This window comes from Daphnia magna, linkage group LG1 (assembly GCF_020631705.1).
Source record: "Daphnia magna isolate NIES linkage group LG1, ASM2063170v1.1, whole genome shotgun sequence".
Classification (NCBI taxonomy): Eukaryota; Metazoa; Arthropoda; class Branchiopoda; order Diplostraca; family Daphniidae; genus Daphnia; species Daphnia magna.
The window spans coordinates 8,740,656-8,883,347 of record NC_059182.1 but is presented as its reverse complement, the minus strand read 5'-3'; the positions used below and the strand labels follow the sequence as shown (position 1 = coordinate 8,883,347).

Genomic DNA, 142,692 nt, shown 5'->3' with positions numbered 1-142,692 from the left:
TACTCTGCGGCATAAATCCAGGATGTCGTAAAAATACTCGATCGTGGATTCCTCGATTCCTTGTTTGCGTTCTCTCAGTTTCGCTTCATTGAATCGATTCTGATTGACTGGCTTGAATTGCTCCAACAGCTGTGTTTTTACTCCGGGTACAATTGGCGGTCCTGCAACATCCTCCCATTCGGCTGCTAGTTGTCCCGCGGCCTCTTTGTATGAGTACCCCTTCTGCGCTGCCCCGGACAGCGACAGCTCCACGTGGTCGCGAAGTTCTTCATCTCCCCATCGATTATATCTCCCGATTCTTTCGTATCGATGCATCCACTGCACGACGTCTTCCCCGTCCTTCCCCCCGAAGGTGGGTGGGGATTGGAATTTTATCTGTGCGGCCATCACGTGCCTTGCGCCCACTTGCTGTTGAGCTGCTCTGAATCCCCGGATGTAGCTACTGATATTCGATGATCTTCTTCTCAAATCCGTGAAATCCCACTCTGGCTGCTCTTCTCCGTGTTCTCCCGATCCTTCTTCCTCTTCGGCGTCCTCCCACCGCTCAGTTTCCTCCTCACTGAATGTGAGATGATACTCCTGCCGAACGGATGCCGGTCGCTGCTCCTGTTGGGGTTCGTTAGCCCCGTCCTCTATTTCTCCTCGCTCTTCCGTTCCGCTCTCCCTCAACGGTCGACTGCGCGTCCTCGCCCGCCCCTGGGATGCACTCCCGATCTCGGGTATCCCCCAACTACCCCGTGCCACAAACCGTCCCCGAGCGTCTCGGATTCTCTCCCCGCTCCTTACGTCCTCCTCTCCTATCATCTACTTCCCGCAATCCTCGCACCGCCTGTTTCTTGCCGAACTCTTCGGCTCCCGGTTCACTTCTCCGCTTCTTGCCAACAACTTTGGCTCACGGTTCACTTCTCCGATTATTGTCGAAAACTTCGGCTCACGGTTCACTTCCCCGATTCTTGCCGAACACTTCGGCTCACGGTCACTTCTCCGCTTCTTGCCGAACTCTTCGGCTCACGGTTCACTGCCCCGATTCTTGCCGAACACTTCGGCTCACGATCACTTCTCCGCTTCTTGCCGAACTCTTCGGCTCACGGTTCACTGCCCGATTCTTGCCGACCACTTCGGCTCACGGTTTCCGCTATCCACGTTCCCTCAATGTACCCGTCTGCCCCGCCTTAGCCCTTTTCACCGTTTTCCCCCCGGCGTCTCTCCTTCGTTATGCTTCCCCCGATTGCCCTACGGTCGGAGCCGTGACCCCGTACCCCAACAATTTAAGGTGCTAAAACCAGTTGGGTCGTCGACTCTCAGGGGTCCCTGACAGCCACCGCCTCCGCAGCACAGAATCGAAGAGAAACACAACCACAAAAGAGACTTACCGGAGGTTCTGCATCTCCACCATGTAACAGTATGTTGTATTGACGGTTCACAAGACTAAGACTGCCTCCTGATACACGACCATGGGGGACTATATATGGGGGGAAAACACTGACGTCACACGTCCGGTAGCATTGCATACCGGATCACATAACGTGGTCATTGACCACGTGACAATACTCATGGGTTCTTCCACAATAACGTAGTGTCCTTGTGTAACGGTTTTTCTTACTTTGACGCCTCCACGATTGGACAGAATATTTTTATTGGAAGTCTGATCTTTCCTAGCATCAAACATTAAACAAATAATTTCCTTTGTAGTTTCGTCGATTTGAGCAGTAACTCACTTCCGTATTTTTCAAACATGCGTAAACTTTACTACGATGCAACCGATTACCGTTATTCAAAACACATAGTTTTAATTTAATAGGATGAAGAAATATTAATCTACCAAGATCCTGTGGCATTGCGTTACTTAAAACACAAACCGTGTGATTAGAAATTCTAAAACTCTTAGCAGCTGCAATGAGATACAAGGGAGACACAAAACCAACCGGTAAATTTCACAGCGTTCCAATCAACTGGTTTGCAAATTTAGATTTACAGCAGGGACAGGAACATAGTTATCACGTTTAGTATTCAACAAAAAAGAAATTTTTTAGTTTTTACACTTAATACTGCACATTTTTCCATATTTGTTCTTTACTAGTAGATAGCGTTGAAGTCCAATTCCCAATATGTACTATCTTATCGACAAGTTCAAAATAGTTTTCGGATACTTATTTATCATAACGAACTGCCAAGTTCCATTTAAGAGAATACAATTTTAAAACGTCTAAGTTAGTTGATAGTTGTCTGTTGGGCAATTTTGCTGACTGCCCAACCATAACGTCATCGGTTCCACTCTCCTCCTGTTTTGTCAATGAGCATATATTTCAGAAAACCACACTAACACAACCCAAAGTAAAACAACATTAGGGTAGGCTTACGTGGGGGATGAGCTTTTTGTTTGTTTTCTGTTTTTACTTCAAGGACGAGGTAGGTCAAAGAAGAGTGAGAAAGTCAAATAATTTCTCACTCGGTCTGATTTTAGTTGCAAAAGATTTTCCAGGTGACATTTTTAAGAGGTTACCCATATCCCAAATGCCATTTCTAATACTAAACCAGGTTAAATACATGATAATTTGAAAAGATTTTTACCTTTTTAGTTTTTGGAAGATAATTTTTTCAAATTTCACGCCGGTTTGCAGCGACAAAAACGGTCTCAGTTAAGGAAATAATTCCACACGTCAAACTGAAACAATTTGAATTTAAACCATCCACAAAAATTTAGCTCTTCATTTGAAATTTTAAAATAAGTATAGCTTGGTTCTGTTATTTTGTTAAATCATGGACTGGAATCAGTTCTTGCTCATAAATCTCTAAATTTTGGTAATTATTGGACACAAAAACGAACGGTGTGGACGAACCAATGGTTGACGCCAACAGGCTTGCCGTGATTACAACTTTATTTATTGCAATCCCAATAAAAAAATCGCAATCCCCGCAATCATTTGTAATGATTTTGTTGCCGATCACATTTAAAAAATGATTTCCCGGAATGTCTGAGATCCGATTTTTGAAATATTGTTGCTGAGACTGAGGGAACCTTGCCAAATTTTAGTTTAAAAATCCAAAGCATAGCCAACCAGTTGCCAAAGTGTTTCGTTGACTTGTTTTTCATACCTAGGGCTATAGGATGGGTAGTCTCGTTGCTATGCAAACAGCACTTAGGCAACCCATCAGCACTTTGAATTATTTTAATCGATTAAATTCAGAAATAATACTGATAAGTATAAACCCGTAAATTATTTTTGAAAAAATACAGTACCCACCAAACGATTAGGTACACCCCGGTTTATTTAGTGCATTCTTATGGCGCTACGGGTCTTAGGAAAGTTTGAATATCTTTTTACTGATAAGCACAAATTTTTTTTCTTTTTTCCTCTATCAGAAGAGAAAGTGCTCTAAAAGTTATCTGAACATGAAAAAATTGTAGAAGTTACACCCCGGGCGCTAAAGTATCGTTCACATGATTAGGTACACCACTTTTTTCCCCATAAACGCCATGTTAATACCGGCGTTTCCAAAAATATAAATAAAATACTTCAAAACATCCTTAAATTAATTTTTTTGTGCCAAACGACGCGCTTTTCTTTACTTTATTAGAATATAGTGCATGTTTTTGAATTATTTGAACTAAAAAAATTCTTCTCTATACCCCAAAGTTGTTACACTGAAATGTTTTACAGAGAGAATAACAATTGATTTAACCTCCTGTGCTTTTTTTGGTTTTGTTTCATGCTTTTTCTTTTTTTCTCTATATGTTGAATGATTTTTGAAAAAGATCCACATGTTGGCATTTCGATGCCCCAAAAAAATGTCAGTTTCATTGACCCCAAAAAAATTGGATTTCACAACGTCCGGACCGGATTTGGGAAATCGGTAACGAAAGGTGGAGCTAACGACAACCTGCATACCCTGCCTTACGACAAGCCGGGGACTACCGACAGAAAATCCCTGCTGATCGGTGACAAAGAGAATTTCAAGACCAAATGGACTTCAACGACTCTCTGGTGCTATTCTTAAGCAACAGTTAAGCGAGCTAACCAGAAACGAACCCGATCATTCCGACCCGGAATTATACAATGCAACAAAAAATTCTTCACGAACCAAGCCCTTTTGTCCGGCAGCAACCATCATTCCTCTTTTACTCCAGTCGGCAAATCCATAGAGCGAGATCCCAGCCGTGACATCCATTGTAACCGTTGTATCAGCAACTTCCAGTGTTCCACCAGTGTCTACGGCCACGACGCCGATGATCGGGTCATTCGAAATCATTGACACCTATCCGACTCTTCCAGTCGTCGACTCAGGTTCCTGTTACGACATAACAAGTCACCATGCCTTCAGTTTCTGGTGGAGTTCTTAATTAAGTCTGCGGTCTTACAACCAGAGCATTCAATGTTCTCACTCCAGGAAGGCCACCAAACGTTCCTATCTCGATTTCGTTAACGCAATAAAATATTCCCGCAGCTCCCGTCCAGATTGCTGCTCCTAACGTAGCCTCCATTACGACCTCAGACAATTTGATAAATGTAACGGCCAACCAGTCGGTGATAGGCAATGCCACCCAAACTTCTAGCGCTGTACCGAATACAGTGACCAATCCTGTTCCAGTGGATATATATGGCACCGCCTTTATATTTATCGGGTTCACCAATTTCTACAGTTCCTCCGCAAGCAGCGAATTGTCCCTCACGCGTATACACACTAGATGCTTGGATCCATTCACTCGGAGATCAAAACACGACTATAGGTCTTTCCGGCATCAAACCACCAGGCATGAAGGCGCCAAGTTTCGATGGCGATCCACTCGGTTGGCCTATGTTCATCCAAATGCTTAAAGTTTTCGTCCACGACACCATCAGTTCCGACGCGGAGTGCATCGCACACCTGTATGACGCACTTACACCAGCCATCCGGAAGGAAATCGGTGGGGCTCTGCTGAATCCAGGCCTTTATGCACACGCTCTTAGTGATCTTCAGGACTGGAATAGAATACAGAGAAATATAGTTTCGAAATATTTTAAAAGCGTGGCCAGGCCAATCTTATTTAACACATCACCAATTGTTCTCTTGTAGACACACTGTGCACTAATGATGCCCATTGGCTTTTTCTAACATAATGATACTACAAAACAATGTGTTTTGTGCGATTGTGATTTTCAGGATTTTGCTGATATGAATAGTTCCTTGGTTGTCGCAAAACAATGTTGTCGCTGTTTTCTGGATCAGACCAATGTTTTTAAATAAATTTTGCAACCAGGCTACTTTGTCTTGTTATCTTAGAGGCCGCAACATACTTGACCTCATCTGTTGTTGATAGAGAAGCACATTCTGGCTGTCGACTTCCCCAAGTCACCGAACCTGCATTTAACATAACAACGTACAGTATCCTGCACAAAAAGGTGAACACCGATTTCTTTTGAAAAAGCCATCTGTGGGTCGAAAAAATTAATAGTTTACCTTTTTAAGGAGCGGTAGGGTGGTTTTGGCGCAAAATCATTATAAGGGGGGTTGGGTAATATCCGTCCAGACACCTTTTTTTTGCCCTAGGTATTAAATGTCTGGAAAAAGTGTAGACTGTATCATCGGTAGACTTCCCTACCCCCCGGCTGAGTAGAACAATTTTTGCGATACAAAATAGAGTCTTTCCATTACTCGTTATTGTCATTATCGGGTCGGGTAATCGGGTAGAATATGGAAACACCAAATTATCTTTCTCAGTATGCTGGCTAACTATTAGCAAATTGATACTGGCTTATTAGATACGTTTCCGTCAGCGACGTGGGAGATCCGCGTTCTCTTCAGGATTAGAACGCGGGTCTCCCGCTCCATAGTCGAATATTATTCCACTGTGCCAATCTACAGATATGACAAAAATCGTTTTCGAACAATACAATCGAATTGTTGAGTTTTTTTAAATAACAAATCACATACAGGATTTTTAAGAAATCAAGATGATGTCGAACTTAGGTTAAACCTGAAGTGTATAAATTGCAATTAAACAGTTTATGCTAAATATTTTTTGAATTTTAAACTTCAGCATGATTTATTAAGTTTAAAGTAGTTTTTTATTATTTGAAATTAAAATCCTATCATAAGTATACATGCTTCGAATATTATTAAATACCGAAAAATATTTATTTTCTGTAAGTTAATTTCCAATGGCTTGGTTCCCGTAAGCTAAACGGAAAGCCTGTACAAAGAAACTCACGACTTACATATATTTTATTCATTTTTTGTAATAAATTTAAAAATAAACCATCCGCCAAATAGAAAACTACTCCTTTATTTTTTTAATTTTTTGTATTAAATGCTGGACTTAAAATAAAAATACGTTCAAGGGAAAAATTTGAACACGGTTAAGTACTTCCCTTTTGGAAACAAAGAAATTTTGACAATTAATAATGAAACTTAGTGATCGGCCCCAATTAGTTCTAATCGAGTTAACCGCCCCGCACCGATAAAGTGCATTCAGGGTTGAATTGAGGTGCCACTTTTTCAACCGGGGCGGTGCGGGGAAAAATTTGAGATTAACCCGTTGCCCCGACGCAATTTTTAAAAAATGCTGTTCTTTCGGTTTCAGAGTAAAATTTGGTGCAAGCGGGTAGAACGAGCTATTATCGGGGTTGTTATCGGATCGATCGGGTGAAACAGTCAATCGATAATGATTTTTTAATTGATGAATCGATTGATTGCAATCCAATTGATTGCAAACCCCAATTGAATTCGGGGAGAAGAATTTTCCACCCTGAGCCACGCCTCGATGGCCCGAAATGAGAAACCCGATTTGCCAAAAAGCGCCCCGATTGGCTCGAGGCCGATCCTTAAATGAAACAATTAAAAATCTTCTTCGCTGTTGAAAGGAGGTCCGTAGAATATAATTTTCGCACATCCATTGCACTTCCAAGGTGACTAGCCGATGGACATCCCTGGAACTACCCATTGAGTACATGGATATCTAACGAATGTTCGGCCATGAATCGGACATCCGACGGCAGAAATGTGCTATATGGGTATCCCCTTCTCATCTGGCTACACAAAAATCACTGGGTTGTTCAAGACAATTTTCTTCGGTCAGCTAGACATAGAGAAATGTGTAAGATTTAAGGTATTCCTTTCAGTTTGCATGAAAACTACCCACTGATTAGAATTGCTCCTAGAAATTGCATCCTTGTAGCTAAAATAATTATCTCGATCAGGGCTTGCTGCTGGAGTATCAGGTTTTACAAGAAAAAACTGGATTACTTTGGGGTTTCTGATACGAGAAGAGCGACGGAGCAGAGATTCAAAACCACGAAAATTTGAAACACTATCGTCTGGATCGAAAGACGAAACCACAAACCAGGAACAGGATTAGTTGTCACCGGCGTTGTTGAGTGATTCACAAAGGGTTGCATCTTGACTCACTATAGTTCGACGTGCAGAATGGTCAAGGAATCGACGAGTTTATCGGGTGTCACTGTAATCTACAAAAGGGAGCTTTTGACATTTTAGCATTCTATTTTCGTCGAAGTAATTTTGAGACATAGACATACGCTGAGGACCCGAATATACAAAAATAAGTTACGTACCGAGCTTCAAAATAAATTCTCTTTGTTGATGTACCGGGAATACGATTAAGCATGTATATGGACGTATTCTCCGTCTCTGCCCAGAGAGTGCGAGATAGATTCAAATCAAATAAACAATTTATTTTTGATTTCATAAATGTTCAAATTGAGGGTTCACTGATACCGTTTTGCTCTGGTATGTGGGAGACCATTTTTCATGTCTAATGCCATTTGTAAATAGGCACTGTCGAAAATCACCATCTACATATTCACCCCTTATCGGAACGAACAGTTGAGATACAATGGCCTGTTTCAGTTAACACACGTCCCTACTAGCATTGTTCGTCCTGGAGACATCCTATGGGTGTCCGTTGCTCCCACCTGCAAATTACATTTGTAGGTCTCCCACCCTCTACTTTGTACTTACAAGCGCGCGCTGAACAAAGGTTCAGCGGGTGGTACTGGGAGTATGCCAGAGGGGGGACACCGCGCCGATTCGCTTAAAATTACACGTGTGTCGACAAAAAATTAATTCAGGGAATTCATATCATAAGTTAGTACCAGGGGATTTCTAGCATCTACAGAAGAATGAAATCCGTATCAATGCCAACAAACGGCATGCAAATGGTTCAAGCCGTTTGTGTACAATTAAAGAAATAAAAACACCCTTTCTCCATAAGCTAACATGTAAGAAACACCATGTTCAAAGATAGCTGGGTTTTACTTTGACGGAAAAACCAGCAATCAGAAAATTTTTTCAATCTCACCGCTAAATAGAAAATTGTCTTAGCTATTAAGCGATATATATGTATAAGAAATAGCTTATATGTTAGACTAGAATAAGCGGGTCGGAGTCATGCGCATTTAACACGGGCGCTTATGGTAAAACGCAAAAGCATTCAAAGTGAATGACGGTTACTGTATATTTTAAACGTTCTATATCAATATCTTCTGGGATGTTGCATGGATATCCACGGATCTAGTTAAAACCCATATCCAACAGAAGTTTAGTTTCTATAGCCAATGATTATCCACAGGATATATACGTAGAGAATACGAATTGGTTTTTTACCTTTTTAGCAAAGAAGCCTATATAATACCAATGCAACTATTAACCATGATAAAAACCTCCACTGTCAAGTCTATGTACAAAGTAACGCTGCAATTTATTGATTAACACCTGTATTGTACAGTATCCTGCACAAAAATCCAAAAAACGATTTTAATTTTGAAAGCCACCTTTGGGCAGGGTAACGGGTTTTTGTTTTGATACAGAGAACCAATGATTGCTCACATTTTGCAGAGACAAGGGAGGACTAACATGGAGGACGACAACAGCAGTCCAAGCAGCCCGGAAAATTATGAATGGTCAACCATGTAAAGCCTACTCTTTTTACTTATTTTATCTTTACTTTGATATAGTAATTTAAACATCAATCAACTCAACAGTGCAGTCAGGCGCATTAATTTTTTAAATAATGACGACGATATCTACCGCAAAACCCCAAGTCTGTTGCCCACCAATGAGTCGCTCGTCGCTCCTTCGACTTCTCTTGCTGCTGCTAGGCAATCAACTTCTACTGCTTCTGCTACTGTCAACAAAGAAAAGCGCCTTAAATCTCCCACGTCAACTTCGACTATGTGACAGACCATCAAGAACGCAAAATAGAGCGTGTGCGTTTCCTCTGATGCCGCTTCCGGAAGTGGGATTACTGTGGGGTGACGCTTTCCAAAATGAAGAAATTCCAAGTGATTTGTTTGAAATCTTTTACAATACTAAGGTCAACTTGTGAAAATAAGAATGTGTGTGTATGTAACTAAAGTTTTGCTCACACTACACAGTTTTTTTGCATTTTTGTATTCCAATCAATACAGTTTAATATGTCAATTTGTTCCAAAAGTCTCCCTGGCTACTCTGTCCCTTTTTTCCTTCCTTAAACGGCGTTTGGTTGCGGCTGAATGACCAGCAGCATTAATCGGCAGAGGATCATCATCATCTTCTTCATCATCATCATCTACCCAGTCGTTATCAAGAGGTTGATTGCGATAGATGGCGATGTTGTGAAGAACGCAACATGCTACGACGACCCAATTGAAATCAAAAATTCCGATGGTTCACTGTCGATAAGACAAACCAATAAAACAATGGATTTACGCTACCAAGATGCTTTGGTGGGATCCATCCTAACCTTATAGTGAAGCGCAGGAAAACGTTTTTTCGGTATTCCAAAAGATCTCTCCACGAAGCATCCAGTCGTTTTTTGCGATCTATCGAATCTTTCCTAAAATAAATGAATGAAGAAGAGACCATAATAAGGGGAGCATTCATTTGACCGTAAATTATCTCAATTGGGTTTCTTGGCTCGCTGAATGGGGTGCAAAGGTACGTGGCATTGGCATACCCACTGTCTCCAAGCAAAACTCCGTGACGAAATTCATTGGAATTTGGTGGTTCCACGCGATTGGATGATAATATTTCAATGACTATAAATTTAATTTAACACTCATGCTGTTTACTTATAGATTTTGAGGCTGCGAGTCCAATTGAGGCAGAAGTGGGTTTTCACAGAGCAGACTGCAGACATCATCAGATAACATGTGATTGGTTGATAATACCACACTGACTGTAAATTTAATTTAACACTCGTGCTGATAATTTCTAGATTTAAAGGCTGCGAGTCTAATTGAATCAGTAGTTGGCTTTCACAAAATATACGAAAATTTTTCGAAAGACAAGGACTGTTGTAGGTAATAATTAAAATACTGTAGCGTTTTTATTTGAAGTTTTCTTTAACCTTCAGTAGGCTATGTCTCCATTGTTTAAGAAAAGGAAAGAAAATGTTAAGCCACGTCAACTTCGAAATCGGTTTTTGCACCACTTGGTGAATGCCATTGAAGAAGAGACCAGAGAAAAATGTAACAACGAGTTCCAATTAAATAGCCCTGTGAGCTTGGGGGATGAATTTGTGAAAGAGAGCTGTTTCATCGGTGACAATGAAGAAGAGATAACCTCTGATGACTCTAACAATGAAGTAGAGTATTTCTCCGTTCACCAGCCAGAAAGGGATGACAGGCATCGACACAGCACTATTTGCGACGAACAATTTGATAATGGATTAGAATCTGAAATGGATTGATTGAAAGCTTTGATTCATTGACATGCTACTCATCGGATAGCGATTCAGACTATGCATCGGGGAGAACGAAGTCAACGAGCACGACTTCAATCACGCTGATCTTGAAGAAATCCTTTTAGACAAAACCGATTGTGATGGTCCTACTGAGCTAAGGAACTTCTTGGCCACCTTCGTAACGAACAAGAATCTCTCCGGGAGTGCTGGGAGCTATCTGTTGAAAGGTTAAAGGCTCAGAAGCATCAAAACAATGAATTTGACAGTCTACCAAGAGACATCCGCACACTCCGTAAGACTCTCTGCAGAATAGTTGCGGATCACATTTGCGGAGGAACTTATTTCCATTTCGGCTTAGAGAAGGGAATAATAGCATCACGGCTTTCAGAGCTCGTTTCCCGGAAAGTTGTCTTCAGCTTATCCCTACTTAAAATACTCATCAACGCTGATGGGCTTCCACTGTTCAAAAGTACAAGACAAGAGTTTTGGGTTATACTTGCCCTTATAAAAGGAGACAATCAACCGACGGCAGTTGGAGTTTTTCTGGTGCAGGAAAACTAAATCACTGTAATGATTTCTTACGCAAATTTGTCAAGAAGCAAACTACCTAGCCGAACATGGACTGCTTCATCAACGGCAGGTGTACGACCCAGCCCGCTCATTCATTACGGGGTCCAGAGGCCATACGGCCAAAAACTCTTGCCACAAATGCACAGCACATGGCGTCTTCTATAGAAAACCAGAAAAGAAGTGTGGACCGATAACCCATCCTGCCATAGACGCAGCGCTGCGGCTTCACGAGGATTTTCTCAGTGATAAATCAGAAGATTATTACTTATTCTGGAGCATCTTGGCAGACATAGATGGCATAGACATGGTAGAAGATTCTCCATCAGACTACATGCACCTTTGCTGCCTTGGAGTGATGAAGAAGCTCCTACACCACTGGATAAATCGAGAAACAGTATTTCATTTAATCAGTCATGATAACGTAGGTGAGATCACCAGAAGATTGCTATTCATCCGCCGCTTTATTCCAGATGACTTTGCTCGTAAGGCACGGCCGTTGACTGAGCTATGCCAATGGAAGGCCACCGAACTTCAACTCTTTCTACTTTATGTTGGCTCCGTCATTCTAAGAGACATTCTTCCTCGGGCTTTGTACGACCATTTCATGGGGTTTCATTTATCTGCAAAAATTTTGTCGTCGGCTAAGACTTGCTACAAGTACAACACGTTTGCAATACAGCTTATGCGTCATTTTGTGTCAGAATCTGTTAAACTCTATGGTGGAAATTTTATAACGTTTAACGTGCACTGTTTAATCCACCTACCTCTGGATGTTCTTCGATTTCACCCATTAGATCATTTCAGTTGCTTTTCCTTTGAGAATTTCTTGTATCGTGTGAAAAGATTAATAAGAAATTGCTCAAATCCCTTAGCTCAACTTGTGAAGCGATTAAGCGATTTATCTAATTGCCCCTCAATTCCGTCATCTATTAATTTTTCCCGTGTTTCAATAGTATCACGTCTTCACGAAAATGGCCCTTTGTTGGAAGGACTGGATGACTTTGAACAGTTTCAGACTTTAATCTACAAGAATTGGAGAATCACAATCCGTCCTCCTAATAATAATGTCCTACTGGAACTTGACGACAAATCCACTGCTGTCGTCAACATCGAGAACATTATTCGTGGTGGTGGCGGATCTATTTTCATCGTTGGGTCAATTTTTGAACAAGAAAATTCATTTTTTATGGCACCTTGTGATTCTAATTCTATTTTATCTATCAAATATGTCGATTTTCTATCTTCTACCTTACAAGTATGGCCAGTAGCATCCATTTTGTATAAAGTGTTTCTTGTACCAAATGTTTTTCATTGTGAAGAGGCTGAAGAGGAAGGAGTTGAGCGTTATGCTGCTTTTCCACTGCTTATGGAAAACTATATTAATGTGAATTTTAATAAATGATAAATTCATAGAAAACAATTGTTATTTGTGCGTGCGTCATTGGATCAATCAGCAGTTTTATTGGAAGTGAGAAATTTCAGAATAATTACAAAATTTTTATGTTTGTAATTTGTGCGTGATTTGTGAGCAGTAAGAAAAAGTATTAATTTTGGTAGTGAACTGTGAATGATTTGTTCACTCACAAAACGAGGATAAAAATGTGCGCGGAAATTTTTGACGTGTTCGTGTTTTGTTCGCTGTCTGGGAGAAGTGGTGCTAACCAGGCACCCGCTGAAAATGTTTTCCCGATTGTGCTGGTTTTGAAAAGGGAGCTATCGTGGCAGGACCGAGGCTTTGTAGCGTAAACGCTGTAAAATTTTTAATCTGGACCACAGATTTCCTATGTAAAAATAAATATCAATTTTACAAATCAAGGGCATTAGCTCATTTCAATGCCGGTTAATGTTGTTACCTGGACATTCACAAAATGTTTGTTTTTTCTGTTTAAAAAGGCTTTATCATACTAAATCGGCCATTGAATCTACACTATTACAACTACGTGTGTGCCATCAATAAGCCCCACAATTCCTCGCATTCGGGCAATTTGAGCAAAATCGCATTTCACCTGCATGATTAAAATAATTGAATGAACCTACTTAAAAGCATTTTTGATACTTATAATTGATGTCTTCAATTTTTACAAACGAATATTTAAAAAGTAAGTAATAAAACTTTTTTGGGATAAGAATATATCTTCAATAAAAATATTTTCAGTGCATTAAAGACCTTGCAAAGAAGGGGAAACCAGGGGCCGTCAAGGATAACATTATGGTCACAAAATATGTGGAAGAAATAACGAGTAATTATATAACAATTAAGACATTTTTACTACTTAAATAACATTTGATATAATTTTCTTCACCAGAATACCTAATTCCCGCATGGAAGAATTTAAAAGGCCCTACCCTGCAAGTACTCCGTCAAGCTTTCAATCCCCTATTATTCAAAACTTCCAGATTTCTTCAACAAATTTTTTAATACTTTTTACGAATTATAAAAAAACTTACCATACCAAACATCCCAGATCCCCTTTTTTGGTGAGTGTTCGAATCGAATTATCAAATTTGGCAACAGCTATTGTATACTATTTCAATATAAAACAATGGTTAAAAATTTAGATATGTAAAAAACAACATTCATCGCTCGAAAAAATTTAAAACCCATGTAAGCATTTTAGAACAAGAAAATGAAAATTTGAAATTAGAATTGGCAGAATCTAATGAAAAACAGAAGTGCGTACAAGATGAAACATATTAACTAGAAACTGTAAATATTATTTGTAATACAATAGACGTGAAACTTGATATTTATGTAAACCATTTGTTTACAGAAAATGAATTTAGCATTAGGGAAGACATTACCAGATTTATTTATACTTGATCTGAGAAAATCCTTAGAAAAACTATCAATACTCACGGATGTAAGCATTAATCTTCTTTGCATAGACCATTTTCACCTTGCAAAAAGCAGTATTTATGTAGTCCGGCAACCCTGCAAGCCGCCATTTGTAGTCTTACTTAGCCTTGTTTAGGTGGATTTAACATAGGCTAACGACTTTGAGGACTGATTTTTCCCATTAATTCTGCTACCAGGAGCAAAATTATTGTGGCACGTTGTACGTCAGGATATATCCAACATTTCAAGTGCCAAATTTTCAAGAATTCGCTACAACTAGTACTTCAAATCGTCGTTACAGTGAAGGGTGTAATGGTCCGAAACTGTGTTGTCCGTGGCTGTCACTCAAAACATGCCAGTGATGTTCGGCTATTTTCAATCCCACTTTCTTATGACAATAGAAACCCGGATGATTTTAATATTCTTAGTGAAAGAAGGTCGTTGTGGCTAAGTAGATTACACATTCATGAGGGAGACCTCAAAAAGAAGTCATTTGTGTGTCATTAACATTTTGTTTCGGGTAATTATTATTTATAACGTATCATTTACAATTAAGAAAGAAAACTATATACTATGTTTGTAGGTAAACCATCATATTACCATGATGTGGACAATGTTGATTGGGCACCAACACTTAATTTTGACAACAACTACTCTACTCGATATATAAGAAGGAAGAGATACAACATCAACAGAGGTATCACCATTTTCATTAATATATACAGTTGACAGTTACAGTATTAATTGAAATTGTATAGATAAATTGTGTAATGTAATGTGAAAAGTATTAAATCTAACTAACAACTCTAATACCTGCGATTGAATACCTTTGTAAATTTAACTTAGGCAGGTTCTACCACTGGTTTATTTGAAACTGACTTTTGACACAAGAAATGGCGTCTGCCTTTACACAGGGAAAAATTCTAACAACGGCTATTGCCGATATCGGCCACCAAGAAGGCTCTGCTTGGCAGCGCCCCTGGCGGCCTACACAAAGTACAATTACAACATACTTTATAAGTCAAAAATAATAGGCCGTCTGACGGGCGTCCAAATTTAGATATTCTCTCTTCCTGTGGACTTTGACAATCCGCAACATCCTCCCCGCCGGAATCGCCAGCGTCCTCGCGCGATTCCAAATTCTTCTTACGGAGCGGATTCTTCTTTCTCGTAGACGTAGTCTTCTCCACTGTGCCGATTCCGGTATCATCGACGGGCGTGTCAATATCGGCTTGAACTTCTAATGGGTAGACAGTCTGGATGCTCCTGGTGGTTTCCTTACCCGAACGTAGTCGTAAAACAACCGCTCGCACCTTGGCGTCAGTTCCAGGTATCACTCCTGTGACAATAGCCGTCGGCCACGAAACACGTTTGATGTTAGGTTCTTTCAGCAGGACGATTTCGCCAACACGCGGAATTCTGGTGCCCTTTCCCTTGCGACAGTGAAATCGCTTAAGATCAGACAGGTATGATTCTTGCCACAGCCTGCACCATGTCAAGGCGTGTTCGCTCCTCTGCTTGTCCAGCTCGATGAGGTCATAACGGCTCATCTTCGTTGAGTCGGGTGACTCTGATGTAGCTCCAGGTTGTCTTCCGGTCAGCAACTTTTGTGGAGACAAAACTTCGTAGGAATGTGTGTCGCCAGAAACATAAGTTAGGGGCCGTGAATTCACGATAGCTTCAATTTCCACCAGAATGGTGTGAAGTTGGTCGAAACTAACCTTCATTTTCCCCAGCACCTTTCTTAGCGGTTCTTTAACGGAGCGGACCATCCTCTCCCAAAACCCACCCCACCATGGAGCTAGGCTAGGAGAAAACTTCCATTCTATACCCTTACTTGAGAGCCAGTTGGCTAGGGTAGGATCTTCCGTCACTAATTTTGCGGCACAAGTAAATGTTGACGCGTTGTCACTGTAGATAATTTTGCAATCTTCTCGGCGTGACATCATTCTTCTTAACGCGTACATAAAGGTTTGTGTTGTCAGATCAGTCACAAGCTCCAAGTGTACAGCCCTTGTGACTGCACAAGTAAACAAACACGCATGCACTTTCTTTTCACCAACACGAGTTTTCTCGATATCGTTCCCATCACTGTCCTTTTCAATAAGAATCACTTCTTCTAGCACATACATTGGGCCGAAGTAGTCGATCCCGATCACTTCAAATGGCTGCGCTTTCTTGGTTCGATCCAATGGCATTGCAGCGGTTTCTTCATTAAAGGGACGCGATTGAACTCGTTGGCACTTTACACACTTTTTTATGACACTTTTAATCCGTTGGCGTGCACGAATGATCCAAATACGATTTCGTAAGAACGTCAGAGTGTTTTAGACACAAGCATGCTTCCGTTTAACATGATGATAGTAAATCATCATGTCGACAATCCTCTCGTTTGATGGAAGAAGGATGGGTGGATCGATGAGCAGTTCTTTTAGGGCCGGGCCTATTCTTCCAGTCACTCGGATGAGTTGCTCCTTTGCATCCCAAATGGGCTTGAGTGTATCAATACCGTGAAGCAGTTTACCATGTGGTTTTCCCTTTTGTAAGGACTCGTAGATTTCTGCAAATGTCCTTTTTCGAATGAGTTTTAAGATGAAGTTCTCGGTGACGGCGATTTCGGGAACAGAGAGACAGGAAACTTCCACTCCCCTGATCATTTCAGTTGCTTTGCCGGGCGACTCCTTCCTAAAAATCCTAAAAATCCAGGCGATTGTACGTAAAACTCTCAGATAACTGCTCGCTCTTGATACGAGTACGTCAAACCAATCCGAAGTACTATTAGCTGCAAGGATTTGCAGCTTCTGCTTCAATTTTGCTTCGATCTCCATCCGTTGCATTACTTCTGATGTCGGCATATCTTGTTGCGGCCATTCCGTCTTTTCCAGTTTCAGCCAGGAGGGACCTCCCCACCACGCATTCAAAATTCACGCGCAGTCGATGCGGCTAAATTGCGTTTTCTTTTGGATCGTTTTGTGGTCATTTCCCGTGTAAGAAATTAAAACTAAAACACGTGAAAAGGTAGTCTAGACAATGACGAATCTGAATATGCGAAGGTTGACTCATTTTTTGAAAAATTTCTAGTTTCAAACTAAATTTTCCCATGAGACTGGCAGCGCCACCATGTAATTTGCCATAAGAGGGAAAGAAAGTTCTAAATTTTAAATTATTTTTTGTGTACAGACCACAATTTTCAGTATTTTTCCGATATTCGAAAACGCCATCATAGACAAATATGATGTCTATAATCCCTCCAATTTTCATAACTTTCAATAGAAAACTGAAAAAGTTACACAGCGATAAACGGATACTAGTAAGAAAAAAGATGGTTTTTGAGCTATAAAAATCACTCCCGGCGGAAAATGCTTGGACGGATTTTATTGAAAATTCAGGAATACATTATTAATACCCTAATCTATCTTTTGACCCGAAAGACTTAATCAGAATAAAAAATTAAAAAAAAACGGTCCAGCCTACTACTGTAGAAGCATTTGACAAGTAGTCATCTACATATAGGTGGCGTAGAATTTGTTTGCTGATTTCTGCTAAGTCACCTTCATAGGACTCCAAATGTTTCTTCAGGATGGTCCTGAGCACTGCCGAGCTGCATTTGAGTCCAAATGGAAGCCTGTTCCATTTATAAAGTTGCAGTGATCCTGGGACGTTTTCATCCTCTAGAAAAAACCTTAACGCTTCCGCGTCTTCTTTAAGCAGTTTCACCATTAGAAACGCTTGTCTAATGTCAGCTGTCCAGGCAAAGAGGTTGAGCCTAAACTGTAACATGATGTCAAGAATGTCTGGGTTCAGATTGGGTCCTTCTTCTAGGCAATCATTGGCGCTGAAACCCGTTTTCGGTTTTGCTGAACCATTGAAAACTGGCCTTACTCTGCTGGTGGTTTTGTCTTTTCTGACAACCGGATGATGGGGCAGAACCGTGTAGATACCGTCGAATGACGTATCTGCCTTGGAAATGAACCTAAGTTCCTTTAATTTGCTGAACTCGGTTTCGTATGAAGTCTTCATCTCCTGGTCTCTGTCCAATCTTCTTATCAGTGCCTTTGCCTGACCTTCTGCCATGGCTTCATTCTTGCTGAGATATTTTTTGTTCCCATTTTATGGGAGCGGTGCTACATAATGTCCATCATCATCTTGAGTGATGGACTCTGCATAGGTCTTCCACTGTACTGAAAGTGGTACCTTTTCCAGTGGATCTGGACTCTCTAGTTTTCACCATCTGGCAAAATCGATTTCTTCTTTTTTCGGGTCAGTTTCTTCATGTAAATCTTTGGGTGTTCCTAGTTTTGCTTTTAAGAGAAAGCTGATAGCCGTTGTAGACGATAACGCCACCTTCTCATCTTGTCCTAGTAGTAGCCATCCCAATTTACTTTCTATCGCTCGAATACCTGTATTCGACACGATCTGTTTTGAGCCGAGAACCTTCCAGACTTGATTCGCTCCGATCAAGACGTCTATTTGGCAGGGTCCTGCTTTTCCGCTCAGTATTCTGTCGTCGGCTAGTTGGTATCCTTGTCTCCAAAGTTCGCTGACGAATTCTGTCTTACTTGACCCAGCAATTTTCCCGATTTCGGGTTGCTCTATTGCTTCAAGTTCAATATCTTCCGCCTGTGGGATTGTTCCGCGAAGTCGTAGCTTTCTTACGCTTCTTTCCTTTTCTGGATGGATGTGTCCCACTGCTTGCAGCTTCAGATTGATTTTTCCGACTTCTTGTAGCCCTAAAGTCTGTGCCAATTCACTCCTAACAAGGGTTGCATTCGATCCTTGATCGATATAGGCGATAGCTTTATGCCACCCGTTTGGGCCCTCCACTACCACTGTTGCCGTTTGGACGTATACGCCACCAAATAGGCGTGCTTCGATTGAGAGAGGAGCATCATTTGCTACTTTTAACATTGGAGACGCTGCCACAGTTGCTGTCACCGATTTCGGTTTAACTGCCTTGTTGCAGATAGACGTGTGGTGACCCATTCCGCACTTGTAGCACTTTCTTGTACTCCAACACTCTCTCACCTGATGATTTTGTCCCAGGCACTTCCAACACCTCTTTTCTTTCTTGATTAGCTCCAGTTTCTTCTCTAGGGTGATCTCACATTTATCCGTTCAATGTTTATCATTGCAGAATAAACATCTTCTTTTGACCGTAGTGTATTGTTTCCTGTCTTTATATTCTGTAGCAGTGCCTGTGACTGCTAGTTCAGCTGCCGTTGGTGTGGTGGCAAATGTTACTTTTTGCGTTTTTTCGCTTGCTTCTGGTTTTTTTTTCTTCTTCTCTTGCTTCTCGGTTGAGTAAGCATACTCCCAATCTGCAGCTATTGAGTCAATGAAGGTAAAGAAATCTGCTAATGTCTTGTGGAACTGCCTGGTTTTGCCATGCCATCGGGATTTTAGTTCAATTGGCAGTTTTCTTGTCAAGATTTCCATAATTGCTTCATTCTGAGCTGTTTGTTGGTCTAAACTGCCGAGGTTTAAAGCATGGCCCATTGCCTTGTCATGTAGTTTCCTTAGTTCTTTAAAGGCTTCTTGATGTTCTACTCTTGGAAGTTCTGTAATGGCAATATAATGGTCTGCTTTTACCGATCTCGGCTTGTTGTATTTCCCAGTCAAAATATCTATTGCTTTGATATAATTGTTATCTGTCAGATCCAAGTACGATATCGCACCAGCTGCGTCCTCCGTTAAATGCAACTTCAGTCTGCTGAATTTCTCGATGGGTCTAATTGACGGATTCTCGTGGATCAGTGTGCGAAAAATTGCCCACCAATCCTCCCACTTGCTAAGATCTCCATCAAACTTGGTGATTTCTATCCGTGGTAACAGATGTGCAATGTTCCACGGGGTTGAAGGTACTTGCAGTTGCATCGCATTCATCGGTGGAGTAACGGTAGTACTTAAAGGTGTATTGCTTCCACTTGGAGCTGCTACTTGAAGTATGGGGCTTGCCATACTTGTTGTTTCTACTGGTTTCTTTTTCTTCCAGTCGATGGTTATTTTGTGGAAACGGTCGACGAACTCTTCATGCTGCACCAGGTACTTCTGTTGAACTTCGGGGGCTTGTTCCAACATAGGGATGATTGTTTCGTAATTTCTGATTAGTCGTTTCATCCTGTCATCGGCTAGCTCAAACGAAGTTTCAGCTTCCTGCAATCTGTTTTCAGAAGCTGCGGTTTCATAATTCTTCAAATCTTTATGAAGTTCTTTCTCCAAAACTTCTATGGTCACCGCCAACGTTGCTTGATTCAATCCGATGCGAATGATTCAATCCGCAACATAATGAACCACAACATTACTGACACTTCTGAAGTTGTTGCTGAATCTGATCACAGTCAACTCATGGAATCAAATGAAAATGTTGGCCCTCTAGATTTGTCAGTTGGCTTGAAACATATAGCAGACATCGAGCAAGATTCATTTGCACTTCCACTTATCCTTCCAGAATTAACACCAAATTCAGAAAATCCAACAACAGAAACTGAGTCAGTAGAAGTCAGTGCACTTAAAGAAGAAATCATCAATCTTCAATCACAGTTGGCTACATTGAATAAGGATTACACCGCCTTAAAGCAAGAGTTCCACATGTACAACAACGTCCGATAACATCCAATTTCTTCGCCAAGTGCCAAAATAGCGACAAGTGGATGCAAGTGTACACTAGTCTCACTACCACAAAATCCTTTGAAATAATCTACAACGCAGTGTCTTCAGCCATTCCATAAAACAACAATTATTCATTGTGTAAGAGACAACAACTATTCCTAACACTAGTTAGATTAAGTCATAACTTAAGTGAGATGGATTTAGCATTCCGCTTTAATGTAAGCTCTGCTACAGTTTGTCGTTATTTTCACTCTTGGATAGATACTATATACCTTAAATTGCGTAATTATGTTATCATTTTGCCAACTCTTGATGAGTTGAATGTAGCGATGCCAATGTGCTTTCGCAGGAGTTACCCAAGAACGGTGTCTATTATGGATTGTTTTGAGACCCAGATTCAAATACCTCATAACAGGAACGACCAAGCAGCAACATATTCTACTTACAAGAGCAGAAATACGGTTAAGTACTTGATTTCAACTACCCCCCATGGAACAGTCAATTTTATTTCAAAGGGATATGCTGGAAGAAAATCCGATCAATTTGTGGTTAGACATAGTGGTTACAAAGAGAATCTTAAAGAGGGTGATGGAGTATTAGCAGATAAGGGATTTGATGTTGCAGAAGAGATAGGATTGATGGGAGCAACGTTAACAACTCCAGCGTTCAAATCGTCTGACCAATTAACACAAAAGGAAACGGAAGTTTCAAGGGGGGTTTCTAATGTAAGGATTCATATTGAACGGGAAATAGGATCTATCAGGATGAGGTTTGACATAATGTGTGGTCCAGTTGTCATGTCCAACCTGTATAATTTTGAAGAAATTGTATGTTTGTATGACAAAATAGTTGCAGTGTGCTGTATCATAAATAATTTAAATCCAAGTATTGTGCCATTTGGCTAACATTGTATTACTGAGTTTCTTGAATTTCCACGTTTCTTTCAATACAATCAATTGATTTTCCTCAACGGTTTCTTGACAACAGATTTCTTTGCAGCTTTTTTACACGTATCACATTTCCAGTTCTCACAAAACCTTTTCTTCCCTAATTTAAGTAGACAACATTTGTGATATTCACGCACACGACATGATATGTTATTGCAAATAATCATATTGTCACGAGGAGGGAAAGGGCATTCACGTGCTAACGACTTCCTCGTGGAACGTCCCCACCGAGCTTTACCCTTCCGCTTTCACTCTGTTAAGGTCAAGTAGAACTATCTACTTGACCATCTGTAGACCCACGCATAAGCGTGCCTAGTTTCTCCTGGTAACCCTTTACCCCCGAAGGTCACATGGAAATTATCTACGTGACCATCTCGGTACCATACTTCCCGCGTCCCCTAGACGTCCGTTCCCTTAAAAAGGGACGTACTCGATTGGAAAGGCGCGTTTTCCTGGTAGTTGTCTTTAGTTCGTTCGCTTGAACAGTTCAAATACACAGTTCCGATCTCTCTGCAATTCATCGTTGGTTTCCTTCGTCACAAGTGGTGGAGACGCAGGTCGCAATTGTTTTTGTAATTTTCTCCTTTTTCTTTTTCTTTTACCTTTTATTGGGAACTTCACATTCTCATCAGCTTTCTTGTCCGGTCTTCTTATTTTGATTCTAGTTTCGTTTTGCCCTTTCCCCCCTTTTTTCTCGCAGCATACTGTTCTTGTTTGTTTTTTTTACCTCGTTTTAATCGTATTTCGTTGAAACCCGTTCGTATTTCTTACCCAACCCGTATTCCGTTTATCCCGTTTTAAATCATCTTTCGTTGAGCCACGTTCGTCTTTTTTACCCCGTTTAAATCGTTTTTCGTGAGCCCCGTTCGTATTTTTAACCAACCCGTATTCCATTTTACCCCGTTGAAAATCGTCTTTCGTTGAGCCCCGTTCGTCTTTTTTACCCCGTTTTAAGTCGTTTTGCTCTGAGCCCCGTTCATATTTTTTTTTAACCGTTATCCGTTCTTCCTCATCTATATTTCGCTCGTTTGGTGTACTTTGTTCTTTTCCATAATTTCTAGTTTCTTAACGAAACGGAACGTTGTTTCCCCTACCAATATTCTTTGGTGTACTTTGCATTCCCCATCAGTAAAAACTACGTAGTTCCCCGTGCATTTTCCTCGTGCGTACTTTTCGTGAACTGGGTGAAGTGGTATCTCCGACATTTATGATTTGGTGAGGTGTGTTACACATGAATGAAATAAAAAAAAACGCTCTTCGCGATATCCAACGTGTGGACGGACTCCCAGTCGAAGACTACACCCTGAACTTTTTCTATCACCCCATCCTTCGCAACTTGTAGAAGCGGGTACGAGTAGGGAGCACACCGTTGAACTGTCCACACCTCGGCCACCGTCTTCTTCTGGTGCTGTTTGCTCAAAAGAAGTGTCGTTGACAATACAACAAGATACCGACGAGGATTCTTCAGATAGTTTATCAGCAGACTCCGACAACGATTCATCAATTATCAGAACTCCACTACGGCCCCCTCTACATATACTTCCATTGACAACCATGGCGGCGAGCGTTCAGAAGTTCATTGCACCCCCCGTTTTTTCGGCATCGCCTGAAGAAGATGTGGTGGATTGGATAGAACGATTTGAGCTTGCAGCAGCGTATAATCGGTGGACAGATGCTGATCAAGCAAGAAATTTTGTGATGTATCTAGAAGGACCAGCCCGTAAATGGTTTCTTGTGAATACTCATCCGAACCATTGGGAGGATTTACCAGCACGACCAGACCCAACTGACCCCACACTGCCGCATTTACCAGCAGAATCAGGGATCAAAACACAATTTTCAGCAGCCTTTCAACAAGCGAACTTTTCCCTGTTACAAGAAGCTAAGCTACGACAGCGAACGCAAGGAAATGAAGAAGACGTGGTGTCATACTTTTATGACATCGTAAATATGTGCCGACTAGTAAATCCAAACATGTCGCAAGAACAACAGCTAGAATACCTATACCGGGGATTGAAACCTTCGTTGCTACAAAAAATCTACCCCCAAAAACCAGCTTCTACAGCAGATTTCTTGGATCTCGCAAAATTACACATGGAAGCCACTATGTTGGCCAACCAGAAAGTCTGGTCACAGTCCATACTAGCAGTCTCCAAAGAGCCAACACTCAGTAACGCGGGTAATAACACACAACCAGCGTCGATGACACCAGAAATCGTGAGCATACTCCAACAACTGAATCATACCATCAAGCAGCTACAGTTATCTTCAGGTCCGACTAACCACTCAGCGCCGTCGAGACCGCGCCAGGGACACTGGAACGGCTCAGGAAAGAATGGAAGAACAACCGAAGGAAGATACATTTGCGGATTCTGTTCCAAAGTAGGACACTTGGACTACAGATGCTTCCAGAATCCGGCATCCTCGCTGTTTAAGGGCGCTACTCAACCTCAAAATCAACAACGGAGCCCCCCACAGCAATATCCAGGCGGACGTCCGGAGTTTGGCAGGCAAAGAACGCAAGAACAACATTGGCCTGTAAATCATATGTCAACGGAAGCAGGCATAGGCGAGATGCAAGACCGACAATGGCCAGTAAATCATATTTCAACAGAAGCAGCCATGGGCGAGACAACCACGACAGATTCGCCGTGGGTGCAAGTAAATAATGTAAACCTTCCAGATCGCACGGAGAATCAAATCGCAAAAACAAAGTCAGGACTACGAAACGACGGGGAAACAGTATCGACCAGTAACGGGACTGACAAGGTTTTCCCTATCTTGTTGTCAGAGGTGTCTCGACTAATAAGGGAACCAGTTTTGTGTGGGAATATTCCAACAATGGCGGTCGTTGACACAGGAGCAGCAGTAAGTGTCTTATCGCCAGACTTATTAAAACAAACCCCATTCTGCCTGGAGCAATGGTCAGGACCAACTATAATATTAGCTAACGGAACCAGGGCTTCTCCGTTGGGGGCAGCACTCATAACCATCACTCATAAAGGGAGATGGGCAGCAGGAACGGCAGTTATCATGGCAATGGAAGGCATCGACTTACTGTTGGGAAATGACTTTTTAAAACAATTCGGGAAGCTACAGATCGATTACACCGGAGATGCCACCTTGGTAACTCTGGGTGAATTACCCTTCAAGGAAATACATCCCCAGGACAATTCCCGTCTTCACAAGTGTAGCGTAGTCGCGGCTACCAGCCACATGATTCCGACCTTATCAGTCATTCCAGTGGCAACCAGACCATGCACATCATTCCCAGTGGCTGCCCTTTTTACCCCGTCCGCCGGATTATTGGCAAAGAAAACATTGTCAGTAGGACACGCCATCCTCCCGGAGAAATGGCAAACCATACCGGCAGCCAGAAGCATCGTGAGAACACGGCTGAGTCAAGTTCAGGAGAAACAAAAACGAGATTACGACGCAAACCATCGAGACGTCACATTCCAGAAAGGAGACAAAGGGTTAGTCTACAAACCCATAAGGAAGAAAGGAAAGTCAGACAAACTCCTCCGTAGATGGGTTGGCCCATTTATCGTGGTACGCCAGACATCTCCGGTAAACTATGAAGTGAAATTGGTGAACGAGAAAACCAAGTCCGACATCGTTCATGTAGTCAGCATGAAACCTTTCAAAGAAATCGAAAACTGGCGAAACGATACTAACAGCCAAACAGAAGCAGAGAAAAACAATAGGCCACATCAAGAAATCACAGGCCATCAGTCGGCCGAGACGCAGGTCCAGCCCCAAGTACAAAAGGAAGGGGTTGAAGTAAAAGAATGTTCTAATTCACAAAAAAGTCAACCAAGTAACACGACGCAACAGAAAAACCAACAAGATGTCGTGAAATTATACGATAATAATCAGAAGAGGACCACCGAACTACCACCGCGGATACGCCGAAGACCTAGCCTTTTTATGGCCGGAATGATTTACTTTCTATCCCTCATGATACTAGGTATTATGGACAGCTCTACTGCAATCATGATAAGAGACACCGTGCTCTTCAAGGATCAACCTGGGATTTCAATCAGTGAATCTTCATGGACTATCGTGGCAGATGTGTTATTACAAGACGCAGAAGAAGCAATCGTAATAGTAGAAAAACACCTTGAGGAAATGTCCTCATTAGCTGCCAAACACAGAAAAGATGGAGCGAATTTCGAAAAAATGGACGCACATACGGCTTGGAGAGACACAACCAGCTTCATGGCGGCGGATAAAATAGATAAAAAAGTGCTATTATTGAGCAGGGCCGTGAACAATTCCAAGTCAAGGCTCACGACATGTGCACTAACCCTTTCAGGAGCAGGGAGACCGAAGAGAGGAGTACTAGACGCAGGCGGTAGTATGCTTAAATGGCTATTCGGGGTCACAACGCAGGCAGATTTATTAGATCTCCACAACAAAATTGAAACAATGGGGAAGCAAAACAGAGAAATCGTACATGTTTTGGATAAACACGCGTCGATTGTAAATGAAACTTTACAGTTAACACGAGAGAACCTAGTTCTGCTACAAGAGCTACAACAACAGTCCGCCATCTTAAACAAGAGGGTAGATTACATTCTAGATTACATTCAATCTTACGAATTGGTCCACATACAACAGGAACAATACTTCGCAGAATTAGACGCCACATTTGACACGATAGAACATGTCATACGTTGGCTTCAACAGCAAATCGAAGATTGGGAAATCGGCTTATCAACTTTAGCAAGTGGCCACATATCCCCACAGATGTTTCCGCCCACGGAACTACAACGGGTAATAAAAGAGATCAACAATAATTTACCCCTCGGATGGACGATACCTTCAGAAGAACTTTGGGTAATATACCGGGAAGCACGGGTATCAGTAGCAGCAATCCACAATAAATTCCGCCTATTTATTGAGATCCCCATTTACGACCATGCTCAACAGTTTAATTTATTCCAAATCATCAAACTTTCTAAACCAACAGCTAACGGCACGCACGGAGTGCGTTTTACCAATTTACCAGAATATTTAGCAGTATCACCAGATCTAGATACATTCATCGAACTATCAGATCTCGAAATGCTTAACTGTCGCCAGTTAGATAAACAACTTTGCAAATTTCATACTGGATTTGCCAAAAGAGGGAAAAAGAAGTCATGTGCCATTGCCTTATTCACAAACGACGAAACACAAGCAAACGCCTGCTGCCAAACGCAATTCACACAGTGGAATGGCCCGGAGATAGCGTACTTAGGACAAAATCGTTGGGCATTTTCGACGTCAGGCCCGCATGACGTCGTTTTTTCGTGCCCACCGGATAGTAAACACTTACCACCACAACGCCTCCAGCTACCAGCCATAGGCTACTTTGAGGTGCCACCGGGTTGTACAGCACGCACGGAGGATTGGATATTCCCCGCAAGTCTGGAGGGTAGCTCCACGGCAGCCGCCGTATCAATCAAAATGCCCGACTTTGCGGAATTCCGACAAAACATTACAAGCCAAAAAACGGCAACAGTCGTTCAATTCCCTTCATTAAATACTTCTCATTTCAATCAGGTGAGCAAACACTTGCTCCAACAGGAAAAATTGCAATCAACAGTCGCTATGACACACAATCAAATAATGAAACTTCTAGACTCCCCCCTTTCAACAAATTGCAACAACGCTACTTATCCGTTTGAATGGATAGTAGCTTTCATTTTTACGAGCCTAGCGATAGGTGGCCTAGCAGGATTCACACTACGCCTCGCTCAACGGTTGAATATTCATCTAAAGAACAACATGGGAATATACGAAACGACCGACTACCACCCACGACGCCGAAATTCCGATCCGGCCGGAGAAAACTTCATCCATTCCCAAGATGTGGAACTTTAAAATCAACACCAGTGCAGTACTTAATTACCTCCCTTGTTGTGCGATTATACGAAAACTAGAACGTACCAATCGAGGGCGATTGCCTTCAAACGGGGGGATCTGTCACGAGGAGGGAAAGGGCATTCACGTGCTAACGACTTCCTCGTGGAACGTCCCCACCGAGCTTTACCCTTCCGCTTTCACTCTGTTAAGGTCAAGTAGAACTATCTACTTGACCATCTGTAGACCCACGCATAAGCGTGCCTAGTTTCTCCTGGTAACCCTTTACCCCCGAAGGTCACATGGAAATTATCTACGTGACCATCTCGGTACCATACTTCCCGCGTCCCCTAGACGTCCGTTCCCTTAAATAGGGACGTACTCGATTGGAAAGGCGCGTTTTCCTGGTAGTTGTCTTTAGTTCGTTCGCTTGAACAGTTCAAATACACAGTTCCGATCTCTCTGCAATTCATCGTTGGTTTCCTTCGTCACAATATCTTCGTTCAACCTAACAACATTACAGAAACAAGGACTATACATGGATGAGTTATTGGCCTCGCTATCGTGGATTGGAATATGATTAACTTGGTTGAGATCATTTAGAATGACTGCATTTGAATTCACAATTGACTTAGACAGTTTGTTATTTTGTGGTTCCGAGAGCACATTTGGTTTGGAAACATTTTGACCACGGGTTTTGTCCTTCAAGGGATGCACAACAGTTAAGGTTTTTTTTAGATTGAACCGGTATCTGTGTAACCACAGGCTGTTGTTTGTAGCGAGTCTCCGTAAAGTATTTCCCTATCAATTCCGGCATTAACACATTGAGAGCAAATAATTTACACTTCGGTAGAATGCTATCACAAAATTTTTCATCATAACGAATTCGTACCGCGACTAGATCCACCTTAGTGTAGACAATAAAAAAACAAATATTAACTCTGCACACAAGCATTTGAAACTGCACCTGGTGATAATATGCATGATTCCTTTTCATATAGAGTTGGCCATTTTGGTTTAATGAAAGACAAAACTCAAGATCTTGCAATGCGGCGTCTCTTATGACAGAATTTGCGTGTTTAAAGGAGCACTTTACTTCAACAACCGCTTTTCCATGGCAAGGACAATTGAAATGAGCGTCTGGTGATGCAGCCAGAAATGGGAAATCTGTCGATATTGTGAGGCCAGCGTCCGATATGGTAAATCCAGTGTGCCACGATCGTTGTTCCATTAGTTTTTTCCAACTCTTCAGTGCTTTCTTTTCATTTTGCACTCCCCATCTTACACAATTACAATTAATGAAATATAACTAATTATATGACATAAAATGACATTGAAATATACTTGGTAGCTTCAGTTGTGAATGTGTTTATCATCGGGTAGCAGCTCTTCATCACAGTGGTTTTGGCTGGATTATCAATTTTTGTGGACACAACAGATTTCACCATACTTGCTGTTACTCGGCCACGACGATATTTGTTCCAATTTTCACTTTTACTCTGTTTTCTAGTTAATTGTTCGATGGATGAAACTTGTTCTTCTGAAACAGAATATTTGTGAAAATTTCGTTCAGACTCCAATAGCAGCACATTCAAAGGTTTTCCTTTAAGCTCCAAAGAAAATAATGAAGACATAGGTTCTGGAAGAGTTACTCTCAGCTCAAGAGGAATGAAGTTCATGCTGTAATGTGGTAGAACTGTCAAAATGCCAGCTGGTGTGCCATTATCCATGAATTCATCCATCATTTTTGTAAACTCCTCGACTGTAAGATCACTGTGAGACACCTTCTTCTTTTTTTTGGCTTTCTTTTGTGTGTTTTTCAATTCAGAAGTAGTATCCACCATACCCTGTATTGAGAGAAACAATAAAATTAGACAAGAGCACCAAAAATTATAGCACCTACGTGCCTGCAGCATTCACCAAGACTGTAAATAGAAATTCATTTGCATTACATACCATTTCAGTTAAAGTAATACAGAAGATAAAAAAGTAATTACCCAGCAATACAATCACAATGTGCTGTAATTACACCTCCTGCAGGATTAAAAGCCACCCAGGGTCTCAACGGTGGAAGACTAAATGCCATGGAATGATGAACCTTTGCCTTAGCAAGGATATTATTATTTGTAAGTTTTAATGCCTTGAACTAAAAAAACAGCCCATCACCAAAAATTATCTCATAAGACTTGCAGCTCTTATAATTATTCATATCGTTAGCTGTATAAAACTGTTTTCTGTAGACTAGATAGTTCCAAACATGTCCAAATTCAACTGATGGTAATATTGTTTCTAGCTCTTGTGTACTGGAAGTCCAATATTCATTTTCTATGACGTAAGGACAGTCACACTGTACTTCATTAAGCTTAGCAACATATCTTTCTTTAACATCGTTTGGCAAAGTTGAAGAATAATCAGATAAGTCAAATAATTCAATAACTGAATCATGTAAAAGATCTTCTGCATCCTCAGAAGACATTTACATTCCTACATATACCAAGAAATTTAAGTTTTATAAGAAAATTACACATTTTTTAAAGTTACCATTTGCTGTTGACTGTTTGTTATTGTTTCAAATGTTGATAGCCCTTCACTGTAACGACGATTTGAAGTACTAGTTGTAGCGAATTCTTGAAAATTTGGCACTTGAAATGTTGGCAATATCCTGACGTACAACGTGCCACAATAATTTTGCTCCTGGTAGCAAAATTAATGGGAGAAATCAGTCCTCAAAGTCGTTAGCCCATGTTAAATCCACCTAAACAAGGCTAAGTAAGACTACAAATGGCGGCTTGCAGGGTTGCCGGACTACATGAATACTGCTTTTCGCAAGGTGAAAATGGTCTATTGTCACACGAGTTTGTATTTGATCAAGCATCAACGAATACAACAAGTAATGACTTAAATCTAAACAATATTTTTACTTAAACAAAAAGGGGAAAACCATGAAGGAAAGGAGAAGAGTCTAAAGACCTCTAGAGAAACCAAGGAACTCCTCTAAAGGAGCCCAGCTCCGGGAGCTCACCCGATGGAGACTCATCTAACGCAGATTCTAGGTAGCGTTTTATACCGTCGCACGAATTACTCCCCTTCCAAATTGCTTATCTCCGAATCTTCCTAAGAGCGGACTTCTCTTGACAATTTCTTCACCACGATCGCAGCGTTGTGCAAGCAACGGATGACTCATCTTTGTGAAGAGATAACCAATCTCCCTTTTCACCCGCGACAATATCTTACAATTTATTAAACAAATGTAATTAAATAAAACACCATTTAGGAATTGATAGAAAAAAAAACATAATTAACTCAACAGAAATATCTGAGTCTGATATCTTTAACGAACCAACAAGACAACAACTTTATTCGATAAAAGTCTAGTTAAGCAGAGCAATTTTTACGATATTTTTATATGTATATTACAATATTTTTATACATTAAAAACAAAACCAATTACAATACTTTTGGTTTGACAGAAAAACTTATCGAAACAGTTCGATTAAAAAGTGGGGTTTGAGTCTGATATACCCAACGAACCAACAAGACAACAACTTTATTCCACACCAACAAATAAGCTAATTAATATGTTTACTATGCAACAATATTATACAATAATAAATTTTTTTAGGAAACCAACTATACATTCTCCATCTAATCCCCAGGTCTATTCAATTCTACATGCATAGTCGACGAAACTCGAATAGGACTTTTCGACATCTTTTTGTTATCCTTTTGTAGATCGTTTTACGAAGCAATCGATGAAATATTTCGTCTGCTACAACCGTTTTTTTTATTATTAAAACTTGTTTTGTTATGGCGACGCCATACAGGAGGCAACTAAAACAAAACAATCTATCACCATCACTTGTGTTTAGTTTTTTGGTTCGTTTAGCGGACTAGTCGATGGTTCAAGCTGAACAATGTAGAATTATAGTAAAATTATTAAAAGTTATTTCAATTCTCTGCAACCATACAGCTTTTACCTTCCTTTGGTAAACTGAATAATTTTACATTTTAAATCTCCGATCATTCGAGATTGATCAGAGATCAGATCGGCGACAAAAAAAAATTGATCCGATCCGATGATTTTTAGCGATCAAACTTTTCGCCATCTAGCGTTAGATTTCGTTGTCACATGTACCCTACTAGAATTCTGCCGTAACAAGCTCCCAGCTAAGTCCTTTCAGATTGAGAAAGATATCCCATGCGACGTCTTCAGTAGGTAGGGCATTCTAAGGTTCGGTTTTTTAACGTCCTTTAGGACGTTCATTCATTGAACGTCCATTGGATATCCAAAGAAAATACACAAAATGAAACAAGTATTCGCTTGGAATCGAACCTTGGTTTGATCTTCCACTTTATTGCGAATCAGATGCTATAATCACTTAGCTGTTATTATTGTTGTTTGAATGTATCAAATTGATTTTATTAGCGCTAAATGAAAAAAAATCACTTTACTTTAAAAGATTGACGAATTGGATATCTCTTGATAATCTCTATCCATTTTTGTAAAATAATTGCTTAAAAAGTAATTACTCGAATGGTAAACCGATCAGTCATTTTGAGGGTAGATCGATGCGGTTTAACAGGTAGCAGGTAATCCCCTCCTCCCAGTCATATATGAAATTAAAATAATTATTATCAGGGTAACTATGCTTGCTTGCGTCTCATAGTCTGGACCAGCACCTAGTCAGTCTTAAAGAATCTCCTGTTCATAAACAAATTTTGACACAATCTGAACTAAATACAAGAATCATGGTAACAATTCGTGCAAAAAAAAAACTAAGTAGAATTCCTTAAAGAGCCTATCCACTTTCAACTTTTCAATATACTGTGTGTGAAAAGCAACTATCTGGCAGATGGTATCTCCCAGAATTTTGGAACGCAGTCAATGATTCTACAGATTCACCTTGGATGTAGACAATCGACAAACCTCACAGTTTTCTGGAATGGGTCATTCCAGAAAAATTTTCCTTTGGCAAAACTAATCCAAATAACAAGAAGAATCCATAGTAAAAAAATTGTGGAAATCTGTTTTTTTGCGACTGGAATATTCGACTTGTCATGGAATCACCCGAATCAGTGTTCCGTATCTTTTTGAAAAGATAAGATAAGATACGAAAAGATAAGATAATTTTGTATCTTTTGTGTCTATCTTATCTGCGATTCAAAAATACAGATATTTATCTTATCTTTATCTTATCTTTTGCAATTTTTTCTAAAGATGAAGAAGATTTCTAAGATAAGATAACAGATAACTAGTTATTGGGTGCACTGACAAAGCCTTTGTCAGTAGTCACCAAAAGTCGTCTGCAGAGCTTCATTTTTTGCGAAGTCTTAAAGTGAAGTGATCAATATTTTTCGCTGTCATCATTCCAAGAGGAAAAAAGGTATCGAATAGGGGAAAGAAGCCGTTGCTTCGAAAGAGATCACGACTTGATTTGGATTATGAAGAGAGTCATGAGGGTGAATCTGATGTAACCCAAGTAACACACTTTATTGGGCCGATGTCGGCCCGATCGATATTTTGGTTGGCAATATCGGCCAACTTAGCCGACTCTCCTCCGACTCTCAGCCGACCATTAAAAAATTGCCAAGTTTTTATGTTGGCGTCCGATATTGGGCCGACATCCATATGAGAAACAATCCTGATTAATTTTTTTTTACGTCTTTATCCCCTAACATTTTTGTAATAAAATAAAATGTCAGCATTTTGATAAAGATCCTAATTGTATTTTAATTCAGACGAAAAATACATATCATAATCATAATAGAATCAAAATTTTTCGATTAATATTTAGAAAGAGTGATGGGTTGGATCAATATCGCCAAGTTGATCTAAATAAATGGAAATTTTAAATGTGATTTTATGAAATAAAGTGAATACGTAATGACTTTCCTTTTTTATTTTTGTTTCATCTGCTTGGAACAAGACTTCTAGAAAATTAAAAATATTCGTAAATTTCAGCATTATTTAGGATTGTAACGTACGTAACTAACGTATGGGTTTTCTCCCAAAACGATGTCGATGAAAATTGATGCGACGAATTTATCAAAACTGGTGAATTAAGGGCATTATCACATATTTGGTAGAAAGTTTAACTACCATACATTTTTTAGCAGATGTTTCAAACACAGCTTTTGGCAAAGACGTTATGTTGCTATTTAATGTCGATGATTGGTACCAAACTCCAACTTTGCTAGATTCAATCGGTTCAGTATAATAATTCGAAAGTTCGAGAAATGTTTGCCCAAATATGTGAGTGTCGGTAATAGATGTAACTTTTACAATTAAACCATTCCTCAGCATACAAAAAGCATTTGCCTTTGAACTAGCGAAAATAGTACGCCAACTGAAACCTTCTTTTCGATTGTTATTTATCGGTTCCGTTTCGAAAGCGTCATATTCTGAAAGTCTGCGAGCAATTTGTGCTAGTTCGCTATATCCTGATCTAATAAGTCCTTTAATAGAACCCAAAAAAGACTCAAGCGGATATGCACTGAAAGATTCTAATGATCCATGAACTCTACAGTCATTGGCGAGATGAGAAAGTGAATGAATATTGTAAACAAGATGGTGATCGCCATACAAAACCCCAAACTGATCGACAAAATATTTAAGGAGTTCATCAGCATACCGAATCTTTTCTTCAGTAAATTATCTGATGTGAGCAAACGAATTGCGACGTGTAAATTCAAAAAATGTTCATACCTTTCCTTCCCTAATACCTGCTTCAAAACAATCGGGCCTAAATATAAAAGAAAGGAACGAAACTCTACTGCCTTCCACTTACTCAGTTCTTCCATGCTTCTTCTTTTCCTGTGAAATTCAAAGGGATGCGCAATTCTAAGTTTTTGAAGAAGCATATTTACCCTTTTTCCCTGATTTTTGTTCCAACGATAACGACTTTTATTTGTTCTATCACCTTTGTATAAAATAGTCAAGTAACGTTTGACAACACCAAGATATGCAAGATGCATAGGATCTAGTGGGAAATCAAAAACCATGTCAACATTAATCAAGTCGAGGAAAGGCGAAACATATTTGTGGTGAGATTCATCGTCCATAGCACGAAAAGAATCATTGGTGCGCAGATACTCGGAAGGGATAAAAATCTCTGGGAAAACTCTCCCTTTTTTAAAAATGAACGCCCCATTGACAACAACGTTCACAACCACTGTAGCCACCGTGGCCAACGATTCCTTTAACGAAACTACGAGCCGGAGCGTCACAAATAAAAGATTCTGTTATAATTCCCATTACGTTTCCATCTACTAAAATTCCCTCATCTGTAAGTTTCCTTAACTCTTTTATAAAATTATCAAGGAATTTTTTCGCACTTTTTGGCTTGGAACTACCACAAAAAATGGCAACCGCAAATGGCGAATCATTAACTGAATTAACGACTCGACAAGAAATCACCCAAAAGGATTTGTTAGTACTGCGATGCAAAGGAATTCCGTCGATATTAAACTGTAGCTTGATAACCTGATATCCATCCCCCGATGGTTTTAATCCACCCTTAATTTTGATCAAAATACCCTTTTCTAATCCAAAGTATGCCATATTTGAAGTCTGAAGCGATGCTTTACGAACTGTTTTCAAAAGAGTCCTAGCTGTTAATGGCAACTTAGGATGACCATTTTTTCTTAAAACTCCAAGAATTTTTTCAATGTGTTTATGAGGAGTCTTACACGTCAGAAATGTTTTTGCCAAATCTTCCCTGAACTCTAAATCAGCGTCTTCTTTAAACTCAAATGCACTCAATGACTCATCAACCTCACCATTGATTTGTAGGCTCTCGTTCCCTGATGATAGAAAAATGTGATCGTTTAAATTTTCCATACCATCTGTTAAAGAAATACCTGACTGTTCTAATTCAAAATCAGCTGTCTGACACTGCTGAACCATCATTTTCGTGTCTGATTCTTCAAAATCAAAACCACCTTGATCTCTAATTTCTTGATTGACATTTACATCAATATTAAAAAATATATCTCTATGATCACCTCTATGCCTGGGCTCAACAGAAACAAGTGGAGTAGAGAACATTTTCCTATAAACACTAACTTGCCGGCGCAAGGCGTGACGAGATTTAGAGAAAACGGGTGGCATTGTAAACAAAATTAAATCCATACAACCGTTTTAGATGTCTTGAATCACTGCAATCGATATTTGAAGTTCTGAGAAGAACTGAGAAAAAACAAATGAAGTGTTAACAGTAAATCAAGAGTAATGAAATGACACAGCGAGTATGAAAGCAACCACTTTGGAGGAAAATAAGAAAGATACTGTTTGTCTGCAATATACAGCGTTGCATGGTTGCAATGCCACAGAAGTTTTAATGCTGTAGTGTAGGTGGCGTTGTTCTTTACCTTCTTTTCTGGCACACAACATTAAAAATGGAAAAACTTAAAAAACACTTCTGATTTAGTTGATAAAGAAAAACATTAAATTTCAAATAGCAGTTGTTAACAACAAGTTTTTGCTTTTTAATTTCTTATGTTGAATATTCTAAAAAGATGTGGTTAGCGTTGAAAACAATTGACAATCAACGGTCAAGAGGAGTGGTGGCGTCTTCTCCTTGGCGTCTCGATTTAATCAAAATGCTTTATTTCATAATGGACAGACAATCAATCGTAAGTCAATTTCACGATTTTGTTAATTGAATTATGTGTTTCAACTATTTTTATTAAGATCGTTCCCAGACGTGGTAAAAGAATTATGGCTGGGAAGCCAGCAAAAAACCAAACTTTTAGCGAGTCCTATCTAGGACAGAGATCAGTGAAGTCGAAGGTAAAAAAAGGCAGAGGTATTATATTGAAATTCCCAGTCTTGAAGTTTATAAATTAATTGTTCCATCATAGAAATAGGAATGTGTCCTCCAAAGAAGTTGGCCAGAGTAGCTGTTGGTAAACCAAAAAAAACCAGCCGTTGAATGCTTTAATAGTTCAATTAACAGCCCACCTGTCATTTCATCCAACAGTTTACGGGAATAGTTAAGTGCTAACAACAGAAACCTCAACAATTGTGAGTGTAAATTTTACTCGTATAATCATTCACTTCATAACTATATGTTCTTGCATATTGTCACACGAGTTGTATTTGGACAAGAATACACGAATACAACAAGTGATGACTTAAATTCTAAACAATGGTTTAACTGAAACAAAAGGGATAACCATTACCAAAAGTTGGAGAAGCGTCTGAAGACCTCTTGGGAAACCAGGGAACTCCTCCTACGGAGCCCAGCTCCGGGAGCTCACCCGATGGAGACTCATCGAACGCAGATTCGGGGCAGCATTTTATACCGTCGCGCGAATTACTCCCCTTCCGGACTGCGTATCTGCGTATCTTTCTTAGAGCGAACTTCTACCGATAATTTCTTCACCACGATCGCAGCGTTGTACAAGGAGCGGATGACTCATCTCTGCGAAGAGATAGCCAATCTCCCTTTTCACCCGCGACAGGTCCCCCTTCTTCAAGACAGGCGACCCGACTGTACTAATCTTCTGCGATCCACGAAGGTTGATGAGACTAAAAATACGCTTGCGTCCTCTAGGCAAATAAGGGACTTTTACTCCTTCGTTTTTCTTCTTTCCGGTTGCGCTTACTTGTTTAAATGTTTCTTGTATTTCCCGGATAGTCTTAAGGATTTTCCTTTTTTTTTTTTTTTTTTTTTTGTTTTTAACCGCCTGCCTTCGGCCACGGAAGAGGCGCTGCAATCGCATATCTTCCGGTCGTTTAAGATTTACCATTTACTCGTTCGGGAGCCTTGCACAATTGAACCAGTTTCTTGCAGTATCGTCCAAGTACATATAGAAATTATTACGTTTTTCGGCGTCACCCCATCCGTTATGGGAGTAAATTGTCTCGTAATGCTCCATCCATTGGCGCGCATCTTCATCCGGACTAACTCGAAAGATAGGCGGGCTAATAAATTTTCTGACAGCTGGCATAGCTTGTCTTTGTGGCTGCACAATATGCCCTGATGGCACTATAAATTGCTGTCCACTGAATGGAACAACTGGACTTGCAGTTCTCAAAACGACCTTGGTTTCTGAATCCGAGTCTGAATCTCTTCCAGTCTCGACTGATTCACCCTGACTGTCAGCTTCTTCGGTCAAATGGTCCTTTGGGATAGGACCTTCAAAATTTAGGGCTTCACCAACAAAGGAAGTTCCACTCTCCAACGATGAGGCTGGGGTAGGTGAAGTTTCTACCGGAACGCTTGACAGTTCTCGAAGCGGATGTAATCGTCTGCTGGGGTCTCTTGGGTAACTAGGTAGCCGTGGGTTTGTCCTCTTCGGCATCGGCTAACAATGACTGCAGCACGACTTCGTTTACTCTCAGGGAACGAGCTGCGTCTTCAATAATTGCCACACCGCAGCAAAAAATTCGTTACTTACTAGTAACGAGCTGCGTCTCAAAAATTAAAACTCTGCAGCACTAATTCGTCACTTACGGGTAACGAGCTGCGTCTCCACCAATTGTCACACGATTTGTATTAGAACAAGAACAAACGAATACAACAAGTGATGACTTAAATTCTAAACAATGGTTTAACTCAAAAAAAAGGGATAACCATTACCAAAAGTTGGAGAAGCGTCTGAAGACCTCTTGGGAAACCAGGGAACTCCTCCTACGGAGCCCAGCTCTTGGAGCTCACCCGATGGAGACTCATCTAACGCAGATTCGGGGCAGCGTTTTATACCGTCGCGCGAATTACTCCCCTTCCGGACTGCGTATCTGCGTATCTTTCTTAGAGCGGACTTCTCCTGATAATTTCTTCACCACGATCGCAGCGTTGTCCAAGGAGCGGATGACTCATCTCTGCGAAGAGATAGCCAATCTCCCTTTTCACCCGCGACAATATATTAGTTCATGTCTCACCAGATAGCTCACCTAAGAGTTTACGTCAACATTCTCATCAACAGCAAACTAGTTTCAACAATTGTGAGTATAAATTTTATTTGCTTGAATCATGCCCTTGCTAAGTGTATATTTTCTTTGATTTAGATAATGTCTCACCAGACAGCTCACCTAAGAGTTTACGTCAACATTCTCAACAGCAAAATCGTTCCAACAATAGAGACATCAACAATTGTGAGTATTAATTTTATTTGCTTGAATCATGCCCTTGCTAACTTTATATTTTCTTAAATATAGATAATGTCTCACCAGACAACTAACCTAAGAGTTTACGTCAACATTCTCAACAGCAAAATCGTTCCAATAATAGAGACATCAACAATTGTGATGAGTATTGATTCTATTTGCTTGAATCATATCATGCCCTTGCTAACTTTATATTCTCTTTAATATAGATAATGTTTCACCAGACAACTCACCTAAGAGTTTACGTCAACATTCTCAACAGCAAAATCGTTCCAACAATGGAGACATCAACAATTGTGAGTATTAATTTTTATTTGCTTGAATCATGCCCTTGCTAACTGTTTATTTTCTTTAATTTAGATCATGTCTCACCAGACAGCTCACCTAAGAATTTACGTCAACATTCTCAACAGCAAAATCGTTTCAACATTAGAGACCTTAACAATTGTAAGTATTAATTTTACTTGTTTGAATCATGCCCTTGCTAACTTTTTATTTTCTTTAATATAGATCATATCTCACTAGGGAGCTCACCAATCAGTTCAAGTCAAAATTCTCAACAACAAACTAGTTTTGCACCCATTTCTAGCACACCGGTCCATAAACGAAACTTAATTAAGGAGACACAATCGGATAGTAATTCCTTGAGTGTTTCCCGCATATCCCATCATAAAGGAAACGGTAATTATTTTAAGATGTAATTATGAAATGTATCCTTAAAATGATTTTTGTTTTCAGATGCTGAACCATCCGCTTCGAATATTAAGCTACCAAATGAGATCGTGGACTACCTAACAAAATCAAAGGTCCGACAGGACGAGCTTTTTCGAGTAGTTCAGTCCCTGGTTGCTAGTAGACCAATCACTACGTCTGAGAAAGAACACGACGATTTCGTAGATAAACTTCCCGATTTCCCTATTTCTTCTATGGAAGACTTTCTTTCATTGGATAGGGAGCTGCTTCAAAAACGTTTCAAGATATATTTTGTTAGCTTATTTCCATTTTTTTAATGTTCTCATTTAAAGCGAGTTATTTTTTTTCTATTAAGGTTCCTTACCTTATATCTTTGGGAGGTGGTACTCTTGCTGATTCTTCCAAGCTTTTATTAAGGCATTGCTTAGACAAGGTTGTTGCAATCGAATATAGCCACCAAGGAAAAGGAAAACTGAAAAAAAACCTTTGAACGCAACTGAATTTTACAAAGCATATGAAGGTAAAGTCAACTAAAATCTTTTTAAAAGGTGTTTATTCTTTATTATTTTTTTTTAGTTGCACTTCGCAAGCGCCACAAGAAAATTAACGATGATTCAACGGTTAATAACTGCATTGTAAATTTCCTGCGTGGTGCAAAGGATCGCAAAGGCGGAAGAAACCAAATGCGTAAGATTGCTGAAGAAGATGAAGAAAACAAAGAAAACGATAACATCACAGACGAAGAAAATGAAGACGAAGAAAATGAAGACGATGAAAATGATATCCAAGGGACTTCGGATGAGGACTGAAAATTTATATTAGTTGATCAGTTTTTTCAGTTTCCGTTTGTTCATTTTTTGTTAAAATAAGTAAATGTTACAAATACAACAATGACCGATGACTTCTTCTGTAATATATTCTTTTGTAAAATAATTAAGAATAAAAATAAAATAAAAAAGTAAATACAGAAATTGGTAGGATGCAGTGCATGAGTTCCGTATCGGTGCGACCTCGGTTGGGATATCGGGCCTTCTCAGATCGGTGCGCCAAACTGAGCTCCAGCCGATATCGGTTTATGTTGGCACGTGATATCGGCTAGGTACAAATGCCAACACGGTCCGATATCGGACCGACAACATGTGTTACTTGGGAAGTCACGTGACGTCTGAGTGTGACGAAGAGATAGTTGATATTGAAGATACTTCACTTGGCAATAACAATCCTTTAGTAGAGCCACCTAATACCACAAACATTGCAGTTTTTGAATTGAATAAGTACCCTTCTTGGAGGACCCATTTTTATAAAGATTGGCGTTGCAATGTTCAGGGAAAAGTGTTTGCAAGAAGTATGAAAGAATGCAAAGCCTCTCAAGGAAACAGCTATTTCTCAGGTGACAAGGGATCTTTTACAAATTTCAAAAGCCACCTTTTACACCGTCATAAAGAAGAATTTGAATCTTTCTCTGCGAAAAAGAACCACAACCAGCCTTTAATTCGATCCTATTCTGTCCATTCAAAAATGAGTCAAGGAAGGCAACAACAACTTGACAATGGTTTAGCTAAAATGTTTGGCGAAGACAATCTGCCACTTAACTTGCTGAGAAGAACAGGATTTCGTAATTGGATAAAGATATTATGCTCCGTAAATTTGTATTTGATATTATTTATTGAATTAAATTTTTTTTTAGTTGAGCATACCTGGTTATTCGATTCCCACTCCTGAAAGAATGCGAAACACACTCCCGACAAAACTTCACAAAGAAATCGAAACAAAAGTTGCAAACAAGCTTTCTCAATGTAGATCACTGAACAATATCATGGATATCTGGTCGTCTAAATCTATGGATGGGTACATCGGATTTACATGTTCAGCTGTGTCTGACGACTTTGAAAAGTTTGTAGTATTCTTGGGAGTTCGTAAAATTCATTGAAGGCACACTAGCCAAGCGATTCTTGCTGAATATGAACAGCTTTTACAAGATTGGAAAATTCCTTCGAATAAGGTATTATCTTTTATGAAAATATGATATGATATTTATGAACATATTTTCTATTTACTTCAAGGTGTCTCGAATTATGACCGATGGTGGTTCAAACATGGTAGCAGCTGGTTTTCTTCAAATTCCAGGGTGGGAATCAGGCGAAGTTGCAAATGAATCAATGCCAGATGAATTCACTCACATTGCTCCTTCTCAAGCCGAAGATCGTATCAAAGATCTTTTATCAACTGCATCCACTGAGAAACCTGAAAGTGATGAGGTTTTCATAGAACTTGAGATTGACGACGGAGGTTCTTCTTTGATGGACATCATAGATGACTTATCAACCGAATTAAAGGAATTAACAGTTTCTGATTTAGACACTCAAGAAGAACTTGAAGAAGTGGAACACGGTATAGATTTACAACTTCTATCTTCTCCATCAGTACCTTTTCGAGTCTGTAAGTCGTCGAGTACTGTCTTACTGCTACCTACAGAGCAACCTGCATAGCACACACACTTCAGTTGGTTGTTGGTGATGCAATGAAAGCTATCTTAGGTTTGGGTTCGCATTCAGCCCTTGCAGCAGTCGAACACACAAGTAAGATTGTACATTTTGTTCGTAAGAGTGTCTTGGACACTGAAACCGTGTACAAAGCAGTTGGTTTTCATTTGGTAGCTAAAAACGCAACTAGATGGAATTCTCAGTTAAGAATGATTGCAGCTTTACTTAAAGCAATCGATAAGGACCGCAAACTTCAATCAAAACTTAATGCAACTAAAAATTGGGGAGAACTATCCATCACGAACTTTGCGTGTTGAAAGAACTTACAATTCTTTTACAGCCGTTTGAAGATGCAACCAATGATTTGCAAGGAGACTATGAGACTACAGGAAATGTTATTCCTTGTTATCTAGACTTGTTGAACAAAGTAAGCGTAACCATCAAAGACTCAAACGGGAAGCCTTACAACAATCCGGCGTGTCCATTTTCAAGTCAGATCAAATACTGCAAACCAATTGCCAGCGTCTTAAAAGAATCACTCACAAGGCGTTTAAGCTATGTTCTACGAGATACTTTCTATGTTCTTGGTAATTTTTTAAATATAAAAAGCCACTTTGTCTTCTTTTTAATAATTCTTTGTTGATTAATAGGAACAATGCTGAATCCAATGTTCAAGAAGAAATGGATTTTCTAATCCGGTGAGTCTGACTGGGCCGTAGTAGCAGCCGTTAAAGCTGAATTGGAAATGAGAGCTCAACAGCTCCAGGTATCACAGCCCAATTTAACTGAGAAGAAAAATTGTGCACCAATATGCGCTGAAGCCAGCAACGAAGCGAGTCAACTATACAGCACGTTACTGGCTGAGCCGAGTGAAAATCAGTCTGGTAGTACTTCTGCTGCTGTCATTGAGGAATTTGATACATTTCTAAATGAGCCCCTTTCCTCGATGAGAGAGTTGGTTGACCCGCTGAAAGCAAACGGACAAACAAAACCTCGAAGGCCATTACAATTTTGGAAAAACAACGTCCATCGTTTTCCAATTTTGGCGTTCCAATGCAGATTTGCATTCTCTTTCATTAGATAATAAAATTTAAAAACTACTTCGTCACAGAGTAATGTGAGGTTATTTCATTTTCAACATCTTATATCTTTTGGTCAACTTATTAACTATTTGAATGTTTTTTTTTAGAAGTTTATCATTCAAGAAAATATTCCATTAAATTTAGTATAAAATGAAGGTTTTGTTGGTTTGCTGGAAGGCCTTGTAGGCAAACTAGTTATAAAAAACGAACCTTTTTCACCGAAAAGCTGCATATGGAATATTCAAACAACAATACAAACTTTATTATGACGTTGGTATAGACTTCGCATGTATGAACAACAGTGTTTGGAACGTCACCGAATGACTTACGTCAAATTTTGACTTAAGTCATGACTTAAGTCAAAAAATGACGTTTACGTTAACGTTGACTGAAAATAAATTTTAAATGTGACTTTGACGTTGACGTTTGACGTACCAAAAAATTTTCGACTACAAAAAAGGTAAAAAAAAACCCGTCACCTGGCAATGTTGCCGAACAATAATTGATCGTGTCGTCTTAATTTTTCGTAAAGTGGCAAAGCGACTGAGTGTTAGTGAGTGAGAGTGACTGAGTGATAACAATGGCGTTTTCTACTGAAAAAGATTTGTGGACTGATTCTGGTGTCTTTCGATTTTTTAATTTTACTCAAGCAGTAATCAAGCATTTTACTATTGACACATCTCTTACTCGCCTTGAAGAAAAGGAAAAGAAAGCTTTATTGGGAACCGAATTAGTAGCCGGCACGTGCGAAACGTGTGGCTGGGAGTCAAAGGTGCATTATGGAAATCCCTCTAACTGGGTTCGCCATCTTAAGGTTACTCTTTACTCAATTTATATTTCTATTCAATAACTTAACCACCGCAATTATTTTCATATTTACAGAAGAAACATGATGTAGCTTTGGATGCTTATAAAGAGACTATGGCAACTAAAATGAATGACAGAAAGAGGCGTCGATCAGCTGACTCGTCTTACTTGCCGACTAATAAGAAAGCCAAAGAGGCCGGAAGGCCACAAGAAACAATTGATGTTGCACTTGATCTAAGCACAATCTCTAGGAAAGAAGAAAAGATCGAAAAGGCTAAAAAATTGGAACCAGAACATCAAGTTCGTGTAGACATGCGTATTTTTCAATATGTTGTCGGTAGTTGTCTACCTTTGAGTACTGTTGAGAACAGTCTTTTTCGAAACGTCTGCACTGAAATTAATCCCAAAGTGAATGTGGTGTGCACTAAAACGCTGAAGAAAACTATTTTGCAACAATATTTAGAATATAAAGCTAGTTTGAGGAAGAGGTTCAGCAATGCAGTGGATGTGTGTTTAACGGCTGATGCGTGGGGATCGAAAAGACGAAGTTTCTTGGGCGTAACAGCACATTGGCTTAAAAGTAAAGGAGAGATGAGTGAGTTGAAGAGGTGTTCTGCTGCTCTTGCTTGTAAAAGATTTCAAGGTAAAACGGAAACCTTTTATTTTTTCTATGTTTTTACATCTTAAATTTCTTTAATAAAAGGATCTCATACATACGATAAAATTGCGGCTTTGCTCAACAACATTATGGACGATTTTAATCTACATGGGAAGGTTAACTATATAGTGACCGACAATGGATCCAATTTTGTTAAGGCCTTCACTGAATTTTCCGTAAAGGACTTTTCCCTAACAGATTTTTTCTAGTCATTGAATTATTTTATTACTAGGTCGAGAACAAGGTTGAGAATGAATTGACTCTCGATGAGGATGAAGGAAATTTAATATCGAATATTTATAAGGAAAAAAATCTTTGAACATGAAAAACTTTTTCGGTTTTTCGATCTAGACTATAACTGGACCTAACCGAAAAAACGGAAAATAAAATTCTTGTTCGAAATTTTTTCCATTCATATTTTTCGCATTAAATTTTACAGAAATCGAAAGAGCTCAACGAGATCTTTCGATTCCCGTAAAAATTATAACTTTCCGACTTAAAAAGTAGGAGTTATTAATAATAAATTTTTTTACATTATTAGAGGGGGGAGACAAGCTTACACACCGAGACTTTGGGCTCTTCGTTTGCCCATTTAACACTAATAAACATAGTAAATATTTATATTTTCGTGATCCTTGTTTCACGAAGAATGCTTTGATGCGAAAAAAGATTTTATAACGTGTTTTTTATGTTTAATTTGTAAATGTCTATTGACCAATCCTCGACGAGCATGCCGGCGGCCATTTTTTACGCGGTTTCACAAAGGTATATGAAACTTAGGGCTAGGTTATCTTTTAATTAATCTTTTTAATTAATTTATCAATCAACCATTTATACAAGGAAATAAAATTTACGTTATATTCATTGATTTAGTTCTCATAAACAGAATTTGGAGTTATTAAAATTAATAATAAATCGATTCGAAGCCGAAAGCATCGACTAGTCGATAAGAGTCGATTACCACATGGTCCATTGGTAAGCGAGCAATTTTTCGCGTAATCTAGATTTAATTAGATTGAAATATATATTTACAAATACTGTTTACGTTTCTAATTAAATAAAACTTCAGTTATGTATATTCCTGTACTACTTTTGTAAATTTATCCTACGCATCACTAGTCCAGCATCAAGTGAGAGTATCACCTTTTTTTAATTTAACTTTAAAATCAAGCGTTCATCAACAATACACACAAGAATTTAAAATAAATGTATTCTGCAAACGTTTTTATATTGAAACCCTAGATTCAAACGATTTAATAGGCCTACAATAATCATTACAAACTAGCTATAAAAAAGGAACACTCTAATGGACAAGTCGACTCTTATAGACTAGTCGATAAGAATCGACTTTCCTCCGTAGAAAAAGTGACGGTGCGATTCGTCGCTAAGGATCGACGAGATAGTCTGCGACCAGCCTGGTATCTTTCAGTAGCATCAACTTGATCCTTTATGAAATTCAGCAGGGCTGTGATGTCGGTTATGTCGTTTGCATCGGAACTCGACAATTCTTTATGCAATTCTGCAGGAAGTAATTTCATTAGTTTGGTGCCAAGGTGTCCTCCAAATGTGTCTTTCTGCACTCCGAGTGTCTTCAAGGCGTTGATATGGGATTGGACGGTGAGTTGAAGTCTTCGCAGAGCGGCTACATGTGTCATTGACTTCACGGGTACCAGGCTGTCGAATTTACACAAGTGAGTTTGGATGAGGACCTTGGTTTTTGCGTAGACCCTTTTTAGTTCAGCAATGGCGATGCTGTAGTTGGCTGCAGTCCCCAGGTAGCACACAGAGCTGTTACAGACTCCTGTAACCGATCTGTTTCACATACTTGTGAAACAGATCCGTATCAGGCTTGTTACATCTCTGTTTTACAGGAAATTTGTCTGGAATTGCTCTGTTTTACAGGATTTGGTAAAAGTTTGTTTCACTGATCTGGAACAGATCTGTAATCTTTCTGTAATACATAATTATGGTTTTTCACTGTACTACAGACCTGTTACAGATCTGTTTTTTACTTGAGAAAATTGTTTCTGATTTTGCTCTGTTTCCCATGTTTGTCACTTGTCTGTTTTTACTCTGTAAAAATACATTCTGTTTTTCTTCTGTCTAACACGTATGTTACATGCATGTTTTTACTCTGTATTACCGAGTGAAATATATTTCTGTTATGTGTCTGTACTACATGTCTGGTACGGGTCTGTATTTCCCTTGTAAAACATATGACAGAAATCATCTGTTCTCAGTAGGTACCCCCGATATGGTACAGGTCTGTTTTTTCCTTGTAAAACATATGACATAAATCATCTGTTTTGTGTCTGTATCTCAGGTATGTTACAGGCCTGTGTTTTCTATGTAAAACATACTTCAGTGATTATCTGTTATGGGTTTGTGGCCCAGGTATGTTACGGGTTTGTATTTCCCTTGTAACACCTATGTCAGTAATAATCTGATCTGTGTCTGTATCCCCGGTATGGTACATTTCTGGATTCCCAATAGCAAACAGACTTAAATGTTTTCTCATATATTACAGTGTAATACCATGCAGCCAGATGACATCTTATATAAGTCAGTGTTAGGCTAATGGTTAAGAGTTAAGCTCAGCACTCGAAAGGTTGAAGGTTCAAATCTTGGTCAAGGCCAAATGGAAACATTGTTAAAGGTCGAAAGAATATTTATAATTTGTTGAAAAGCTTCCGGTTTCCGGATATGGAAGTAGAAGATCGGTGGTAACTGTTAAAGATCGTGATAAGACCGTGATGACTGTTGAGAGGACAAGGTAAGAAAATAGAGATGACCCAGAGCTTCAAAATGAGTATATGCACACATTTTTAAAATGTTCCTCAACTTCTTTGTTGATGACTAACTGTTAAAAAATGACAACGTGATCAAAGTTAAACTTTCCGAGTTGGATGAGGAATTTTTTAAAAAACATATTTCCAATTGGCTGAATGGAAGTAAGGATACGAGGAAAAAAAATTTAAGTGCTAAACGGGATTGAAAATTTAAAATTTCGTGTTATTAATTTAACTTAATACTTTTTCAAATACAATATTTCTGCATCTCCAATAAAGAATTTTTTTGTTTATTTCTTGTTGCTCAAGCTGTTTTATAAACGCTTTTCATGCCGTTTATAAAACGAAATAAAATTTTATACACACATAGAAATCGTGTTTATGTGGCAACGTCTTTGAAGATGAGTTTAGTCTATACCAGCGCCACCGCACCCACGCTGAGGCAGCTACGCTACCATTAGTCGCGTTTTGGCGAAGTTGCGAGAAGGAACTGCTGCCGGTCGTTTTTTTATTAGCTTTTGGTGACATTTTGTGTGAGTCGAAAAAGAAATTTGTGTGTGTGTGTGTGTTTATGGAAGGCGTTCCAGCTGAAATATTTTGGGAATTATGGTGAATATTTTGCGTGTGTGTTGATGGAAAGCGATTCCGGCGGATTGGGTGGCGAAACTGTGTGTGTGTTTGTTTATGGAAAGGGAAAATTCTATTAGCCCCCGCTAGGGGGACTCTCTCTTGCGCCTACCAGCAGCCGCCAGCCGGCCGTGTTGTTGACAAGTGATAGTTCGTCGTCTCGTATGTCTTTTCATTGGAATTTTCATGTCTTCTCAGCACACTTGTAAGTTTTGGCATGTTAAAGTATTTTGTGTAATTGTTACATCATGATGAAAACATGTGCTACATGTGTGTTGATGGAAAGCGATCTGTAGGTTATATAATAGTTTTCATTATTCTTGGTTTATTTCTTATTTTGATTTTGCTTTAGATTTGCATTTAGACTGACTGAGAGCTATCAGTTTTTCCTTTCGAGAAAAATAAAAGGCCAACACCATGGTTAAAAAAGGGTTTTTGTTAACCATGCTCAAAGTTGCCACTACTCGTGTATCATCCAAGCTATCATGTGTGTTGATGGAAAGCGATCTGTAGGTTATTGCAATAGTTTTCATTATTCTTGGTTTATTTCTAATTTTGATTTTGCTTTAGATTTGCATTTAGACTGACTGAGAGCTATCAGTTTGTCCTTTCGAGAAAAGGTGTGATCACACAGCCTCCTGCCCCACCGGCTGAAGCTGCACAGTCGGGCAAGCCAGAGGATGCTGCCAACGGCTCAACAATAGTGCTCCCAGAATTGATCCGCGGACCGCAGTCCCGACTCCATCATGCGAAATTAATTGGCCGTGCATCACCAACTTATATCGGATGGGCGCTCCGTATTGAAAACTATTGCTAAATTTCATAAAGCTTTACATAATTTTGCTTGGACAATCATGTGTAAGTGGTGTATAAAATGAAATGCGTGTTGAATACAAATTTTAAATCGCGTGAGTTGTATACTTGTATTATTGAAACGACGGATCTGTAAACAGTTGGTAGTACAAAGACTGTGGTACGCGTTATGTAACAAACCTGTTATACAGATTTTGTAAGTCAGGTATGTAACAAACCTGTTATACAGATTTTGTAAGTCAGGTCTGTCACAGACCTGTGTGACAGTCTGTAAAAGTGGGACACTACAAACAATTTACAGACTCTCAAAAACAGATCTGTAACAGACCTGAAACAGAGTCTGTGTGCTACCTGGGTCAGCTCCAGGTTTTCTAAGCACCCCCTTTGATATACTCTTTGAGGTAGTCGAATTTTTGTACATCTGACATTGTGGACTAGTGGATGGAGGCATTGAAACTCTCCCAAAATGACGTCCACTCTAGAATATCTCCTTTAAAATGTTTTATTTGTCTTTGGGGATGTCGTGTTCCCTGTGGCGCAGGTATGGCTGGTTGGCTGCTACCGGAGCGAGAGCGGCTGCTCCTCGAGCTGCTGCGGCTACCACTTGAGCCGTAGCTTGGTTTTGGGCTATCAGCTGCTGCATTTGTTGCGTGTAGGCCTGTTTTTGCTGAAGAATTTGGGCTGCAAACGCTTGCTGTTGTTGGGTGAGCAAGTCTTGTAGCAGCTTGTTCCTATCTACATCCCATTTTAGCCCATCTTTTCTTTGCTGATCTTGAAACTCAGCGTCGTCGAAATTTCTTCTGTTGATATTGGGTTTTCCGACCTTTTCGGTTGCTTGATGCTTTGTAGTACACAGCGAAGTCCTACTTCTGGATTTCCCTTAAAAAAGTGAATAAAAATAAGGTGAAAGTTTTTTACTTTCCGTTTTTCCACCAGTTGCGATTAATAGAAGGGGGCAGCGTTAGCGCTGTTCTCCAGACAGAAGGCGTATTGTTTAAACTTCACTGGCTTAGGATCTTTCTCCTTCCTTAAGCAGGCGACTTTGTGATGTGGCGAATAAATTTGGCTCTTAGTTAGCTTTCGGTAACTTTGAGCAAGTCGGTACAGACTTTGTTTTCAGTTATAAATGATGTCACAGAGTTTGGACGGTGATTTAACCCGATCTAATATAGTTGGACATTAAATGGAGTGTCAAAGAACGGCTTTTCCAATGACTTAAGAATTCAAAGCAAGGTTTCAAGTATTACGGAGAAGAAATTATAAAGGACTAAACAAGGATTCACCATAGCGTAATTTCTGAAAGCTAGGTGGCATAGATAATTAATATTTATAAGAAACAAATACAAATTATTAAATTTGAAAAAAATGACAAATTTTTGTTTTTTGACCGCTAGGCGGTGTGAGCCTTCACTTTTGGGGGGAAAAAAATTTTTTTAACAAGTGCACCAAATTCATGGACCCCGTTTTTTTTCTTATTCCGCTATGGGATGTAAAATTCTAAAAAAAATACAGGCCTATCCATTTTTTTACTCCGGATTTGCCTGTTTTTTCAGAATTCTAAAATTCCCTGCCGTTCGGGAGATATTTCATGTTAAAGTTAGGGTTTTTTCAAATTTTTGAAATTTGGGGGGGTCTTTGGTATCGCTTTTTGGGAAAAAGAGAAGCGTTTAAAAAAATTAATTGTACCAAAAGTTTGCTTGGCCATCCCTCAATGCAAATCCGAAAGGAAATCTTTTTCCGGATTTGATTGGCCGAGTTATTCGCAATCTAGTAAAGGGCTCATTTGACCAGTTTCCCACCCAGCGTAGCAGCCATTTTTTAACACCTCCCTCGCGCTCCTGGCGGATTACTACCGAAGCTACGATTTCATGGCCTTCACTTTAGTCCGAGGGACATACTGTAGGCCCTCTCATATAGTCTAACGGCCCATATTTATCATTGCGATTAAACAATCGATATGTTCTGTCCTAATAACTCGATCATAATGTTTGTTATTTATTTGTGAAAGATGGACGCAAAGTCGTCACAGCGATCCAAGTCATATTTCTTGTGATTTTCAGTTTGAATTATACTTCACCTTTGGCGCCCTTCATTTGAGTGATAGAAATACGGTTGATGCTGGTTTCGTGATATTGTGTAAGGCTACATTTCTTATGGTTATTGTGTGTCATACTGTCATTGGCATTCATTTCTTTTTTGATTGTGACGCTCCTTGGTTACGGACCACACCACACACAGCACATCCAATTACAAGGAAGAAGTAGTCATTGTTTTTACGTCCTGTGCCAAGTACTCTTAGCCGCGATTTGAAGTTCCAGCTATGGAAGAAGTAGGAGCACCTCTACAAGGATGAAAAGAATTAGGTTTCGCCCTACTACAGCGATAATGGCAATCCAAAAAAGGTGTGTTTAAAGTAATGGGCTACGTTTTGGCTATGCTGGGCGTAATCATTTATAGGAAGTATTAGCAGGAGAAGGATTTGCAAACCTATAAATACATATTTTATCACTTTAGGGGGCCGGCTTGGTGATTTGCGAACATCATTGTTTTTGTATTTCAACAACTTCTTGAAAAAAAAATACTAACAATACAGGAGACAATATGAAATCACTTTATTTGTTGATTCCGTTTTTTTAGCACACAGTTTTTGGTAAGAAAATTTACTCCTAATCTTAGAATCAGACGGCAGGTTAGGATTTTCTTTCCTGGGGAACTGTTGCAACGTCATTGTGAGAGCATCTTTCGGTTTTAATGACACATTTTTGGCAGCAATTTCACGAATGAAAGCATCATAAATGTCAATCACCCTTTCTCCTTTGGAGGCTACATTTGGGCTTTTGTTTTTCGTTTGTAACCGATTAATTTCAACCCGTATGTCATTTTCTGACGGAAGACCAAATTCTTGTGGATATTTGACTGCCAACATTTCCAGCATTTTAGCTGGGCTTCGTTTTTTTTTTTATCTTCTTCGCCGAGCTTGAAGATTTCTAGGATGTCAGGACGATAGATAAGTACATGTTTAGGCCCGTACATTTGCCCGTTTTTTGGTCTTTTAGCCCAGCCTTTCGAAAAGTGTAGTGGTACTGTAAAATTTTCAGAAACAAATGGCGAGAAGTTTTCTAAAGAGTTTTGGGTTATATCTGATTGCGTTGTCCCGTTTAATTGCATGTTCCAAGCCGTCCTCAAGGCGTAGTTGACAAAATTTTTTTTCATAGGTAGACAGGCATCGCCCTTAGCACGCCCCGAAATTTTCTTTTTCCATTTATGCTGTCTGATTGCCAATTGCGCATCGGTATAAAGGCGAATTCCCGTTATTTTGCCTACTTGCGTTGTCAAGGGTAAAGTTTGCATAACTTCTCCATCATTGTTATAAGATGTTGGGCCGTCCGACTCTTCGCTGCTCGTCGAGGACTCGTGATCCTTTGAATGTTCACCTCGTATCAGGTAGTTGGCAACCGTTGCCAGTTCATCGTCTAGCTCACTATCATCAGAATCGAGTTCTTCAAAGTCGTTACTGTGGGTCACATCATCTTGTGTGGTTACGGTAATTGCCGCTGGATCGTTGACGACAGTTCTTGGATTTCCCTTCCCTGTATTATTAACAGAACGAAATTTATTAGAAAACGGTACAATGCTATATCCAAAAAAATGCTGTTTGGGAAAAGTCTACCTGAATATTCATATCCTTGCAGAGAGTAAGGGGGCATGTAATTTCCTTGATATGATGAAGTAGAAATGTCATTTGTGCTTGTGGAATCGGCGTAGGAAAAGAAAACGTCATTAGTACGCTTTATTATTTTCTTTAATTTTCTATCACATTCAGCGAAATTATCCTCTAATTTGGAGACTGTCTCGCGGTCAAGTTTAATGAGCACCACTATGGAATTCTGCAAACCTCCGAAATATTTTAAAGTCGCAACCAATTGGCTTGGGGTGACGACGTCATTTTCTGAAGTCAATGCTATTTTTAATGGGATGCTGTAGATGATAATTATATCGAACAATTTTTACCTGCTTTACAATGTTCGTAAACTACTTGCGTACTTCTTGTGAAATGGGTATCTAGGACCGACTTTCCGTCCTGAGTTTCGGTGTGTATGAATCGACGGATGCATAAGGAATGGGCAAAACCTAGGTATGGAATGAGCATCAACAATACAGTATTTTGATAGCAACTAGCGTTATCCGACTGTAGAAATATAGTAGTTATGTGCGGAAATAGTTTCTTAATCGCTATAATCACTGCTTCGAGAATAGATATCACTGACGTCACATCTTGCTTGCTTTCATTTTCAACTACATGATCCATGTAGAATTAGTTGGGAACGGCGGTTTGTACACCATCGACGCAAACACATGTATAAAATGTAATCATTGAGCCATGCCAGCTTATTCCTCTTTTACCGTAATGATCTACAGTTTTCTCGCGGAAGTATACCGGCTCAAACTTCATTTTATAATCAATCAAAAGAACGCACTCGTTAGAAAATCCATTGCGTAAACAATTACGCTCCATTTTGGTGTGCATTTTACGTATAGCTGTTTGTTGATTCAGAACTTGAAGCCGGTGACCCATAAATAACTGAACTTTCTTTAGACAGCCATCTAGGGCTGTTAATGCTGAGTGTTGAGGGGCAGTCGATTTGATGATGCATTCATTCAGAAATTGGAATATGTAAAACAGATGTCGACAATTACTGCACGTTGCAGTTGCATCAACTGGTGCATCTTCGCCACCGAGCGCAAAGGACACCCTATGGGCGATGCAGTCATCTTTGTCTCCGTGAAAACCATATTTCAGATACCGGGGTGCAGCGTCAACCTCGCGTAGTAATTTCCTCTTTTCTTCGCCGGGGTCACAATATGCGTCGATTAATCTATAAATAACGGCGAAGTTGTCGTTAATAAAAAAACCAGTAACGTAGTCTACTGCCTTACGCAGTTTTGCATCGCAGTGCGTCAAAGCAGACACTAAATAAAAAAAACTTGATCTTTTCAGCTGTTTGTCTTTTGGAATTTCAACCGTAGCATTTTTGACATAATTTTCGTACGTATGTGTGCGAGACATTTTCCGCATAACAAAAGGAAATCCACGCGCGACACCATCAACAATAATAGTCTTCGTTCCCCAGGACGTGTAGCACACGTTGTCTGGGCTCAAAATGAACGAAATAGCCGAATCAGCAGTCGTGTGGTTGAAACGTCCAATGCTCCGATTAATTCGTGGAAGGCACTGCCCACTTGTCACTGTCTTAAAGTCTTTCAATTCCTTTTGAAATGTATGAGTAGCCAGTGTGAAGTCCCCGTCAAAATCTTTTAGTTGCGCGACGTCTTCTCTTCGGTGTGAGCCACAAAGATACGCCCTGGCCGTACGCTGCTCCGTCTTTGCCTTTTTAGAACGGACAATTGTGTGAATCAGTGGAAGGGTGAGGACATGTCGCGATTGGTCAATTAACTTTGCCATTGATTTAGTAATCGACACTTGTGTTGCTGGTCCACACAGAAGAACAGCTATTTTTGAAATGAAGAATTTGTATATCTTGGCAACACTAATTTGCATGACATGATTTGCTTTTGACTCTTCTTCCCAGTTACTTATGTTAGATCTAACATCGGCTGCCGATAACAACTTTCTCAAGGACGAACTCTTTTTGAGTTCAAAAGCAGCAAATAAATCAACTAGGGAAGTTATTGGTCTCATTGGGCTAGCTGTATCCGCATCATTCATGTAATCCACTTCACTTCCTTCTTTGCCGGACAGCAAAACGTACTGTTGGCGGCGCGGAACTCTATTTGGCGATAAAATTCGTATTTTTTTTCTTGGCGGATCGGAGCTGCCATCCTTACTACTGTATCGGCCTCTTTTACGACTAATTTTTTCTTCAATAGATCGTCCATCGTGGTCACACTGGCACCTCGAACAACGGTTGCATGTGGAACATGACTTTACGCGACACCGGCACATAGACATGTTAGCGAGATTTATCAAAGTAGTGTACTGAAGCTTCTGCACCTTTTCTACATGGGAAAAACGTTTCAAAACCAAGTTAATTGTTGACATTAAATTTAATCAACGTGACATAAGGGATTATGAATAACTATTTTTCAAAAATAAAAAAGCTTTTTCTCAAAAATTCTAAAAAGCTAATGGTTAGACGTGGATGAATAGAAGTCTCAACAATAATATTTACCTGCCGAATTCATTTAAAATGTGTTCTTGTTATTTGTCATAGCCCAACAGCCACTGCTTCCGTTGATTTCATCTATTATAGATGTAGTGGAAATAAAGCATTAGCTAATGGTTAGACGTGGATGAATAGAAATCTAACAATAATATTTACCTGCCGAATTCATTTAAAATGTGTTCTTCTTAGTTGTCACAGCCCAACGGCCACTGTCGCTGTTGATGTATTCTATTACAGGAAATGGACATATGGGATTAGCTACTGATTACATGCATAGAGCAACGTGTAAATACAATAACAAACACAATATTTACCTGGCGAATTCATTTCCAAATCCTCCATCCTCTGTAGTTCAGCATCAACTTCCATAGCTGAACGCATAATAGCCATATGGTGGTGAATTACGGCACTGATTTCAACAGGACTTCTTTCATCTTTCTCGTCTATAAAATAGTCGTTCAGCGTTTCCCTGTACAAAATGCCTTTTGATGTTTCCTCAATAAGTTCCCAATGCATTTCGGTGTTTACTGTGTTCGCACGGTCCCAAACGTCAACTGCAGACGAAATTAAATTATGCATGGGAAACTTGCCAAATGAGCCCTTTACTAGATTGCGAATAACTCGGCCAATCAAATCCGGAAAAAGATTTCCTTTCGGATTTGCATTGAGGGATGGCCAAGCAAACTTTTGGTACAATTATTTTTTTTTTAACGCTTCTCTTTTTCCCAAAAAGCGATACCAAAGACCCAAATTTCAAAAATTTGAAAAAACCCTAACTTTAACCTGAAATATCTCCCGAACGGCAGGGAATTTTAGAATTCTGAAAAAACAGGCAAATCCGGAGTAAAAAAATGGATAGGCCTGTATTTTTTTTAAAATTTTACATCCCATAGCGGAATAAGAAAAAAAACGGGGTCCATGAATTTGGTGCACTTGAGTGGTGGATTGCTTGTTAAATATTTTGAAGAAAAGGTTTGTTATCTTGAACGCTAAGGGGCATAGGCGTTCAATTCTGGGGGGAAAATGATTTAAGTTTGAAAAAAAGAAAAGTTTGTAATTGAGTGCCAGATGGCGTAGGCGTTCACTTCTGATGAAAAATTGTTTGAATTTGAAAAAGGAAGAAAGGTTTGTAAATCTGAATGCCAGATGGCGTATGCTTTCAGTTAGAATAAAAATTTGAAATAATTTTTAAAGAAAAGAAATATTTGAAATTTCGAGTGTCACCACCCTACTCGAAAGTTCAGAAAAATTGGTGATGCCTATCTCTAGATATGTTAGAAAGCTTTTTTTTTGTGGATTGCAGTTGTTTAATTGCTCTCCAAATTGAATGAGAAAGAAAGAAATAAATGGCAATAGTTTTTTTTTTTATTAATTTATTTTTTGGGGAAAGCATTCACAAGGACAACTTGGTCTCCGTCACCTAGGCAAACCCTTTGGTTCTTCATATGAGCCATACGGTTGGCCTAGGCAACCTTTTTAAAGGCCTATTTACAAGGGATCACGGGATGCCATTTTCTTTTGTTTTAAGCAGACAATCAGCTGGTTGATGTTTGTTTTTTTTTCTTTAAATGTTTTTTTTCGCTATACCTGGAATCGATAAAACTAAAAAAAAATGTGTGAAATTGGGAATTTTTTCCTTTTTAATATTTTTAAATAAAATAAAATTCACCGAGTAGATAGCCCTTATTATTACCTATCGATTGCCGTAAAATTCGTGTGAATCCACTTAAACTTAGACCGTTAATATATAATTAATTATTTTATTTTATGATATTTTGGGAGGGGTGGGTAGGGGAGGCAGAGTTGCCGTGATCGAACTCAATTTTTGATCGAGATCAAACTCAAACTCAAAAATTGATCGATCGCTCAACTCATTTAAGAATGAGTTTGATCGCGATCAAACTCAAAATTTTTGATCGAACTCAAACTCAATTTTTCAATCAATATTTCTTACTGCACGCCATCTAGTAATAGTAAATATAATTAAGTTCCAAGAATGTTACTATTGTGGCGGTACGGAATAGTATCGATATAAGTAAAAATAAGGAAATTAACAAAAGAAAACGGTTTGAGTCTTAAATGAAAGCTCAAAGAACAAATATCTGTATAAATTTTACATTGTGTTTATTTTATTGACTGATAGATGGCGCAGGAAATTAATCGCGACGATAAGTTTGATCGAACTCAAACTCATTGCCAGTTGAGTTTGATCGAACTCAAAAAAATTGATCGCACGGCAAGTCTGAGGGGAGGGACCAAAAAAAAATATTTGGTACGTTTTTTTAGTATTCATATACACCAAACTAAACAGAAAATATGTTTTTGAGATTCTTTATTATCTCTAGAATGTTTTGATATGATAGTTTACTTCGCTTTTGATAGCTTAAGAACCAAAAATTACAAATAAAATTTACTCCTCCCCCTTCCCCGACATCCATTGCGGTGGCCATTTTTATGACACATTTAGGTCAAATTTAAATTCTGGTTTTACTTATTATTTTTCAAATGTTTTAAATAACCAGGAATGTTCTATGTAAACACAAATACCTTTTAAAGAGAATCTCAGTGTATTCTAAAAAGTAAATAGCAAGAGTCTTACTCAAAAACAACACAAAACTAATTCAACGAGTGAAACAAACAAATTGTTTTGATTATTTTATTATTTAAATGGATTGATACATTGGAAAATAACTAATTAGATTTAAAAGGTATGTCATTAATTGTATAGTAGGCTTGGAAAGTTGCTTTCCAACTGACTGTTCAGTTGCTGGTTGTTTCCCCGTTTTCAAACCAGTGGGATTCCGATACCGGGAAAGGGAAAAAAAAGGGATGTCAGGGCTATAACATTCAAATATTGTTAAATTAGTTACCTGTTTGATTAGTCTGTAAATTTTTCAAATAATGCCCCAATGGTTTACTTTCTGTATCCAACAGTGTAATTTTCATCATGGATGGAAAACGCAGCCAACACACTGAAAGGAAATTTAAAGCTATGACTGAAATCACACTGTTAGACATTTAGGCATTTTATTAAACCTACATAAAATTTGTTGAATGATAAAAAATTAATTATATTACCTAGAAATTAACAAAATATTCTTACTTCTAAGGTAAAATTGTTTTAATGTTGTCTACGAATTAAACACAGCAAGTTGTTTTTTAATTTAAAAGGTGTATTCTAATTACAAATATACACACATATTTTTTTTAATATTGTCATAATGATTGTATTTGAACAAGCACAAATGAATACAACAAGTGATGACTTAAATCTAAACAATGGTTTTACTTAAACAAAAGAGGAATAACCATTACCAAAAATTGGAGAAGTGTTTGAAGACCTCTAGGGAAACCAGGGAACTCCTCTAAGGGAGCCCAGCTCTGTGAGCTCACCCGATGGAGACTCATCTAACGCAGATTCGGGGCAGCGTTTTATACCGTCGGGTGAATTACTACCCTTCCGGACTGCGTATCTGTGTATCTTTCTTAGAGCGGACTTCTCCCGATAATTTCTTCACCACGATCGCAGCGTTGTCCAAGGAGCGGATTACTCATCTCTGCGAAGAGATAACCAATCTCCCTTTTCACCCGCGACAATATCACAAACACAAATAAAACTTACGTAAAAACAAAATTCACATTTAGATAACGTTTAAAAATAAAACATTTAATGAAAAAACAAAACAAAAATCAACCAGCTGATTGTTTGCTTTAAAAAAAGAACGTGGCATCCCGTGATCCGTAAAAAGGCATTGAAAGTATGGCTCATATGAAGAGCCAAAGGGTTGGCCTAGGTGACAGAGACCAAGTGGCACAAGAATCTGTAAAGATCGATAAGATCGTTTGGATCGGCATCGATTATAATTACGTCTTCCCTTTATTTCTCTTTCTCTTATTCTTTCTTATCTTTTTTTTTCTTTTCGACCGGTATCTTGATCGTTTTGATCACCGGGGTGGGATCCGGGTTCGGTTTGTCTAAGATACTTGTGGGGCGGCATTTGGTCCGGGTGTCAGATGGAATTGGCGGCATCGGGGCGTCGTGTGGGATGTTCAGCGGCTTATGCCAACCATGGCGATAAAGCACGTGGTGGTAGGGTTATACCCAAATCCGGGTGGAAGAATTGGTTCCGGCTCTTCTTTTGGGAATAGCTTGATCCGGTCGGGTTCCTGTACGGCTGCGCTGGTTGATGGCCTGTTTGGAGTAGGCGAGGTGCTTACTCCTTTCCCTTTCACTTCGGTTGGTTTATACCGGATATCACCCGAGTATTTTGGAGTTAGGGCCTCCTTTAACTCCGATAGTGGTATATGCTTCACCAAGTTTGGGAAGAGGGAATCCAGAGGGGATGTGGTGGTTACCGGGCCTTCCGGGTTAGTTGCAGCGGCTGCTTTGGCATGACGATTGAATTCTTGAATCTGACGCCGTCTTTCCGGGGAATTTCGAAATTGCCTCGGGAGTCTATGCCCTGTCGACGGCCCCTCCAAGCCCGCACCCTTCCTCTGCACCCCTTTAATTTCTTACCCCCCTAATTTTCGTAGTGGTTTTGGAGACCTGTGGTACTCCGCTAAAGCGGAGAATAACAGAGAGAAAAAAAAATTATGGAACAGTTAACCTCAATGATTTAATTATTTAAACACGATAGGCACTGAAAAGTAACAATCTAAATTTAAAACATACATCATGAATTGTGTGCTGTAGAGAAGCATTTTCCTCGTTTTCAATGCCAGTGGAATTCCGATACCTGGACTAGGAAAATAAGAGAGTAATATTAGGGCTGTAGCATTTTTAATATCTAAAATGAGTTACCTCATTGATAAGTGTGTTGATTTTTTTTGTAATGTCACAATGATTAACCTTCTACATCAAAGTGCATAACTTCCAGCGTAGATTGAAAACGCATCCGAAACCCTAAATTGAAATAAAACCTTGGCATAAACTAACACTAAAGAACGTTTTGGCATTTCCGTAGACATAAATAAATTAGTGTTATGCAATAGAATTCATTAAACTATCTATCAAGTAACAACTAACAAATTTATTCTACTTTTAATACCAAATGGATTTCTTAGATCGTAAGAAACTAAAAACCACTTTTGTTCATTAATAAATTAAAATCTATTTGGTAAAATCAAATGGAATTTTGAAAAGAAAAACACAAATAAAAAATTACGTAAAACCAAAATCCACATTTAATTAATTTTCAAAACACCTACACATCATCGTTGACATCTACTATTGAGAAAATAGCAAATAAATAGTAATTTCATGTCATGTATTGAAATTTCATATGAAAACCATAAGACAATTAGAGCAAAAGATATGAAATTCTATTTCTTTTGTTTATACCTGCTGCAGTGCCTAAATCAAGCTCCATTTACCTTCATCCTCATCATTTTGTTCCATATCTTCGTCCCACTGGTCCTCTTCCTCATCTTCACGACATTGTATGATGAAATTATGAAGACAACATGCAGTCATTATTACATCTGGCATGCGATGCAACGATAGGAAGTCTAAATACCGAAGTCGTCTCCATTTGGTTTTAAAAGGGAAAACGCACATGCGACGGAAGATCGGTTGTGGGAGGCCAGGTATAAGAGATTGGGTGGCGATAAAGGTGGTAATATGCAAGCGGTTCACCGATACATTTTGTAGTTGGCGAAAAAGACTGACACTACAGCCCATGGCTGTGCCTTCAAGTTGGTGGTACCACGATGAATTTTGGAAGTGACAAATATTATTTTCAAGGATCGTCCGTAGAATTTTTCAAAGAGAAAAGTTTTTAGGGGTGGTAAAAGATGATTTTTCTTGCACCCCTCACAAAAAATCAAAATTTTTCTCGTAAAAAACTCTACTAGCTTTCAGACCTTCCTCCCAAGGTATAGATGGGTATAGACTACATCAACAGAAAACAAAAAAGCCTCTTTGGGCAGATTTATTAACTTGCTGATGTTATTGTCAGCTACCTGAGTTAGCAAGGTACCCGAAGGGAATTTTTTTGTTTTTTGTTTAGTTTTTATTTTAGGGATGTTTTAAAAAAAAATGTTTTTTTGTTCAAGTTTACAGTGAAAGTCAGCTTCTGATTTGAATGAAGAAATTCAGTAAGTAATGGGGATAGGTTTATCTTTTTTATTGAATTAAGACGATTGTGGTTTTTGAAGACTGATTTCTTGTTTTCAAAATTTTTTTAGTGAATTGGGAATAGAAAACATTTTCTAGTGAAAGTTTGTGGAAATATTAAGCAGAGAGAAAATGTGGAGCAACGAGTTAAGTCATCGATAAATTTATGAATTATTTTCTTGAAGGTAAGAAGAGCAATAATTTTTCTTTGCAGGTTTTGACGAGCTTGGATTAATTTTGGACATTGCTTGAACATGATGGTTTTGTTTCAGGTTGGTCCTCTTCATCTTTCGAGTCTTCATCTGTGTCACTGTTTAGGGTGTTGTCAAGCCAGTCATCCATGAGTGCTGGGAGTATTCCCTTGTTTCTCGGATTGATCTAGGTGGTGAAAACCAGTGATGTTAGTGATTTAAAAATGTTTTTTTTAATCAGCTATGTTGCTCACCATCAAACTTGAATCTTCATACAGCTTGGTCTTGATGATCTTGGGCAGTATTTCCAAGATCTGTACTTCACGGATGGCAACTACAGTTTGGTTTTTTTTTAGTTCATCTTTGATGGTAGCATCATTCAACATCCAATGGATGTCGTTGACGAGGATCTGGTAATAATTAAGTGTTTGAAAATGGAAGTGTAATTTGAAAATTTGATGAAAGTTACCTTGATGTCGTAATTGTGTGGTCGGATCACTATGGATTGCTGTTCCGAGTCGAGAGATATATCGCATATCAATCCGTAGACACCAAGGAAAGTATAATTATTTGGTTTTAGGGAGAATTGGAGTGAAAATGTTCTTACCAGTTACAGTTCCTGTTGAGGCTGATGAGAGAGATTCCAATTCCTGGAATTGGAAACGTAGATTGGCAAATGCGTCTTTCGCCTTTTGGTCCATTTTGACGATGTCAATATGCGATTTTTCGTTGATGTAGATTTTAAAGGGATGCGATAAACGAGTGTATTGTTTGGAACGGTCTTCAACTTTTTTCACAGCACACGTCGTTAATTTGAAGATAGTGTCGACCTTTTTAAAAGAAAAACGTGATTATTTTTTTTTGCTTATTTCTTTAACATGTGTTTTGTTATTACCTTAAGGTTGTCGACCCATTTTGCTGAATTATCTCGCCAGGCCTCGACGCGAATTGCGCCAGTCTCGTCGACGAACACGAGATTGAGTGTGTTGACTTTTTCGGTTTTCATCGGTACGGGTTTGGCAAAAGAACGAACGAGGCGAGCAGTTAGCGTCCAACTGGGACAAGATAAAAAAAAAGAAGTGATGGTTAGTATGAGATGATGAGCTGTTGGGATGGAAAGGGATTATTTACTTTTGACACGAAGTATTCAGTTCAGAAATGGTTTTCGGGCCGAAAAGACTTTTGGCTTCTTCGTTTTCTTTTTTAAAAGCTTTTTTTAGTGGTGATGGTTTTTTTTGTTTCTTCTAAGCTGGCCATTTAGTGGTGGTTTCTGTACTTTTGGAAGCCATCTTCTTACCGTGTTGGAATTGGGACTGAGGCAGATTTGAATTGAGTTTTTCTTTGTATAGCTTTGAGTTGGCTGTTTGGACTTTGGTTACAAGTGGTCGTTTCTGAATCCTTTATGGGTTCTAAGAAATGCGAGGTCACAAAAACTGTCGTTGATTTGTCGTTATTTTGTTTGGTTTTTCTTAATGGGAATCAGTTTTTGTGATTAAGTGTAGACTGATTTGTGGTTTCGTGATTGTGTGTGCGTTGTAGTTTGTGTGCCGACAAAATTTTGTTCTGGATTTTACAGGGTGGCGTTTGGTGTTTTCTTATTGTTTTGACATTTCATTCGGATGTGTGGTGTGTTTATGTGTGATCTGCTGAGAGTGTGTGTTTTACGGTGCTCAGCAGTGTGACAATTGTAATTACGGGCTGATTGTGTGATTTACCAGTGTGGATTATCAAATGATATAGTTGATTTAAATGCATTTTTAAAGGAATCATTTGTGTTTTATTGTTTTATTGTCTTGTTATGAGTTTTCTTAGTGTAGATATAATATCGAAATAGTTTGTGAATTGAAAACAGACAATAAAAGAAATATTAATCAGATTCTAGGCGAGCGAGGGTTGCTATTTCTATGAGGCGAAGGCGATTCATTTCTGTCATGACGTCTGTTCGGGGTTTATATTTTTTCAGGTCTGCTTCTAAGAGAATTAGTAGAAAGAGACCGTTAAGTGTTCTAACGCGAGACAGGATAACGTAAATCCATCCACTGCGGCCGGTTTTGTGGATTCTTGATAGAGCTCCTAGAATGACGGCGTCTAACGTTCTGCCTTGGATTTTATGTCCAGTTAACACAAGTGCTGAGACACACGGGAATTGAGTAACTTTGACCTTTAAAGAAGACCCGTTTGCTCCTAATTTACATTTTACGCTTTGAGAGATGGATGTGATTGGGAAGCAACTGACCGGAAGAGTTGCGAAGGAAGTCACTTCTCGTTGTAAAGGGGAGGAGTGTTTGAAAATCGTGGAGGTGACCTCGGTAGCGTAGACGGCGTGGCATTGATTGCCGTTTTCAACATTGGCGATGCGGATTTGTGCGTCGGGCGCGAGGATGATGTCGTACAATTTGGCTACAGTTTCGTTGGCAATGCCTCGTGTGACGTCGACGTTGGTCCCCATCATATAAGATGCGCCTATGGCGCAATATAAATCGGATACGGTCTTCATCTCTTTGGCGGCTATTCATTGAGCGTAGGCGATTTGTGGCGGTTGCACAATTTGATGGCCTTCTGCTCGTGTCACTTTGGCTTGGATGAGAAGAATTTCACGACCGCGCCAGTCCAAATCAGTCGGAAAGATTCGCGGGAGATTGGACAGCATGTGAGATTCGCAATAGCGTATCCCATTTTCTCGTGTGATGTTTTCAGGAACGGCGGCGATTGTTTCCGGTGGCGGTTGGAGCTGAACTGCTAATGGATGAGATTGAACGTAACGACTGTTGACATCATCGATGTCTTGTTGCGTTGGCTGGTTGATTCGCCATCGTTCCTGTGAAGCAGCCCAACGCTGATCTTTTTGACGGTGATTCTCTTCGAGTTCGATAGTGTCTGAAGTTAGAGTGAGCCACTTTTCTCGGCCCCACATCACCGCCATGGCGTGATCGTTGCGCTCGTTTTGGTATCTTGCCGCTGGTTTGTAGATGGAACTGCCTACTGGAGGCAATTGGTAGAAGTCGCCAAAATAAATCATATGGAGACCACCGAATGGTAATTGATTATTAGCCTTTAAGAGTCGTAACCGGGAGTCCAGGAGATCGTACAGATCCGCCTTGACCATACTAAATTCGTCGATAAGCATCACCCCCACTTCTGACCATGCGGTTATCATTTCGGGTGACGGTGGTTTAGGTGTCATCAGAGGCTGGATGCCAAGTGCGCCGTGAATGGTGCAGCCACCGATGAGGACAGCAGCTACACCGGAAGAGGCGGTGACGACGACGGAAGTGGTTGAATGCCATCGGCGTGAAAAGTCGACGAAAGCGTTGACACGCGATTTCCCAGTGCCACCCGAACCTCCGAGATACATGATGAGCTGTCCGTCTTTGGGTAAGATTTTTTTTCAGTTTCATTTTGATGTCACTGGAAATTCTTTTCGTGATGGCTGTTTGCTCTCTTGAATTTATGGCGTTGGCTACGTGTTGCAGTAGCGCTGCGCCGGCTAGGATAAACGCTTTATGGTGCTTGCTGTTGAGGGTCCAGTGCTTAGTGTTCCGTCAACGTTGGGAAATTAGCATCGGAAATCTCGGGTTCTTTGACGTCGTTTAGGGTCCGAGTGTGTTTGGCGACTTGAAGTGCGCGGTCCAGACTTTGCAGTAAATCAATTCGAGTTCCTTTTGGTTGGTCTAGAATTATGTCGTTATTTTCGTCGTTGTTAACGATGTCCCAAATTTTAGCTCTGTTGGGCAGTTGAAATTTCTTTCTGATGGTTGATTGACGGAGATCACCGACAGCTTTTGCTGCATTCAATGGATTTACTGATTGACGTGTCACAGTTGGAGCGAGTTGAAGGGGGTTTTGAGACAAACTGACGAGTTTAGCAACGGAAGGATCTCGCAGAGTGTCTTGGAATTGGTTGGTGCTAGTAGCGGCTTGGTTAAGTTGCTCTTGCACGTCGAGGAGGTCGATGGCGTCGTTGTCGAGATCGTCCGGTTTTCCGGCGACATTTTCACTGGGACGGTGAAAGTGTGCTTCATTTTCAGCGTCGTTTCCGGATCGACAGAAGCTTTCATAAAAATTCTGGATGTTGTGTAGTATTGCCATGGTAGTTGAGTTGCGTTCGATTTCTTCTTTTCTTTTTAAGTAAGACGCCCACCAACTGTTCCCTTCTTTTTGTAAATCGGAAAGAGTGCGATACGAGACGAACATGATTAACACGCCCTGAGCGTATAATTCTCGCTTTGCGTCACGTGTTTCAATCATGCTGTCTTTTTCGTTATCTAAATCAAGAATATCAGGCAATCATTTGGCTGAATATTTCGGCCATCGATGACGATATCGTTCGCGATGCCCATGAGTTGCATAGAGAGGGTGAGAGGGTTGAAAACGATGTTGCCGTCTTCGTCTGACATATTATCGTCATCTTTTCTCTGCTTAGTTGATTTACTAAAAAGGCATTGTTATTGAGTCGCCACGAATACCCACATGTTCATGAGTGAGAAAGACGGACCATCGGTAGTTCGATAAACGTAATCGAAAACTGCGGCCATAATTATTCCGTTCTTGTTGATTGAAGCGTTCAAATGACTTCCGTTGAGAAATGCTAATGCCTGCTGCAGAAGCAGTGGGGCAGTTTCATGAGACATTTGAAAAAGATGATTTCCTCTGGCTAGAAAAGCTGCCAAAGGGGCTCCGATCGTTTCACCGTTAGTTGACGCTCTTGTAGCGACAAGTAATCGGCTGTAACCTATAGACCAATCGGATCGTTCCGTCGTCGCGGAACTGTTACTGCCATTCATTTCTTCTGGATTGGATCTTGCTTTTGCGGCGTTCAATTTGTCTTCGTACGCGTTGAGCGCACGAAAGAGTTCCACTAGAGCCTTCTCATTTTCTTTTGTATGTTTGGTTGTGTAACAACCGTAATACATACTTATGAGTTGATTGAGGACGTATCGGGTGCAATTGTTGCATTTGAGAACGGCGAGGACGGCCAAGTTGCAATCGGTCAGAAACATGAATATTGCTCGTCTTTGTATTTGAAGATTAATTTTGATTATCTCCTTTGGTGATGATTCGTTGGCCTTGTCTGGTATTTTTTCGTTGTATTCGGTTGTGGCATGAGTCGTCGATTCACCGTGGGGACAGTGGTAACGACATTGCTCTTGCCGAATTTTTAAACAACTAGCGCGGTGGCGCCAGTCATGAATGTTGACTAAATCATGAATGACGGCAACATCCAAAATCCAACAATCTAGTTGATGCGTGTCTTCAATCTGTGGTTTAGGTCGTAAACCTACCCACATTAGGTCCAAAATTTGTTGTTTGTTTGGTTTGGATTTTTTATTGCAACGCATGTAACCGTGTTCAAAGGCCATTTGAATGCGATCACTGCACGTCGATTTGATGTTGCAAACGGAACACTGTAGAGCTTCCAGCTCACCTTCATCTTTGGTAGGACGCGATCGCATTTTTGTCAACATTTCTTGATCAATGAGCTCCCTTTGACCGATACAATCAGGATTATTACATGCTGTGAGCATTTGCATTTCCGGAGCGGGCAGTTGAAGTTCACCCACAGAGTAGCTATCAAGGTTTCTTTCGAGTTTTTCGAGAATACTTTTCAAATGGGATTCTTCTGATTCATTTTCAGTAGTCAGCAATTCAGCAATTGATGATGGACGTACAGTAGCCTCACAGTTTTCTTCGGGAATAAGCTCAATTCGTTCAGCGTTGAAGAAATCCTTGTTGATAGCTTCTTGCAGCTGTTCTTTAAGATTAACGTGGCCGTACATCCAAATAAGAAAATGCACGTGAAGAGTCAATCGTGATTGCTCCTCGTTCACCCTCAAATAGGCTTTGCAGATTCCGAAAAGTCCACCCAATTTTTTGGGTTGTCCCGTTTTTTTACACCAACCAACGATGTGCTCGACAATGTCGTGGAGAATGTTTTCGAAATTATGTGCAGCCGCTACGGTGCAATCGGCTAGAAGGTTGAAACGGAATTCTTCTGATAGAGTTATTCTTTCATGAGCCAGCGATTTTTCCGGTCCGAGGGCGTAATAGACAATTTTGAGTGTTTTCGTGTCGTCAGGACTTACTGTGAACCAAATTTGAGCTGGTCCAAGTATATTGTGGGCAGCGTAAACGTCTTGGCGGTTTCGCATAGCTGCAGCTTGCGAGTGCTGCATCGGCTGGTTAGAAATGTTGATGCTGTTGAAAAATTCCAAACTGACGCCGTCGACGTCGGAAGGAGCTAGCAGCAAACGAACTCCCCTAGCCGCTGCTTCAGCACAAGCTTTTTGAAATTCTCCCACTTTTTTCAAGGCACGGGTTGAAATTCTCCCGAATAGTTCACCTTTAGAAACTGCACCCTCCAACGAATTTTCTCGCGATGGCAGTTTTGATCGGATGAACGCTTTGCTGGCCACTTCTTGACGAGTTGTCATGTCGTATAGCGGCAACAAAAAGTCGACATGCTGGAATTGGCAAGTGCTTAGATTTAACAGGTACGACAAATAGGCTTTGCGGGATATGCGGTATTTTCGTTTTTCTCCGAAACCACCACGGCCGAACGGGAAAAGGTCCGGGTAATGTTTTTCTAAATAATCTTCATCTGACTCAGAAGCGAACACTGTAGACGGACGGACGACAAACGTGTTCGCTTCGTCAGCACTTGCTTGAACGGTTCCGTCAGATGCAACAGCAGTACGCAAAGATAGGGAAGCACCTGAATTAGACTGCAGTAAGTTGGAAGCCATTTCATGAATATTTACATCGGTAGTTTGAGTGGCACCGACAGTGATGGTGGAAGAAAGCGGAACAACGTTTTCATCCTCTTCTCGTGATCGAAGTAAAGACGATCCGTCGCAAAATTCGTCAGAAACGGTATTAAATTGATCAAGGGAGACAGGAGTTGGTTCTTCAGCATTACTTTTTTTCGCCTTTTTTGGCAAAGGTTCTTCGTCTATAACATACATTTCGGCTGAAACTTCTCCGCGTGGTAAATTGACTAAAATTTCGTTGTCGCATTCAATACCGGCCATCGGTTTGTTTCCGACGTGTCACCAAAATCCCAACGTCTTCTCGATCTTGTCCGGTTCAATTATATAGTCTTGTTTTGTGTTGGCCATTTTTGCTTTAGCTGCAGCCGACTTGTCCGAAGCAAATGGGCTTACAACTAGACATTTAACGGGGTCGTCTTTCGGATGCAGAGGAATTTTCGACCTCACGAGTGTTGTGTTCAGTTTTGTTGAATAGAGGTAACCGGTGAGCCGTGTACCACCCATTCCACTCGAAGACGAATACGACACCATTCTCCCAAACGATTGGATTGGTCTCAGCAAACTTAAAGTGCCGTATGTCATGTTCCGTAAGCATGGCGGCAGTTGCCCTATCCAGTTTCCTTGAGCAATAGCGAACTTAGGCGTAGTCCCTGCGCGAATGGATTTGAGACATCCAGATTTACAGATGTGTAGTTTGGGAACACAGCACAAATCACTTGGTTGTGTGCAATCGTCTCGGTGTAGTTCTAGACCTCTTGGTGATAATAAAAAATTCCGGAAATGCACCCCATCCTGGCGAAAATGTTGAGCCACACTAAACTGACTGCAAAGCTGGGGATGTAAAATTGCAGCATCGTTGGTTTTACCAGCAGGTTTCAGGAAAACTGTGAAAAACTTTGGAGGAAGATCGTTTACAGTGAATAGCGTCGTTTTGCTTTCCCGGCAAATTTGATCACACACTGTGCAAACAACCATCGTTTCATGATGAGATTGGTGGAGATTTTCTGTAATCAGTCTTAATGTTGAAGCAGAAAGAACGTCTGCTAAACCAATTTTGTCAAGATCGAGAAGTTCTTGATTGCTGAAAAAGTATTTATCTATTATAGATGAATGCAAAGATTGCACGAGTAATTTTTTTTCATTTGGGGGCCATCTTTTTAAACCATAAAATACAAAATCATTTGGCAATGTTATTGACACGTAAACAATAAGTTGTATGTAGTCTAGTCAGATTCATGGCAATATTATTGACACGTAAACAATAATTTGTATGTCGTCTAGTTAGATTCAATGGGATACATCTACACGTGAAAACATATAATTTACCGGTAACACCGTGATGTAGTTTTCTTTTAACTTCGTTGGTTTTCCCCTTTTGTTTAGATAAATTTGGATCGTAATCAATTGAATTCATTGACACATCACATTCTGGCGGTAGTCTATATAATAAAATGTCGTTAAAAATAAAAAATGAAAATAATGAGTTCTAGTACAAAGTTATATCTAGTTGGAATAAATTTTGAATGGCTTGTTGAATGTCTATTCCAGCCATACGTGCGAATTTGAACTGAATTCAGTAAACCTGTGATAGGGAAACAGAATTAAGTAATTATATATAAAATCTGTAGGTAAAATTTGTAAATCTTTATGGAAAAATTTGTGAACCAATAAAGAAATATAATTATGTAATACCATCATCTATATAACTTGGATTGTAATCAATAGAATTCAATGACACATCACATTCTGGTGGTAGTCTATATTAAAAAATGTCTTTATAAAAATACAAAAGGAAAATAATGAGTTCTATTACAAAGATATACCTAGTTGGAATAAAGTTTGAATGACTTGTTGAATGTCTTTTCCGACCATACGTGTGAATAACAACTGATTTCAGTAAACCTGTGATAGGGAAACAGAATTAAGTAATATATAAAAAATCTGTAGGCAAAATTTGTAAATCTTTATGGAAGACTGTGGACCAATAAAGAAATTATGTAATACCATCATCTATAGATTCCCTCGTTGTATCTTTATAGATTTCCTTCATTCCTATTAAAATAAAAATATTCTTTATTATTGATGGATTAAAACTTTAACATGCTGAATAGTAAGGTAATAAAAAGGTGTACAGTATCCTGCACAAAAATCCGAACACTGATTTAATTTTTTAAAGCCACCTATTGGCGGGGTAAAGGGTTTTTTGTTTGTTTTCCTTTAAGAGGGAGGGTAGACGGGGTGATGGACACATAGGGCAGGGTTGGGTAAGTCTAGAATTTTTTTTTAATGCCTTAAGGTATTACGCTTTAAGGCAAGTAACAGGTCGGGACATTTTTGCAACCCCCAGGGTGATGTGTTTTTTTTAAACGATAGTTGGAAATGTTGGATTTAGGCTGTGTAATATTCCTTACCCAAAATAAATTACACAACTGCCTGTGCACATTTTTGTCGATGCCGATGGCATATGTGTAGAGCCTCTGATTGCGACGCCGGAGATCAGAGGGCTTTTCCTAATTGCAGGCTTCCTTTGGAAATTCCAAACGAGAAAGTATAGCATGTGCGGAAATTTCTGAAGACCAACCGATTCCTGATTTTTTCGAGGTTTTTCCGTCGACTGCTAGTCAACAAGCAGTATTAACATATCCTTCGAGAAAAAAACTGTGTAGTGAGTTAGTGACACCAATGTATTATCGTGCTGCAGAAACATGAACATGTCTCTGTTTAAGAAAAAATACAAACAATGTCAAAGAGTCACTCGTGCTTAATATCAGGGTTCAGCACAACATTGTCATGTAAGATGTCAATTATTTCATTCCTTTTCGCAACACCTGATTGAAGGCTGAACCAATCATCAGCAATTTCATTTATATCTTCATCCCACACGGCACCAAGATATCTTTTTTTTGTGAAAAAGATGTAAAGTTGTAAAAAGAAAGTTTATATTTTAGATGACTTGCTTATATCTTAAAGTCAGTCTATTGTGCTCCAAAATGTCCGGACAAACTACATAAAAAAGATGTAAAAAAGTACATCTTTTTCCAGCTAATTTTTGACCGATATACATATTTAAGTATTAAAAATGATAGCTTTAATGTAAAAATTTTAGCAAAATGTTATCTTTAAGTTATCTTAGTTACATAAATTATATATCTTAGGTTATGTAGTTTATATAACATAAAGTTATTTAAAAGATGGCTCTGATATAACATATAGTTATCTAAAAGATAACTATATGTTATCTTTTAGATGATAAGGCTTTATGTTTGGTGTCTATACAGATATAAATTATAACTTCAACTAAAAAGAATATAAACAATTGCACACATGTGATTGATGATACATATCATGTATTATTTTTGTCAGAGCGGTTACAACAATTAAGAAATCTTAATCAACAACTTTTTTCTTCTTAGCCGCCAAGCGGGTACCAGCCTTCGTTACAAATTCCGCGCTGAGTTTGTTGAGCTCTGTCAAAGATACGTTGGAATAAAGTCCTCCTTCTTCTTTAATAGCATCTGAAAAATAGTAAATAACATAAGTTACGGGAAAGTATGATTAATGGATCATGAAATACATCATAAATAAATATTTACTGTAAATAACCGAAGGGAGTCGGTAGCTTTCCAATCCTGGCATGTCCTTCGGTTTTTTGCTAGTCGATTTATGCTGCCCTTTCCATGTTAACTGACTTAGTAGTTCGTCAGTCATGAAGTAACGCCACGCCGTTCTTAAAACTGCACCTAGATCATTGCCTCCCAATGATCGGATAACGCGGATCTAAAAAAAGTTTGAATTTAGAAAACGTATATGAAAAAAAGGAAATAATATATTTTAGACCCACCTGATCTGTACTAACAACACTATCCACAAGCGAATCATCAAACTTTTTGAAATCCTCCAAATTCTTCAGTGGAAAGGAGTATTTTTGGCTGAGTGTGAAGACAGGGTGTGACTTGTCTGAAACATCTACTTTAGCTTGAAAGTTCTTTTTTAATTGACTTCGCATATCCCGGTTATCAGATTTAATGTCTTGGATATCTCGGCCCATACCTTTTGTTAAAGCAAATAAATCTAACGGTACAAAAGCGAGAATGTTAATCAAAAGAATTCGTAATTAGTCGACAATTAGAAAACGATTAGAGCACTTACTGGACAATTTTGTCAGCACTTTCGTTTTAAAAGTATTGTCGTCGATAATTTTCCGGGTTTTTGAGCTTGGTTCAATGCAGGAGTCTTCTTTTTCTTCGAAGCTGTCTTCCTCAATGTCGGTACTGTCATTTTTTTCTCCTCTTTCTTTTCTCTTTCCGCTGCTGCTTGCATCCAGCGAAACCTCTTCTGTCCGGGGCTCCGGCAGAACTGCATTGCTCCTTATTATTGACTCATCATCAGACTGCGGTGAATTGCCCCTATTCACTTCGGCAGGATCCGACACGACACGATTTTTCGTTGAGGAGACAGGATTTGCTGGATAATCAAATAATACAAAATTAATAAGATAGCAGGCAAAATATTTAGCATGATGTGTAAGATATATAAGATATAATATGTAGCTTAGGCTTACTGAACGACACTGGCTGAACAGCACGCTTTGAAGTTGAAGGCGATGGGGTACTCCACAGTGCAGCTAAATCCTCAACACCATCCTTGGCAGAAATATGATTGAGCCGATCCTCGTCGCTTCCGGTGTATAACGGATCTTCCACGATTGCCTTCTTAACAGTAGCTCTTCTCGGTCTAGTTTTTTACTTTTCCTGTGCCTGAAATGTTTTGACGGAATCGGAGACCTCCGTATCAGCGCTACCATTTAGTATTGATTCTGAGCGGCTAACCGCATCTTTGTAGGAATCTACATTTATAGAGCGAGATTATAATGATTATTAATAATGAGTAACTGGTGAAGAAAATAACAAATAATAGACACTATAACGTACCATGCGAAGAAATTACTTTGGCGTCATAGCGTGGCCATCTCAGGTTGAAGACTTCCTCCCTCTCGGCACGTTGTGCAGCGTCTTTAATCGGCAAAGCACATTTATTTTCGCTAAACATGAACCAATGCACTGGCACTACAACTATTTCGTCATCTTCCACAATTTTTACAACAAAAAAGACCATTTTTGATAAAAAAGGGTCTTTACGGTACTAGTGTGCTAGTATTAACTTATGGCTACCTATCCTTTTGCACGAGGAGAAAAAGATTACCAAGCTTCACAAAGAAAATTTACTACTGAAAAATTTGGTTACCCTAACTTTTAAAAAAATACAGCGTTGCAACACATATCAGTGAAAACGCGCTCAATTATCAGTTAGGTAGCAAAAAAAATACTTCCTTTAAAATGGACATTAAAAATTAATGGATTACACAATGGAACAAACTCCTTCCAATTTTTCTTTATGTAGAATTAAATTAAACATGATATGTACTATGCGTCAGTGGCAAATTACGCGGAATGGTAATTCCTTATTTCGTGCTGATTTCTTGGAGGAGTCAGAGGAGTCAACACCAGGAATCCAGGACCCAATAGATTTTACCTTTTTTATATGTGCCAGATGGCGCTGATTGTCTGAGTTGCTGTTTAGCTCATTCTTTTCACCTCTCCTGTCAATCCGTCGTTTCGTTGTGATAATTGACAGGAATCTGAGTTCCTACTTTTATGATTGATTTGTGTTTTAATGAGGAAATCCCTTGGTAATTATTCTTGTACATTTTGTATTATGCATTCCTGTGCTGATATATGTATTTTGTTCAACTATATAGTTGTGGGATGATTGCCTAAGACTGTTGGCTTCATCTGTTGTGCATGTTGATGTAAAGCGTTGGTGTTGGTGAGTGAAGCTTATAATTTGTTTGATTGTGTCATTTTGCTCATTCTCTATTGCTCTCTCACCTAGATATCCAGCCTTTCTTGATTATTTTCATTGACACTTGCATGTGGCAGGATTGTTTGATTTGCTCGGCCACACTTGGTGGCACATTGTGTGATTACGCACCTAAGCCTGTTGCATCACAGGTATTGATGTGTTTTAATTTTGTGTTGCTCATTGTTGTTTAACTCTACATATTGTTTCTCAGGATTAGTGATAGTCGTGATATTTACGAAAATATATTTTCGGTCAATCAAATCAGAGTGTCCGTCTAGTACAGTCCACTCGCCCCGATCCGAGCTATCAGTTTAAATTGTTGATTATGACGTCCAGACAAGAAAGAAGACGCAGGCGTGATTATGTTGAATATTTAAATCAGCTGTACGATTCCAACCTTGAATCATCAGATGGCGACGACGAGGCTGTAGAATCTGTGGCTGTGGAGTTGCAATCAGCAGAAAGCGTTGAAGTAAATATAGTTATTAGATTATTTATTGTACGAGGGTTCGTCGACTAAACTTATACACAAACTTATAGTAAACTTACATATATTAAAATAATCTTAGACTGTAATAAAGTACGAGTGTTACATTATTTAAAAGAGACCTGTTTTTTTCATGTAGATAGCTGAAATTGATTCGACTGTTGATGCTGTTGAGTCTGACATTTGCATATCAAGTGAAGAGGATCCTGAAGATTCATCCAGTGTTTCTTCCTTGGAAGACAGTAGTGAAACTGCCAGTGTTGACGACGATAGATGTCCTGAGACTGTTGATGGTGTTCCCGTATGTGATGACCAACATCCCCTTGCAGCCGATTTAAGAGGCTGGAAAACCAAATTCCATGTCCCACATCTCCAAGTCGGAGAGTTGCTAGGTATTCTTAGAAAACACCACCCAGAATTGCCCAAGTCTGCGAAAACGTTGATGGGTACTCCGCGACTAAAAGTAGTAACTAGATCCGTCAATCCTGGTATATACTACCATTTCGGAATCGAAAAAAGGTTGTTGTCTACCTTGACTTCCCTGGGAATCTTAATTCTTGATGACCCTGTTGGAATTTTTATTGGTATTGACGGCGTTCCTTTAACGAAAAGTTCAGGGAGCACGTTTTGGGTAATCGTGGGCTATTTACCTTTTGTAAAGGACTCGGAGCCTTTTTTTATTGGTGTTTACCATGGCAGATCTAAACCCCAATTTTCAAACGATTTTTTACAAGAATTAATAGAGGAAGCGCAGCATCTGTACACAACAGGATTTAGTTATCGTGGCAACTGCTACAAATTGAAAATTGCAGCCTTCGTTTGTGATGCTCCCGCACGAGCAATGATAGCTTGCGTTAAAAGCAACTCATCAGACCGTTATGGATGCGCTAGATGTGTAGGATCAGGCGTTATTCTCGGAGAATTAAGAACCGATGATTCTTTCAGGAATAAATCTTGCGTAGATCACCATCACTGCCGATCGGTAATGGAAAATTTAGACTATGTAGACATGATCCGAGCTCTTCCTTTAGATCCCATGCATCTTGTAGATCTCGGTGTACAAAAAAAAATGTTAACGATCTTGTGCGGTCTTGATTCACGCAAAACAATTCGAGGTGTAACTTTGACACCTGTGGTTGTTGAACAGATTGATAGATATCTTGAAATTGTTCGGCCATTTGTATCTCGATTAGAATTCGCCCGTCAACCTCGTAGCGTTAAAGAACTTCCAAGATGGAAATCTTCAGAACACAGGGTTATTCTCCACTATGTAGGGGTCGTCTTATTTCACAACTATCTGCCCCGTTCATTGTTCAATCACTTTCTTTTACTGCATTACGCGGTAAAAATATTGTCTTGTGAGGAATTTTGCATTGAAAAAAACGCATGTGCAAATTCTCTTCTCTCCCTTTTCATAAAGCAATCCGCCGTCCTTTACGATCCATCTTTTGTATCATATAATGTTCATTCTTTGTTTCATATTTCCTCTGACGTATTAAAATTCGGCGTTCTTGAAAATTTTAGCGCCTATCGATTTGAAAATTGCTATGGCAAGATGAAAAATATATCTGATCAAAAGTGATAAGCCTCTCCAACAATTTGTAAAGCGACAAGTAGAAGAAGAAAAATGCAAGCTTTCATCTCGTCCTGCTGAGCGCGTTATCTTGCCAAAATTTCAATGCGCTGAACCCCACAATGAAGGCCCCCTTTTTCAAAATTTAGTTGGACGCCAGTTTAAAACTGCTAACATTAAAGGTATTGGAAGTATTAAATCCCGGAGCCTAGCTGATAGTTGCGTTTTTTTATCAGATATGAGCGTGATTGAAGTTAAAAATTTCGTGATTGTCGGTGATACCATCGTTGCACTTGGTCATTTGTATGTTACTCAGCAGAGCTATTCCATGTACCCTTTTCCATCATCTCACATCGGCGAATATTTAGTATCAGACATCTCCAATGAATTACATGCATATGATATCAATGACATTCTTTATAAAGCTGTGCGATTACCGACCTCTGTTTTGCTGGATGGATCATTTGTGGTTTTCCCGTTGAAAAGACAATAAAATGGGAAAAGGAAATGCTAATTACCCAAATTTTTTAATTCAATTTTAAATTTATGAAATATAGTACCCTCGTGATTGAGCCTTTAATTCCCCAATTAAGCAGTCCAAACAATGGCGGATGCAAATTATCCCATAGTTATGTAAGATATGTGGTGACAGCTGGTGACTGCTATTTTCCAAAAGACAACGTAAAAAAAGTATGGCCGTCATGTCGTTTTTACATCTAATTCTTAGCTAAAAAATGTTGACTAAATGTGCTTCCAGCAAAGAACACTTATTTATATGAATTCAAATTATTTAATAAAGATATCACATGAAAAACAACTTTTATACATATATTTCTTAGCTAAAAAATGTTGACTAAATGTACTTCCAGTAAAGAACATCTATTTATATAAATTCAAATTATATAAAAAAGATATCACATGAAAAACCACTTTTATATATATTTACATTGGCTTAAAAAAGTTGACAATAGGTACTCCCAACATTGCTATATATAAGACTACTTTTTTAAAGCCAAAGTTGCCACGCTAAAAAGTTATAGTGCTAAAGATGTCTTATTGACATCTTATGTATGGCATAGTTATCATTGCCATTTTTTTAGCCAAGCGGTTTACATCTTAAAGATATAAATTGATATCTTTTTGAAGACTTTACATCTTTTTCACAAAAAAAAGATATCTTGGTGCCGTGTGGGAAGTTATCTTAGTTACATAAATTATATATCTTAGGTTATGTAGTTTATATAACATAAAGTTATTTAAAAGATGGCTCTGATATAACATATACAGTACCCACACAAAGTTTGGAAACACGACGAGTTTTTCCGCGCTTTTAACACGGCGGCTTACGGGCCGAAGTGTCTGCCTTTTTTACGCGATAACTCACGTTTGAGTTATCGCAAAGCAAATCCAAAAAAATCCTCTTGTTGAGGAAAGAATTTCCTTTCACCATGAATTTTTTGAAATTTTTGTGAATAGAAGTTTAGCCCCAAAGTCATAGGTATAAAGTTTGGAAACATCGGCGCGCTCGCCATATGTTTCCATGCTAAAGTGTATGTTACTGAAAAAATTATTAAAAATTCCAATATAGGAATTTTTACTTGAAACTTTTACAAACGGTAGACGACATAGTCGTCTACATTTTGACAAAGTTTAAATTTTTTTGATGAAAGGCTGATTTTTGCAAATTTTTTTAAAAAACAATGCCGATCAATCTTTCGTGGCGAGGGGACGCAATCCTAGCCCGGGGGAAGAATGGAAGGGAAAAGCAAAAGGGGAAAAAGAGGGAACAGAAGTTCCGACGACGGAAACTAGTGGCGCTGGCGATTCATTTCTGTGGCTTTGTTTTTTGGGGGGAAGAGTGACCAAATCAAATTTAAATATTTTTCAGCCCAAAACTGATTTGGAAAATTTTTTTAGATCTATTTTGTAATAGTTATTAAAAGAAATGCCACTTCAGTTTTCCTTCTCGGAGACTTCAGACATCTTTCAATTGTGCATTTGGGTAGCAAACGTTTTTTTCCAGTTCATAAATGGGAAACAGAAAAGAATTAAGTATTGAAGATAGGACTAAAATAATTGTATTGAGAGCAAATATGGCCATGTCAATGCGTGCAATAAGTGACAGTGTTGGTTGTAGTGTTAGTTGCGTAAAAAAGACTTTAGACCGCTATCGTGAAACCAGTTCATTGGAAGATCGCCCAAGATCAGGCCGGCCTAGAGGAATGACCGCAAAAGACCAGCGATACGTGTTGCTTATGGCGAAACGAAACCGTTTTAAAACACTTCCTGTTCTTCACGAGGAGTATAATTGTGGCAGAAAAATAAAAGAACAAGTCTGCGAAACTGTACTTCGCAATTCACTTGCAAAAAATGCATTAAATGGGAGAGTTGCTGCAAAAAAACCTCTGCTAAGGTCGGCGAACATAAAAAAAAGATTGGCTTTCGCTAAAGCGCACGTCGATTGGTCGGAAAAGCAATGGAGTAGAGTGCTATTTACCGATGAAAGTAAATTTGAATTCTTCGGGAATAAAAGAAGAATTTATGTTCGGAGGTTTGCAAATGAACGTTTCAAAAATTACTGTTTAAAACCAACCGTGAAGCACGGTGGTGGTAGTGTGATTGTTTGGGGTGGTATTTGCGTACGCGGGGTGACTCGACTGAAGCTAATTGTTGGAAAAATGGATTCATCAGCATATAAAACCATTCTACAATACAATGTTCTTCCGGATGGCGTACGTTTGCTGGGAAAAGGTTTCATTCTTCAACAAGATAATGATCCCAAAGATAAAGAAAAGAGAGTCATGCGTTATCTGACCAACAAAGAAAATGACGGTAGTTTTTTATTGTATTTTTAGTGGTATTTGAATAACTAAATATCGTTTACTGTTCTCTGTATCCCGTAGGCACCATTAAAATATGATCTGGCCACCACAAAGTCCCGATTTAAACCCAATCGAGCAAATTTGGGTATACTATTGAAACAAAAGTGAATTTCATTTACCCAGTTCTATTTTTAGGATCATCTTGACACATCTGTACGAAGGATATGTAGACTAACTTCAAAAAACTTTTTTGAACAACTACAAAATTGCTGGCATAGCATATCACGTAAAACCCTTAAAAAATATGTTTTCTCTATGAGAGATCGATGCCTTGCCGTTATCGCAGCTAAAGGCGGCCACACACGTTTTTAAGTCTTGTAAATTAAACAAATCAATCAATAAAAGGAATAATATTGTGTCACTGAAATTAAAGTTGCCTTTTTATTTCAAAACTTCACATTTTTCTCAACTCTCCATTGTGTTCAATGATATACTTGAGGGTGGTTGGCATTTCAAGAAGTAAACTTTCAACGTGGGATTGACATATTGATTGTAAACATCGGTTCAAATCAATCGAAAAGTTAACTGAAAAGACAACTTCTTGCTTGTTTAGTTCAGACACTAACACTTCATGCAACAGGCAAAGTGGCATGAGATCAGGGGAATTCTTTGGTAAGCGAAGAAGAATGAATGATTTGTTTTTTGTAAACCAATGATCTATACGAGGAGCTAAATGAACTGGAAAGTTATCCTGCAGGAAAAATCGGGGCTGAATATCACAAGCTATCTTACTGACATGTTTGTCAAGTAACTGCTCGTAAGCTGCTGAGTCAAATTTTCCTTTAATTTCTTCAATTATGCATCCACTTTTGCTTAGGCAGCCTATGACGATAAAAATTTGGGTAATGAGATTTCTCTAATAATTCAAAAAAGTACATTTACTCCATGTCTTTAAGGTAATTGAGTTGACTGGTGTCCGTCCCCCAAAGTGAACACTCCACTTAGGTGTACCATTTTCATTGTAACTGTGTATCAGGAAAAAAATAATGAGTGAATTAGAGTTTCAACCAAGAAACTAATAAAAATTACACCATAGAGAAGATATAACATACCATAAATTCAATTCGTCACAAGCAATGGCTTCGAGCCAAACCTCGCTCCTAACGTTTAGGTTTTCTTTGGCGAAGAGCACGCGATCACTTTTGTCACTCGATTTTAGAACTACTGGAAACATTTGGCTTTGATTCTACAATCAGTAGTGATTTTCAATTTGAAAAGGAATTTTTTTAAAAAGAAGAGAGATCGTCACAAGCAAGAACCAAATTTAGAGAATGAAGCATGAGAATCGTCTGCAATACCGTTCGCGAAATATTTCTCGCCAGCGCCACTAGTTTCCGTCGTCGGAACTTCTGTTCCCTCTTTTTTCCCCTTTTGCTTTTCCCTTCCATTCTTCCCCCGGGCTAGGATTGCGTCCCCTCGCCACGAAAGATTGATCGGCATTGTTTTTTAAAAAAATTTGCAAAAATCAGCCTTTCATCAAAAAAATTTAAACTTTGTCAAAATGTAGACGACTATGTCGTCTACCGTTTGTAAAAGTTTCAAGTAAAAATTCCTATATTGGAATTTTTAATAATTTTTTCAGTAACATACACTTTAGCATGGAAACATATGGCGAGCGCGCCGATGTTTCCAAACTTTATACCTATGACTTTGGGGCTAAACTTCTATTCACAAAAATTTCAAAAAATTCATGGTGAAAGGAAATTCTTTCCTCAACAAGAGGATTTTTTTGGATTTGCTTTGCGATAACTCAAACGTGAGTTATCGCGTAAAAAAGGCAGACACTTCGGCCCGTAAGCCGCCGTGTTAAAAGCGCGGAAAAACTCGTCGTGTTTCCAAACTTTGTGTGGGTACTGTAGTTATCTAAAAGATGGCTTTATGTTTGGTGTCTATACAGATATAAATTATAACTTCAACTAAAAAGAATATAAACAATTGCACACATGTGATTGATGATACATATCATGTATTATTTTTGTCAGAGCGGTTACAACAATTAAGAAATCTTAATCAACAACTTTTTTCTTCTTAGCCGCCAAGCGGGTACCAGCCTTCGTTACAAATTCCGCGCTGAGTTTGTTGAGCTCTGTCAAAGATACGTTGGAATAAAGTCCTCCTTCTTCTTTAATAGCATCTGAAAAATAGTAAATAACATAAGTTACGGGAAAGTATGATTAATGGATCATGAAATACATCATAAATAAATATTTACTGTAAATAACCGAAGGGAGTCGGTAGCTTTCCAATCCTGGCATGTCCTTCGGTTTTTTGCTAGTCGATTTATGCTGCCCTTTCCATGTTAACTGACTTAGTAGTTCGTCAGTCATGAAGTAACGCCACGCCGTTCTTAAAACTGCACCTAGATCATTGCCTCCCAATGATCGGATAACGCGGATCTAAAAAAAGTTTGAATTTAGAAAACGTATATGAAAAAAAGGAAATAATATATTTTAGACCCACCTGATCTGTACTAACAACACTATCCACAAGCGAATCATCAAACTTTTTGAAATCCTCCAAATTCTTCAGTGGAAAGGAGTATTTTTGGCTGAGTGTGAAGACAGGGTGTGACTTGTCTGAAACATCTACTTTAGCTTGAAAGTTCTTTTTTAATTGACTTCGCATATCCCGGTTATCAGATTTAATGTCTTGGATATCTCGGCCCATACCTTTTGTTAAAGCAAATAAATCTAACGGTACAAAAGCGAGAATGTTAATCAAAAGAATTCGTAATTAGTCGACAATTAGAAAACGATTAGAGCACTTACTGGACAATTTTGTCAGCACTTTCGTTTTAAAAGTATTGTCGTCGATAATTTTCCGGGTTTTTGAGCTTGGTTCAATGCAGGAGTCTTCTTTTTCTTCGAAGCTGTCTTCCTCAATGTCGGTACTGTCATTTTTTTCTCCTCTTTCTTTTCTCTTTCCGCTGCTGCTTGCATCCAGCGAAACCTCTTCTGTCCGGGGCTCCGGCAGAACTGCATTGCTCCTTATTATTGACTCATCATCAGACTGCGGTGAATTGCCCCTATTCACTTCGGCAGGATCCACACGATTTTTCGTTGAGGAGACAGGATTTGCTGGATAATCAAATAATACAAAATTAATAAGATAGCAGGCAAAATATTTAGCATGATGTGTAAGATATATAAGATATAATATGTAGCTTAGGCTTACTGAACGACACTGGCTGAACAGCACGCTTTGAAGTTGAAGGCGATGGGGTACTCCACAGTGCAGCTAAATCCTCAACACCATCCTTGGCAGAAATATGATTGAGCCGATCCTCGTCGCTTCCGGTGTATAACGGATCTTCCACGATTGCCTTCTTAACAGTAGCTCTTCTCGGTCTAGTTTTTTACTTTTCCTGTGCCTGAAATGTTTTGACGGAATCGGAGACCTCCGTATCAGCGCTACCATTTAGTATTGATTCTGAGCGGCTAACCGCATCTTTGTAGGAATCTACATTTATAGAGCGAGATTATAATGATTATTAATAATGAGTAACTGGTGAAGAAAATAACAAATAATAGACACTATAACGTACCATGCGAAGAAATTACTTTGGCGTCATAGCGTGGCCATCTCAGGTTGAAGACTTCCTCCCTCTCGGCACGTTGTGCAGCGTCTTTAATCGGCAAAGCACATTTATTTTCGCTAAACATGAACCAATGCACTGGCACTACAACTATTTCGTCATCTTCCACAATTTTTACAACAAAAAAGACCATTTTTGATAAAAAGGGTCTTTACGGTACTAGTGTGCTAGTATTAACTTATGGCTACCTATCCTTTTGCACGAGGAGAAAAAGATTACCAAGCTTCACAAAGAAAATTTACTACTGAAAAATTTGGTTACCCTAACTTTTAAAAAAATACAGCGTTGCAACACATATCAGTGAAAACGCGCTCAATTATCAGTTAGGTAGCAAAAAAAATACTTCCTTTAAAATGGACATTAAAAATTAATGGATTACACAATGGAACAAACTCCTTCCAATTTTTCTTTATGTAGAATTAAATTAAACATGATATGTACTATGCGTCAGTGGCAAATTACGCGGAATGGTAATTCCTTATTTCGTGCTGATTTCTTGGAGGAGTCAGAGGAGTCAACACCAGGAATCCAGGACCCAATAGATTTTACCTTTTTTATATGTGCCAGATGGCGCTGATTGTCTGAGTTGCTGTTTAGCTCATTCTTTTCACCTCTCCTGTCAATCCGTCGTTTCGTTGTGATAATTGACAGGAATCTGAGTTCCTACTTTTATGATTGATTTGTGTTTTAATGAGGAAATCCCTTGGTAATTATTCTTGTACATTTTGTATTATGCATTCCTGTGCTGATATATGTATTTTGTTCAACTATATAGTTGTGGGATGATTGCCTAAGACTGTTGGCTTCATCTGTTGTGCATGTTGATGTAAAGCGTTGGTGTTGGTGAGTGAAGCTTATAATTTGTTTGATTGTGTCATTTTGCTCATTCTCTATTGCTCTCTCACCTAGATATCCAGCCTTTCTTGATTATTTTCATTGACACTTGCATGTGGCAGGATTGTTTGATTTGCTCGGCCACACTTGGTGGCACATTGTGTGATTACGCACCTAAGCCTGTTGCATCACAGGTATTGATGTGTTTTAATTTTGTGTTGCTCATTGTTGTTTAACTCTACATATTGTTTCTCAGGATTAGTGATAGTCGTGATATTTACGAAAATATATTTTCGGTCAATCAAATCAGAGTGTCCGTCTAGTACAGTCCACTCGCCCCGATCCGAGCTATCAGTTTAAATTGTTGATTATGACGTCCAGACAAGAAAGAAGACGCAGGCGTGATTATGTTGAATATTTAAATCAGCTGTACGATTCCAACCTTGAATCATCAGATGGCGACGACGAGGCTGTAGAATCTGTGGCTGTGGAGTTGCAATCAGCAGAAAGCGTTGAAGTAAATATAGTTATTAGATTATTTATTGTACGAGGGTTCGTCGACTAAACTTATACACAAACTTATAGTAAACTTATATATATTAAAATAATCTTAGACTGTAATAAAGTACGAGTGTTACATTATTTAAAAGAGACCTGTTTTTTTCATGTAGATAGCTGAAATTGATTCGACTGTTGATGCTGTTGAGTCTGACATTTGCATATCAAGTGAAGAGGATCCTGAAGATTCATCCAGTGTTTCTTCCTTGGAAGACAGTAGTGAAACTGCCAGTGTTGACGACGATAGATGTCCTGAGACTGTTGATGGTGTTCCCGTATGTGATGACCAACATCCCCTTGCAGCCGATTTAAGAGGCTGGAAAACCAAATTCCATGTCCCACATCTCCAAGTCGGAGAGTTGCTAGGTATTCTTAGAAAACACCACCCAGAATTGCCCAAGTCTGCGAAAACGTTGATGGGTACTCCGCGACTAAAAGTAGTAACTAGATCCGTCAATCCTGGTATATACTACCATTTCGGAATCGAAAAAGGTTGTTGTCTACCTTGACTTCCCTGGGAATCTTAATTCTTGATGACCCTGTTGGAATTTTTATTGGTATTGACGGCGTTCCTTTAACGAAAAGTTCAGGGAGCACGTTTTGGGTAATCGTGGGCTATTTACCTTTTGTAAAGGACTCGGAGCCTTTTTTTATTGGTGTTTACCATGGCAGATCTAAACCCCAATTTTCAAACGATTTTTTACAAGAATTAATAGAGGAAGCGCAGCATCTGTACACAACAGGATTTAGTTATCGTGGCAACTGCTACAAATTGAAAATTGCAGCCTTCGTGTGTGATGCTCCCGCACGAGCAATGATAGCTTGCGTTAAAAGCCACTCATCAGACCGTTATGGATGCGCTAGATGTGTAGGATCAGGCGTTATTCACGGAGAATTAAGAACCGATGATTCTTTCAGGAATAAATCTTGCGTAGATCACCATCACTGCCGATCGGTAATGGAAAATTTAGACTATGTAGACATGATCCGAGCTCTTCCTTTAGATCCCATGCATCTTGTAGATCTCGGTGTACAAAAAAAAATGTTAACGATCTTGTGCGGTCTTGATTCACGCAAAAGAATTCGAGGTGTAACTTTGACACCTGTGGTTGTTGAACAGATTGATAGATATCTTGAAATTGTTCGGCCATTTGTATCTCGATTAGAATTCGCCCGTCAACCTCGTAGCGTTAAAGAACTTCCAAGATGGAAATCTTCAGAACACAGGGTTATTCTCCACTATGTAGGGGTCGTCTTATTTCACAACTATCTGCCCCGTTCATTGTTCAATCACTTTCTTTTACTGCATTACGCGGTAAAAATATTGTCTTGTGAGGAATTTTGCATTGAAAAAAACGCATGTGCAAATTCTCTTCTCTCCCTTTTCATAAAGCAATCCGCCGTCCTTTACGATCCATCTTTTGTATCATATAATGTTCATTCTTTGTTTCATATTTCCTCTGACGTATTAAAATTCGGCGTTCTTGAAAATTTTAGCGCCTATCGATTTGAAAATTGCTATGGCAAGATGAAAAAATATCTGATCAAAAGTGATAAGCCTCTCCAACAATTTGTAAAGCGACAAGTGGAAGAAGAAAAATGCAAGCTTTCATCTCGTCCTGCTGAGCGCGTTATCTTGCCAAAATTTCAATGCGCTGAACCCCACAATGAAGGCCCCCTTTTTCAAAATTTAGTTGGACGCCAGTTTAAAACTGCTAACATTAAAGGTATTGGAAGTATTAAATCCCGGAGCCTAGCTGATAGTTGCGTTTTTTTATCAGATATGAGCGTGATTGAAGTTAAAAATTTCGTGATTGTCGGTGATACCATCGTTGCACTTGGTCATTTGTATGTTACTCAGCAGAGCTATTCCATGTACCCTTTTCCATCATCTCACATCGGCGAATATTTAGTATCAGACATCTCCAATGAATTACATGCATATGATATCAATGACATTCTTTATAAAGCTGTGCGATTACCGACCTCTGTTTTGCTGGATGGATCATTTGTGGTTTTCCCGTTGAAAAGACAATAAAATGGGAAAAGGAAATGCTAATTACCCAAATTTTTTAATTCAATTTTAAATTTATGAAATATAGTACCCTCGTGATTGAGCCTTTAATTCCCCAATTAAGCAGTCCAAACAATGGCGGATGCAAATTATCCCATAGTTATGTAAGATACGTGGTGACAGCTGGTGACTGCTATTTTCCAAAAGACAACGTAAAAAAAGTATGGCCGTCATGTCGTTTTTACATCTAATTCTTAGCTAAAAAATGTTGACTAAATGTGCTTCCAGCAAAGAACACTTATTTATATGAATTCAAATTATTTAATAAAGATATCACATGAAAAACAACTTTTATACATATATTTCTTAGCTAAAAAATGTTGACTAAATGTACTTCCAGTAAAGAACATCTATTTATATAAATTCAAATTATATAAAAAAGATATCACATGAAAAACCACTTTTATATATATTTACATTGGCTTAAAAAAGTTGACAATAGGTACTCCCAACATTGCTATATATAAGACTACTTTTTTAAAGCCAAAGTTGCCACGCTAAAAAGTTATAGTGCTAAAGATGTCTTATTGACATCTTATGTATGGCATAGTTATCATTGCCATTTTTTTAGCCAGACGGTTTACATCTTAAAGATATAAATTGATATCTTTTTGAAGACTTTACATCTTTTTCACAAAAAAAAGATATCTTGGTGCCGTGTGGGATGTTCAATATCTTCCGGTAACTGGTAAGTCACGATTCGTTCACCTCTGCTGATAAGAAAATTGTGGAGGGCACAGCAACACGAAATAATTCTCACTGCCTTTTCCACGTGAGCATAAATGTAATGCAACCGCCGAAATGTGTTTTTGATGTCACCGAATGCATGTTCGATGAGAATGCGAGTTTTAGATAATATTGCGTTGCAATTTTTATTTTTTAGTTGTCGCTAAACTCGCTTTTATCGACGGCATTACATGAGGTGTACAAGGGAATGCAGAATCTGCCAACACGTGATACTGGGAACCCGGAAACAATAAAGTTGGTTCTTCATAAATAGCAACACCTAAGTCAGAGCAACGGAAGACTCTGGCATCATTTGCACTTCCGGGGAATCCAGCGTAAGTGTAAGAAAAACGAACGGTTTGGAAGACAAACAGCTAACAAGATGAGGGAGTGGCGCATCTTTCTGTTGTTGAAATCCTTCTGATTTTCTGAGGGGGATACAATTTCTATGTGAGTACCGTCCATTGCTTCAATAACACCAGGGAATCCTGCAACATGTTGGAATTCATCTGCAATCAATGGGGCCTCTTCACCTGTTGGCCATTTAATGAAATGTTGTAGCTGAAGTTCGATGATTTTGGTACACTGATTGACGGATAACCAAATTGTTGAAACAGATCGATTAAATAAAAGCGATATTTCTCGATGTGTGCATTGATTTGCTATATACCACAGCGTTATATAAACCATTTAGTCCATTGGCAGAGGTTCTATATAACGGTGTGGAAACTCTGCTGAATCCGGGAGCTTGTGATCTTGGCAAAATGAAACCAAAGCTGTAAAGGATGCCCGTGACATACGAAAGTGACTTTGGAAATCCAAATCTGTGAACTGTGGTATAATGTTGCGAATAAATCTGCGGAGAAAAAAGAGAGATTAATTATTATCGGTATCATAGCAAAATAGACACAGAAATCAAGCTAGTTTTTCGAATTGGTATGTTTACTACTCTCTATTTCTACGTACCCTGATAATCGAATATGAGAATCCTGGATTGTACAATTTTTTCCAATAATTGTTAAGACGTTTATTAGTAAGTTATTGTAAGAAACCTCAACATCTTCCTCGTCATCCGAATAAAATTCCGAAGTTTCCGATAACACTAAATCAAATACAGTTTTGCAATCTACTATAAGCGCGCTGTGATCCACGACTAATACTGACTCATTTTTATGTAGAGTTCTGGTCGACCTAATCTTTCGAAAATGAAAAGTCGATTTTTGCTTGGTTTCAAAAAAGGAGGTAGGGTAAGGAAGCTTTCCATTGAATTTGTTTCCTTTTCATAACAGGTACCCATCACATGAACAAGACCAACAAAAACAAATTATGTAAATAGGCTTTGTTCACTTTTTAGGTTTATGATATTTGTCTACCATTCCCCACAATATTCTTTGGGAAACTCAGTTCTACTTCAACCTCTGACCATGGAAGATCCCAAAGATTTCGATTATATTGGCAATGCTATCCTGTATGGATTCATAATCTATAAGTGTGATGCCTTTTATATTTATTAAGGCACTAGGGCTGATGGTACGCTTCATTTTTATTTATTTTTCCCGTATATGCACTGCCCCTGTGTATCTTTTTTAATCCTTGTCACATTTATTTTATTCTAGAAACCTATGTCGTTTCTATTGATATTGATGACGTGCCTGTTGGGCATCATGATGTTCCCTGCCAAAATCCGCGAGCATTACATTGAGAGCATCCAACAACTAAACCAACCTCACAAACCAATCAAGAACCACAATCTGCCAGAGATGGTAGTGACACTAAAGCCAACGCTGAATTCGCTCTGGACGTTGCTTTGGCCGCTTCCTCGACTGCAACAGAAACGGCGTCCGAGGAAGGAGAAGTGATCGGCAATTGTGCAGTTGACAACGATACGGTCGACACGGATGATGATATTTGGTCAGGCAAACGATCTCAAGAACGAAAACAAATTGACTCCATTGCTTCTGTGCGGCTTTTGGAAATCATAAAAGACCGTTGGGAGGTAGTAAGTGATAAAAAAATAACGAGACGAGTGCTTCTCTTCGATTGCAGCCGAATTAAGGCAAAAAGGTGTAAATATAAGCCGGAAACCAGATTTAGCATGGGTGAAAGTCTATGGCCGATGAAATAAACTAAAAGAGTCTTATAAGACTTACACTGACTCCATATCGGAGACTGGAAAAGGATCGTCCAAATCACAGCCGTTTTACGAAGAAAATCTTTATCTTATTAATATTCTTCATTCGCATAAGCCGGGAATATTATTTTTTTTAGAACGAAGTAAATTATTATTTTTTAAGTTATTTAATAAACAAAAAAACAGCACAAATTACTCGATGAAAATTTGTTTATATACGAACGAGAATTTCTCGCAAGGTAACCGCAATAATTCATCATCTCATTTGGAATCGAACACCGATCTCCATCATCACATTCAGAAAGGCTACACCTACGCCATTGACAACTACGTAAACATTCACAGGCAGCTGGAACATAAGCTAAATTGTTTCGGTAAGCAACATTACCAAGCCCAAGCCCTAAATTCCCAACTGTCGTTTAAAAAAACACACCACCCTGGGGGTTGCAAAAATGTCCTGACCTGTAACTTGCCTTAAAGCGTAATACCTTAAGGCATTTTTTTTTAATGTCTAGACTTACCCAACCCTGCCTTGTCGTGTCCATCACCCCATCTACCCTCCCCCTTAAAAAAAAAAAAAAAACCGCTACCCCGCCAATAGGTGGCTTTAAAAAATTAAATCAGTGTTCGGATTTTTGTGCAGGATACTGTACATAAGTACCTACAAGACAATTCTGTAATAGAAAATTTGTCGAGTATAAAAATATTTGAGGATTATGTAGTAGGGGAGAGCGGGGTCCAACTGGACAAAAACTTTGTTTTGTATGTATTTCTGTGTGTAAAAATGTTACGGTTAAATAAATTATGTTAGTGTAAAGATCGTTTTTTCTTTTACGTCCGGGAATTTTTTTATGGACATACCTTTCATACTTTTCGAGTTATTTAATTTAAAAAAATAGGGGTAAAATGGTTCATTAAGAAAATTGGGGGGACAGGACAGGGTCTGTCCCATACTGGACATGGTTAATAATAGTTAAAGTTTCTCGTTAAAATTTAAAAAAAAATATCTGTAAATACTTTATCAATAGAACATATATTGTAGCAGAAATTTATTTTTAAAAAAATAATTTAACATAAAGAAAATTAAGGAATGAAATTGGGGGGGGGGAGAACTGGACAATTTCGATGCCAGAGAGTGGGAGAATGAATGAGAAAAGTGGGAGGGGCATGTTATATATTGTATGATCGATTTGTGATCGATTGTTGGAGAAAAACCATTTTCAAGCAGACAACACTTTTTCACCATGATTCAAACGTAATGGCGAGTCGTGAAGAGGAGCGTCGTCAATTACTTTTTTTTTGTGAAATTCCTTTTATTTCCATCGATCTTGACACAGGTTTGTACATTTATGGAAGAGTAGTATAGAAAAACTAATTTTTTGGTGTATCACAAAATAAATAGTTCATAAGTACCAGACCATTTTGCAACCATAGTCACTATTGTGTTGTAACAACCCATTTTTGTTATAAATTATAGGCCTTCTAGAATATTGGCTATTTGATGATCTCACTGGACGGTTTTTTAATTCATCGACGGCAGATTTTTTTCAGTGTAACATCACATGGGAGACTCTGATTGATAACACCCATCAACGAGAAGATTAACTACAGTAAGAGTTACAGAATTACAGTTACAGAATTGCATCATTCGTATACTAATAACATGTTTTGTATTTCTAGAAATGCCACGTAAATATGTGAGAGTCAAAACTAATGTTTTGCCAACAGATGAGGCTTTGAAGAATGCAATAGTAGCTGTCCACTCAAAAGTACTAAGCATCAGACACGCTGCTGAGAGATTTAATATTTCCAAATCAACAGTTGGATTTTATTGTAAACGATATACTTTGGAATCCATCGTCTTGGATCCAAAAACAACAATTAAGACAAAACATCACTCCCAAATATTTTCAAGGACACAAGAAGACGAATTAGTCGAATATCTTCAACATTGCTGTCTGCTCAATCATGGTCTCACAACCAATGAAACAAGGAAGCTTGCTCTTCAATACGCCGTAGCTAATAAAGTAAAAACACCTACAAGTTGGATAACCCGTCAAGAAGCGTCAAGGGATTGGTTTACGGCTTTCCTCAAAAGAAACCATGTTCTGTCAATCAGAAAACCAGAAGCAACTAGCCAGGCGAGGGCTGTTGGGTTTAACAAGGTTGTTGTATCACACTTTTACGACAATTTACGTGATATTTACGAAAAGTTCGAAATACCCCAATGTGACGTATGGAATGGTGATGAAACGAACGTTCCTACTGTGATGCAGCCTCCAGATGTCATAGCCACAAAAAATTTAAAGAGGTAGGAAACTTAACATAACGTTATTTTAATATAATATCTAAAAATATAATTGCATAATTTAAATTAACAGGTTTCTCAAACGGTATCCGCTGAACGTGGAGTGAATGTCACGATGTTGGTCTTCGTTAACGCTATTGGTTCAAGTACGCCACCAGTCTTTGTATTCCCAAGGAAAAAGCAGAATCCTGGTCTCATTAAAGGAGGACCTACTGGGTGTCTTGGACTCGTGCACGAGTCTGGCTGGATGACTGCGGAAAACTTCCTTCTTTCCCTTCAACATTTCCATGGAATTGTGAAATCAACCAAGGAAAAACCAGTGTTGTTGACACTAGACAACCATTCCAGTCATATTGACTATAATGTAGTGAAATTTGCAAAGGACAACGGTATTATTTTGTTGACGTTCCCACCGCAATGTTAACATGCACTCCAACCCTTAGACGTATCTGTCTTTGGTCCATTTAAGAGCGCCCTTAAGAAATCTCACAATCAGTGGCTACAAGACCATCCAGGACAAAGAATAAGCATAAAAGAAGTTGCTCATCTTTGTAGAGTGCCTTATATGGAGAAAGCTATACCTGGTAATATAACACCAGGATTTCAAAAACAGGAATTTATCCATTCAACAGAGATGTTATTCCGGACACACGCTATGCCCCAGCAAGTGTAACCGACCAGCCAGGTACAGTTTTAACATGAAATGATTAGGCCTACATTCTTATTTTTAACAAATGTACTCTTTTTGCAGAAATTGAACAACATGCTACTTCCGACAATGTAACTGAACCCAGGATGACGCAAGATGTTATTTCACACCCGGATGGTGTATTCGAATTAGAAGAGACAAGAGAAGAAGTGCAAATTAGTGGAGATCCTGCAACTCCGACGATTACTCTCACTGATATCAGACCACTTCCAAAGGTCAGTCAGACCACTCCAAAAGCACGCAGGAGCCAAAAACAAGTTAGCAGACTTGGACGAACCAGGATCTTAACGAATACACCGGAGATTAATGTCATAGCTGAACACCATCAAAAACAATCGGAGAAAATCGAAAAAAGTAGACGTCGATTACAACCAGCAAGTGAAAAAATAAACAATAATAAAGGGAAACAGAAGATTATCATCGACATGGAAACCACATCTAATGAAGATTACTCAGTTAAGAAAAAAGTGAATGTCACAAGCACTAAAGCCCAATAAAAAAAAAAAGTTTCTTTGAAACAGCAAAATGACAGTGTGTCGAACGATGGTGATGAATTAATTGAAACGCCTGTGATTTCGGGAGAAATTAGAACGAGGACTGGTCGCTTAGTGAAGCCAAGCATTTATCGAAGCTTATAGGCAGCCAATCATATTTTCCAGTACAACCCAGGTACAAGCCAGTACAAGTCAGGTGTCCAAAATATTGCAATGACCAATACTCTTGATTTTCGTGTTTAAACTAATTGTGTTCATTGATACAAGAAAGATATTCAAAGTTGTACGTAATATGTCAATTCATATTGTTTTGTACAACCTAGCTACAAGCTAGTCCAAGTCAGGTGTATAACATTTTTTAATAAGTTAATCAATCTAGATTTTCGTGTTTAAAAAAAAATTGTGTTCATTGATCATACAAAGATACTCATACTTGTTTCGTTCGTACTGTAATGTCATGTAGCCAAGAAATGTATGATTGTGTTTCTTCAAATAATTATCATTACACCGAGTTAATACAGTCGTTTAATAATAACAATATGTTAACTGTGCAATATATGTTTATTTACTTATACGTAACTTATAGACTTCAACAAAATGCTCAATTAACTTGATATATTGTAAGTTCCGTAAATCTATTTCAAATAGTCCGCGTCTGATACGCAGCGTTGCTTAGCAACTAGACTCCTCCTCCACGCAACTTAGGCTCCTCCCATAAAAAATCGATTTCGTCCGATGTTACCCCACAAAACAGTGTCCAGTATTACCCCAACAGAGTGTCTATTATAAGTTCCTTAATAACTATTAAACCGTATTCCTTAAAAATATTTTCATCCTGGCTGTGTAAAATTAAATGAATTTAATAGCTTCTTTAACTGTTATACAACTTTTGGACGAGGCATAGCGTAGGTTTACCAAAAAATGTGCTGTCACGAAGGATCAGAAATCAACAAATTTTTCGGTTTTCCTCCATAACTCATGTACTTTTCAGAATTACATGATTATTTTTATGTCACATATAGACATTTACAATGCGGACATCCCAGTATTTTTTTCACCCCAGTTAATAATCACCAAAACCCGTAAATGCTTATGTCCTGTCCAGTACGTGTCCAGTTGGACCCCGCTCTCCCCTACTACTATTGAGAAGTTTCCATTTGCCTCACTCAAGCTTTCTTTCACTCTTTAACATAAAAAGAATTGTTTACTACTCGTGAAACAAAAGTTACAGAATTTGTCAAGCAATAAAAAATTTGATTATGTAGTTCTGCTATTGATAAGCTTTCCTTTTGTTTCACTCTTTAAGATAAAAAGAATTGTTAACTACTAGTGAAACAAAAGTTACAGAATTTGTCGAGCAATAAAAAAAATTTTGGTGTGGTACTATTAATAAGTTTTCCTTTTGTCTCACTCAAAGTTTGTTTTACTCCTTAACACACACAGAATTGTTTACTACTAGAAAAAAAAAGTTACAGTACCCACCACAAGTGTTAGAAAATGCGCGGTTACCCGTAAGCCTCCGTGTAAATACCTCGCTGATTTGCGAGGTAAATACTGGGGATAGATTTTTAAATTTTTTTTTACAAATACATTTGTTGAAGATGTATTCGTGAAAAAAAAATCAGAACTGTACAAGCCTCCGCTGAGGCTGTACACCACTTTCCAGAAGTATTAGAAAATTTTTTTTTGTGTGGATCTCTTATGGCGGGATGGATTTTTCCGGCGGCCATATCTTTTGTTCCGATTAAGATACGGAGCCGGGGATTTTTTTACAAATTTCCCATTGGGCACTTTATTCCACGACCGCGATTCGATCGTGATCCATGAACCCTTTCCCTATTTTTTTCGCCCGGGAAAAACGCGCATTCCATTCAAGGACTATTATTGTGTGTACAACGACACAGGGAAAATGTAGTATGATTTTTTCACACTGGGGGCGCATGGCGCGCAAGGAATGCGCAACTCTTTCTTTGTCGCGAACACATATCCGAGCGGCTGATTTTCCCCCCCCAGTGGGAAAAAGTCATACCTAAGTAAATACCTCGCAAATCAGCGAGGTATTTACACGGAGGCTTACGGGTATCCGCGCATTTTCTAACACTTGTGGTGGGTACTGTATATATGCTATAGTTACTTACAAGTTCATTCTGTAATTTATTATAAGAAACTTTGTCGAGCAATACAAAATGTTATGTAGTAGCCTACCTTTATTCATAACTTTTTCTGGTGTCTCACTCGTGGTTTGTTTCACTCCTTATTAAGAAAAAAAGAATTGTTTACTATTAGTGAATCAAAAGTTGCACATGCTCTATACAATAAGACAGTATAAATAAAACCTATGAGTAAAATCTCTGAAGTCATTATGACATTATATCAAACAATTTAAAAATCTTATTATATAATACCATCATTGATAAGTTCTCCTGTTGTCTCATTACAAGTTTCCCTAATTCCTGAATATAAAATATTATTTAGTAATAATCCGTCAAAATTCTATAGTATATGTACAATAGACATGCTTCTTAATCTACAATATCCACAGTTGGAAAAAATTTTTGTCAAAAACTTCTGAAGAAATTCCCTCATTATTATATTACCTATTCGTTTTCTCTGCTCAAGCATCTTATCTATACGAGCTCTTTTAATTGGATCCATATCCACTTTCCTATTACGACCCATTTTCCAAAACAAATGTAATTGCTCGAAATTATTTGACACTAAAAAATCGAATATGACTGTAAATCTGACAATGGGCTGTAGTGCACTGTAATGGTCGTTTCGTTTCAAAATCAAAGTAAAAGTCGATGATCACTACGCAGCCATTCTATTCTATTTACACTTTCATAATTCCAAAATAGAAGCGGCGCTTTTTACATTTACACGTATCCTGCAACATTAAAACAATTTTTTTGTATTTTGGCTTGATTAGCCATCTAGTGTGACTATTACCAATTATACCCATCTAGTGTGACTATTACCAACTAAACTAGCCGCAGTGAATAGAAACCCTTCGGGTAATTAATCAACTTCACCGTGTCTATAAGAAAAAAAAGGGATTATAAAGGGGCTATCAAAATCGCTAAATAAATGTACAGCGATTTAAAAATTCAGCGAAGCTTCAAGACTTTTAGCCAAAAAAAGTTAGATACCGTGTATATATTTTTTACCAAAAATTCATAAACTGAAGAGAACCGACACCGGCACTTTTGCGGGTCGTCCTTCTGACCTTTACGCTGGCTTTGAAGATTTCAAATTATTGATAAAATAACGTTTGCGGAGTACCCATTTTTCACCAAACACTTTTTACCTTTTTTAAGCTCTTTTTTGAGACTTCCCTCTCAAAGCACAACATTTTCAAGCAATGATTCTGAATCAGCGTTCTTCGATCTACATTTTAATGTACTCATTTCTATCGTTACCCAATGTTTTAGAAAGAGACGAAAAGTTTTTCGTTTCTCCTTTTTCGTCAAGAATTTTTCCGTTGCACATCTCACAACTGGCTTTTCAACTTAAAACAAAAAATTCTTATCTTTCTACTGCACATTCCTCGAATCAGCATTCATTCCCATTTATGGAGCTATTATTGGTTTTTCGTAATTCCATTGGGTTTGTTTTTGAGGGTTAGAAATGCATTTACCCTTTGCTCGGGGTATCCTTTCCCACAGGGAATGCAACGTTTTGCCTTTTGCTCTTTTTCCCCAACTAAAAGTAATGTCACACCAGTTTCAAACATAGATTCAAACTCGTCTCGATTTCATCTTCATTTTGACTGTTAGATTTTTTCCTTTATGATTACCTTTTAGTAGTGATGTGACGTTAGTGGTTTTTTGAAACGTTAAAGTTATCCGTTAAGTTAACGGAGCTTTACTTTTTGACGTTAAATTAACGCGTTAATTAACGCGTTAATTTATAGCGTCCGTTAACGTAAGTTAACGTTATTTTAAACGTTATTTTATAAAAAAATACAAGTTAGAATATAAGACACGGTCTTGATTAGTTTTATTACGGTTATCAGGTAGATCCATTAAATAATTAGGCATTTTCTCATTTGGATATTTCGCTGTTCTAATGAGAAAAAAGAAACTGTGAAAAACAAGGAGGAAAGTAAACAAGACTTTAAAAAATAGGGGCCTTAATAGGTCTTTGTTACAAGTAAGGAACACCTTTGCTGCCAAAGTGACTCCTGTTGTTCGATTCTTTCTCCCCAGTGAATGCCATCCAGACACAGAAAACTCACGTTCGGCAGCTGCCGAAGAGACTGGAATGCTCAAAATGTTGTATGCCAAATTTTTTCAAAGGGAAACAGTTCCGCATTGTCTTTCCAATAATTAATGATGTCTTGCATGGTTGTTGTTGTCGGCAGATCCAAGTTACGACTTGCAAAGTTGAAGTAGTCCAATAGTTCTGATTCAATGCTGGTCAACTTGTCATTATCAGAATTCAAATCGGTAGTAGATCTTCCAGACATGAGCGTGAATAATTGTTGCTATTGGACACCCTATGGGACATTTTTTTTTCCAACAGCAACTGAAATGAAGCCACATTCAAATTTTCGTATCCTCCGCCGTCACCATTTGTTTGATTTCCTTCTTCAGTTTCTTGATTTTCTTCCAATGACGATAAGATGAGGCGATTGGCATCAGTGTCGTTGCTTGGGACTTTTTCTGCAATACTTCAAACCCAGTTGCTTTGCAACTTTTACTACGTTATTGAGAAGTAGCTTCTGAACATCAGGATCTTCGATTAAAAAAATTCTGAAATTGCAATCAAGACAAGTAGCGAACAAGTACGTGCAATCAAAATCGGGGTCATCTTTTTCTGTCATAAAATCAAATCTTTTAGATAAGTCTGCTAGCATGGCGCACGCTACTCCGTGTAAGCCAGAGGATTCGGCACTTTTCTGGAGATGTAACTTTAATTCTTCAATACACGGGACAGCAGATGAAAAGGTGACGTATTTGTCACCACTCACCAATTGAGTGTATGCAGCAAATGGTTGCAGTAAATCTATTATCGACTTAAGCATGATCCACTCTGAATTAGATAGCTCATCCCAACCAAGTTCTTGGCACACCTGAGAAACCGGCTTGCGTAGTTGATATAGACAGTCCATGACGAAATAATTTGAAGACCACCTGGTCGACACATCAGTTAGTAGCTTTCTACCGGAAAGGCTGATGAGAAGTGGTGTGGCTACAGAAGATGTGTTAAATCTAGAAACTAATTTTCTTGCCTTAGAAATGACAGTGGCAAAAACTGGCAGTCTGTGCGTCGATCCAATTTGTGGTAGTCTGGCGTTGTAGATTCTGAACTTGTCGAAAATTGCCATGACTAATTGTAGTCTGTGGGAAAAACATGATAGTCTCTTCAGATATTGTTCTTCAGTTTCGCCTTCATTTCTGAAGAACATGGTTCTCAGAGACTCTGATGCCTGACGTTCAAACTGAAGGAACTCCACCTCTTCATTTTCCATTTCGATTTCAGATGTTGTCAGATCAGAAATATCAAAACGTGTTGAGTCACTTACATCTAGAGCATTGGAATTTTCTGCGGTAATAGGGGTCATGTTTTCCGGCGTTGGATTTTCTCTGCTATTTTCTTCGTTGAAAGACAGGTCGTTTACATTTTCAACATCAGCCTCAACGTCTGAGCTGTCAGAAAACAGATTTTTTTGATGTACTGCCTCCGTCACCACATTTTGTTCGGTGTTGTTGGCTACAACGCTGTCGATCACCTCTTGGACGTGGTTAGAACGGGAATGTTTGAATGCTTTAACCATATTACTCCCGTTGTCTGTTACTATAATAGGGACTTCGATTTCCACTCTTGAAAAATTTTCGTGACTAATAAGCCAATTTCACATCCAGTATGGGGAGGCAGGAAGTAAACGAGATCAAGGACAACCTTCTCAATCTTATTATCTTCAGATATATAATGAAGAGTGATGCCTAAATAATAAATGTAATAAATAAGGTAAGATTAAAAACGTCTTCATTATTGATCGTCTTGATTGACTTATCCAAGTAAGAAGATGAAAGGCCTTTCTTAGACCATATGTCTTCCGTTGCCATGGGCTTCGAGAGAGCTGACTTAATTCTTTTCTTTATCAACAATTTGCCTTTTTTGGCCAGTTCAATAATGTCGAGTGTAAGTCTTTTGCGACCTGGCAGTACGTGACGTGGGTCTAACAAATTCATGTATCCATTAAAATCCTCATTTTCACTTAAAGAAGTTGAGAATGATGTGGTGGCTACAAAAAAGGTCAATTTTTTACGAAAAAGAATTTGTTTTTTTGATTTCTTTGGATAAAACATGTTCTTTGATGCAATCTATAAAGCAAAGAAAACAAACACGTTATGAACTGATATAAAACATAATATTAATTTATCGTGCTAAATAGTATATACCGGAAGAAGAGTCTGTTGCTTTGAATCAGGTTTCTTTTTTTCCTTCGACAACTTAGTCTTCTTACTTGCAGTATCTTCTTGATTATCAGACACCTCTTTAAGATATTTATGATATAAATCTTTCAAATGAATTGCTTTTTTGAGGTGGTTTATAAGATTTGAGGTATTTTTTCCTACAAGCTCAGCTTTACAAGTTTTGCACACACTTGTATTCGACTTTTGGTTGAATACAAAATAATTGTGAATGAGGCTTCTTTTACGTAGATTAGCAGGGACTAACTGAATAGATTGCCCTTCATCTTCTGAGGAATTCTCGGATTCACTCATTTCAATCAGTACAATCAGTCAATCACTAAAAAATGAACTTTATTAAAGCATTCAAAAACACATTGTGTACTTCTAAATGTCTAGCAGACTACGAACGTACGCTGAGCCGTGTAAGAAGTAGAAATTTAAATTTTTACAGTAAACCTAAACCAAAAAACCTTAACACAGCGTTGCATTTTCAAGCTAAAAAAAAATAAAATAACGTTGAAATTAACGCATGAAAATTTAAAAACGTTAAGTTATTACGTTAAGTTAACGGACCCCAAAAACGTCCGTTAACGTGAGGTTCACGTTAATCGTTAAAGTTAACGTCACATCACTACCTTTTAGCTTTTACGCAAACTTTCTACGTATTGAGCTGCTGATAAAATAATGTATGCGGGAGAAAAAAAATTTTTACTAAGTTACCTTCATCCGTTTTAAAACCTTTTTCAAAGCTTTCTAGTTTACGTATGACATTTTTAAGCACATTTTTTAGATCGGAGATTTTTTGGGCTTCATTTTCGTGTTCTTTTGTTTGTTTTTGGCCCATTTTTTGGATGATTAATTTAGATTTTCTGTAACTACCCTACTTTAATCATTGTTTTTCCACTTGTTACCAACGTTAACTTCTCTTTTTTCTAAGAACAAGAACCAAGGTCAACACTTTCTCACAGGGACTTACTTTTCCTGTGAACTGTTGACTTACATCCGCTATGATCTACAAGTCTACCACCAATTGGAAACTGGCTACCAGTATTTGAACTACGCCCTTTAATAGTCAGTGTAAATATCTGTTTTTCTCCAATTGAAGTTTTTCTGCCTCTGGAATACAATGCTTATCAATCAAATCCTACTAAAATTTGTCTTATTGATAGAGTTCTAGAATAGAAGAATACATTATAAGACAGTAGATTGTTAGGTATGTATAATTCAATGATTCAAGAATTATAGGAACGGATAATGGATAGAGAATGTGTGTTACTATTTTGTAATAAAGTTTGAGAGGCTAGTAAATACTATAATTTTTCTTACCTTATCCAGGCGTCTATTATCTTGGGATCACTTAATTAATCTAGGAGTCAATTCATAGGCAGAATCTCCCAATAGCAGTTATGGGGTGCCAGCTAGATTAAATTTCCACGATTCGTAGTTTTTCCCATCAAGGCACCATCCAATATGGTGTCGGCCATCTTTCTCCATCGTAGTACTTTAATTCACTTTAGGTTACACAAAAAAAAGAGGCACTAACGAAAAATTTGCTGTGCGTACAGCTGGGCCCATAACCTGTTGGATTAGTAACTTTTAGCCACTCTTCACTCTCCAAAACAACGTGTATTTTCTCTCAGTTGTAACGTAAAAGACTGAGTCTCACTCTCAGAGTTCGTTCCCTGTTGCTCTCCCATTCAGCGAAGCCGCACTTCCCAGTTTGTTTCTTTTTATACTTAACATGTATAAACACAAATAGAAAGACACATGGAATAAAACCAAGTCTTTAAATGGAATAGCCAGTATTGTGTTTACATATAGCACGGGGAAAATTAAACTGCCCTGAGATTGCTCTGTATTCAACCCTAATTGGCCATATGATGTATTCAATCGAGTTGAACCGAAATACTCTGGCAGTGCTAAAAAAATTAAGTGTACGGTTCATATGAGATAATTTAATCTTAATTACGCTAAGAGTATTCTTAATTTCTTTGATACAGACCCATATACATTCCAATCCTATCTCCAAAGCCTTGAAAAGACTGGCGATTGGCTAAAGTCCACAAAGTCAATAGAAGCTTGGTTTGAGCTGGCACCACAGTAACAGCTTCAGTACTATGTAAATGTATAGTATTCTGTTTCATCCCCGCCCTTTTTTTTTATTTTTATTGGCCTTTTTGTATTGAGGTTACTTATATGTTGAATAACTTCCCTATTTTTTTTTCCTAAACAAAAAAAAATCTAGACCCCCCGCCGACTAAGAAAGTGTTAAATGGTTGATTTTTCACGGTTTTTTTACACGCTTGGATTGCGCATTATTTTTAAAAATCGGGCCTTAACATATTATTATTTAACTAGTTAAACTACATACATGTACTAATTTTGAACCATATCGAAGGAAATTTAGACCCCCCGCCATAGGTTTTAATACAAAAATTTGAAGTATTGATGAGATAAATTTATTTTTCGCTGAGTTGCCTTCGAAAAATTGAATATTTACTATTCAAAAGACTCAAAGTGATAATCAATAACATAAAACACACAATATATTCATAATCGATCAAGATCAGACTTTTTCAAGGAAGACCTTGAGACTCTATGATTTTCAACAACTTGAAATAAAAAAGCCTGTTGTTCCTCTGTTTGGCAAATATCTTTGAAATCGGAAATCAATTTTACTCCACGTTCTGCGCAATCATTTACTACTTCTAACTGTCGAACGAAAGCCCTTTTTTCCCGGTAATCAGTCATCCGCTCCCATTACTTTAGCGGTAGCTGCAACCAATCTGTTAGACTAGCATGAAGTCTCATAACGTTAAAAAGCAACATGAATTTGGGCCTATGAGTGAGTGTAAAAGAGGCATTTCATCAACGGATTTAATTGGAAATTTTAGTTTTCCCACAGTGAATTCCTTTGGTCTTGGTGTTTCCCACAGCTTTCGAGCTAGCATCGACCTAGTAAATTCTGATAAATTTTCGTTTAAAATTGGAAACACAACAAAGGCTTCTGTGAAATACCATTGATGGCGGAGACAAGATTCGATCGCTGCTTTTGCTATTACTTCGTCTTCGTCTTTATACCATATCATGGACCCTAGAAACAACAAATCGTCCGTTGGGGCAACTAAGGCCAATCTAGATCAAAGGAAAGATTTAGCATAAAAAAGTGCGATGAAATTTGCCATTCGGGTTATTTGATCGAGTTCCTCGTCATAAAGTGATAGACGAGTTGACAACAAGCACATTTTAAGAAAATATATGGCCTTACTCATAAACCGAGCATGATGGAGCGCTCCCGGTTTCCTTAACTTACACGTCACGTCACCACCGAGAAAAAAATCGTTAACTCTAACAGTTCTTTATAATCGGCCCTAAGAAACACACTAGTCGAATAACAATCTTGTGCCCATTTAAGAACTTCTGTTGCAGTTGATGCTACCATTGATATAATTGGCTTGCCGTTATCATCCGTGGTCGCAGGATATTGGAATGGGGTTGCGTCGTTAAGATCGTGTTCGATATTCCCCCAATCATTCTGAAACCGCTTAAAAAGCAACTCCTCTGGGCCAACGGTGTTACCCGAAACGGACTACCAAATATTTTTTTATGTGAACCTCCTACATGTGATGGCGGCAGGCCAGCCGAAGGAGAGTTCGGTTCAGATCATTCTAAATTAAACTGGCACAACCATTTCGAAAGCCAGTATTACTAGCGGTAGTATCGAATACTAAAGCGACGACGTCTTGTTTTAGTTGCCAATCATGTAGCATTTCAATTACTGCATTCTTTTGGGAAATACCAGTTGAATCTGCAACGGATGGAATGCCAAGGATTTTCGGTCTATGAGAAGAAAATTAAGTATTAACACCGGATTATATTTAAAAATATTTTTTAAATGTTATACCCGCTTGATGCACCGCTAACTAATATAGCAACGCGCTCTTCTTTTTTCCCGCTAACAAGCTTAATAAGTTGAGAGTCCCAATAGACCGTCGTATATTTCGGTTAATTCTTCAAGTAGTTTTCCTTGACTTCTTTGGCCTTCAATTTTCGTTCCGCAGCCCGTTGACGCCAGACGGATGACACGGACAAGGAAAATGAATTGACGCTTTAACCGCCATAATTAGTAATTGTTGATTGGACTAGTAACTGCTTCCGAACAGAAATGTTTGATCTGTCGAACACCTGCGACATGACTTTCGATAACTGCTTTGCTGGAAGTGAAAGAGACACGCTTTCACTGGATTTTTTTCTCTTAGATGGGATCCCTTTAAAATCTTCTTCTTCATCACAGTCAGTTGAGTCCAATTTGCCATCTATCAAGTCAATCGCATCCCGAATTTGCTAGTCGGTCATGCATTGCCATTGATTTGGTAATTCAATTCGGTCACGTTTCTTACTATGAATTTCGAAGTTTTTGGCATTTCTGTCAACAGCATTAATGTTTTGGGTTCTGGTAGTTTTTTGGTTTTCGTAAAAAGCCCAATCAGTTTTCCAACTTTGCCTTCTAGAAGAACGTAATGTTTGATAACAGTCAATAGTAGAAATATCACAAAGTTTGTTCAGTTTCTCTTGAAAGCACTTAATTTTAGTCTGCAGTATGTTCTCTTTTTTGGAGCGTGTTGGTTTGGAACTAACAAGATTTTTCGCATCTTCCTTCTTGAGCTTTCGGTATTCGTCCAACAATGAAGTTAGTTGTAACGTCACATGTTTTTTCTGTTTAATGGGAATGCCAGATTTTGCCCACACAATTTCCAATTCGCCAAAAAGTGCACTAATTAGATCGTTGTTGGGTTTCAGAGCGTTTTCAGTCCTCATGTGCAAATAACGGCCCCTGCCAGTTCTGTTAGTTGGAAGCTTATTCTTCTCAGCGAGACTTTCATTTTCTATACTTCCAATAATAATATCGGTAATAGAATTACTATATGAAACTCGGCGATTCATTGGAAAATATTACACTTAACTGCGAGGCACATAAAAAAAGGTTCACATCGGACTTCTTGATAACTGGTTATGAGTCTAATGACTCATTAAATTGTTGTCTAATATGTTATATGTGATGAAATAAGACTAATGGGATTTTTTCACACCCTGACAGGTAACGCAATTGCGTCACCATCTCATATCGAAAAACGTTATGTACAAATCTATGGTGGGGGGTCTAAATTTCATTCGATTTAGTAAAAAATTAGTACATGTATGTAGTTTATTTAGTTAAATAATAATATGTTAAGGCCCGATTTTTTAAAATAATACGCAATCCAAGCGTGTCAAAAAACCATGAAAAATCAACCATTTTCACACTTTCTGAGTCGGCGGGGGGTTTAGATTTTATTTTTTTTTTCAGAAAAAAAAAATAGGGAAGTTATTCAACATATAAGTAACCTCGATACAAAAAGGCCCATATAAAAATTTAAAAAGTACGGGAATGAAACAAACTAATGTATAGCCATCCTGCGGGCTGAAAGCTTAATAAAATATAAACATAGTATGAAATTCAACTAACACGGGATGTGAAAGTGGATTTTATATGTTGACTTACCTCAAAACTATTCCTTGACATTCTGAAATGTTTTTAGAATTAAGGGTCAGAGTATGCAGTCACAGTTCTATCAATGTACAGTATGCACTAAAAAAATCTGGCCACCCTTTTCAAATAAAAATGCCCCCTATTTTCGAATAGCACAATTGCATGGAGTTTTAGGCCAAATTGAAGCACATGGTAAAATGTGGCCTAAAATTCCATGCAATTGTGCTATTCGACAATAGGGGCATTTCGAATTGAAAAGGGTGGTCGATTTTTTTTTTTACATACTGGACCTTTCAATTCCCGAAAACTCTCTTGCATCTTTCCAATTTGTAATAAAATTTTGCTGTTTTGCCATAAACGGTCTACTTAACTCTTGAAAAACTATATCCTCGTCTTCGCCATCCTGTTGAATCACTTGATTTGCGACAGATAATATTATTACGGTCCAATTTTGTTCAGGATACGCCGTGTAACTTTAACACTTCATTTTCTCATCAAACAATTATTTCAATTATGTCACTTTTGATTGTAATTTTGATACAACGTTTGTTTACTTCTTCATGTAGCCACCTCTCTTAAGGTATAGTAACCAAGAGAGAAAGGGCTTCAGGAATTTACTGAGACATGCTGATCCAAACTATCTAGTGGAAATTTTTACTGAGATTAGCTGATTTAAGCTGAGCGTTCAGTTACTTCATACGGCCCTGGATGGAAATGGGGAAAGGGCAGGTCACATGTCCTACCCCTTAGCCAACCAGTAAAACTGGCATCCCCAAGGCTGAAGAAGCCATATTCTCCATGCATTGAACATTCATCGAAGGCAAAGATAGACTTGGAAGCTTTCTTTGCAACTGATTGTCCTATTGTGTCTTCGTTTTCCTTAAAATTGGAATACGATACCTGAAAGGTTAAAATAAAATATTAATATTAGGACTTATCCATTACTATTGATGAACTAAAGGCCCATTTTTGCGCAAAAAGTTCGGCTTAAGTGAATTTCAGTATTTTAAAAAAGTCCATTTTTGCGTGAATTTTTATTTTAAATTCACTTCAGCTGAATTTTCAAATTCATCTCTCCCACCTCCCTTAAAAAACAACTTCTTGTGTTTAATTCGTAGATAACATGAAAACAATTTTACATTAGAAGTAAGAATAATTGGTTAATTTCTAGGTAATATAAATAATTTCTTATCATTCAACGAATTTTATGTACAGTACCTACCAAAAGTCTTTGGAAGCCTGAGAGAACCTTATGCAAAAACGCCGTTTTTGTGGTTCTCTCAGTGCCACAATTTTCCCCAAATGGTACATTTTTTTTGTGTACGTTCTCATAAATAGTGAGAACGTCCCTAATTTTTTCCAGCATTTTATTTTAATGGGAAGGGTGGGTGAAAATTCGATGAAAAAGTCTTTAGAAAGCCGAGAGGATCTTATGCAAATGAGGTCACTTTGGCTTGTTTTTTTTTACAAACAGCTAGGGCTACGAAGACGCAAAAGGGCTTAAAAAAAGAGCTACGTTAGTTCTACCTGAAGCCTAATTTTCAGATTTTTTTTCTTTTTATCCAACGATTTTACAGGTGGTTAAAAAACGAAATTATGAAAATCTCTTTTTTGCGGCATCAACCGGAGTTGCCGAATTCTTAGAAACCCTTTGTTTTTTTTTCCTACAGTTTTACCAGAGTAATAGAATACTATATATATTATACATAGTATTCTATTACTCTAGTATATATATATATAGTATTATATTATATATATAGTATTCTTTTACTCTGGTAAAACTAGCTATGTTTACATTATTGTTTACATTATGTGTAAGGAAAAATGAGCTGCGTTGTAAAAGGGTGTCATCATACCCAGGGCCTAAGACAATGAAAATTGTAAACAATACCGTTAAACATTAAAATTTAGCTGTTTTCTAGAATTAAATACCCTTAATTTAATATTAAAATGTAGCTAGTTCATTTACCTTTAACACAAAATTATTGCTAGTATCCTTTGGTAAATTGGGAAGGTTTCAAAATTTTTTTTTTGCGATCCCCTTTTTTCCCTATAAGGATTCCTCAGAGGAAAAACGGATTCGTAACAAACATGGCGAAATCCGCAAGAGTCCGTTCACAAATAGGGAGAGGGTGCGCGTCAATCACTTGCTCTATTGGACGTAAGCAACAAAACTAAAAAAAAATGTGTTACATTGGGAATTTTTTCTTTTTTAATATTTTTCAATGAAATAGCAGGTATGGAAAGCTCATGGCAAGGTCTACCAATTAATGCAAAATTATTGCTATAAAAATAGTTACTCGAGTAGTAAACTGATTCATAATTTTGTTTTGTGTATAGGTTGGTGCGGTTTGAAGAGGAATTGGGTAATCACCATCTCCCTGAAATACATAAAATTTAAATAATTTTTTGCGGACAAACTATAAGTCCAAAACCAATTTTTTCGACGAACATATGCCACAGGCTACCGACAATATTTATGAAAATATTGTTATATACACAACTTTGCACTGAATCCAAATATGAAGTCAAAAGCAGACTATTTTTTACGCATGTATCTTTAATCCACGCCGAACAATTTTTTAGGTTCACGCACACGACTAACGCCTATTTCGACAAAAAAATCATGAAATGCTTTATATATTAGGATTTAATATTATATATATATATACATATATATTATATTATATTTATATTATATATTAAGTAGGGGATGCTGAAGAAGAGGTAATAAAACTGCCAAGACACATGAGATGCTCATGTCATCTTTTAAACCTCATTGCAACTACGGGTGTCAATAATATCTCCAACGTGACTATAAAAAAGGTGAAGAAGCGTCTTGACAAGAAACTGCAGGCAATATGAAATAAGCAAGCGCGTAGTTCTTTGGCAGCAGATGTCATCAAACACAAATTGGGTGTGATTTTCGTTCTCTATAATGCTACAAGATGGAATTTGTTTTTCGACGCAATTGAATGCGTTACCAAACTTATTGCATCTAAAAACGAAGAGTTAGAGGAATTATTTTAATTGCCACTTTAAAATTTCAACTTTAACCAAAACAAAACAAAACAACCAGAACAAAACAAGAAGAGTTCATTATAGAGAAGGTAAGAATTATGGAACCATTCACGCAAGCATTAGATGTACTACAAAACAAGGAGAAAATGTCGATTGGTTGTCTTCTGCCAACAATCAAGTTGCTTCAAGAGACTTTTATTGAATTCTTTAAGGAGGCGACAGTTTACATTGTCTACCGCTTGTTTATGGCGTCTAGAGTGGAATTGAAAAGCGATTCAGTGGCATGTTTAACAACGCCCATTTGCTACACGCTTCTGTTTCCGATCGAAACTTTAAAACCATTTGGGCAGTTAAGGAAGAAAAATTTCAACTCATCGTTTGGGGCCGTGCACATACTACGTCACCCGAAGAGGGGGGGAGGGGGGTAATGAAAGTGTGACGCGGTGTGACATGGGGAGAGGGGGGGGGTCCTTGAAAAAATGACGTCACTTGACAATCGCCACTGCCCTCTGGTGGCCAATTAATTTTTCAAAAAAAAAGTAGTCCAGACACGTTGCTTTTACAATCAGTAGTTAGAATCTGAACGAAATTTTTATTGATCCCATTAAATGGACAAAAACAAATTATTTGCTTCCCTGTTTGAAGCGTATACAAGGGCATTTTCAGAAAAAAAAGACAAGATTGTCAGAAGGAGGTGGTTTTAATTTGGAAAGAGATAAAAAATGAGAGTGAGTTGGAACTGAAAGTCAATTCCCTTTTTAAAAAATGGAATTTGGTTTCTTTAAAGAAAAAAGGAAGGTTATTGAATTTATGGTCGAAGCAAAATGCCTTGACAAGCACGAAAAATAATGTCCAAAATGTGTTAAATGATTCGCAATTGAACACCACATTAACGGTCCAACCAATTGCTCTGGAGTTCATGCCAGATTCAGATCAGTTTCTTGAGCACGAAATTGCCGGTGAAGATATTCCTGAGGCTGCAACTTCGACCAAAGCAGTACAAAATGCAATTCCTTCAGTTATAAAGCCCGAACCAGCTCAAGAGCAATTAAAAACTCAAATTTCAATAATCAACTCCGATCTTGTGGGTCTTTTTAATAGAAAAGCCAATGGATTCATCACAAAAGAACAAGAATCGGAACTAAAAGAAAAAAAGACAAAGAAGAAGGAGTTAGAACAATTGCTCAAAAGAAAAATAGATAATCAAAATAGGGCCAAGAAATCCCGAGAATCAAAAAAGATCAAGTTGGCAAAACTTTGTGAAACAAATCCTGAAATCCAAACTGTTTTGAGTATACGGAATAAGCCTGGGAAACCGAGACTTGAAGTTGATCAGCCACTTCTGTTAACTGGAGAAATTTTTCTCAATAAAGAAAAAACGAACACGATATATTTTTTATTTGGGTGGGGGAGGGGTCAAGCCAATTGTGACGTAAGGATAGGGGTGCAACCATTTGTAACGGAGTGTGACAAAGGGGGGGGAGGGGGTTAAAAAAGGGAAAAAAACGCGTGACGTAGTATGTGCACGGCCCCTTTACCTGAAATCAGCTGTTCGTCGCATCAACAGTTCGAACCCTATTCTGATCTCTAGGTAAGTTTATTGATTATTTTCCTAAGATAACGATTCATCTAATTCCTATGATAATGATTCATCTAAGATTTTTATTATTCACTCTAAGAAATCAAATACCAACGTCACCAGTTAAAAAATCCCGTTTTCTTGATGGGTACAAGAAAAGAAGGACGTCCTTGGAAACCGATGAGGCCAATAGTTACTTCAACGACGGTATCGGGGACATTGAAATCCCTCGAACACTTCCCATCCATCAAGAAAATCTTTTTGCAATTTGTTTTCAAATTAAAAAATCTGTTTCTTTTTTCTCGTCGACATTTTTACCCACTAAATTCTTCATTTAGGGAATATAACAGTGCGTTGCCGTCGTCGGCCGCTTGTGAGCGGGTTTTCAGCACTGCGGGGCTAGTGTTTACTGCCAAAATAACCGATTTATCGGATCTTAACTTTGAAATGATAGTTTTTCTTAAGATAAAGGGTACATGTTGTCGCTTTTGGGCAACAAACCCATCGAAAAAATCCAAAAAGGGATTTGTGGGATCAATTCATACAAAACAGTGTAAACTAAAGGTGTTTGCTTCACTTTTGAAATTTCCGATCGAACCTTGATCGATTGAAGGATCGATCGATCAACACACTTTTGTGGTTGATTGAACGATCGATCGATCAATTTTTAGGACTGATCGAGATCGAGATCGACGATCACTTTTCTGTAATAAAACGGCATCTCTTATGGAGAGTGGTTCCATTTTCAATTGCATTTACTTGTTTTCTATTGCAAAATTTTTTCTTAGAAACCTAAAGGAAGGAGGGTATTTTTTTTTTTTTTTTTTTTTATAAAAGGGCTAACTCATACTTGAGTTTTGCCCGGTTTATTGAGAGGTTGAGATCATTGTAAAATGTGAACAAACAGGACTAGGGAAACAGAGTGAAAACAGACAAGTAATGGGAAACTGGGCCTATCAGCGACTCTGTTAGTTGCAGGTAGAAGCACCATCTCGAGCTACCCTTATGTGTCTGTCCGGCTTGGTAGCACCTTCAAGCCCACCAGCCGATGGGCGCCGGCATAGCGACGGGAGAGCGAAAGAGCTTCATTGCAATTCCCAGAGCCTTGATCTGGGGAAGCTGAGGTTTAAATTTAAGAAACCAAGAAGAAAGGGGATATAGAGCACTAATAATAAAAAGAAATGAAAAATAATGAAAAATAACAACAAATAAACCATTGAGGAGGAAATACCGAAGAGGAAAAACATTGTGACACACGAGGTCGCCGAGAGACCTAAGTTCCTTCCCTTTGAGTAGGCAAATTGCTACCCACGGGAGGATAGAGGTTGGGCTGTAATAGGAGGGAAACTTAATTGCTGCAGGAATGATAGAGGCTGGACAGCCCCGACTCCCTGGGATCATTAAGTCTACCTGAATGTATTTAGGACTTTGGACGCACGAGCCTCTTAGTTTTCTTTAGGAATGACAGGACGGCGTTCCAAACTGAACTAGAGGTAGGGAGGGAGTGCAATGGGGGCGGCCAAACCAAGCCGTTTTCAAGGATTACAGATTTGAGGTGAGCTCGATAGTGGTCGTACTTCGGGCAAAGTAGGAGGTAATGTTGAACTGTTTCGAGAGGTGCTCAGCACTGGCAGGCAGCCGAGGGAGAGAAGCCGAAGCGATGTTGGTGCATATTTAGGAAGCAATGGCCGGTAAAAACCTGAGACGATAGAGCGTTGGTTCTAAGGTAGCGGAAAACAGAGGTTGAGTCGACATCGGGAAAGAACATGCGAGTGGTGACGCCCGTAGCTGAGGAGAGCCACTCGGAGTTCCAAAGATTGTGGAGATGGGACTTGATGAGGGGAGTGACGTAGCTTTTGGGGATCTGTTCAGCCATAACTTCTGACACTACCGGAGGGAGGGTAGTGTTAGCCCAGAACGATGCTAGTATGTATCCCTGCGACTGGGCGTTGAGGCCGTAGAACATGGAGCATTGAGTGGCTAAGGAAGCCAGAGAGGAAAGGTTTTGGATTTCAAGCTGAAAAAGGCGCACGCAAGGGGATGTAAAGATAAAAAAAGACATAGAAGGAGCAAAAATTGAGAAACTTTTGTAACGGGTGCTAAGAGAGAGGATTATATCAAAGGCCACGCGTACTGAAAAAGAGCTGGCGAAGCGTTGAGAGGTGGGCTGCGATAAGCGGGCGTTGCTGAATCTGATGATGCCCGAGATGTCAGTGGCAACTACGGAGACGTTGGCTACTTGTTTAAGGCAGGTGGCAGATAGGTACAGGACTAGAGAGTCTGGTTCAGAAGGCAGGAGAGGTATTCCATCTGGAAGGGTACGAACAGGAGGGATGTAGAGGGACCATGGCGGAAGCGAAACTAGCACCGGGAGGCGAGGGGTGAAGATGTGTGGAAGCGAACAGAAATGAACAAAGCGTCGGGAGATGACAACTTTAGAACGAGGGGAGAAGTCGAGTCCTTGCAGTGAAAGAAAACGTGTAGTAGCAATTTGCATAAAGCGCAAGTCTAGTGGGACGAGGTTGGAGAGAATGAGGAGAGAGTCAGTGGGAGCGGATCTAAATGAAAGAGTAATCAAACGAGCGACGGAACGTTCGAATGATCGTAGCTTTTTCACCCCAGCTTTAGAGCTTAAAAACGAAAGCCAGACGGAACACGCGGAAGTTAAAATTGGCTCCACAGTAGAGAGATACAGAAATCGTATACGCTTTGGGTCGTGACCAAAGGTTTGGCGTAGGCAGCAGTTAGCCGCCATTAGAGCTCTGCGTGAAGAGTTGAGTTTACCTATGATATGGTTATTCCATTTTAAATTGGAGCTAAGAGTGAGACCGAGAAAGTTGAATTCAGTCGAAGGGAATACAAAGACATCATTAATAGTGATGGAGAGGTCGAACTTTGGCCTGAGCCTCGGGGCAAACAGGACAAAGACAGACTTAAAAGCGTTAAGGGAAAGTTTAAGGCTTTCCAACCAGAGGGCAGTACGGTCACATGCTTCTTGGAGATGGCGGGTAGCTAACATTGGATCCTTGTGCCGCGAGGCGATGGTGATGTCATCGGCATAAGCGATGATTTTGACGGGAGAGGAGGAGTGGAGTCTAAGAAGATTATCGATTAGGACGTTCCAGAGGAAGGGAGACAGGACACCACCTTGAGGACAGCCGAGCTGTACGGGTTTGGTCAGAGAAAAGCCTTCAACAGTTAAGATCACCTGCCGGTCTGAAAGAAAACTATGGATGAGATGGAGTAGGGGTGAAGGACAGCCCTTTTCACTAAGGGCGGAGATAATGGCTGGGTGCCAGGCTGAGTCAAAGGCACTTTGTATATCTAGAAACGCAGTGGCACAGGATTGTTTGTCAGAAAAGGCCCTTTCAATGAAGCTGACTAGAGAATACGTGGCGGTCTCCGTTGATTTGCCCTCTCTGAATCCGTGCTGATCGGGACTGAACCAATCATTAGAGTTGGCGAGCCACAAGAGCCGGCTAAGGATGATTTTCTCCAAAATCTTTGAGAGGTTGGAGACAAGACTGATCGGCCTAAAGCTTTTTAAGGACGAATAGTCTAGCTTGTTAGGTTTGCCAATAATTTTGACTTTGGCTACTCTCCACGAGGTAGGAAAAACGCAGAGGGCCATGCAGGCGTTTAGTATAGCAAGCAGGTGTGGTTTGATGGACGAAAGGCTTAACAAAAGAAGAGACGCAGAGATACCGTCGCATCCTGGGGCGGAGTTAGGGTTAAGAGACTGGTGGGCAGCCTCGAATTCCCAATCTGAAACAGACGGGCAGCCAGAGCGAGTGGTGTTAAGTGCGATTTCCGCTTTCTCCAGGACGTCACGGTGGAGTTGGCTGGTCGAGGACTCTTCCGGGAAAAAATGTTTAGCGCAGCCATCGATGATGATGTTAGGGTCGGAGGAAAGTGAGCCGCTGATCATCATGGAGCTTGGTAGCTGAATGGACTTGGCTTTTCCAGAGAATTTGGCCAGAGCTTTGAAAGTGTCACCAGTAGTAGCTTCAGATCTAAAAACTTCCGATGACTTAGCCTTAGCGGAACGAATAGCGCGCTGATAGGCCGCCTTAGATCGTCGGTAGATAATTTCGTTGGACTTAGATTTGTTTTTTGACCAACTACGAAAGTGTACGCGGGTAGAGGTTCGAAGAGCACACAGATGCGAGGACCACCAGGGCATGTTTTTGGCGGACGAAGGACCAACGAAAGGGAAATTAGCGGCCACCGCACAAACAGAGATGCAGTTGGAGATGAACGAGATGCTGGTTTCAATCGCCGCCAAAGAGGTTAAACTGGTCGGAGGGTTGGAGTGGAGCATACTGACGAGAGAAGAGGAGAAAAGAAGCTGATCGATGCAGGGAGGAGATGGAATGGAATTAGCTCCCTTACGCGTTGACGGACTAGGAAAAAGAGGTGGGACGGCTGAGTGAATCTCAAAGTAGATGTAAGGGTGATCTGACAGGGAAGGGATGGGCAAGAATAGCCACCGGTTGAATTTAACTTGGTGTCCGGCGAAGGTCACATCGATGAAGGAGGTACCCCCAGGTACGATGTCGAGCTTAGATTTAGCAATATTAGCGATAGACAAGTTTCGCATAAAAAAAGAGACTCTAACTCCATGCCCCTAGGGTCCGTGGATCTGCTGTTCCAGAGAATGTTCTTTGCATTTGCATCAGCGCCAAACACACAGTTGGGGGTTACCAAGTGATGTATCGAGGATAGATAGGGCTGTTGAGTGAAAGTCAGTTATGGAGGGCCGAAGGTATACGGAGACAAAACGTAGAGGGCCAGTGGAAGTTTGTAAGTCGATGCAGGCAACATGGTTTGGCAAATGTTTGGTAGTCAGCTTGCCGGTTTTAGATACCGAGTCACGGACTAAGATACAAGAGCCATAGGCATGGAGTTCGGACAGTTGGTGGAAGGAAGAGAAGCCAGGTGGGGCATTATTCACGACTGGGGGAAAAGTGCCGGAAGCGTAGGGTTCTTGTACAAGGGCAATGTCTATGTCCAGGTCCAACATCACTTGAGCCAAAGATGCCGAGGCAGTTTTAGAATGGCGTAAATTGATTTGGATACACTTGAGCGGCAACGGGAGAGGGAGCCGTGGTTTTGAAGGGGCGACTGTCGGACTACACATCTAGTCTAAAAAGGATCTGTAACGGGCCACAGCTTTAATTTGCTCATGACAAGAAGGGGAGCCCGTTTGGTGGGGGCCGTCGCAGTTTACACAGCGCCAGTCATCTTTAGCTGCCGAGCATTCGCTAGTTCGGTGAGATTTAGAGCATTTACCGCAGGCAGAAGTAACTGCCTTGCAAACCCCTTGGATGTGACCGTATTTTTGGCAACGAAAGCATCGTCTAACCTCACGATCGAGATCGATGGGAACCACGCGAAAGTTCACACCATTGACAGAGACTTTTTTTTGGAGCAGAATGTTGTCTCTGGCTTCCCGCGACTGAAGGAAGATTTTCACGTGACCTAACGGGGAATTAGGTTTAGAATAGACTTTCTTTAAGGAGTGGATTTGACCCCTCATTAGCTTGTTACGGTGCTCTAATTCAAATTTAAGATGGTCGAGGTCTGTGACATCAACAAACAGAGCCACAACAGGAAAGAAAAAATTTAGCTTGGAAGCCTGGGAAAACTGAGAGCGAAACTCAGGTTGTTTGTTCAGGATGTCGGCAGCTTTGGAAACCGCCAATTCGTTGTCCAGAGTGATGAACATCTTGTCGTTCTTAACACGGACGTGAGAGGGGATAAGGCCGGTATTGAGGGTGTCCAACCTCTTTTCCCCCGCCATTAGATCAACTGGTGCTGGGGGCTCTGAACCAGCAACCCATTTGGCAACTAACACCGAACTAGTGGCAGGGCCACGAGCAACCATAGCGTACGAAGGGTTAGGGGAGACAGAGGGGTTACAAAAACGACTAGCGCCGAGAACGCTGTCTGCAAAGGCCAGTTTGATGTTCACAATGTCAGCCTTGAGCTTACCAACTTGTAGCACATGATCGTTCAGTTGACAACGAAGGATGGAGTTAGGGGACTCTAGGTCTGACACAAGATTACATTGAGTTAGAAGGTGGGACATGCACAGAGATAGCTTAGCAATAAGTACATCCTTAGGCCAGTCGAGGATGGTGTTAGTATCGGTCTCTTCAAGGAATAGGGTGGATGGATCACTTCTGCCTCTCTTTTGGCCCGTTGAGTCGGTGGTGTTGGGAGACTGCACATCTTTCTTCCTTTTGTCACCTTTGGAAGCGGGGCTTGGAAAAAGCGAGTCATTATTAGTGGAGGAGGGACGCTGAGAAAGGCTAGCATTGAGAGAGTTGGAGCGAGCCGTATTGCAACAAGAACGGTGAACTTTGGATTTGGGAAAAAAGGTATTTTGACAGTGTATACAGACTCTAGTTGGGATAGGGGACGGGGAGCCACCGTCGCTGTCCCCCATCATCAGCCAAGTGGCTGAGAGGGGAAAAACAGGAAAATAAGCACAACACGATGGGAGTCAAATACCGAAAAAACTGGAAGCAACAGACACAGCTAGAAGAACTGAACAAAATGATGCAAGGGAAACAGTCACCGGGGAGAAAAACACAAAAAGACAAATTATATAGACGGAACCTGCTGTCAGACGGGTATAACGAAAATATAGGCTACACTTTTTTCAGACATCTAACAAATTATTCGTAAATAAATTCCACATTAATTGTGTCAACCTTGTATTTAGCATATTTTCAGCAACTGTGTAAGAGGGGGGGTAAGCATTTTGTTTTTCTAGTTTACGCCCCCTTTTTTCTTCTTCAAATCTTTTTTTATCTCTTTTGCAGTTGTCACCTACGGTGCTGCCCTCATGGGCTGGATTGTGGGTGGCAAGGGCCTTCTATTTATGTTTACGTTTAAAGTAAGCCCTTGCCCCCCCCCCCTCAGTATCAGTCAAGTAATGAATTAAAACAGTATTACCCAGCTCTCTCTCTCATTGTTCCCCCCTCTTTTTCAATCAAGAAATAAAGCTGTTCCGTTTTCCCTTAGTCATTTTTCATCTTCAGTTATTCACCCTCCCTCCCTCATCTCTGTTGTTACGTTCCTATTGCACGTGAACGTGCGCAACAAATGGTACCGAAACCCGGGATTTAACAAACACGTGTATTTCTCTTATCATCCCTAGTAAAAACGTGTTAAGATTCAGTAAAGTTGTCGGGTATTCCATGTTGTAAGACTTTGGCATACGTCTACACCAGCCTGAAGGCAGAGCCCGGTTCACCTAGAAGTCTCCGATGGCCTCAGTCTCGAAGAATTTCTTCTATGCTTTACCCGGTTCGCGAGTCTACGTGGAAAGCCGAACGTCGTCTACAGCGATAATGGAACCAATCTCGTAGCTAGAGAACAAGAACTCCGCCAGGCTCTAATGGAATTGGTAAAACAACACCAAGAGCTGCAGTCAAAGATGGCGTGTCAATAAATCGAGTGGCATTTCACTCCCCCTCACGGACTACACTTTGGTGGACTTTGGGAGAGAATCGTGCAATCGTGCAAACGGGCCATGAAAGTCAGCCTAGGAAATCGCTTAGTTACCTATGGGGTCCTACGAACGGTAATCACAGAAGTAGCAGCCCTCTTAAACGCTCGGCCACTAACGCCCCTCAGCATGGATCACAAAGATCCCGACCCGTTAACACCGAATCACTTTCTACGTGGAGGAGCCCGTCCGTACGTTCCGTTAAAACTGGGAGATGCTGAGAACTTTGACGTCACCGCAAAGCAGTTCCTTCAAAGTCAGGCCATCCTCCAACATTTTTGGAACAGGTGGCTACGTGAATACGTTCCACACCTGACGGAAAGAAGAAAATGGACTGAAAATCGGCCTAACGTTACCGTCGGGGACCTGGTACTCATCATCGAACCGAATACCCTACGTGGACAGTGGCCATTAGGAAAAGTGATTGAAGTTCTTCCCAGTGACTCGGATAACGTTGTTCGAGTGGTAAAAGTTCAAATGAGCAACCACAAAAGCCCTTGTATTCGTCCAGTGACTAAGCTCTGTGTTATGGCTACGGCCAAAGAACAGGACGTCTACGTAAAAAGTGAAAAAATTGGGTCGTCTGAGTAAAAATCGGGGTCGTGAAGAGAAAATGTATTGTAAAAATAAAATCTCAGTATAAAAGGTAAAATGAGGTATAAACTGTAAAAGATTGTCAAAGTAAACATTGTAAAATGTCAAATGTCAGAATTGGTGGGAGTTACTTGAAGACCCGGGTAGTGACTAAGACACGTTTATTCACCGTAAACGTACACAACGCTACAACAGACATAAGTAGACTGGGGCTACAGCAAGGGAAACGTACGAGTATTTATGCTTTTGGAGAACAGCAGCTATCGTGGGAAATCTCTACCGACAAGACTGCCGGATATCTCGGATGGGATTGCGGGAAATCTTCGATAAAAGAATGCTGGACATGACAACAGAGTCCATACTCTCAATAACCGCGACAATATGTAGACCCCAAAACCCCAATATAAAATTCCCGACAGCAACGCCATCTATATCGAGTTCAAAGGGCAAAGGCAAAAATCAGGTCGCCTACTACATTGGTATGTACCGAACTAAAAAAAGTCGAACCGTCGAAAGTTCGAGTCGATTTTTCGACTTTGACTTTCATTTTTTCAACCCGACTAAAAGTCGACTTTTTTCGACTTTCTTCGACTTTCTTCGACTTTCCGTTTTTTCGACTTTTCTTTTTTGCTTAATCTAGTCGACTTTCCAGCAAAAGTCGAAAAGTTTAAGCCAAAAGCTCCCTTCCTGAGACATTTGTGTATACTTTATAGTTTATACACCCAGCTGGGTCCCATGACTTTTGCCAAATTGTGATATTTTGCAACCCTGGTAGGCTGGTGAAAGCAGATGCAGATTACCTGATTAGCAGACTTCTTTCTTCAAAATATTTGATCTGACTATAATGCAAATATAATATAATCAGAGTTAAAACGAGCTTCACGAGAGCTTGAGCTTGAGCTTCGCTCTTTTTGAAAAAGTGTGAGATTGAGCTTGAGCTTTTGCCTCATGAGCGGAAGCTCACGCTTGTGGCGCCATCTAGCGGCCAAAATTAAAAGTGGTTGCCGAAATGAGACAAGTCTCCACGTTTGGAGGTGGAAAGCTGTCTGTGCTACTTGCTAATAGCCTAGTCTATACTAGTTGCTTATGCTTACAGTTACAGCTTAGTGATTGAACTGAACAAATAAAAACATAAACTTGTGAGTTGTGTCTTAAATATCGGTTTTCTGTAGTTAATTGCTTAATTCACACAAATTTTTGTTCAAATTAAAACCAGGAAATCTGAAACTGAAAGTCTTAAACTGTTTAGAGAGTAGAGACTAATGAGAAATGGCGTCAAAAAAGCGAACAGCTTCTACAAGTTTACAAAGTCAAAGTCATGTGGGTGCTGAAGGTGGTGATGATCAAGTTGATTGTGAAACTGTAAATGTAGAGAATAATGATTCTGGGAGCGATGGGCATGGTTCTGGCAGATTTGTCATTCTCATTCAATGTTAGACCATTGAGCATTGACCGCATTCTCATGAAAGCAAATCTGAAAAAAATACACCGTTTTGATTGTCAGTTGTCAAAGGTAATCTATTAATAAAAAGAACTTGGAAATGAGCTTGAGCGAACGTGAGCTTGAGCGAAGCTCAACATCTTTTGTGCGAGCTTGAGCTTGAGCTCCGCTCACTTTTAGGCCGTGAGCGGAGAGCTTGAGCTAAGCTCACGTTTCGGTGAGCTAGTTTCAACTCTGATAATATATCTAAACTATAATGCAGTTATTACCTTGTGAAATAAGGTTTCACATTTTTTATTTCAGATTTCTAAGACTTAACGGCTGTTTTTCTTTGTGGCTCGAGATTTCAAGCTTTCCTGCTCATCTATGGTGTGCTCTTTAGCTGATTTTGGTCTCCTAAAAATTTCTCATGTTAAAAAAGCTTCAAGTGAAGGTTCAACCACATTTTCATTTTGTGTTGTTGGCAGTTATTTTATTCTACAAAACATTTATATTGCAGGTCTTCAAGTTCTGTTTGTTTGGTACTACGGTGTTAAGAAGGAGCTGCTGTTTCTTTTTTTTAGGCCAACAAACTGCGTTATGTGAAGGTGAAAACAACATCTGGCACTTAATACCATTAAAAAATTTATATTCAATAACAAACATTCGTTATATTGGCAGTCTCCTGTAAAGCTATGAAGGCAACAACATAGCCTGAACTTATTGGCCTTATGATTAACTCCTCATGTTTCATTATCTCACCTGGTACGTTGATTATCTGGCAGTTTTTCATCGATTAATACTTATTTATTGATTCAATTCCCTTTAATACAGATGACAAGCCCAAAATCGCAAATGGCTTGTCGCAATTCCGGAAATTTTTCTGATGACAGCATTTTGGATTTGAACAGTCCCAACTCTCCTTCTCACAGCTCAAGTCTCTCTGGCTCTTCAAATTCATTGGCTAACACACCCGCTCCTACCTTCAATCACGATGACATTTCTGCTATCGGTCCTGCTTCATCCTCGGCTCGCGGAAGATCAAACCTCCGAGGATGACGTTCGAGTTTACTTTCTGCCAAAAGAGGTTTGAGAAGCAGCCGAAACAATGGAAAAGAAAGGGCCAATCTGTACCCCCACCAGAGAGGAGGGACAATGGAGACGAGCAAGAAGAGGATCAAGCAAGAAGGAGTGTCACCCCATTTGGCAAGATTTCCAGGTCGGCCATTATGAAAAATATGACGATGGTTGAAGGTCACGATAATCAGATTCTTTGCAATCTATGCCCGACTGAGCGACTCCCTAACGGTCGGCCTCAAAATGTTTTCGCCTACCACGGGACAACAACTACGCACATCACCCATTTAAGGCGGCAGCATGGAAACATCATTGATGTCCGTGACTTCTCTCCGGAATCGAGTGTTTCAAACTCATCCATCCGGGACTACATCGCTGAAGGCCGATTTGGGAAGAAGATGATGCCGTGTCCCATCGAACGAGTAAAGGCGAACACTGCAGCCTTAGTCGAAGTCATCTATTTGGGTCTCCGTGCAGCTGCGTTTGTGGAGGGCTGTGCCATTCGTTGGCTACTCCACGTTCTTGAGCCTCGCTACATCATACCAGATCGCACGACTTTGATAAGGACGTACCTTATCGACCACTACTAAAACGTAAAGAAGGTCGTCATTGAAAAGCTACAAGATTCCATCCACCTCTCTCTTGGATCGGATCGATACAACGTAAAGAAGGTCGTCATTGAAAAGCTACTAGATTCCATCCACCTCTCTCTTGGATCGGATATGTGGACCGATGACCATCGTAGACTGGGCTACTTTTCAGTCATCGTCTCATTCATCACGTTAGACTGGAAATTCGTCCGGTTTGTTCTGTCCAACAGGCACCTTGAATACCGTCATACTGGCAAGAACATTGCCGATGCAATCAACAATACTTTGCAAGAGTTTTGCCTCGCCTCGGCCAAGCCGACGTACTTGACAGACGAAGGCGCCAACATGAAGTGTTCTGGTCACATTTTGTAATCCTCGATCACCATGCGTACCGCACAAAATTGATTCGGCCATCACGGTTGACACCCTCTCCCAGATTCCAGAAATCGTAACCATCTTCTCAAAACTTGCAGATATTCTTACATTCTTTTGGTACAAAGCAGCGGAGGTGACAAAGAAACAAAATGAGCTCAAGGCCCTGTTGGTTATCACACCCGAAAACGTGGAAGAAAGCGATCATAGTCTTCAAGACCATTGCTACGCTGAAGCTGATTCCAGTTATCCCCAAAAGATTACCACGCTCAAGACGGACTGCAAGACTAGATGGAATAGCAAGTGTATACAGATACAGTCCATTCTCGAGAACTTTCGGTTCATCAACGAGCTGCTTGACTACCACAAGTCCGACCTGAAAATCACCTACTCAGAACGAAAACTTCTTCAGCAGCTACTAGAATTCCTGAAAACGTTCCAAGAAAACTCTGAGCTGATGCAAAGGGACCACACTCCAGAGCTGTCCAGCGTTCTGCCGATGCATGAAGCTGGCCTGCTACATCAGGGGAGAGATGGACGCGGACTGCGACGATATGGACGAACTTCCTACTGGGATGGAGCACCATCATTGTGAAGATGGCGAAGAAGATGATGACCCGCAAGAGCAGCATTCCATCTAAATTGCTGTGAAGAAGATGCTCGAAGCTCTCAAGAAACGTTTCGCTACATTTGAAGAAAACACGCTGTTCAAATTGGCGTCAACATTGGACCCTCGCTGGAAGGCTACGTTCGGTTTCAAGTTTGAGGAGGATTTCATCCGCGGGGTAGATACATTCGAGAAATCCATCGGCCAAGCTTCAGCTGTCTCCGAGGTACCCCCCACTAGTGAGACTCCATCATCAACCCCGGCATCCCAACATCAATCTGGTTCGAAAAGGCCAGCCTCTCAGTTATCTAGGGGAGAACGGACCCATATTGGACCGTTCCGGTTTTCGTATCTTTTCTCCCATTCTTTTGAAAAAAAAATACATTTTTCTTTACTTAACTAAATTTTACCCCTCCGCGCACCTCCTGAATTTTTTTCAACTTCATAACTTGAATGTAAAAAAAGTTATAGAGGTTTGAATTTTCGGTCGTTTTTTGACCTACCCGGGGTGAAATTGTACAGCGACCTGTACCACTTTAGACAGGGTCTAAATAAAGGGATGGGATTAAATAATTTCAACCAAAAAAATCTGGAATATAGGTAATTCCACAACTAATTAAATGTATAATTTTTTAAAGTGATTTCCTATAAAATAAAAAAAAAATCTTATAATAGAAAATAATGATAAGTGAACATGGAGGGGGGCGGAACTTAAAATCGATTGGATATCAATCGATTCTTTATAATTGGCAGGTAGCCATTGCTTTGTCGTGATGTATGAATAGGCTAATGGCTGCTAGTTTTCGAGGAGAGCATTTTGTAAATGAAGTGTGCTTCATAACGTTGGAAGAAATTACTGGTAATGTAATTTTTTGGCTTGACGATAGTTGTGGCTTATTCTTTAATAATGAAACAGCAGAATTTTGTCGATGTCCAGTCACTAAATCGTTTGATGTAGGCCTAGGCATAGATATGGCACAAGTTAATGACTCTTCTCGTAATTGAAATGTAACATTTGTAACATTTGTTAATTATTGCATAATTTTAAACTTTTAATATAATTATACTGTTATTGTAAATTTGTTGTAGGCCTACTGCTGTTGCCTCACATTCAGCCCAGTTTCAGCAATCATACTTTCAGCGATAAACTATGTTCAAAAATGCAGTTTCCTTCCTACCAGCAAGTCAAAGTAAGAAGCCTTCAGACTTTCAACGATACTTTTCCAACATTAATGTTTTCTTATACTAGGCCTACCAGCAAGTCAAAGCAATAAGTCTTCAAACTTTCAACGATACTTTTCCAATATTCCAGTTGCCTTCCTACCAGCAAGTCAAAGTAAGAAACCTTCAGAATTTCAACGATACTTTTCCAACATTATTGTTTCCTTTACTAGGCCTACCAGCAAGTCAAAGCAAGAAGCCTTCACACTTTCAACGATACTTTTCCAATATTCCAGTTGCCTTCCTACCAGCAAGTCAAAGTAAGAAACCTTCAGAATTTCAACGATACCTTTCCAACATTATTGTTTCCTTACTAGGCCTACCAGCAAGTCAAAGCAAGAAGCCTTCACACTTTCAACGATACTTTTCCAACATTGCAGTTTCCTTACTTCAAACAAGTCAGTCCTGTCTAACAAAACCATGCCGAGGAATTATATTGCAAAGAGAGAAAAGCCAATTGAAGAATCATTACACGGAGCGATTTCCGATGTTTTGAGTGGAAAATCTTCAATAAGGAAATCAGCGGAGAAATTCAACCTAAAACCATCTACAGTTGCATTTTATACCAAACGATTCTCCTCAAGTGGGCTGTTTCCTCCTGCTCAAATCAAACGTAAAACTCATCCTTCGCAAATATTTTCTTCTGAAATGGAATCTCAGTTAGCAGAATACTTGAAAAAGTGCACTCTTATTAATCACGGACTATCACCAAAGGAAACAAGAGTTATTGCTTTATCATTTGCTATTGCTAATGGAACGCGAATTCCACCGGCATGGCATAAAAATGGACAAGCATCAGAAGATTGGCTAAGTGGCTTCCTAAAACGCAATCAGAGTTTATCAATAAGAAAACCGGAAGCAACGAGTCAAGCACGGGCAGCTGGGATTAATAAGCCTGTTGTGGACAATTTTTATGACAAGTATGAGAGCTTAGTTGTAAAACACAAATTCAAAGCCTATCAAGTGTTTAATTGCGACGAGACCAACAACCCAACTGTAATGCAACCACCAAACGTGATAGCAGCAAAAGGAACTAAACAAGTAGGTTATGCCCCTAACATTTTAAATCTTCATTGTCTTTGTATTAAACTAATTTCTATTACACATTCTTGATTAGGTTCAGCAAACCGTATCTGCTGAAAGAGGCACAAATGTTACCATGCTGGCATTTGTAAATGCGGCTGGTGGTTCTGTGCCCCCAGTATTCATCTTCCCAAGAAAAAAATTACTGTCAGTAATGTTTGAAAAGGGCCTTCTGGATGCATAGGACTTGCCCATGAATCCGGGTGGATGACTGGGTTCAGTTTTTTTAATCCCTACAACATTTCCAATCATTTGTGAAATGTTCAAAAAGCAATCCTGTATTGCTTTTGTTAGATAATCACTCGAGTCACCTTGACTATCAGGCAGTCTCCTTCGCGAAAGACAATGGAATAATTTTGCTGACATTCCCTCCCCACTGCTCTCATGCTTTGCAGCCCTTGGATGTAAGTGTGTTTGGCCCATTCAAACGGGCATGCGGGAAAAGCCAAAATGATTGGTTAAATCGCAATCCAGGTCAACGGATTTCTATTAAGGAAATTGTAGAACTGTCGAATGGGCCATACCAAGAAGCTATTACTCCAAAAAATATCATTGCTGGATTCCAATCAACAGGAATTTTTCCTTTTAATCGGTTCATGATAAACCCTTCCAGGTTTGCTCCCTCATTTGTGACCGACAGACCATGTAAGCCAGATTTTATCGTCTGCTATTTATGTTGTCACTTTCATTCTCTTTGTTAATGATTTAGTTCCGGTTGATTGTGCTATGACTTCTTCAAACGCTTCCACTACTTCAGATCTGGATTCTTCATTGGATCCTTTAAGTTCTGCTCCGGCGTTATCATTGGATCCTTCAAGTTCTGCTCCGGCGTCATCATTGAATCCTTTAATTTCTGATCCGGCTTCATCATTGGATCCTTCAAGTTCTGCTCTGGCGTCATCATTGAATCCTTTAAGTTCTGCTCCGGCTTCATCATTGGATCCTTCAAGTTCTGCTCCGGCGTCATCATTGAATCCTTTAAGTTCTGCTCTGGCGTCATCATTGAATCCTTTAAGTTCTGCTCTGGCTTCATCATTGGATCCGTCAAGTTCTGCTCTGACGTCATCATTGAATCCTTTAAGTTCTGCTCCGGCTTCATCATTGGATCCTTCAAGTTCTGCTCTGGTGTCATCATTGAATCATTTAAGTTCTGCTCCTGCTTCTTCATTGAATCACGCTAGTTCTCCTCCATTTTGTTCTCCATTGGAATCCGTTGTTGCTGTTTCATTGGAGGAAATCAGACCGTTGACTCAAGTTAACCAAAACATCCCATTGGCCAAACGACCCAGGGCCAACAATCGTGCTGGTAGCACAAGGATTCTAACCGATACGCCAGAGAAGATGAAAATTGACGAAGACAATAGACGAAAAGAAGAAAAAGACATAAAAAAGAAAGAACGAGAGCGAAAAAAGTTAGCACCGAAGAACATTTTCAAGCCAGCAGACAGAAATAACATTGAGAAAAAGGCAAGAAAATCAAAAAGAAATGAAAACGAAGAAGAAACGATCAATGTCAACGAAGAAGATGACGAAAACTACAATACTCAAGAAAAAACTGTTACTCAAATAACACGTACTGGTCGTATTGTTAAAAAAAGAGCAATTTCTAACCTATAGCTCGATGTTCTTTTCAATTTATTGTGTTTGGTTAGTGAATTTTCATTTTAAGTCAACTTAGTTTATGCACAATTGTAATTCTAAATCACTGTTTTGTCCGGTGATGTTCATTTAAAGTACAACTTAACGTTGTCGATCAGTCACAAGAGAAACCTAGAAGATCCAATCTCATTGTTTTTTATGTGTTGTGTTGTGCGTAAATTTTAAATTTAAATCAAATGTCAAACGGAGAAATGTTCCAGTTAAGGTGTCTTAAACCAGTTAAACCAGAAATAAAATGCATCAATAATTCAACAAAATCTTAATCTTAATTTATTGTTATGAAAACGCACCTAGAAACATACAAATTAAAAGTTATTGGCTATCTATCGTAAAAATGAGCGCGCTACGTATCTGTTAGTCAACTGGAATTTTAAATTTCGCGCGTTAAATAGGCTCCTCCCATTCCACGCCCTTTGCTGTCCGATTTCACCCAAGTTAATCGTCCAATATTCCCCCAAAACACCCTATACCGGTAAAAACGTGATAACTATCACAGTACATCACATATAAATTTTTCTTTTTTACAGCGTGTATAGGAATGGCTACCTAACACATACATGCACGTAGTTTCATTTTCCAATACTAAATGAAAGAGTTAACTCAATAAATTGAACGGAAAAATTTGTAAATTTTGAGCGTGTTTTTTATTTTGTATAATAACTCATAAAATAATAGACATAAATGCATGAAAATTTAAACTTATGAAGAATGCATAAAAAATAACTTAAAATATAAAAATGAGATTTTTAAAACTTATTTTACTATTTTTTCGGACACTGTACAAGGTGGTACAGTGTCCAATATGGGTCTGGTCTCCCCTATACTAATGAGCAAGATGCGCAAGCGCAACCCTCCGCTGGAAGATATCGGATTGCTGAGAATGGAAGTGTCCAGCTATCTTGCCATCCCAGATGTGGCAGAGCATCAAACGTTTACTCTTGTGCTGGCTTTACGTAGAAGTGGCCTCTCACCATCGACGTGCACCATGGCTCAAAATCCAGCTGAATCTGCCTCATCCGTCAAGAGCAAGCTGAAAGAATCCCGTGAAAAGGAAGAAGAGTGTCTGAAGAATCTGAAGGAAGACCAATTTCAGCTGGTGCAAGCCAGAAAAGAAGCCGTGGACGTGATTTACGCCCATTAGCGCGTGGTCCTATGACTCAACGAAGAGATCGCCAAAGGAGCAGAGGACATCATCAACATGCAAGCCTATTACCGGGCTGAAAGGGAAGCGTTGCTGAGCGGATTTGTTGGAGACCTGTTACGCAAGATCCGGGAAAAAGAGGTAAACGAAAACGCGCCCTTACCGGCTCCAATTCCCGACGCCCCGAAGTATGTGGTGCCCCGTCACAACCCAAACATCCGGTGTTTCCTGCCTGAGCACTTGGAGAGCCGGGTTCTTATCGTTGCACCCTGAAAATTGCTGAATGTGAAGAGTTTATGACTCTCACCAACCAGGGTCGACTAGAACTGCTCTTCTCTCAACATCAGTGCTTTCGGTGTTTTTACCCGTATCAGTTGCCGGGCACACTACGCTGTCCGATTGTCCATATCCTCGGTTCTACAACTTGTGCAAGTCGGCAGACCATCATCAACTCCTCTGCGGCTCTCGAAGCTACTACAAGAAGCTTCTGCCTAAGGACAACTGAGGTCGACGTAGATCCTCACTTGGAATGCTGGAAAACTTGTTGGTTGCTCGGGGGTAGGGTTTCTCAAATTGTACTTGATGTATTCATTCTAAGTTGTTTTTTTTACGTTGTTTTTCTCTATATGCCCGAAGTTGCATTTGTTTTGGTTGTTTTTTCCAGTTTTTTTTTGTTTGTTTGTACCTGTGGACAGGTGGGCCCGCTCTCACCTACGATGCTGCCCTCACGGGCAGGATTGTAGGTGGCAAGGGCCTTCTATTTATGTTTACGTTTTAAGTAAGCCCTTGCCCCCCCCTCAGTATCAGTCAAGTAACGAAGTAAAACAGTATTACCCAGCTCTCTCTCTCATTGTTCCCCCCTCTTTTTCAATGAAGAAATAAAGCCGTTCCGTTTTCCCTTAGTCATTTTTCATCTTCATTTATTCACCCTCCATCCCTCATCTCTGCTGTCACGTTCCCATTGCACGTGAACGTGCGCAACAGCAGCTACAATGTCTACTTCAAGTTGGTCTAGCCCAAGTAGCTCCAGTTCTGACTCTAGTTCTGGTGCTAGTTCTAATGCATCGTCCAGTTTCGACAACGGGTGCAACCAAGCAGTGAGTTTTTTCTTTTCTAAGGTACAATCTGTTGAATATTAGCTGAGTCTATCTTAACTATATCTTTTGCCTTTGTATTTGCAGAATGCCACACAAGAGAAATACAACTTTACGGGGTAGAGTTTTCAAGTAGACTGAGAAGACAAAGGAAGAACCTGAGAACAAAGACCTTGATTCGAGGAAGAGAAGAAGGGGGGCCGGAGTTGCCAGATTTACATAATTTAGGATTGTTAACTAAATTCAACATCTCCTCTTAAATCGGAATAGAGTAAACTCCAATCTTCCTTCTCAAGTCCTGGAAAGCTGGACCACCAAGTGACTCCGTTAGGAGATCCGCTAGTTGTTCCTTAATTCCTCCATATAGCACATTTCTGCCATCGGATGTCCGAATCATGGCCGAACATCCGTTAGATATCTATGTACTCAATGGGTAGTTCCAGGGATGTCCGTAAGCTAGTCACCTTGGAACTGAAATGGTTTTACAGTATCCTGCACAAAAACCCGAACATCAATTTTAATGTTATTGATTTTTTAAAACAAATAAGATACTTAGACTATTACCAAAAAATTTTTTCGGGGCTCTACAACCTGCCCAGCATAGCTCTTAAAGAAAATCTTTAAAACATTCATTCCAACATCAACAAATTGGTGTTCAAATTAAAATTGCTGTATGGATTTTTGTGCAGAATACTGTACGAAAATTATATTCTACGGACCTCCTCCAACAGCCAAGGAGATTTCCAATTGTTTCATTTAAGGATCGGCCTCGAGCCAATCGAGGCGTTTTTTTGCAAATCGGGTTTCTCATTTCGGGCCATCGAGGCGTGGCTCAGGGTGGAAAATTCTTCTCCCCGAATTCAATTGGGGTTTGTAATCAATTGGATTGCAATCAATCGATTCATCAATGCAAAAAACATTATCGATTGACTGTTTCACCCGATCGATTCGATAACAACCCCGATAATAGCTCGTTCTACCCGCCTGCCCCAATTTTTACTCTGAAACCGAAAGAACGGCATTTTTTTTAAATTGCATCGGGGCAACGGGTTAACCTCAAATTTTTCCCCCGCAACACCCCGGTTGAAAAGTGGCACCTCAATTCAACCCCGAATGCACTTTATGGTGCGGGGTGGTTAACTCGATTAGAACTAATTGGGACCGATCACTAAGTTTCATTATTAATTGTCAAAATTTCTTTGTTTCCAAAAGAGGAGAACTTAACCGTGTTCAAATTTTTCCCTTGAACGTATTTTTATTTTAAGTCTAGCATTTAATACGAAAAATTTAAAAAATAAAGGAGTAATTATCTATTTGCCGGATGGTTTATTTTTAAATTCATTACAAAAAATGAATAACGCCACTGGGTGTCGGCCTTCGAGATTTATCTGGGGCTGCGTGGGCTGAACCGTCGAAAAACCTGACGTTTTCCGCTTCTCTCCATGACAGCATAAAAAACAAATGACAAACGACAGCCGCCCTCGTCGTTTCTAAACCAACACAAATTAAAAATTAACAAACCAACCTTTCATCACAAAAAATACCCTATTCCATACAGTTATACATGGAAAATCCAACTGTAATAAAATTTCACCCAAAAACGAAAATCCGTGGCACAGGAGGGTTCCTAAATCCACCAACCTGCCACCAACCAATCAGAACCCGACTTTCACGACCGAAATTTGAATTTTGATTTTAAAAAATATGGGGTCGGGTCATATCGTACTTTTCAGAATCGTCCGTAGACATCTCGTACGCTTTCGAAAATTGCAAAGTTTTACATTTTCGACGCTAGATGGGAAACACCGTATATGTCAAATTTATAGCTGTAGCATGCCCTCCGGCGTAGCAAGTTAATAGCAACTTAGCACTTCGAAATATTTCTTTTGCTGCTACTCTAGCGGATGAATCGGATGATATGTTACCTTGTGTTTAAATAAAAATAACTAGTCTTTTTATCATTTCATTTAATAAAACACTAAAGTTTCATAATGAATTTCATTTTCAACCATATTACAAAAATAAATAACTACAATTGTTTTTAAATATAGATTTATTGTCGGTTAACAACATATTTATTTCAAACAACATGATAACACTAGTCAATTCGGAGCTTCTCAACTGTTGTAATGCTGTTTTGGAGACAACTATTTTCATCAAGAAATTGAAGCAGCTCTTCAAATCTTTGTTGACGAAATAGTCGCAAAATCATTCCCGAATGACTTGTTGCATTTGGGAAGGCTAAGCGATTTACAGCAATCAATCTTAAATTTCTGGGGACATTGTAATTATCTAGGTATTCTTGATACGCATCGCTATCCTTTTTCGGAAGTGGATTTTGATGGCATGTTTTAATAGAAGATATTTCGTTTTCTTTATCTATCGTGCATGCGTAATAATCATCCGCGTGACCAATGCAGTTCACACCAACCGGTCTGTTACAAAAAAAGTAATAAGGTGCAACAGTTTACAGTATTTGGATAGGAATATTATTTAGGAAAACTACTATATAAAAATATAAGACGAATTTACTTACCCAAGTTTTGTGTGAAAAAAAAACCATCGATCAAGGCTGAGTCGATCCAAATTAGGTAGCTGGTTGGCGAAAACGATGACTGTGTTGTTGAGGGTCACTTTCTCACACCTTTTGTATTTTCCGCTAACGAGAAAATTGTTTTTTAAATCCTCCAGAATCTCGTATATTGCATTAACTCTTTTGATGCCACTCGAACTGAAAGAGTTCCGTGCGCAATCAAACACGTATCCTTTTGCAAAAGGGTTGATAAGGCCACAGAGATCATGATTGCGGCCTGGCGTTAAAAGTTGGTATCTCATTTTCATCATGAAAAACCGGGCCAGTTCGGTTTTTCCTGAGTTACCGTCGTAATCCCACACCCATAGGACTTTGCGGTTACACTGTTGTCCAGCAATTTGAACAACATTTGACTGCCACGGTCGAAGCACCAGATTGTAGTTTTCTTTTGCATTTTCTAAAATGGCATGCGCCATAACTGCTTCGTATTTCTCCCGGTTCACCATAAAATTCACGTTTCCGGTAAAATCAGGCAGTGTTCTGTCAGCACGAACTTTTCTATACACATCCAGTAGTTCTTCGCCTTGGCTTCGTCTTTCAATGTGTTTAAAAACACGCATGGGTACACCGATTTTTTCAATAATATCGTAATTTAAAATACGGGATTGCGCACACATATACACGGCACTCAACGACGGGCATCCTCTTGAAAAAGAGTGCAAAGTTTTCTTTTTGTCTGTTTCGAAATAAATCACTTTCGCACTACGCGCAATAAATTTTACGGAATTCAATCCTTTTAGATAAGCTAAGGCCGCTTCAAGATTTCCAATGAAATCAAATTGACACTTTAAGCGACGGCTTTGAGCTACATTTCCCCTAAGGTTTACGGATTGTTGACTCGAAGTCGAAATCTGAGACATGTTGAGCGATCAACGGCGAAAAACTAATGAAATTAATCATTTAAAAAACAACCTAGCGTACTCCAAAACACGTAATTTTTACAAAGAAACCGTCCCCTAAAAAGCAGCTGGTTAGATTCTACGAACACTGACTAATCGGGTTCTATGAAATGTAAAAAAAAAATAATACGAGAATTCTCCAGAATATCTTAAATGTTTTCTTCTCCTTCGCAAACCACTTGGTAATTTTTTCACACTGTTGTGAAAAAACGCATGAAATTCTTAGCGAACTCACAATCAAACATCAGAGTACACGAAATCTTTTTAGTTTGAAACTACTCAATATCTGATGTTTTATTGCGATAAGGCGTTGGCGAATTAATTTATCTAATGCACAATAATGAAAATTGAATCTGAGTAGACATTTTATTCAAAGCAACACAAGCAATAAAGTACGTAAACTTTGGCACACAAGACACCTTTTCATAACAGAATATTAAACCGTACAAAATCACATCATACCATAATATCATTTACATTACATGCAGTCTAGAAGCTGCTTCAACTGCATAGTTCATGAAATTATCGGCCCTGTCGCAAGAACGTAATAATTTGTTAAATTCGTCTGTTACAAGACGAGGAATGTTTAGACGTCCGAATCGACGAATTAATAGAACCATTTCTTGACGTGCCTGCTTCCGCAGTTCAGCCACCCTTTTCATAATCTTTTTGGCCCGCAACATTTTTTTATTGCAAACGTGAAGGTCCCACTTTAACGGAATACGATCCTCCGGGTTTTTCCATGCATTGCACTCCCGAATGACGCATTCAATGTGCTGATGAATTCGAAAAATTACGTGTGCATAGATCCGGACATCGGAAACAGAAATAAACAGGGTCAACGAGTCAACCTTAAAAGATAAAATTCGTTAAAGAAAACATTTCCTTCTCCTTAGATTACAAATTTACCTCTTCTTCAAGGTTACCCGGCGAATCAAATTCCGCAGTTTCGCGTTCGTGTTCAACGCGTATGACTAATCCGTTTGAATTATCAACGGACGATGGAACTGCATTATTTTCGAGTTCACTTTTCAAGTGAGTCTCCTCTTCATCTATCAGAAATTCGTCTGGCATGGGAAGAGGAGGCATTGTACAAAGCAATTCCTAAGCCAACTGAAGCCACTATTCTGTAAGAATCAACAAGGAAATTTTTTTTTGGGGGGTCTTCGTTTCCCAGAAACATTGTTTCATAACAAACCCAGATGTGCTACCTGGAAAAAAATCATCGGCCACTGTCACATTTTCGCTCGGTGTGTCAGGATGACTGTTGAATCATGATCATGAAAATATTTTTATCATATCATATTGTTTCCTGTAAATAGTGAAAAGTATTAAATCTAATTAACAACTCTAATACCTGCGATTCAATACCTTTGTAAATTTAACTTAGGCAGGTTCTACCACTAGTTTATTTGAAACTGACTTTTTGACACAAAAAAAATGGCGTCTGCTTTTACACAGGGAAAAATTCTAACAACGGCTATTGCCGATATCGGCCACCAAGAAGGCTCTGCTTGGCAGCGCCCCTGGCGGCCTACACAAAGCTAACAATTATAACATAAATTATAAGTCAAAAACAATAGGCCGTCTGACGGGCCTTCCAAATTTGGATACACTTTCTTCTTGTGGGCTTTGACAATCTGCAACATCCTCCCCGCCGGAATCGCCAGCGTCCTCGCGCGATTCCAAATTCTTCTTACGGAGCGGATTCTTCTTTCTCGTAGACGTAGTCTTCTCCACTCTGCCGATTTCGGTATCATCGACGGGCGTGTCGATATCGGCTTGAACTTCTAATGGATAGACAGTCTGGATGCTCCTGGTGGTTTCCTTACCCGAACGTAGTCGTAAAACAACCGCTCGCACCTTGGCGTCGGTTCCAGGTATCACTCCTGTAACAATAGCTGTCGGCCACGAAACACGTTTGATGTTAGGTTCTTTCAGCAGGACGATTTCGCCAACACGCGGAATTCTGGTGCCCTTTCCCTTGCGACAGTGAAATCGCTTAAGATCAGACAGGTATGACTCTTGCCACAGCCTCCACCATGTTAAGGCGTGTTCGCTCCTCTGCTTGTCCAGCTCGATGAGGTCATCACGGCTCGTCTTCGTTGAGTCGGGTGACTCTGATGTAGCTCCAGGTTGTCTTCCGGTCAGCAACTTTTGTGGAGACAAAACTTCGTAGGAATGTGCTTCGCCAGAAACATAAGTTAGGGGCCGTGAATTCACGATAGCTTCAATTTCCACCAGTATGGTTTGAAGTTGGTCGAAACTAACCTTCATTTTCCCCAGCACCTTTCTTAGCGGTTCTTTAACGGAGCGGACCATCCTCTCCCAAAACCCACCCCACCATGGAGCTAGGCTAGGAGAAAACTTCCATTCTATACCCTTACTTGAGAGCCAGTTGGCTAGGGTAGGATCTTCCGTCACTAATTTTGCGGCACAAGTAAATGTTGACGCGTTGTCACTGTAGATAATTTTGCAATCTTCTCGGCGTGACATCATTCTTCTTAACGCGTACATAAAGGTTTGTGTTGTCAGATCAGTCACAAGCTTCAAATGCACAGCCCTTGTGATTGCACAAGTAAACAAACACGCATGAACTTTCTTTTCACCAACACGAGTTTTCTCGATATCGTTCCCATCACTGTCCTTTTCAATAAGAATCACTTCTTCTAGCACATACATTGGGCCGAAGTAGTCGATCCCGATCACTTCAAATGGCTGCGCTTTCTTGGTTCGATCCAATGGCATTGCAGCAGTTTCTTCATTAAAGGGACGCGATTGAACTCAATGGCACCTTACACACTTTTTTATGACACTTTTAATCCGTTGGCGTGCACGAATGATCCAAAAACGATTTCGTAAGAATGTCAGAGTGTTTTGGACACCAGCATGCTTCCGTTTAACATGATGATAGTAAATCATCATGTCGACAATCCTCTCGTTTGATGGAATAAGGATGGGTGGATCGATGAGCAGTTCTTTTAGGGCCGGGCCTATTCTTCCAGTCACTCGGATGAGTTGCTCCTTTGCATCCCAAATGGGCCTGAGTGTATCAATACCGTGAAGCAGTTTACCATGTGGTTTTCCCTTTTGCAAGGACTCGTAGATTTCTGCAAATGCCCTTTTTTGAATGAGTTTTAAGATGAAGTTCTCGGCGACGGCGATTTCATGAACAGAGAGACAGGAAACTTCCACTCCCTGATCATTTCAGTTGCTTTGCCGGGCGACTCCTTCCTAAAAATCCTAAACATCCAGGCGATTGTACGTAAAACTCTCAGATAACTGCTCGCTCTTGATACGAGTACGTCAAACCAATCCGAAGTACTATTAGCTGCAAGGATTTGCAGTTTCTGCTTCAATTTTGCTTCGATCTCCATCAATTGCATTACTTCTGATGTCGGCATATCTTGTTGCGGCCATTCCTTTTTTTCCAGTTTCAGCCAGGAGGGACCTCCCCACCAGGAAGAAGCGGCAACTAACTTCTTTGCTGTCAAGCTTCTTGATGCGTGGTCTGCTGGGTTGTCCTTCCCCGGACAATGTTTCCAGTGATCTGGCCCAAACCTCTTCTGGATGGCTTCAACTCTGTTTCTGACGAACATCTTCCAACGGTTTGCTTCTCCGCGAATCCATCCAAGGGTTGCCATTGAGTCAGTCCATAAATGCACTTCCCAATTTACTTTGTCAACTGCATTGACGATTCTTTCAGATAGAACACTGCTGAGTTCGGCACTAAGTAACTCTAACCGTGGTAGAGATACCTCGTTCTTCGGGAGTGGTGCTGCTCTGGTTTTGCAGCAAATTAGCCGAATGAAATCTGGATGTCTTGATTTCACGTAAGCAACAGCTCCATACGCTTTGGTTGAAGCGTCACAAAAAACATGCAGTTCTTGCGCGTGTTTGCTAGGTGCCATAGAAATCATTCTTGGCACTTGTATTTTGTCAATGTGTCTTAGATCTTCAACAATTGTCCTGAATCGGCTTTCCGTTTCTTCGGGCACCTTCTCGTCCCATCCAATCTTGAATTCCCACAATTCTTGAAAAAGAAGCTTAAATTGGAGCGTTACAGGTCCAATTAATCCAAGTGGATCGAACAATTTTGTTGAAATTTTTGCAAAAGCTCGTTTAGTTAACACTTGAACTTTTGCTGCTTCGTCTACGATAACGTCTGCCTTGAAATAAAAGCAATCCGTGCTAGTATTCCATCTAAATCCAAGCACTTTTTGTGGGTCTAAATTAAGAAATGAGTGTGACTTGTCTGAGTCATTGGTTAGGCCTTGTTTTTGTAGATATCTACGCAGTTGTTGGTTGTTTGTTACCCATTTTCTTAAGTCCATGTTTGGGTCAGCAAAAAGTTTCAGCACAATTCCGATTACGGCCATTGCTTCTTCTACTGTAGATGCATTCGACAAGTAGTCATCTACATATAGGTGGCGTAGAATTTGTTTGCTGATTTCTGCTAAGTCACCTTCATAGGACTCCAAATGTTTCTTCAGGACGGTCCTGAGCACTGCCGGGCTGCATGTGAGTCCAAATGGAAGCCTGTTCCATTTATAAAACTGCAGTGATCCTGGGACGTTTTCATCCTCTAGAAAAAACCTTAACGCTTCCGCGTCTTCTTTAAGCAGTTTCACCATTAGAAACGCTTGTCTAATGTCAGCTGTCCAGGCAATGGGGTTGAGCCTAAACTGTAACATGATGTCAAGAATGTCTGGGTTCAGATTGGGTCCTTCTTCTAGGCAATCATTGGCGCTGAAACCCGTTTTCGGTTTTGCTGAACCATTGAAAACTGGCCTTACTCTACTGGTGGTTTTGTCTTTTTTGACAACCGGATGATGGGGCAGAACCGTGTAGATACCGTCGAATGACGTATCCGCCTTGGAAATGAACCTAAGTTCCTTTAATTTGCTGAACTCGGCTTCGTATGAAGTCTTCATCTCCTGGTCTCTGTCCAATCTTCTTATCAGTGCCTTTGCCTGACCTTCTGCCATGGCTTCATTCTTGCTGAGGTATTTTTTGTTCCCCGTTCCATGGGAGCGGTGCTACATAATGTCCATCATCATCTTGAGTGATGGACTCTGCATAGGTCTTCCACTGTTCTGAAAGTGGCACCTTTTCCAGTGGATCTAGACTCTCTAGTTTCCACCATCTGGCAAAATCAATTTCTTCTTTTTTCGGGTCAGTTTCTTCATGTAAATCTTTGGGTGTTCCTAGTTTAGCTTTTAAGAGAAAGCTGATAGCCGTTGTAGACGATAACGCCACCTTCTCATCTTGCCCTAGTAGTAGCCATCCCAATTTACTTTCTATCGCTCGGATACCTGTATTCGACACGATCTGTTTTGAGCCGAGAACCTTCCAGACTTGATAGGCTCCAATCAAGACGTCTATTTGGCAGGGTCCTGCTTTTCCGCTCAGTATTCTGTCGTCGGCTAGTTGGTATCCTTGTCTCCAAAGTTCGCTGACGAATTCAGTCTTACTCGACCCAGCAATTTTCCCGATTTCGGGTTGCTCTATTGCTTCAAGTTCAATATCTTCCGCTTGTGGGATTGTTCCGCGAAGTCGTAGCTTTCTTACGCTTCTTTCCTTTTCTGGATGGATGTGTCCCACTGCTTGCAGCTTCAGATTGGTTTTCCCGACTTCTTGTAGCCCTAAAGTCTGTGCCAATTCACTCCTAACAAAGGTTGCATTCGATCCTTGATCGATATAGGCGATAGCTTTATGCCACCCGTTTGGGCCCTCCACTACCACTGTTGCCGTTTGGACGTATACGCCACCAAATAGGCGTGCTTCGATTGAGAGAGGAGCGCCATCTGCTACTTTTAACATTGGAGACGCTGCCACAGTTGCTGTCACCGATTTCGGTTTAACTGCCTTGTTGCAGATAGACGTGTGGTGACCCATTCCGCACTTGTAGCATTTTCTTGTACTCCAACACTCTCTCACCTGATGATTTTGTCCCAGGCACTTCCAACACCTTTTTTCTTTCTTGATTAGCTCCAGTTTCTTCTCTAGGGTGATATCACATTTAGCCGGTGAATGTTTATCATTGCAGAATAAACATCTTCTTTTGACCGTAGTGTTCTGTTTCCTGTCTTTATATTCTGTAGCAGTGCCTGTGACTGCTAGTTCAGCTGCCGTTGGTGTGTTGGCAAATGTTACTCTTTGCGTCTTTTCGATTGCTTCTGGTTTTGTTTTCTTCTTCTCTTGCTTCTCGGTTGAGTAAGCATACTCCCAATCTGCAGCTATTGAGTCGATGAAGGTAAAGAAATCTGCTAATGTCTTGTGGAACTGCCTGGTTTTGCCATGCCATCGAGATTTTAGTTCAATTGGCAGTTTTCTTGTCAATATTTCCATAATTGCTTCATTCTGAGCTGTTTGTTGGTCTAAACTGCCGAGGTTTAAAGCATGGCCCATTGCCTTGTCATGTAGTTTCCGTAGTCCTTTAAAGTCTTCTTGATGTTCTACTCTTGGAAGTTCTGTAATGGCAATATAATGTTCTGCTTTTACCGATCTCGGCTTGTTGTATTTCCCAGTCAAAATATCTATTGCTTTGATATAATTGTTGTCTGTCAGATCCAAGTACGATATCGCACCAGCTGCGTCCTCCGTTAAATGCAACTTCAGTCTGCTGAATTTCTCGATGGGTCTCATTGACGGATTCTCGTGGATCAGTGTGCGAAAAATTGCCCACCAATCCTCCCATTTGCTAAGATCTCCATCAAACTTTGTGATTTCTATCCGTGGTAACAGATGTGCAATGTTCCACGGGGTTGAAGGTACTTGCAGTTGCATCGCATTCATCGGTGGAGTAATTGTGCTTGGAGGTGTATTGTTTCCACTTGGAGCTGCTACTTGAAGTATGGAGCTTGCCATACTTGTTGTTACTACTGGTTTCTTTTTCTTCCAGTCGATGGTTATTTTGTGGAAACGGTCGACGAACTCTTCATGCTGCACCAGTTACTTCTGTTGAACTTCGGGGGCTTGTTCCAACATAGGGATGATTGTTTCGTAATTTCTGATTAGTCGTTTCATCCTGTCATCGGCCAGCTCAAACGAAGTTTCAGCTTCCTGCAATCTGCTTTCATTAGCTGCGGTTTCATAATTCTTCAAGTCTTTATGAAGTTCTTTCTCCAAAACTTCTATGGTCACCGCCAACGTTGCTTGATTCAATCTCTTGGCAGCCATTTTTGTTGTGGAGTTCTACCGGTGATCTGAAAAAGTTGTCTAAATAACAATTATAGTGGGATATCCCAAGGCAATATTGTGTCTGAGAAAGCAACACAAAAACGAGTTTAAGAAGAAACAAAAGACTGTATTTTTGCAAAATCGCACACCTTTAACGACTTGTTAGTTAGGAAACAGATAGGTCAAAACACTTACACTATAAATTAATAGTGGGCTGAAAATTTCCCCAACACGTGATTCCTTACAACACGTGTTGAATCTCTCACTCAAAGTCTACACTTTAAATTACGCCAATTACTTGGACGATATCGTCAGTCTCAAAAAAGGTTCGAAGGACCATGAAAAGTATTAAATCTAATTAACAACTCTAATACCTGCGATTCAATACCTTTGTAAATTTAACTTAGGCAGGTTCTACCACTAGTTTATTTGAAACTGACTTTTTGACACAAGAAATGACGTCTGCTTTTACACAGGGAAAAATTCTAACAACGGCTATTGCCGATATCGGCCACCAAGAAGGCTCTGCTTGGCAGCGCCCCTGGCGGCCTACACAAAGCTTACAATTATAACATAAATTATAAGTCAAAAACAATAGGCCGTCTGACGGGCCTTCCAAATTTGGATACTCTTTCTTCTTGTGGGCTTTGACAATCCGCAACAAATAGGAGCATAACTGGATCGACTGCGAAGCTGCAGTTTCTCATTAATTTTCACACGCCATAGACTACTCGCTTTTCGCATCAAACCCCTCTTCCTCATTGTTATCAAAGATAACGAAGATGGCCAATGCAGATAGAGAACTACATGCTTATTAAAGGAAATAATGACCTTGTGGGGTAACAATTTCGTGGTAACCGACGAAAGAATACCTGTTCAGAGACAAATATGACCGTTTTCGGGTTTCATCTTTTATTACTAGCAGCTTTTTAAACAAAATTTCGTTGTATTATCGATTTTCTAGGTGTTCCATACTTTTGACCATTTTATGTTGCATTTTCTCTTCACTTATCTTGTAGCAGTGGCTCTACTACCACTCCTACATCATGGGAAAAGTTGTCACGATATTCCAATAATGTTTCATCCAACGCTGATACCCCAACCCGTTATAGTACTTTTTGGTACACCATGCATTCGATGAACGTACGACCAAGTCGCACTTCCGCATCCATGGACAACGGCGGAAAGAAAATATATTTTTCGTTTCTTTATTCAAATTTTGCCTTATTCTAGTAATTTTGTTTATAAATTCACTGCTGCAAATAGCAAAAAATGCTATTTGCTTTATTTTTGAATCAGCTGAAGCATAACATTACCTTACACGAAAAAAAATTAGGTCTTTGAACTGTTCGTGATAGGCTACATGATGGGGGCGCTTAAACTGCAGCATGATGGCGAAACATGCAAGTTCAGCACGTTCATCGAATACACGACCTAACAGAAATACTATAAAGGGGTGCAGCATCAAGGTTGGGTTAAACAACATTATTGAAATATCATAACACCTTTTTTGATTACGGGAAGTGATAGCAGAGACACTTCTACAAGACAAAAGAAAAAGGAAAAAAAATAGAAACAAGATAGCCACACACCATTCTCATTTTATAGTAAAAATTTTTATTATTTTTCTGAATAGACAAACCTTGGTTGATCACACATATTTATTAACCGGCATGATAATTTTTAAGACTTTTCTTTTCGTATGTAAATATCAGCAGTTTTGATGAGTAGTTGGTGTGCATCGTCAGTGGTTTTATCCGACTTTTCAAATGCAGCCCATTCTTTAAAAATATTATTTTGCCTCAATTTAGTTATTTTTTTCTGTGTTCGTTTCAGCATTCCTTGGCTTAGAAGCGAAGCCTGAATAGGAATAAATGTTGCCTCTTTGTGTAAAAGAATCGTTAGCTCCATAAATCCTAATTTGAAACATCTCCCGCGACGATTAATCCTTAAATGCCAGCCTTCTGCGTCGTTGTTCGTTCGTATGGCTTTTCTGAAAGAGGTCCAAAACTCCGGCTTCAAAATTTTGCTTCGTATCCAGACTTTTTCGATGTAATCCAAAAATGGATTTAGAGAGGAAGGTACTTTTTTCTGAATGAGTTCAAAAACAGGCGTGATAAAATCACCGGGAAGAAGATGAAGACATTGCAGTCTTCTTACCCACTTTCAAACTGTTCTCTTTTCCCGCTCATTTTTGGGCAATTTCAGCTCTTTAAAGCCTCGATGAAAAGCCTGATTAAGGTGGAAAGCACACCCAGAATGCTTAATATTTAATTCTGGGTTTTTTCGTTTTAATTCGGTCTTCCACTTCTTTATTCCTGCCCACATCGCACGCTCATAATCAGATACAATTTCCTGTACGCTGTAAGGGGATTCAAGCCAACTGGAAATCTCTTCAAGGATAGCACAGTAGTCAACGGATCTTCTTGTTGTCATTAAGACGAAGACAAGGGGAATTTGCTTTAGTTCCGAATTTTTGTTGATGAAGCCGTGAATGCTGAAGAGCTGCTGAAATGGTCGATCAACTATTTTAAACGTGCCGTCGATAAACCATTGTATAGCTTTATTCAGATATTTTTTTTTTTGTTTTCAGTAGCAAAAATCAGGTGGCGTCGTCTTTTTGTTCCGTCCCCTACGAAAACTTCCTTACAAAAAAATCTTGTGGCATTTTGGGATGGTCCAAGTAAGGCTGCAGGTTGAATAGCAGATCGCTTCGCTTTGGGTTTGTAGGAAGGGTTTTTGCTTGTCTTCTATTGGCATTCCGTACAAGAGATGACAGTCTCGGAAGTATCCCTTTTGGGGTATAGTGGGTCGAAAGAACATCTTCCACTACGGAGAGGGTTCCAGCATTTGCTGTTTCCCCCCGGTCAACCCTTTTTTAAATTTCCATTTGAATATCGATTTTTTTTTCAATATGGAGGTCTTTTGCGCATGAGTGCTGTTTTTTTCCAAAAGAAAAAACACCATCCTTTTGTCGGACAGTCGCAGAGCAGCTTACTGTATCCGAGGCCGATGTTTTTCCTCTCCGTGCGGTACAAATCCAAGTCACAGAATTTGGATATTTTGCCTTGACTCCATATTTATGTCCAATTCCGTCCAGTAACAAGTCTTTCCCCTCAACGGATGCCGCTGGATAAATTTTGAAAACTGCCTCAGATGGTCCGTCACTAATTTCAGACATTTCCGATAGGCTGTCTTCAAAAACATTTGAGATTTCTTTATCCTCGTCGTTTAGCGCATCAACAGATTCCGTGAATGAAATGTCAGACGGAAAGCTGTCAGATAGACTCTGTGGCTCCTACAACTCCGAATTGTCATCACGTGAAGAAGGCGAATCAATAACGTGTTGTTTTTCTGCTCTACTGTTGAAATTTTTTATGTAGATCTGATATTTAAAAAATGAGTGTTGAACGGAAAAAAATTAATGTTAACCGATCAGTAAAATTGTTAAAAGTTTTTATGACGGATAATGTTTACCGGATCGTCTGTACAAATAATAATCTCAGGAACAGTTTGCTTTGAGGTCTGACCTTTATTAGCGACAAGCTCAACTTCCGGTGGCGGCAGATAGCTATTCTTCTTCGAACGCTTTCCCTAAAAAAAAAGAGACAAATAAAAAGTAAAAAATTGAATGTTGAGATTACTCCACGTACGTCACTTAAACATATAGTAAAACTCGTCTGCTTGTTAGCCAAGCGTTTCGCATTCGATGCGTTACTGGTATTTCTTCGTTGCGTTTTCTTCACAAAAGTCAGCCCGTACTTCGGGTTGACAAACCGCTTCCGCTTGTTAAGAAGGTTGGAAGCAATTGTTGATTCATCAAAGCATTTATTACATAAAAATGCAAAATTCTCCTGCGAACATTTAAGTTTTCGATATTCTTCTCCAGACATTCCTGAAGAAAAACGTCAATGTATGATTTATACTTACATAATTCACTCTAAGAGTATGAAAGAAAATTTTTCAAACCTGAATCGCATTTTTGATGTTGCCAACACGAACATTGATCACATTGCACCGCTTATTGACGAGGTGTAACCTTCAAGGCACACTTAGTGCAATTATTATCCATTAGATTGTGTAATGGCCAACTTTTAATGGTGTGTAGCAAAGACATCCAACAAGACAATGACCACCATCATTTTGAACACATTAACATTAAGAAGAACATTTCAAGGCCGGACCATCACCCCTTTTAAAAACGTTTATTTCATTCTTCAGAATCGCAAAAGAAGAGGGCTGTAGAACAGTACAATGTAGAGATGTAGACCCCTATGCGGTCAAAAAAAATATGGTATTACGTGATTTATAATATCATTATTTTCCCAGTGATGTTACCCTAATAAATTCACATTATGTTATCGAATGGCCATTGGATAACGACTGCGAGAAGGACTATCCAATACGTTAGCTACAAATTTAGACCGTATTAAAAGCCGGACACATTATAAGCTCGCAAGAGTGATCCAGCTACTGGCGGTAAGAAAAAAATTGCATCCGGACATTCTTCGTGACATTCGTCGTTAAATTGGCTAGTACCTGATTATTTTGAGAAAACAGAGAATAAATGGCACACGCTGGGGATTCAAAACATGGGTTCAATTGGCGTTTCCTACTCTTAAACATTAAAACAATTTACGTAATTTAGCTTAAAATTACAAACACGCATTTCGCACCACATTACTATGTATTCTACAGATTCAAAACAACAACAACCAATGACAGAAATAAATAACGAAAAAATATCAAAATCTAGCTAACATGTAACAGCCACACACGCACAATTCAACCAGTGACATCCACCGGGTGACATTTACAAACGAACGATGTGTCTCGCTTCGACAGCGCAGCGTACGATTTCACCCTAGTTCAAAAAATATATATAAAATTAACAAACAAACCTACATATTTAGAAACAACCCATTGGCACGAAGTTGAATACGGCGAATCAGATAAAATATAAATGAAAACGAACAACTCCCCTGTTTACGCACAATAATTTTCAGCCAATCAAAACCCGGCTGGAACCCCTGGGGAAACAATAAAAATTTTGGGGCC

The 142,692-nt window shown here is 39.4% G+C and overlaps 8 protein-coding genes, 3 long non-coding RNA genes and 6 pseudogenes across 12 annotated transcripts; 11 read left to right on the top strand and 6 right to left on the bottom strand.

The window, feature by feature from the left end:
• Window positions 1–20,351: 20,351 nt before the first annotated feature.
• LOC123470602 lies at window positions 20,352–21,580 on the top strand (annotated as a pseudogene).
• A 17,212-nt stretch (window positions 21,581–38,792) lies between these two features.
• Window positions 38,793–39,505, top strand: LOC123472626. Its single transcript, XR_006647101.1, has 4 exons — window positions 38,793–38,881; window positions 38,946–39,032; window positions 39,096–39,266; window positions 39,324–39,505. It is a non-coding gene; the product is annotated as an uncharacterized LOC123472626 (long non-coding RNA).
• A 910-nt stretch (window positions 39,506–40,415) lies between these two features.
• Window positions 40,416–42,992, top strand: LOC123470584 (annotated as a pseudogene).
• A 287-nt stretch (window positions 42,993–43,279) lies between these two features.
• On the top strand, window positions 43,280–44,627 carry LOC116915645. The gene is made up of 4 exons (XM_045170989.1): window positions 43,280–43,657; window positions 43,726–44,293; window positions 44,354–44,484; window positions 44,541–44,627. Exons 1-4 carry the CDS (start codon window positions 43,424–43,426, stop codon window positions 44,625–44,627), a joined length of 1,020 nt encoding a protein of 339 aa, XP_045026924.1. The 5' UTR covers window positions 43,280–43,423.
• Window positions 44,628–50,540: 5,913 nt separating this feature from the next.
• On the top strand, window positions 50,541–51,148 carry LOC123474101. Its single transcript, XR_006648754.1, has 3 exons — window positions 50,541–50,673; window positions 50,776–50,939; window positions 51,052–51,148. It is a non-coding gene; the product is annotated as an uncharacterized LOC123474101 (long non-coding RNA).
• Window positions 51,149–71,141: 19,993 nt separating this feature from the next.
• On the bottom strand, window positions 71,142–73,169 carry LOC123470293 (annotated as a pseudogene).
• Window positions 73,170–73,295: 126 nt separating this feature from the next.
• Window positions 73,296–74,856, top strand: LOC123470297 (annotated as a pseudogene).
• Window positions 74,857–80,564: 5,708 nt separating this feature from the next.
• Window positions 80,565–82,585, bottom strand: LOC123470294 (annotated as a pseudogene).
• Window positions 82,586–82,712: 127 nt separating this feature from the next.
• On the top strand, window positions 82,713–84,231 carry LOC123470298. Its single transcript, XM_045170448.1, has 5 exons — window positions 82,713–82,903; window positions 82,973–83,040; window positions 83,107–83,225; window positions 83,288–83,548; window positions 83,703–84,231. Exons 4-5 carry the CDS (start codon window positions 83,402–83,404, stop codon window positions 84,096–84,098), a joined length of 543 nt encoding a protein of 180 aa, XP_045026383.1. The 5' UTR covers window positions 82,713–82,903; window positions 82,973–83,040; window positions 83,107–83,225; window positions 83,288–83,401; the 3' UTR covers window positions 84,099–84,231.
• Window positions 84,232–86,756: 2,525 nt separating this feature from the next.
• LOC116930183 lies at window positions 86,757–94,830 on the bottom strand. The gene is made up of 4 exons (XM_045170462.1): window positions 94,629–94,830; window positions 94,437–94,484; window positions 94,237–94,284; window positions 86,757–87,245 (listed from the first exon to the last, which is right to left on the bottom strand). Exons 1-4 carry the CDS (start codon window positions 94,708–94,710, stop codon window positions 87,100–87,102), a joined length of 324 nt encoding a protein of 107 aa, XP_045026397.1. The 5' UTR covers window positions 94,711–94,830; the 3' UTR covers window positions 86,757–87,099.
• LOC123470301 lies at window positions 87,595–88,515 on the top strand (annotated as a pseudogene).
• Window positions 89,757–91,036, top strand: LOC123470296. 2 transcript variants are annotated; one of them, XM_045170433.1, is made up of 4 exons: window positions 89,757–89,857; window positions 89,998–90,130; window positions 90,201–90,831; window positions 90,902–91,036. In XM_045170433.1, the coding sequence occupies exons 3-4, from the start codon at window positions 90,203–90,205 to the stop codon at window positions 90,933–90,935; spliced, it is 663 nt and encodes a 220-aa protein (XP_045026368.1). In that variant the 5' UTR covers window positions 89,757–89,857; window positions 89,998–90,130; window positions 90,201–90,202; the 3' UTR covers window positions 90,936–91,036. The 2 variants fall into 2 exon arrangements, with proteins under 2 accessions (XP_045026368.1, XP_045026363.1); XM_045170428.1 differs by having other exon boundaries at window positions 89,794–90,130.
• LOC123470315 lies at window positions 91,434–91,721 on the top strand. Its single transcript, XR_006643956.1, has 2 exons — window positions 91,434–91,513; window positions 91,580–91,721. It is a non-coding gene; the product is annotated as an uncharacterized LOC123470315 (long non-coding RNA).
• Window positions 94,831–113,723: 18,893 nt separating the features above from the next.
• On the bottom strand, window positions 113,724–114,674 carry LOC123470551. The gene has a single exon (XM_045170901.1). It carries the CDS (start codon window positions 114,672–114,674, stop codon window positions 113,724–113,726), a length of 951 nt encoding a protein of 316 aa, XP_045026836.1.
• A 6,137-nt stretch (window positions 114,675–120,811) lies between these two features.
• On the top strand, window positions 120,812–122,396 carry LOC123470515. Its single transcript, XM_045170856.1, has 5 exons — window positions 120,812–121,043; window positions 121,852–121,952; window positions 122,012–122,098; window positions 122,157–122,243; window positions 122,301–122,396. Exons 1-5 carry the CDS (start codon window positions 120,812–120,814, stop codon window positions 122,394–122,396), a joined length of 603 nt encoding a protein of 200 aa, XP_045026791.1.
• A 6,662-nt stretch (window positions 122,397–129,058) lies between these two features.
• LOC116928678 lies at window positions 129,059–130,113 on the bottom strand. Its single transcript, XM_032935770.2, has 2 exons — window positions 129,497–130,113; window positions 129,059–129,395 (listed from the first exon to the last, which is right to left on the bottom strand). The coding sequence occupies exons 1-2, from the start codon at window positions 130,111–130,113 to the stop codon at window positions 129,059–129,061; spliced, it is 954 nt and encodes a 317-aa protein (XP_032791661.2).
• Window positions 130,114–130,821: 708 nt separating this feature from the next.
• LOC116936509 lies at window positions 130,822–131,547 on the bottom strand. Its single transcript, XM_032943651.2, has 2 exons — window positions 131,362–131,547; window positions 130,822–131,303 (listed from the first exon to the last, which is right to left on the bottom strand). The coding sequence occupies exons 1-2, from the start codon at window positions 131,539–131,541 to the stop codon at window positions 130,926–130,928; spliced, it is 558 nt and encodes a 185-aa protein (XP_032799542.2). The 5' UTR covers window positions 131,542–131,547; the 3' UTR covers window positions 130,822–130,925.
• Between the last annotated feature and the right edge of the window lie 11,145 nt (window positions 131,548–142,692).

Coding starts and splice junctions, on each gene's coding strand:
- LOC116915645 (XM_045170989.1), top strand. CDS start 43,424: ATGGCGTTTTCTACTGAAAAAGATTTGTGGACTGATTCTGGTGTCTTT. Junction 44,294..44,353: donor TGCTTGTAAAAGATTTCAAG/GTAAAACGGAAA, acceptor CTTTAATAAAAG/GATCTCATACATACGATAAA. Junction 44,485..44,540: donor AGGCCTTCACTGAATTTTCC/GTAAAGGACTTT, acceptor TTTTATTACTAG/GTCGAGAACAAGGTTGAGAA.
- LOC123470298 (XM_045170448.1), top strand. CDS start 83,402: ATGACGTCCAGACAAGAAAGAAGACGCAGGCGTGATTATGTTGAATAT. Junction 83,549..83,702: donor AATCAGCAGAAAGCGTTGAA/GTAAATATAGTT, acceptor TTTTTCATGTAG/ATAGCTGAAATTGATTCGAC.
- LOC123470296 (XM_045170433.1), top strand. CDS start 90,203: ATGCCACGTAAATATGTGAGAGTCAAAACTAATGTTTTGCCAACAGAT. Junction 90,832..90,901: donor GCCACAAAAAATTTAAAGAG/GTAGGAAACTTA, acceptor TTAAATTAACAG/GTTTCTCAAACGGTATCCGC.
- LOC116930183 (XM_045170462.1), bottom strand. CDS start 94,710: ATGGGTCGTAATAGGAAAGTGGATATGGATCCAATTAAAAGAGCTCGT. Junction 94,485..94,628: donor TGAGCAGAGAAAACGAATAG/GTAATATAATAA, acceptor TTTTATATTCAG/GAATTAGGGAAACTTGTAAT. Junction 94,285..94,436: donor AGGAGAACTTATCAATGATG/GTATTATATAAT, acceptor TTTCTTAATAAG/GAGTGAAACAAACCACGAGT.
- LOC123470551 (XM_045170901.1), bottom strand. CDS start 114,674: ATGTCCCACCTTCTAACTCAATGTAATCTTGTGTCAGACCTAGAGTCC.
- LOC123470515 (XM_045170856.1), top strand. CDS start 120,812: ATGCTCGAAGCTCTCAAGAAACGTTTCGCTACATTTGAAGAAAACACG. Junction 122,099..122,156: donor CTTCCTACCAGCAAGTCAAA/GTAAGAAACCTT, acceptor TTCCTTTACTAG/GCCTACCAGCAAGTCAAAGC. Junction 122,244..122,300: donor CTTCCTACCAGCAAGTCAAA/GTAAGAAACCTT, acceptor TTTCCTTACTAG/GCCTACCAGCAAGTCAAAGC.
- LOC116928678 (XM_032935770.2), bottom strand. CDS start 130,113: ATGCGTGTTTTTAAACACATTGAAAGACGAAGCCAAGGCGAAGAACTA. Junction 129,396..129,496: donor TTTTTTCACACAAAACTTGG/GTAAGTAAATTC, acceptor TTTTTGTAACAG/ACCGGTTGGTGTGAACTGCA.
- LOC116936509 (XM_032943651.2), bottom strand. CDS start 131,541: ATGCCTCCTCTTCCCATGCCAGACGAATTTCTGATAGATGAAGAGGAG. Junction 131,304..131,361: donor CGGGTAACCTTGAAGAAGAG/GTAAATTTGTAA, acceptor TTATCTTTTAAG/GTTGACTCGTTGACCCTGTT.